A 144,179-nucleotide genomic window follows, 5' to 3' on the forward strand; every position below is an offset into this window, starting at 1 on the left:
CAATAGTGAAAAAATATACACATAAATAAAACTTTTTTTTTGTGGATTTTTGTTGGGGTGGAGTTACACCAAATATAAGAGAAGCTTACATGAAAATATTTCTATATGGAATAAAGAGTATGAAAAATGGTAAGAAAAATTGTGGTAATGGTGAGGCAATGTATAGAGCATAAATAACACACACCTAGGTAAAAATATTTAAATAAATACCAAAATAATTATGAAAAAATCTTTTATTTAGGCCCTATATACAAAGAAATATTTACATACGCATGGGCCATAATATACTTATATTTTTTTATTTTTTTATTTTTTTGGTTCAACTAGCCCAATGACTAGCTAATTGAGGGTTTTTTATTTCAATAAGGAGATATGGGAAAAGTCCCCTAACTCACACGCACCTATATACAGTGAAAGGGTGAGGGTAACCACAGTGTTTGAGTGATTTGATAGGGGGGGACAACTCACTATGGCAATCATAGAGAGCCGAAAAACGGCTATCAATAGTTCTATTATCGTCCTGGGAGGTCAAATATGACCTATGGGACCAAATGAACATGTCATGTGGTGTGAGTGGAGTTCATAAGTGACTCTCGATGCTCAAAAATGGCTGAAATGAGCGTCGCAATAGAGAGTCCACATCGTGGTTGGGAGAGGAAGGTATGTACGGAGAGATCATGGCTAAATATATGGGGAAAAGAGGACCTAATGTGGTCAAAAGCTGAGCACTCAAGTAGTGTGTGGTACTCACTCTCTCGCACTTGACGAGGGCATAAGGTGCAAAGTCGATGACACTCCTCGCCAGTGTCCCAATGTCGTGTCTCGCAGCGTAGAGAATAGGAGCTAAGACGAGTGGAGGCAATGGTGCGGATCGCACTCAACGGGATGGGCTCAAGGATGTAGGAATGGGTTCGGTTACCTCGTTCCGAGAAGAAGAGAGATTTGTAGTTTGGGGCAACGTGTGTGGTGTAATGGCTGAAGCGAGAACCTCCGGATTTCTCCCAAGCCGTGATACATTGGCGTTGTAAGAAAGCCTCATTAACTTGGGAGTCGATCGACGCATCCTTGACCAAGTGACATGCATCCCATCTTCCAAACCATTTCTTGATATCAAGCATCCACCCCGAACTTAGTATTTTGCTCTTGCATGTCTTTTGAACCATTTGACTTGCTTCCAATGCGATTCTAGGAAGTCGATGCAAAGGGCTATGTTGTGTCTTACGCATGTACTCCACAACCCTTTGCATGCCCAAGACCTCAATGGGAAGCAATCCGGACTCAAGAAGTAAGAGCATGTAGGGTGTTTGTGTCTTGACTTGGAGAAAGTTGGTGAGAAAACGCTTTTGGACATTCTCAAACTCTTTCCAAGTAGACTTCCCGATGCTTCCACCCCACACCTCCACTCCATAAAGAAGCACCGGTGTCACCAATGTGTCAAAGAGGTACTTTTTGAGAGCCCAACATTTGATCTCTCCTGCATTGCACATGGTCTCAAATGCATAATAGGCCCTCTTTCCGGCTTCCAAGCGACGCATTGCACAATCCTTCCATTTATGATTGGATGGAACCTCAAGGCCAAGGTACTTGAAGTGATCTACCACTTCAAGTTTCTCATTGTTATATACAATGCATGGATTTTCATCATTGAGGGTCTTTACAAGCATAACCTTGGTTTTGAATCCATTCACGATCAGCCCACTATGTAGGCAAAAGCGTTCCAAGACACTTATAAGCTTTTGTGCATCTTCTAAGGTATGTGCCAAGAGCACTACATCATCGGCATAAAGCAAAAGCATGATCACCGCATTTCCAATCTTAACCTCTTCTATGCCTTCTTGCTGCATAAAGTCAAGAACCATGCATTCCAATTCATCAATGAGTAGCCCAAAGAGGGTCAAATATGACCTATGGGACCAAATGAACATGTCACATGGTGTGAGTGGAGGTCATAAGTGACTCTCAATGCTCAAAAATGGCTAAAATGAGCATCGCAATAGAGAGTCCACATCGTGGTTGGGAGAGGAAGGTATGTAGGGAGAGCTCATGGCTGAATATATTGGGAAAAGAGGAGCTTATGTGGTCAAAAGCTGAGCACTCGAGTAGTGTGTGGTACTCACTCTCTCGTACTTGATGAGGGCATAAGGTGCAAAGTCGATGAGACTCCTCGCCAGTGCCCCAATGTCCTGTCTCGCAGCGTAAAGAATGGGAGCTAAGACGAATGGAGGCAATGGTGCGGATCGCACTCAACAAGATGGGATCAAGGATGTAGGGATGGGTTTGGCTACCTCGTTCGGGGAAGAAAGAGGTTTGTAGATTGAGGCAATGTGTGTGGTGTAATGGATGAAGCGAGAACCTCTGAATTTTTCCCAAGCTGTGATACATTGGCGTTGTAAGAAGGCCTCATTTAGTTGGGAGTCGATCGACGCATCCTTGACCAAGTGACATGCATCCCATCTTCCAAACCATTTCTTGATGTCAAGCATCCATCTCAAACTTAGTAGTTTGCTCTTGCATGTCTTTTGGACCTTTTGACTTGCTTCATATGCAATTCTAGGAAGTCAATGCAAAGGGCTACGTTGTGTCTTAAGCATGTACTCCACAACCCTTTGCATGCCCAAGACCTCAATGTGAAGCGATCTGGACTCAAGAAGTAAGAGCATGTAGGGTGTTTGTGTCTTGACTTGGAGAAAGCTGGTGAGAAAACTCTTTTGGACATTCTCAAACTCTTTCCAAGTAGACTTCCCGATGCTTCCAGCCCACACCTCCACTCCATAAAGAAGCACTGGTGTCACCAATGTGTCAAAGAGGTACTTTTTGAGAGGCCAACACTCGATATATCCAGCATTGCACATGTTCTCAAATGCATAATAAGCCATCTTTCTGGCTTCCAAGCGACACCCATTGGACAATCCTTCCATTTATGATCGGATGGAGCCTGATCAAGGCCAAGGTACTTGAAGTGATCTACCACTTCAAGTTGCTCATTGTTGTATACAATGCATGGATTTTTGTCATTGAGGGTCATTACAAGCATAACCTTGGTTTTGGATCCATTCACGATCATCCCTCTATGTAGGAAAAAGCGTTCCAAGACATGTATAAGATTTTGTGCATCTTCTAAGGTATGTGCCAAGAGCACTACATCATCGGCATAAAACAAAAGCATGATCACCGCATTTCCAATTTGAACCTCTTCTATGCCTTCTTACTGCATAAATCCAAGAACCATGCATTCCAATTCACCAATGAGTAGCCCAAAGAGGGTTGGGGAAAGTGGGCATCCTTGTTTGACACCAATGGTGCTTGCAAAAAATTCAAAAATTCCATCTCCCATACGTAATCAACATATCACTTTTTGGTAGATGCAAAAAGATTGCATGCATAAATTCTCTTGGCCCTTAAAGGCTTTGCATACGTCTCCAAAGATTTCCTTGCAGTACCATGTCAAATGCTTTCTTGAAATCCACAAAGCAACAATACAACTTTTCTCCTTTCAATCGAGATGCTTCCATAAGAACTCGAAGAGTGATAGGGTGACCAATAGTGCTATGATGCTTTCTAAAAACTGCTTGGCCAAGTGCACGTTTGCCATTCTTTTTAGTCCATTCTCTTATCTTCATCTCCATGATACATCTAAATAACTTTGCCATCAAAGAACCAACCATTATAGTGTGATAGTTGTTTACATTGTTTACATCTCCTCCTTTGTGCAAAGGTTTGATCCAATTTGCACTCCAATCATGAGGCATGCCATGCTAGAGTGCAAGGTTAAACATATCGCATATCCAATATCGTGTTTTCTTGCTTGTCCATTTAATCATTTCAGCCTTGATACCTTGAAGGTCCCCTACCTTGCGAGTAGCAAGTTTCTCAAGCGCGCGGCATACATCTTCAATGGTAAAGAAGGGATACATAAATGGAAGGGAGCTACAACACTCCATCTTATCAACATTGGATTGTTCATAGAGGTTCTTGCAATGCATATACATATCCTCAAGAGTCAAGTCACCAAAGCTCTCAACGTGCTTGCCTTTTAGATTTTGCCAAAACTTGCCACATGCATGTGCTTTCTCTTGCACTAAAAGAAGTTGTTTTTTGACTTCCCACCTTCTCCTCTTCTTTTGAACAAGTGCTTTTTATGTGTGTGAAAATTTCAAATAAACTTCCTTGTCTTTGCTTGCATCCAATCTTAGCAAGTGTTTTCGGGCTTGACTACATTCCATGTCAAACCATTTCTTCTTGGTGCTACCCTTCTTAGACCTTTTGCAAGACATGTGTTTCACTGAAAAGCATTCCTTCACACAAGAGCATATTAATTCTTTGAAAACTTTCCACTTGCATTCTAATGTTGGGCTCTCTTGATGCTCTATCATGCTTAACATTTGGTCCACCATATCAGCATATACAAGTGCTTGTTTGAAGTCTAGACGTAGGTACAAATGATTCACATCATGATTGGAGGCTACATGCTCGGGTCGTTTACCACACTTGAGGTCAATACTTAACATCCTATGATCCGATTCCAGTTTCCATTCACCAAGTGTAAAGCTTTGTATGCATTCTAGAGTGGCTTCCGAGAACAACATATAGTCAATCACGCTATCACCATTGTGCTTTCTACATGTAAAATCATTGGTGCCTTGCCATAGAAATACACCATTTGCAATGAGCATTTCGGTACTATTGTACATATGTAGAAGTGACTTTCTATAGTGATCCAGTTCTTTTTTCATTAACTTTGATTATACATGTAAGAGTCATCCATTCTTGAGACATGCAACATGTCGACTTGTTGTGTGGCGTGTTGTAACGTATTTGTGCGAGCATTCATGTCTCCAAAAACAATGACTTCACCTTGATCCTCGTAATGAGAAATGTCTTTCTCTAATTCAACAAAGGGCTGATATCTATCCATGTCCAAGTGAGCATAAGAGTTAGAGTCATAGTGAGCAATGTAGCAACTAGCCACAAACATGACTTGACCATTTGGTGGGCTGATTTTCAGCCATAAGTAGCATTTATACTTATCTTCTTTGACAATGGAAACATCTTTCAAACCCTTTTTGGTCATACATGCTACGCCTCCTTGGCCTCTTTGTTGCTTTGCACTTTTGGTCCACGTCAAAGAATACACATCGTATTTGTCAAATCCACGAATTTGTTGCACATCATGCTCCCATGTTTCGACAAGAAGTATCACATCAGAGTCATTGGTAAGCTCATCATTGCCAAGTCCTGCATTCCATGGATACCCGTTACAATTCCAAAATCTTATTTGCAAGCGTGAGTTGGTCTCATAGATCATTTGTCCCTATTTGTTGGGTGGACTTGCATCCTCCTCAAGTGGATTTTCTTCTTGAGATGACACCTTAACCTTCTTGCTTCTTTTCTCATATGTTTTGCGACGTACATTTTGTTGCATAAGAGTGCGATCCTCATATACATTACAACCCGTTCCTTTGAGGTAGATCCAACTATTGTCAAGGATGATCTCTCTCTTTACCTCATCAGCCATGGTACATATAATAGGTATTTCTCCCGAGTGAAGGACTCCTTGTTTTCCAACTCGATGTGCACCATAAGCCATGATTCTTGACATGCCAAAGTGTGTAACAAAAAACTCTTCAATAACAACCACAAGAGATTGGGGTGTTTCCATGCTTTTCTCCTTGATTCCACGAATGACGATGTTCTTTGAGCGTTTTTATCGTTCTTGCAATTCTTGAGTATCCACATTCTCTACATTCTTTGCTTGGAACGGCTTGCATGATAGGAGATGTAGAAACCACATTATCCTTACATATATCAGCCCATGATTTGGATGCATTTCTCATCTCACATACATCATGTCGTACTGTATACATCGTTTCCTTTTTCAATACATGATCACTCTCAACTTTGCTCAAGCGTTCTTTCAATACATTCATGTCAACAAGAACACGTTTACATTCTTAAACTTTATTCTCAAGATGCATCAAGTGTGTTGTTTGCATTTCAAGAACCTTCTTGAGATGCTCATTCTCCACAACGAGAACTCTTAAAGTGCCATTCTCCATTGCAACTGCGCGCAACTCTTCACCTTGCTTGTTGACGATTTCTTGTAATGAGATCAAGAAAGCCATTATCATTGCTGCCGTTGTTGTAGATGATGTGGTTGGATTAGTATAGAAATTCCTTGGAGATTTTGCATCATTCTCCATGGCGAGTGTGAATTTTCCACCCTTGCGAGTTTTGTCTGACATTGCCTTCAAGTCGGCAACAAAAACGAAAAGTTTTGATAGTTTTTCCAGTTCTGAGATGCTATTACATCAAAGCCTTCCATTACATAGAAAAATTCTGTCTTTACATCAATGTGTAGAGGGCTTTTTCCTCTTCGATTGAGGCTATAGATCACCTAAATCGGAGTTCAAATGAGCAAGTTATGGTCAAAAGAGTGAACTGCTATCTACTAGGTCAAAATACGGCTGAGAGAGAGAGAGAGAGAGAGAGAGAGAGAGAGAGAGAGAGAGAGAGAGGGAGGTTATATAATGATAGGGAAAGAGAGAGGAAGAAGACTCAAATCTTGAGGATGGAAGGGCGATTGCTTGACGAGGAGGGAGGGCGGTGAGAGAGGAGGTGGAGGATGTTGGAGGACGAAGCTGAGGAGGAGGAGCAAGGGAAGAGGAGGAAACACATGGGCGGCAAGAGGAGGAAGGGGAGGTAGGGAAGGCGGCCCTCCAAAACAAAAAAAAAGCTCTCTCCATTGAGCTCGCTTGAAGACCTAACTCATATCTTTCTCATCCTGGCTCCAATTGCCGATCTGAAAAGACCAGCAAGCTCCATAAATCAAGCTTTATGTATATACCACTTCAAAACACCTTGGACCACCTATTCCCATTTTCCTTACCTGTCTCAGATTTGCAACTAGTTTTAGCTTTAAACTGCAATAACTTTCTCACTAGGGCTCCGTTTGATGAGCCGTTTGGACCAGTTTATTGAGCACTTCAAGCTCTACCTTTTTAAGGAGAAAATAAGTTCTTCATTCCTTCCTCGCCTATCAGCCCAATTGGTTCACTTTGGTCTACAAAAAACCACACAATGAATACATTCCTGCTAATCTAATGCAATAAACAATTCTAACATAGTTCTTAGATTTGTCGAAGTTCATGGATACAAACAAAACTTTGTTTTCGAGCTTGTGCACGCAAAGCGGCACAACAACGCAACCTCATAATGTTGTCAAGAAAGGACAAGAGGATAAAGGGTGCAAATGTAAGAAAGCTTTTTATGGGTTGAAGCAATCTCCTTGTGCTTGTTGATACTCATTTGGTCAAACAAGGTTTTTGTAACCGTCTGAAAGAAAGCACATTATATGTAAAGCATGAGGGTGATGTTCTTCTCATTGTTGTTCTATATGTGGATGATTTGTTGATCACTGGTCCAAATTAGGCACATATTGCTGAATTTAAGACTGGTTTGAATGCTACTTTCAAGATGAAATATTTGGGGCTATTGTATCATTACTTGGGCATACATTTTTAAGCAGTGTGATGGTGGTATTGCCTTGTGTTGGACAAGTTACATAGAGACCTTGCCATGTAAGCCTGGACTTAAGGATTGCAAACCTATGGTCATTCCCATGGAAACAGGTTTGGAATTGAGTCTTCATGATGCTGGTGATCTTTCTGATGCCACTGTTTACCAAAGTTCTGCTGGCTCCCTTATTTATGTATGCAACACGCGCCCGAACATTCAATTTGCAATCTCAAAGGTCAATGGATTTATGCATAGCCCAGGGTCAAAGCATTGGCATGCTAACAAATGGATCTTTCACTACTTGAGTGGCAATCTACATCTTGGGTTGTTTTATCCCAAGGGGGAATCATTTCCATGATTTTTTAGTCTCACATTGGGCTGGTTGTTATGACAGACAAGTGGTTTTTGCTTCATGCTTGATAGTTCATGCATATCATGGTTCAGCAAGAAGAAACGTATTTTTTCCACTTCTAGTTGTGTGGTTGAGTACAAGGTAGTCTTCATAGCTATGGTTGAGTGTGTATGGATCAGATGTCTTATGGCTGATTTGGGTGTTGGACAAGACATTGCCAATACCATCTACATTGACAGTTAGAGTGCATTGGTAGTTGTGAGGAACTGAGTCTTTTGTACTCGCACAAAGCACATTGAGGTGCATTACCACTATGTGAAGAAGAGGCTCTTTTAGTAAGAGAGATTAGCATGGACTAAGAGCCAACACAGGACAACCTTCAAGTCCTTTTCACAAAGGCATTGTCTCCTTAGAAGTTCAAAGATTTCTGCAAAGCTCTGATCTTACTCCCCTTTGTGGACTGATCATGTCCTCAGGGCATGGCACTTTTCTATACTCTATGTACTAGCTCTCCTAGCCACATCACTCCTAGGGGGGATTTGTTACCAGATACCTGTGGTAGAGATGTGTGTAAACACATTTTATTCCCTCACTAGGAGATTTTTTCCCCTGTGCATTGTATTTTATGCCCATCACTCTAGGGATAACTTATCTTTCCATAGCACACTAGATATACCACTCTCATTGTGTGCCCGCTTGAGCTTCCTTCATCTTCTCCAAGTTGTATGTGTTTGTCTGCAACCCCACAAGACTCTATTTCCAACAGAATCTTGTGGGATTTGCATGATTGCGCTGACAGAATGAAAATCTTGGGCATATACATTGTAACAATGCATCCAATTTTTCAGAATATGCAAGGTGCACTCATTTAGATCTTTTCCATGGCGTAATCTATTTTACAGCTTGTGCTCTGTATTATAAAAGTATAGTTGTACAAAGAGTGGTGCTATGCTAGATTCTTGATTGGGACTCAAGGGACAAATGCTATGATATATTTGACCATGCACTCTAAATGTGTGAACTCCTCTACCTCTCATAAATCTATCATCTATATGTGTACCAAAACTATTATATACACGTAAGTTTTGCAAAAGTTCTCTACTTGTTGATGTCTTGCCATGAATGAGATACACCAATTCGTTTGATGGAGGAAATAATGGAAGAAGCTTCGCTTCACTTCACCATTCCCACAACAATACTTTCTAACAAAAGTTTAAAATGTTTTCCTTTCACTTAGGTTATTACTTGTCATATTGGAGAGAAAACAAAGAGGAGATAGTATTGGACCCTTGGTTAGGATACCCATAGCATATGGAAAAACACCCCTTTTTAACATTGTTATAGTTCCGTTCATTATATGCAACATATGTCATGTGTGAAAATGTGCCTACCACCACACCATCTTGGTTGTGATCATTCACCATTACAATTTTCTCATCAATATCACCAATTTCATTTCCCATTCACTCTAAAGTAAAATAATAATTTCCATGTTCCAAAATGCAGGGAGTATCCAAACTATCATGATTAAGTTGGTGTACAATAGGAAGCATTGATCGGTCACTTTGCAAAGTGTTTTGAATTTCTTGCAAAGGTTGTCAAACCCTACTTCTTGCCTTCTCTCATCTAGTGTAAGGTGTGAGCTTTGTCCAAGTCACTAGGGTAATAGTCAACAATAGTAGAAAAGGGGGAATTATCCCACATGTAGTGGTGCAAGGTTGTAGAGGTATTTGAAGCTCATTTCATGAAGAAGGAAACCATTCCATACTTGCATTACATATCTCTTTGTTAAGGTGAGCTTGTGATGGGCTAGAAAATACTCAAGATTGTGTTTATGAGTCCAAGTTAATCTATCTTGGAGCCTAATTTTCTTGATTGATAATCTAGCCTACACACACTCACTTGTGTGAATGACATTTGTCTTTCATCCACCCTAGCTAGCACAATACCATTCCCATCAAGTGGTATCAAAGCTCCAAGTTATGCTAGCTAGGTTTGTTGTCACGCTTTTGTGTGTTAGATTTCCTAATCCTTATTTTCATTAGCTTAATAACCCGATTCCCTACTCACCAATTGGGCATGAGCATGCTCCACTACCTTTTGGTGATTAGGTGAGGCGAACTTGCATTTAGCATTGATTGTATGTGCAAATTTCCAATTAGTGTGCATCCTTTGTGTTCACTTCCAACCCATGTTGCATTAGCATTACTCTTGCCGTATTATTCAATTGCTTGTGCAATTTATGTGTGTGCAAAGTGCTCATCAAAGCCGTTTTGTAGATCTCTCACATGCTTCAATCGCAGCTTGTTTGGCCATCTTATTAAGATATCAAAATCCTCCAATTTTTAGCTATTAATTGACTGCTTGATCACTTAATTTTTGAGGACATCAACCCGTAATTACCACCCCCTATAAAGGGTGTGTGTGGAGTGGTGTGTGCATAAATGTTTTTTAAAAGAATAAGCTTTTTTTTTCTATTATTAGTGTCCTTCACGAGAAAATACATAAGGCCTCTTGGCTAGCTCACCAAATATAAAGCTTTCACCTTGAGGGTCATGGGGTCAAGCTCCCATTGTGGCCTTGTGGACGGATCTCAAGCGGGCAATAAATTGTGCCTTTTGAAAGTGGTCTAGTTTGCAAGTATGGATTCACATATGATTGCATAAGTCAATCACGACCTCACCTCGCCTCTTCAAAAGGCTCTATAGCATTTTTCAACTTTATAAGTGGCCCTTATTGTGGCTCACACGGAGCTATAGCTCCACCACCAAAGCCCTTTTATGGTGCACCTTCCCACATGATGATTTACCTCAAGAGCCCCTGTTAAGCAAGCAGTCCCACAAGAGCAGAGGGACAAAGGTTTAAAGCATATGATAGCCTTTAAGGGTTTGCTCCCATTGAGTTATAGCAAAGCACTTTAAAAGAGCTCCAAATCCATTCAAAGCCAAAGCCCAAGTAAAATCATCAAGCTTCTAAAATACCTACTATATATCCCCTCAAGAAGGATTAAAGATTTTAAAAAAGCATTCAAAGGTGACCGATTGTACTTCAAAAGGTTGCATTTGGCTACTTCAAAGCAAAAGGCACTACCTCTTGGTGAAGAGGAGCTTCAAAAAAGGAATCCTCTCTCTCTCTCTCAATTAACCCTAAAATTTTGCAACCAAGCACAACCATTTTTGCAATGTATGTCATAATCTACATTTATGGTGATGATTTCCTAGTTGCATTTGTGTAAAGAGGTAGATACTAGATAAAAGAGTCTCCTAAGCTAAGACCCCTCTATTAGCACAATGGGAAGGAAGGGAATAGATATGATCAAAGGGGAATCATTCCACAGATGGCAGATGAAGCTTAGGGGCTACTTGATGAAGAAGACACTATGGGGAGTGGTGAGAACATCACTAGATGAGCAAGAGGGAGTGCATAATAGGTCATTTAGTTCACAATATTTAGAAAAGAACAAACAAGTACTCTGCATCATTATCACCGCACTTCACGACAACTATGTTCACTTCATTGATGAATGTACAAGTGCACATAAGGTGTGAGGTCCCCACCCCGCCGTATCAACCAACGGATTTGATGGTGAACCTGGTGGCCACTAGATCTATTGCGGAAGCAAACAAAATGGTTCAGGGTTCGATTAGCGGACGATCTCTCATCACAAAGTGAGTCGAGTTCGAGCCTACTAGCAAGAAGATCTAGCTCCACCTCACAGGGGAAGCATACTTAAACTATCTAGCGATCCTAAGACCCACCTTCCAAGAGGAGAGAAACCCCGAGTGCCTTTTTCCCCATGTTTCAGAGGCACGTACTCTCGAGATTTCACCGCTCTAGGGGCAATGAGTATTACTAATATCGAAGTAAGCACTACGGGGATAGAGAGTTCCCGACCAATTGGGACCACCCATCTCGTAGGCATTGGCAACCTGAGCCAAGCCCTCACTTTCCACCCCCACACTCACACTTCCTTGTGTGAACTAATTACTACCAGAAAGGTTGTTCAACATAAACATTCCTTGTTTTAATTCCGAAGCACATTGTTCGTTAAGACAGCCCTTCAACCAGTATTGCAAACAACACCAAGACAGTATTCTAGTAAAAATTCTACTCAAACTTATTCATTAAAATTCCAATGTTCTGGAGGTACAACATTGCCCCTCCAACGAGACTTCACTCCTCCCGTTGTCGCCTAGCTGCCCATACAACTAGGTATATCCACCGCATAGAAAGCACATCATGGACACTCCCACCGCATAGAAAGCAAGAAGTGGGTTCCCACCGCATAGAAAGCAAGTCGTGGGTATCCACCGCATAAAAAGCAAGTCGTGGAATCAAGAGCCCTTAACAAGGAACTCTGCCCCCTGTGATTAGTAGGGGGGTCAGGACTGATTCAACATTGGAAATAAAATGAACATGTCGAGCTAAATTTTCCCTAGCAGACATTCTTTCCTAATTGCAACCAGCATACCCATCAATCATTTCCTTCCTACTTTAGAACTTAATGTACAATGAATTCAATGCCGAGGTTTCCGTCGGATTTCTCCAACATGTTTGGGAATATGTTCATTCCTTAACTAAACGTGTGCAATGTTAATTTAAACAGCTTGAATGAAATTATGACTTACCTCTTCCATTTCTTCATCAATGGCCCGCGAGATGGCAGGTATTTGTTCCTCCATGGGAGCTTTTCCCTTTCCATTGACATTGCTCGTTCCTGCCTCGTGGTCGTGGGCACCACCGAAGCGAGTTCTCTTAACCGGAGCCATTTTACTCACTACTTTAATTAATTAGCTTGGAGAAAAATCTAAGGTTCGCAAGCGTCATAACAACCCAATAGATAGATTAGCAACATCAATTAATCCCCCCTATATGAGAGGTCTAGATTTTTCATATAGCAATCATTATGGATGACACATAATCATGTGGGAACCGGCTCTAAAGATAATTACTCGTCTTACATGATTAATAATAATAGGATTTCACTAATGGAATTACCAGAGCGATGAATTAAGTATAATTAATCTCTTTCCTAGCAAATAGACGGTGCAGATTCACCTTATGCATAGGTGTAAGAAAAGTCAACTCTTAGAGACTTAACGACGGTTTAATTTTTCCTTAATTACATCTTAATTCATAAGAGAAATCAATTTAATTTAGCTACAATATTGATGAGTGACAAAAAGAGTGATTCTCATCAATCTACACAATTATCGGCTTACCGATTAATTACTATGCTACCTAGAGAGAGAAAATTATAATAATCATGCACTAATCGTTAATCGAGAGTGATGAATGGCTGATAATTCAGCTATGGGATGATGATTACATAATAGAATATGGTTAAGGAGAAATTAGAGAGTAATTATAAAGAATTACGACTAGGAATAAGCATAATAGACGAGGAATTTAGATGGTAATGAAAAGAATTTACAAAAGGCATTAATTAAACCGTGGTTACCGTGATTAAGGGATGATAATCTTCTTAATTCTCTGATCTAAACGAGCTTCTTGAGGCGAGAATTCGGCAACACCTCCCTCCTTGCTTCTTCTTCAAAAGGTGTCTGTACCGGCAGCACCTTCCCAGTGTGTGTAGGTGTGTGTGTATGCACTATGTGTGTGTGTGTGTGTGTGTGTGTGTGTGTGTGTGTGTGTGTGTGTGTGTGAGCATAAGTGTATGTGTGTGTGTGTGTGTGCAGGCCTTTAAATAGGCTCCTACAGGCTGAAAATCGACCAGCCTTGCTAATTTCATCTGAAGGAGCACTCAGTCTCTGCATTGGCAAGTCCAGTTCCCCTACCCACCAAGTGTCAGGTTGGCTTGGTTAACTGACTCTGAGACTTAGTTACTGTCTTGGCAGCTTTCCCACGACTCCCACAAAGACAAAGGCACCCCCTAGCTGGTAGAGCTGATCTGGAGTGTCCTGGGACCTGTTCCCACACAGTCCCGGGCTCCGGTGCCTCCCCGCTCAATTTTTGGAAAAATTGATTTTAGGCTAAAACGGGTCATACGAGTCGGATTTTGATGCTGTGAATTGCTATACCGAGCCCTAACTAAGGCGTACTGGCCCGAGTACCTGCCATATTTAGCAACCCCTGGGGTCCAAAAATGCATTTTTTTCAAATTTGGGTACGGGTGCAGTTTTTCGAGACGATCAAAACCAGACGGGTCGGGTGACCAAAAACTTACTATTTTTGGAATTTTTTTGCAAAAATTATTTTAATTCACATTTGGGAGCTTTAAAAAATTCTAAACATCATGGCATTGACAGAATTCGGAAAATTACTAAAAATAGTAACTTTTTCTATTATGATCATTACATGGTACACGGTGCTCTTTTTGGTCGGGGTCAGAGACCTTACATAAAGCATGGGTTGTTCTCCAAGAAACCTTTGGGTCTAGAACTAAAAGGAGTAAAGTGAGCCTTGAAAGACAACTCTACAAAACCACATTGTATGAAGGAGAGGACATAGCTAGCCTTGTGAATAGACTTAAAAGCATCACAACCCAGCTTACTTACATAAATGTGATATACCAGAATATGAAAAAGTGACCGTGCTTTTAAGTGCACTTCCACCTTCTTATGACCACTTAGTCACCATCCTTGAAGAGAAGGAATCGGGTCGAACATTACAAGAGGTAATCAATTCTCTTCAAGCAAAAGAGAATAAGCAAAGGACCCATCAACATCATCAAAAGGAGCTTTTGTCATGTCCTCATCATCAAATGTAAATAAGTGTTATGATTGCAGGAGAATGGGACATGTAGCAAAGAATTATAACAACAACATGTCTTGCAACAAATGTGGTAAGAAGGGGCATCCTCCGCTACTAAAGTGGAGAGAGCAGTAGTGGTAGTAGCAACATCAAAAACTACAAAGTCAAGAAAGATCTCAGAGGATCATTTCATGTAATGGAGGACAAAGACCAAGATGAGAACAACCTCGTCCACTGTGATGACTTATTGTGAAGATTGTAGCCTCTCTAGTTCAAGGGGATATCTTTTCTTTTTGTCATCCTTTGTGGATTTGTCATCTTTAGTGGATATGTATTGAATCCTATGTGGATACTGTGTCATTCTTAGTGGATATAAGAAGCTTCAATGTATTGTCCTAGCTCAAACCTCAAGGGGAGGATTTCAAGGTGTGAGATTTGTCCTAGAGTCACTAGAGTATGAGTCAAGGAGAGAAAAGGGGGAATTATACCACATGTAGTGGTGCAAGGCTGTATAGCTATTTAAAGCTCATTTTATGAATAAAGAAACCATTCCATGGTTTCATTACATCTCTCTTGTTTATGGTGAGCGTGTGATGGGTTAGAAAATACTCAAGATCGTGTTAATGAGTACAAGTTAATCTATCTTGGAACCTAAGCTTTCTATCAGAGTGAGATTATTTTTCTATTTTTAGATTCCTTCACAAGAAAATCCATAAGGCCTATTGACAAGCTCACAAAATATAAAGCTTTGAACTTGAGGGTCATGGGGTCAAGATCCCATTGTAGGCTCGTGGGCGGATCTCAAGCGGGCAATAAATTCTGCCTTTTAGAAGTGGCCGGGTCTGCAAGCAAGGATTCCACACATGACCGCCTAATCCAGTCCGGACCTTGCCTCACCTTTGCAAAAGGCTCTGTAGCCTTTTTTGGCTCCGCAATCGGCCCTTATTTTGGCTCACACCATGATGTAGCTCCACCACCAAATCCCTTTTAAGGTGTGCCTACCCACGGGGTGATTTGCCAAGGCCTCAAGAGCCTGTGTTAAGCAACCATTCTCACAAGCAGGCCCCAAGGCTTAAAGCATCTGAGACCCTTTAAGGGTCGTGTCCCATCAAGATTCAAAAGAGCACTTTAAAGGAGCTCCAAAGCCATTCAAAGTTGATCCCCAAGGCAAATCATCAAGCTTCTAAAAGACCTACTCTATATCCCATCAAGAGGGGTTTAAAAGGAGTTTCCACAAGCATTCTAAGGCAACCAAAGTACTTCAAAAGGCTGCATTTGGCTACTTCAAAGCAAAAGGACTACCTCTTGGTGAAGAGGAGCTTCACAAAAGGAAATCTCTCTCTCTCTCTCTCTCTCTCTCTCTCTCTCTCTCTCTCTCTCTCTCTCTCTCTCTCTCTCTCTCTCTCTCTCTCTCTCTCTCTCTCTCTCTCGTGCAATTAACTCAAAAATTTTGCAAGCAAGCACAACCGTTTTTGCAATGTATATGATAATCTTCATTTATGGTGATGATTCCTAGTTGTGCTTGTGTAAGGAGGTATACACTAGCTCAAAGAGTATCCTAAGCTAGGACCCGTCTATTACCACAATGGGGGAGACTAGAATAACAAGCTCAATGGGGAAGGGTTATACAGATGGGAGACAAATCTTAGGGGCTACTTGATGAAGACGACACTATGGGGAGTGGTTAGAACGTCAATAGATGAACAAGAGGGAGTGCATAATAGGTCATTTAGTTCACAAGATTTAGAAAAGGACGAACATGTACTCGGGATCACTATCAACGCACTTCACAATAACTATGTTCACCTTATTTATGAATGTACAAGTTCACATAAAGCATGGGTTGTTCTTGAATAAACCTTTGGGGCTAAAGCTAAAAGGAGTAAAGTAAGTCTTAAAAGACAACTCTACAAAACCACAATGTATGAAGGAGAGGACATAGATAGCCTTGTGAATAGACTTAAAAGCATCACAGCCCAGCTTACTTACATAAAATGTGATATACCAGAAGATGACAAAGTGAACATGATTTTAAGTGCACTTCCATCTTTGTATGACCACTTACTCACCATCCTTGAAGAGAAGGAATGAGCTCCAACATTACAAGAGGTCATCAATTCTGTTCAAGTAAAAGAGAAGAAGCAAAAGGGCTCATCAACATCATCAAGAGGAGCTTTTCTCGTGTCCTCATAATCAAATGTAAAGAAGTGCTATGATTGTGGGAAAATGGGACATTTAGAAAAGGATTACAACACCAACAAGTCTTGCAACAAATGTAGAACCAACAAGTCTTGCAACAATTGTAGCACCAACAAGTCTTGCAACAATTGTAGCACCAACAAGTCTTGCAACAAATGTGCTAAGAAGGGGCATCCTCCTTCTTGGTGCTACTAAACTGGGGAAAGCAACAGTGGTAGTAGCAACATCAAAAACTACAAAGTCAAGAAAGATCTCAGAGGACATTTCATGTAGTGGAGGAAAAAAACCAAGATGAGGACAACCTCATCTACTGTGATGACATATTGTGAAGATTGTAGAATCTCTAGTTCAAGGGGATGACTTTTCTTTTTGTCATCCTTTGTGGATCTGTCATTCTTAGTGGATATGTATTGAAATCTTGTGTGGATACTATGTCATTATTAGTGTAGAGCTTTGACCTTGGTCATGGGGTCAAGCTCCCATTGTGGGCTTGTGGGTGGATCTCAAGTGGGTAGTAAATTATGCCTTTTAGAAATGGGCGGGTCCACAAGGAAGGATTCTACACATGACTGCCTAAGCTAGTATGGACCTTGCCTCACCTTTGCAAAAGGCTCTATAGCCTTTTTTGGCTCCGCACAAGTGGCCCTTCTTTTGGCTCACATCAAGATGTAGCTCCACCACCAAATCCCTTTTAAGGTACGCCTTCCCATGGTATGATTTTCCAAGGCCTCAAGAGCCCCTGTTAAGAAACCATTCCCACACTCAGGCCCCAAGGCTTAAAGCATTTGAGATCCTTTAAGGCTCTTGTCCCATCCAGATTCAGAAGAGAACTTTAAAAGAGCACCAAAGCCATTCAAAGTTGATCCCCAAGGAAAATCATCAAGATTTAAAAGACCTACTCTATATCCCATCAAGAGGGATTTAAAAGGAGTTTCCACAAGCATTTCAAGGCAACTGAAGTACTTCAAAAGGTTGCATTTGGCTACTTCAAAGCAAAAGGAACCCATTTGGATACTATGGGGAGTGGCCAGAACGTCACTAGATGATCAAGAGGGAGTGCAAAATAGGTCATTTAGTTCACAAGATTTATAAAAGGACAAACAAGTACTCTATATCATTATGATTGCAGTTCAGGACAACTATGTTCACTTCATTGACGAATGTACAAGTGCACATAAAGCATGGGTTGTTCTTGAAGAAAAATTTGGGGCTAGAGAAATAAGGAGTAAAGTGAGCCTTACAAGAAAACTCTACAAAACCACAATGCATGAAGGAGAGGACATAGCTAGCCTTGTGAATAGACTTAAAAGCATCCCAACCTCGAGGAGTCCACTATGTAAAAATTACATATAGCACGTTGTCGTGCAGCTTCGCTCCCATGCTAAGAAAGATGCCAAAAAAATGCACATCAAGATTATTTGAAGCTTACCCTGATTAATGGACAGTGTTCAGTGCTTGCTAACAAGCTAGTTTACAATTAATGTATGCCAGATGCGGCTTAAAAGGGCCAACGGATGCCTTAATGATGCTAAAAAGGACTATGCTTAAAGTGAGCACAAGTGGGAGTTTATGATCTAGAACTAAAGTGCTTGAGGTTCTCTACTGGCCTGTCTTTGCGGCTAGTCAATTGGAGCTACAATGAAGAAGTTATGGTAGTTTGAAGTTTAAGTCAATTGCAAATTCGTACCGGATTGGGCAACTGCAGCTGAGGTGACATAGATGAAGTGGATGCACAAGCCTGAAGTACTCACTTTGTGGAGTGTATCGGTCTTTTCAAATCAGTGATCAGAGTTATGATTACCAAGATATTGCTCGATTAAATTTCATCGGGGGCCAGTTTCGTACCAGTTTGGTTGGCTCAGTCAGTGTGCCATCTGGGAATTTTGGGCTGCAGCGAGGATTTCAAATGCAATAGAATAAGTGCTTGAGGTAGGAGTGATTTGGTTGAGATGTATGATGGATGTGGTGCACTTCAGAGAGCACAATAAGTGCTTGAGTGGAATCTCTTTTAAGGTCGTCTCTTGATACGGGCAACAAATTTCATGATGAGATTGTTGGACGGGGCTGTTGGAGGAAGTTGTTGAGCTTGGCATTGCATTGGCCAATATGTATGCCAAATGTGGTGCCCTTAAGAAACTATGGCTGCCCAAGTCAAAGTGGCTTCCCAGTAGAGTAAGGATGCCCATTAAATCAATAGGTTTTTTAGTGAGGAAAGAAACGAAAAACAAATGGATGGTGTCGTGCAGCAGCGCAGTGGCGGTAGCGTGGATGGAATAGCTTTGCTCACGCAGGCCGGCTCAATCCTCAAACGTCTTGGGCCATGAAGGGAAAGTTGTAGCTCTCTGCATGGCGTTCCTTTTTGGCATCGGTTCCACAAAAATTGGCACTGCTGAAAAATCCTGTTGACACGTCACCAAGGGGTCGTTTATGCACTCCCTAGCAACGGCGACGTCGTCGTTGCTAAGGGAGGGGGGTTAATAAAAAGGGAGGTTCTTTTTTAGGGCAAGGAAGGAGTTGTTTTTGTGGGGAACTAGGGAGGAGAGTGTGTTGAGACGATAGAAGAGCAAGGGAGGATGGGAGCTCGGAAGGAACCAAGGAGAAAACGCTCTCTTTCTCTCTCTCTCTCTCTCTTTCTTGTCCACGGCTAACAAAGCAAGAAGAAGGGGGAAGATCCGAGAGCTCGGAGGGAGAAGGTGAAGCAAGGCTTTTCCTCTCGCTCTCTCTTGTGCTTAAGAACCAAAACCAAGTCTCTCTCTCTCTCTCTCTCTCTCTCTCTCTCTCTCTCTCTCTCTCTCTCTCGTGTTGGTGGAGAAGAGTCAAATTGACTATGCACATTATGCTCACTGCAAGTTCGAGAGTTTGAGTACCACACACTACTAGAGTCTGAGTACCACACACTACTAGAGTGCTCAACTTTTGGTCACATCTGAACTTGCTTCTCTCACATTTTCAGCCATAACTTAGACCTACATACTTTCCTCTCCCAGCCAAAGTGTGGGCTCTCCATTGCGACTCTCATCACCGCAATTTTGGAGCATCAAGAGTCACTCATCAGCCATACACATACTACATCACTCTACTGGCTTATCGCTCCAATCAAGGGTCACTCTAGGCACATGGAACCTCTTCCCTCTATCACCTTTTCTTTAGAAAGTATACCATCATGACATGCCCAACCCCAATACAATCCTGCCTTACACCAGGTCAGGCTTTTGCATAAACTTATACAAAGAGGGCAATTATAAATAGGGCACAAGTGATGTAACGGCTTCATGAGTCCACATCAGCACTTGTGTAAGGCAGGATTGTAGTGGGGTTGGGCCATTCTTGGCGAATTCCCCTACTCATAGCTCCATCCTTACCCTTCAAGGATCCACACTCCCATTACCCTACGCCTTCTTTAAAAACTGCCATGCTACCAATAAGCATCTAGACATGGGTCGCGAGTCTGAGGGGTCTACAAAAGAACGCAAACTTTCCTTACTGCTACTAACCTGGGAGTCATCGTAGAGTGCCACTGATCAAGTTTTTGCTAACTCAAAAATATCAAGTTCTACACTCTCATGATACTTGTCATTTCCTCTAGCAAGTGGTATGTTCTCGGTTGCATCCATGAATAAGCCCGTGTGTTTCTTGCTTGGCTTGAACCCTTCCTCTTTTCACTGATTGTGATGCAATCCCTCTCCCTTGAATCTTAACACCTTGGCACTTTCTACTATTACTCGACTTCTCTACAATAGACTCTCCTTCCATCATTTCACAAAGCTATGGTTCTTTTTTTTCTCTCACTTTCTTGCATAAGTTTCTTCCTCTTAATTTTTCAAACCATACCACCCTTAGATGCTCCCTCTCCCTTTCAGTATGGCAAAATAGGTTCCACCTTGGAACTATTCCCGCAACACCATGCTAAAAGTCTACACCAAACCTCTCTATGGATTTGTGGCAAAGAGCCTTTACTACTTGCAACAACCTTGCAGATTTATACCTCTCCTTCAAAATTGGGCTAGCAAATTATGGTGCTTTATTACCTCTTTATTGCCACCCTACTTTAATATTCAAGTTGTTAGAATCAGAACAGAAGTCCTTATTATATCCTATGTGAGCCACATCTTTGAGCTTTATCTCCAAAAATTCACAAGGCTCCTTCAACCATCCTTTGTGGGACTTTCACCCGTTTGCTAAATTTGTTCAACTTTCCGTAGTAGTATCCCCCATTCCTCCCTCAATACTTCGAAAGAAGTACTAATAGTTTTTACCAGACTATCACTAAGGGTGTTACATCAAAGGCCCCTTAAGATATCTAGTCTCTTTTTTTGTGGACATAACTTTTAATAAGTATCTTGCGACTCGTGAAATACTCTATCCGTTTGAACCATTTTTTTTGCGGTGGATGGAACCTCACTTTAAGAACCTATATGTTTTTATACATATAGATGGACATTTCAAAGAATAGCTATAGGTTATACCTTACATTTATGACCCACTTGTGCCCTTATTCCATATCTATAAATCCATGCATTGGTTTGTTACTACCAAGGTAGAACCTTTTCACACTCTATCCCTTTGAACCATTTTTTTGTGGTGGATGGAACCTCACTTTAAGAACCTATATGTTTTTATACATATAGATGGACATTTCAAAGAATAGCTATAGGTTATACCTTACATTTATGACCCACTGGTGCCCTTATTCCATATCTATAAATCCATGCATTGGTTTGCTACTACCAAGTTAGAACCATTTTCACTCCCATTCAGGAGAGCCTACCTCATGGTACACTTGAGTCAAGCCCTTCAATGTTTTTCACCGAACCCCATTTCCCTCCAAGAGCTTACCAACTTTCCCTTATAAAGTGCTCACCAAATTTTCCCTCCAAAAATACTCACAAAATTTTCCCTCCAAAGTGCCTATATAAGCAAGAGCCTCAAAGAGAGAATTTTGTATTCATGGAATGCCCTGATGAGACTCTATAAGTCGAAACGCATTGGCAAATGCCATGGGTTAGTAAAATCTCTCTTGTTCCTTTGTGGCTCCCTTCCCTCTCTTATGCTTATGTGAAGTACTAGCATGCTTGGCTTTTATCATTAATAAACTTTCTCACTGAAGCCAAGGCTTTCTCCCCATGCACGCATGACAAACCCATCATTCATGAAGATGCATGCAATGGTATCGATGCCCACTAGCATGAAGGGGCGTCTTCATGGGGACGGCAAATAAAACGTCATAATTCTTGCCCTTGGTCGGATCTTTCATAGAGACGGTCTGCACTTGGCCTTCCTTGTCGACGTAGGAAATTTTAGTATTTGGAATCTTGTCGCCTATGACTATGAGGGTCGTGGCTGTGCTTGTTGCAAATATGGCCCGAAGAGAGAGGGTGGCCCTCCTATGTGGGAAAGAGAGAGGCAATATGAGCCTCAGGAAAATGGCATGGCTCGCAAATGATGGCAAAGGTAACAAACTATAGGCCCTGTTGGAAAAGGGGAGAGGTGGGAGCTTTGGTAGCAAAGACGGGGTGATCATGGCCTCCAACATCATCATCTCCTCCTGCTTCCTCTCACAAACGCTCCCCCCCCCCCCCCCCCCCCCCCCTCTCTCTCTCTCTCTCTCTCTCTCTCTCTCTCTCTCTCTCTCTCTCTCTCTCTCTCTCTCTCTCTCTCTCTCTCTCTCTTGGCAACCCTAGTGGCAACACCCTTCTCCTCCTGCTTCATCCGACCTCCCCCTAGGCGAGGGGCTACCTTGCGGGGTGGGGTCCAGGTCTAGCCAGCACTACAGCAAGCCACAAAGCTGTCCCAACCAGCCAGTTTTCTGCTCGCCTTGATCATCATGGACTCTTGATCTCGCCCTCGTCATGCCAACCGGTTTCCTGCTTGCTCTGGTCACGGACTCCTGAGCTCGCCCTCAGCATGGCTAGCCTACCTTGACCTTGTCAGTGCTATTTCTCTGTTGTCCCGCCTTCCACAGTGTTACTTCTACACAGAGTATAGCTGAAGCCTTCGACTCCAATTATTTAAATCAATAAGCGTTTGATCTCACCACACTCTCATTTTGATAGAGTTGAAGGCATTCCCAAGCATCACTTGTTCAATAGGAATAGCCTTCGTGCAGGCATCACTACCCATTTGTGGCACTGATGTCATCTTTTGGCACTCCTACTGCACGCAAGAGCTTTCTTGAAGTGGAAGTGGCACCAAGGAAGGACCCTGCCGCCCGTCATAAAGCAGGAATCATAGCCCTTGAGGCTCATATTCAAGAACTAATCGGAGATAATGAGAGACTCAAAGAACGGTTATGCAAGCTTGAAGATGCGAAGGAAGTAGAGAGCCAAGCTCTCTTTGAAAAAGCACACATAGTTGAAGCCTCACTCACCGAAACTATTATAGCAGTGTAGAAAGAATCACATGATGCAACACATAAGAAAATTGACATCAAGATACAGGCGGCCCTACAAGAATGCCGGCTACAAGAATCTCTTCTACAAGAATCTCTTGGCCTCAAGGTCAGGATTGGGGGGTTACACTCACTGTGGCGTACCACGGAGGACACCCTTAAGGAATCACGAAACTCAATGACATTCTCCAACCTATCTACATCGAGCCCCAAACTGTTGCTTGGATCAGTAACACACATAGACACGTGCCATCTGAGCATTGCATACTCACTTTCAAGGACAAAGATGAGCGTATGAAGCTGCTACGTCAATCTCGACTTCTCAAGGGAAAAAATATTTGGATTGTTGAAGAATTGACCATGAATCAACTCAAGAAAAAGCAAGCGATCTCAAGAAGATGCATGAAGCACGTAAGCAAGGCAAATGGGTAGTCTACCGAGGTGGCAAAGCAATCATCCAGGAGTTTCCAGATCCCAAATCGCCTCTCCCCTCAACCGACCCTCCTTAGGTTATATTCTCTCTTTTTGTCTATTCTACCCTCTTGATGGACCCTCAATCCTTAACTGATATGTATAAGCCTGCACTGAGAAGAGATTGTTGTAATGTTGTGCTTTTTGGTCCCATGGGTCATATATGATCTTCGTGGGACGATAATTCAATCTATCTATCTATCTATCTCTCTTTTCATATGCTACTACCATGGCTTACATCATGGCGTTGTCACCATGGGGCGACATTTAAAGTATTGGCAGACGAAAGCCACACACACACAATTTTACACACAAACACACAATGACTCTCTCTCTCTCTCTAACTCTCTCTCCAACTCACAAACACACTTACACACACACACACACACACACACAAATTACACACTAATCGTCATCGATTCTCATGCGGGCTTACATTACACAGTGGTCGCACCCGTAACATTTTCATCATCAAGCTTACAATTTCCTTGTGCATGTGCTGACTTGTGGGCTTGACTTGTAGCTCTATACTACTACAACAGCTCGATGCCCTACCTTCAATGCTTCAATGGTAGCCTCCATCACTCCATGGTAGCCCGTCCCTTATTGCCTCCAAGACCTCATAATTTTCTCCACCCCTTATTATCCGTTATTGTTGTTGCTCCTTCAGGGTTGGCCTTCATGTACATGCAATGACTTGTGGGCTTGACTTGTAGCTTGATACTACTACAACAGCTTGCTACCCTACCTTCCATGCTTCAATGGTATCCTCCATCGCTCCGTGGTAGCCCCTGCCTTCTTGCCCCCAAGCCCTCATAGTTTTTTCCACCACTTATCATCCATTATTGTTGTGGATCCTGCATAGCTGCAACATGTTTCCTTGCCCCCAACAATCTGCTTCCCACCCTTTCCACTCTCACCACCCAATCCACCCATTACCCTTCCTTGCTATGCATTTCTCTTGCATGCAACCAACCTCGATGCACCCCTATCGGGCCTTTAACCCTTGCAGGTAGGGGCAAGAATGAGGGGGTTGGGCCTTTTGTCCACCTGGGAAGTCCCTCAGAGCCACAGAGCTTGCCATTGCTGCTGCCAATCTAGAGATGATCAGTGAGTGCACAAGGTAGAAAACTCCTCTCTCTCTCTCTCTCTCTCTCTCTCTCTCTCTCTCTCTCTCTTAGAGAGTTATATATATATATATATATATATAGAGAGAGAGAGAGAGAGAGAGCATATTGTTTTGTTTGCTGCACATTCGCGTGATGTGAGGGATTGTGCGCACGTTTTGAAGGTGCCCCCGCCCTTCATTCCTACATGAACTTGGGACGAATTTACAGAGATCCGCGCGTCCTTTCCACACCGTTGTAGGGTCATATACGATGGCACAAAATGATTCATGGATGCGGGAGTGTGAAGATGCAATCCGGCTTGCAGTGGATAGAGCAGCCTGCATTGCAAAGCAAAACTCTGTAGCTCCCGTTGGCAGTGGGTTATCCCGTGTTGCTGACAATTCCCACTTCGTTTCTGCCACCAACCGGAAGATCACCATGCTTGGTACCCACCTTGAGAGCCTTTAGTCCCTCCTGAGAAATCCTTCCCTCACCAAATCTTTGAATGAAAAGGACTTGAGCAAACAACAACACATGGTTCTGAGTCTTCGTTCTAGGATGAATCAAATGTCAAATAGCCTAAATTCCTCCCAAGCTTCTAACAGGAGTATTCTATTGGGTCAGGATGGGAGAGGAGAACCTAAAGAGAACAATAGAACAACAGGCCTAGATAACTCTAGAATAGTTGGGGTTCAACGACAAATCATGCAAGAGCAAAATGATGACTTTTGAATCTTGAAGAGACAGTGACAAGCACAAAAAACACATTGCTTGGTTGTAATTGAAGAGCTGGATTTGCACATAAAGATTTTGGATAATTTAGATGATGACACAAACAGAACAAATACACGACTGAATGCTATGCAGAGCCTCATCTCGCACTAGCATGCTCAAATGGGATCGACAGCTGAGGTGATCTGGGTCTTGGATGCGCATTTGGTAAATTTTGGAAGAAAAGTAAATTCGGGAAGGCTTGCAAATTTGGGCCGATCCGCACCCCATGTCTCAAACCCCCAACCTCCCCACCACAAGCCATGTGCACTAACCACTACACTCTCATACGTACGTTGAAATATAGGCGATTTGAGTATGTCATATTGTAGATGTGGGCTGATTAGTAAATCCGGGCAAATTTGTAAATTTGAACAAATTGGTAAATTAGGGGTAACCTCAGATCTGACGGTCCATAATTGACGCACGTCGCCTTTTCCTCCTCCACCATTTGACCATGCCCGTGTGATATAGTGATGAGGTATGTAGAGGAGGATAAGAGTACATGGGAAGAGGGCAAGCGGTGGGTGTTCAGTGGTGTGCCTCTTCCTAGTCCTTGTCATAATTGCACTGATCCGATATTTGTGACTTATGCTAGCCCTCATCATAATTGTGTTGATCGGGTATTGTGTGAGGTGTCTTTGTGCGAGCAATAAAATTGATGGTGAGGTTTCATTTTGTGGCCTTTGGAACTGAGAAGTTGTTGCTAACTTCTAAATTTATTGTTGTTGGCAAAAAAAATTTCTAGTTTGACAAATAATTAATGCATGTAATCATTCTGTATCATGATACTATCAAAGCCACCGCAACATCGACCATGGTCACTATTCAATAGGAAGTTGTAAGATAGCGTGTGTGTGTGCTATGGGTTTCTTGTTTGGAGGACCACCTTTTATCAAAGTTGTTTGGAGGATCACCTTTTATCAAAGTTGAACTACTTTTTGCCTTCTGTATAAGCAACGATTGGTATATAGTTTGTTAATACTGAATACCAACCAAGACATGAGACATCTCATTTTGTGACGTTTGTCTTGAATTAGAGTAATGGACTAGTTTTTTCTTTACCTAAAAAGAAAGAGAGAGAGAGAGAGAGAGAGAGAGAGAGAGAGAGAGAGAGAGAGAGAGATCTAAGCCAGTCTCCATCGTTCTTTTTTTTATAAAGAGAAAAATTGACATTTTGCGAGGCAATGCTCACCAAGAACGTTTGTAGGGACCACTTTTCAAGAAAAACCACATACAAATTCCTTTTCCTGAATTTTCCAGGAGAAAGTTAAGAAAATTAAGCTTATTCTTTGGGCTTTACACTATTTTCTCTATATTGGGGCGGAATTTATCCTTTTCTGCTTACCCTCAACTGGCCTACTACTCGGTTCAACATACTGATAGGTTCATTAATATATTTGCTAGAATCTTGCCGAGATTCCAATGGGTGCAGCATTAGCCCTTTGCAAGTTGTCCAACCAAAAACTTAGCAAGCTAGACTCAAACTCTCACTACACCACACGTGCATCTTCAAGTCAACTGAGCTAACCACATAGAAGGCTGCATATGCTACACAACATAGTGCATTGTATTAATAAAAAAATATAACCAAGCCCGCCCAAAACCTGCCAGCCACGCTCTCATCAATGAATATGTTTCATTGACCCCACAATATTGCTCGTGCTATAGTAGATGACTCCACGCCCTTCCTTTTGTCAGTCGCATCCTTTGTCTTTGCAACAAGCATCTCTTGGGATTCATGTTGTACTTTTTTTTTCAAAAATTGTTGCGATGTATTGGCAATTTTGAAATTGAAAAGGACACGATATTAAGCTGAGACACCTTTTTCCAAATACCTCGGAATCAATGGAAAGGGGAGAGCATTGAAAATATCCACATAAAATTTAGGATTTTTTGAGGGTTTAACACTTCAATCTTCCAAATCTAGCCGGTTTCCTTCAAGGTGACCCTCAAAACTAACCGATTTTTTTTTTGTGCTTTAAAAATACATTAAAGACCGGTTTTCTATGGTGTTTTTTGTTGAAAATCAATCGCTAATTAATGTGCCCCTGATAGTGATATTGTTTCTCATTTTTTAGAGAGAGAGAGAGAGAGAGAGAGAGAGAGAGAGAGAGAGAGAGAGATCTAAGCATCTTCTCTCACTTAGCGTCGTTGTTTTTGGTGGACGGACATGATCAATTGCAAAACAATGCATTGTCAATACGATGCAACTCTTTCTCGCATCCAGCTAGTAAGGCTTCCATACAACCTTATCTTTAGTAGACACAAGCTCAAAAAAAGATTGCATTTTGCCGCCAAAAAAATTAGTATGCAAAGTCACTACAGCGGCTTCCCCTCTTGTTGAAACTATCGTTCCAGATGTGAAGGCTCTAAAACTACCTTTTAGAGTACGAGATGGCTATGATCTTCATAAATTGGAGCAGAATTTAATTGCCTCTTATAATTGGTGGTGACATGACTATTCCACATGAGCAAGGATGTGAAGCATATTCTAATTATAATGTTCTTGTCCACTGAGTGGTGGATATTATGGCCTTCCTTATATGTGACATCTTCCATACTTTTTCAAACAATGATTCAAAATAGAAAGAAGTAGTATTTTCAATCTTTTGTGAAAGAAGCTTTTCATATGAAGACTCACGCCCCTAATCTTTGAGGTTGTCACATTGTATGGTAAAAAGATGTAATTATATATTATATCTATTTACAACAAAGTTTTTCAGTTATGACGATCCCTTTCTAGAAAATTTTAGGCACAGGACTCTATAAATTTTGGTTGTTGTTTTTTTAAATGGATAAAAAAAATACTTATATTGGACGATTGAGGAAAAACATAATTTTGTTGTAACAAATGAAGTCTTTCATAATTAAGGGTGTTTCTCAACGATGTGTCGTGTAAGAAGGGCGTCTTTGTATGAAGATCACAGCGTTGTAGTATAGATAGGGCAAGACGACATGGCAAAGATGATTGGTGTATACACGAACTGATGAGGTGCAATGAATTGCTATCAAATTGATGCGTCTAAGATGAGGAAGGATGCACATTCTCTCAAATATAAATGACAATCAAGAACCAAAGTACTAAACACAGGATCAATACAAATGACCTTACAGTGAATTGAGCATTAAGTACAGGGCTAGAGCTCTTATTAGTATATCAATCTTACTTTATGCTCAAACATGTGAATCCCTACCGAGCCTAAGAGAGAAGAGGATATTTTCAAATATTGTGTTTAGTTTCTTAAAAGTAAACTTTGACCTTTTGGAATTTAGGAGGTAGTCTATCCATTGATAACCCTTTTTGTTGTGGTGTATCAATATATATCAAATGATAAATATCTTCTTGATGATAAAATTTACTATATCATGTACAAACACTTGCTCGGGTTTGTCCTTGCTCAGAAAAAATCACTCGGTGCATGGTAACACTCCGAAAATGGATGCCATGGTTGTAGGTGTGTGCACACCTTGCCGTACAACCGAGGCCCAAGATGTAGCACCATTTCATGTTTTATCACATCAAAGCATGCCTAATTTTCTTTAGGAATGTAAAAAATACAAGTGTTTAGAAGTGGCACGCTTGTTTTGCCTAGTAAGTTCAATGCGGGCGATCTTGGCCAAAATTAGTAGGTTTTGTGCACGGACGTAAACGATGTGTCCAAAGTGATTACCAAATGAAAATCTAAGGTTCAACATGAAATTTTAGCCCAATGGGATTTTTCCACAAATTTAGGGATTTTTTCCAACTCGTTTGGGCATTTTACAGACAAAAAGGGGACATTTTTGGGTAAAAAATGGTCAAAGTAGCCTACTAATAGCAAAAAGTGGATCAAAATGCAACATCAATGGCAGTGTTGTTGTTGCTCAACTGTAATGGGAAGTTTTAGAGCCAAGAATGAGCTCATTTGGTTATTTAATCAAGGAGATACAGGCATTCCAATACAGGGTGCGAGTGTAGTCCCTTGCTGCTTCCACTACATGTTTGAGGCTGTAAGGCCTCCAATTAGGGTTAACCCTCTTCAAATAACTACTTGGGCTTCTCCAATAAATTTTTGAAAATTCCATTAAATGGTCACGACAAAGAATTGAAGCGCCAATTTAGGGTGTTTAACAGGCCAAAAGAGCACTGCATTTGTGAAATTGGAAGTGAGGCTACACCTAATCTTTACACACACAAGAGTTTGAGTTAGTATTGTTTATTTTTGGATATTTCATTGATGGAATTTTGCTCTATTTGAGTGTGCTTTTAACTTCTTATAATCTATGCCTTGCTTGATTTTGCTATGAATCCTCAGAGTTAGAGGCCCAATGCTTTCCTAGCCGCATTGTGCACTTCTTAACACATTTTTGGTGAACCCGACGTGAAGTAGGATAGGGTGAGGGTTCAAAAGCTTCATTGAAGGCTCCAAATTAAATATTTAAATCTATGGAGCAACAAGAGCAATAGGGGATTCGGTTTGATCCAGTCACAATGCAAACGTTTGAAGCTGCTGAAAGAAGGAAGATTTCCTCAACCAAAGCGCTTCAATTTGTAGTAAATTAAATGGACCAATTCAATGTTGAAGATATCGCAAAGTATCTTTGTGGGTATGTAAGGGATATGGAGCTACATTGAGTGCCTGAAGCAAAGATGGTGCAAAGTTTTGAACTAGGTGTGGTTCCCAACTTGGGAAGCATTAAAATCAGCCTTAAAAGAAGAGTAGTTCATGGAAGACTCCAAAAGGGTGACAAAGAGGACTTTTTTAGATCGGGTAGTAAGACTAAAAGAGGGTCTTTTGCCTAACAAAATGCTAAGGAAATTTTAATGCCGCTATGATTAACTTTTAAGGACTAAAAAAGATACCTTAAACTCGGAGAAGACAAAGCCCTTTTTGGAGGCCTCAGATAAAGAGATTTAAGAGAAGTTAGAGCTACTACTGGATAAGGATGCGCAACAGGGTGTAAATACTGATTGGAATGAAAATGAAGATGCAAGTTCACTGCTAGCCAAGCAACAATGAAGGAGGGACACAATGTTAGTTAACCCTACTTAATTCCCAAGTGCTACATTGTAGCATCACTACAAGAGGTTATGTGCACTTGTGACGTGTTTAGCGACAGAAATACATTGGCTTTTTATACTCCTCAACATAGCTAAGACCTTCGCTAACAACGTTGCTATGGGAACATTGCTATAATTTTTGCTATATGCGTTGCTATATAGAGACACTTATATCGACAGATATAGTCCTTCTATAGCGACGCTTATAGTGACATAGCAGAACCTTATATAGAGACGCTTATAGCGACGCTCGAGAGTAAAAAAATTGGGTGGCAGGCCATTGAATGCCCTTTCAATGCCCTACCACCCATCAACCATATTGAATGTTTCCAGAATAGAGTAAACCTAAATGAATCCAAGATAATCCGAGATTCACCTTTGAAAGAAGTTGCACTGGTATAGACCCAAAGTAGTCACCCAGAAGATAATATAACCATTAACTCCATCATGCATATTATTGTTTGCAGAATAAAGATACAAAACTGAAAAAAGTAATTGGACAAAAGTAAATCAATGACAATTATAAAAATCATAGAAAAAATCACCTGATTGTTAAGCTTTGCAAATGTAATAGTTACAACACAATTGTCATTATTGAGAAAATACATGGTTTTCCAATAGTTACAAAAAGACGTATACACGTCATATCATTATACATGCTATGAAAAGAGAAACTAATGGTATCTGGCTACGGCTAGACTGACGTCATCTAATCAAACGTCTCATCGCGTCCAAGCGGCGTATCTGTCAGATTTTGCAGGAATTTCTGTAAGTATAAACATATAATTACAAAAAAATCTATTTTCTGAGCTTATCATTAAAATACAACAAATGTAAAAGAGTAAAGTCAAATACTAACCATGCCACCGTGAGAACTCAGAATGTCCATCAGGGTGTTTAAGCCATTTCTACTCGTGCTCGTACGGTGTGGGGTCACGTCTTGTCATCGACCACTATTCAAAAAATACAAAGAATCCATTATGTTAGAATTTAAAAGTACAAATAGATGTAACTACCAAACCTAAAGAGCAATGCAAAAAAACTAACAAAATCGGCCTCAAATGATGCCCACCCGCCGCTCCCCAAGTGGTGCGAGCTCCGTGCCTCTACTTGCGCTTTGGCTACCTCCTTTTGTTGCTTCCACTTGTCAGGATTCTCGCGTGCTGCTTGCTTTGCATTCTTCCAATCTTCTTTGTCTAGCCAATCCGGTCTGTTCAACCCATGCTTTACTTCTTTTTCTACTTCAAAATGCTTGTGGTTACAGTATTGGCGCATTCAAACCTTCATCAGGTTTTCATTGAAGCGCTCATCCCGACTTGACACGGGAAACTCGTCATGCATCATGCTGATGACTCTGTCTTTTAATTCATTTGGCACTTCACTCTAGGTGTTTAGTTTGTAGTGTCTAAACACCTGAGAGCAAAGACCGTGCATGTGTGAGATCACCTTCTTGCCTTCGTCATCCAAGATGATGCCGCCGCGGATGTCGATCGAGTACGGCAAGCCCTCTTGTCTGTGATGCTTGAACCTTGGTGTCTCCGCATGGGTCTTTAGTGGCGGCTCAATGGGGGTACGGACGTCAGGTGTCTCCACTGGAGTCTGGGCCCCATAGCGAAGAGTGACAAATAGGGTGACTCCCAGAGGTGTAGCTAGTGGTGTCTAGCCAAGAACGATCGATAGTTGCGCAAAACCTGGCATAGATGGTGATGTGGTGGCTGGTGTGGGGGTGGGAAAAGAAGGGTAAAGTAAGGAGCCTCGTCAAACATGAGGTGGTGTTGAGGCATCAACGGCAGCATCCCCACAGCAACCATCACCACCACCACTAGAGTGTCGGTGCCTAGACGAGTGTGAAGATTGTCTCGTCTCGTTGAAGCTTTGGAGCACGTTGAATGCTCCAAAATAGAGGGAGATGCTAAAGGAGTGGAAGGATGTGATGGTGCTCCAGAGCGATTACTCTCCTTGTACCACCTCCATGGTTGTTAATGGTTGGTCATGTCGAGCATCTGCTACCTCGTTCATCAAGATTAGCAATAGACCGTGCCAATCTCCATGAGATTCTCTAGCACTACCATGCCCTAACCTTTGCCAGGCATGGAAAGAAGCCTTGCTATGAAACGATATCATTTCTTACTCAAGCCCTGCTTGATTTTGGTCGTCAAACCAGTCATTGGTCTTTGGATAACCAAAGTTTGATAAACACAACCCTCGGCATGATCCAACCGTGCGGGGTTTTCATGCCTTGGATAAGCCATGCGTGCAAGCAAATTTGATAACAACAGGGTTCACACAAGCCTTTCTCGTGTCTTGATGCAACATGTTCTTGAGGAAAAGAAAGCGGTATTGAAATATTTTATTTACCTCGTATTGTTTACCTGCTAAATTCCCTTGAGCAATTTGTCGTATTGGTCACAGTGCTTGCGTTTTCGCGCATCCTTGAACCAAAAGATATGGATTTAGCATCGAAAGTTTGTGGGATGCCCTCAAGTTGGTGTGCAGCCTTACATGCCTTGCAAGCTATGTTTTGCATGTCGTGCATGATTGTGGATACTCCGCATGGTCCTTGCTATTAGCCATGGTGGTCGTAAATCATGCCTTGCATAGCCTTCTTTGATGCTTTGTGCAACCATGCATGCCTTGCATGCAATGCCCTTGCCTTCAAAATAAGTGTCATTGGTTGTGGGTCTGTGGTGGTTGCAAGCCCGTGCTGGCTATGAACATCTAAGGGATACATTGTTGGCTGTATGTCATGCATGCGAGGTGGATGTAGCATGTGCTTGAAGCATTATAGGGTCGAACGTTGCCCGGCCACTGCACATCGTGGGCAAAAGCCCCTAGTTGGGTAGGGCAAGTAAATCAAATTAATTAAAAAAAAATTTACCTTCGTTTTTGGCTGCAGCAGTGATGGTCGACTGCTGCGCCAAGAACAACATGCCCTACCCGGCACCACAGGCCGCAAGGAGGGTTTCTGCAAAAGCGTGAAACTCACTGCAGGCCAGGGCGATCACGTAACAGGCATCCTTGTCTTCCCTCATGCAGGTTGGTTGAGCAAGGCTTTTGCCTCAAGAGAGCCTTCCCGAATTTTGGATTCCACCAATAGAGAGGCGTTTCCTGCTGCCTGTGCCCCCATGTTCTCATGCAAGGGCTCGGTCCCGCGACCCCTGCCCTCTGTCGACTTACATAGCCTTGGTTGAGAAAAACAATCTTTTGCATCGATTGAGAGAAGCATTAAAACTTGCATACAATCCTTGTGGCCATCTTCTTCCTTAAGGCTAGAGAGAGAGAGAGAGAGAGAGAGAGAGAGAGAGAGAGAGAGAGATCGAAGATCCGTGGCAAGAAGTGCTCTCCTTGCAAGCTCCTTCATGCCTCCTTCTCCTTCCTCCCCCTTCTCCCCTGAGCTTTGATACCAGTGAAAGAGCATAGGGAGATAAACATGCCAATAACCACCCAGCCATACATATATATAGGCCCTTGGCCCTCTTGCTCCTAGCTATATATAGCCCCTATAATGCATGTGTATCCATCGGCCCTTGGCCAGGGCCATGCCGTCCTATAGCCCTTCCAGAACCAGTTGCAAGTACTATTGTTGCAATCTCTTCCATCTACGAGAGCCCACGAGTCATTCGGGAGTGTGTAGACTCTTTCGGAGTGGCCTCATACACACACATAGAGTGGGATCTTGACAGCATTGTCTTCTTAGACTACAGGTACAGGCTATAGGTTTCAATGCTTGCGATATTATGGTTCCAGTGGGAGCAGTTGTTTATGCGTACATGCATATGTTGACACTTTTGACAGTGTTTGAGCTCTTTTGAGAGCGGATTGACTCCCCGCAGGGATGTTTAGTTGCAGGCACGTGCTTTTGATGCCTGTTTGAGCATCTTGACAGACTTGTACGTCTTTATGGATACTGCCATTGTACGCTTTTGTGGAGCCATCTTTTGGCTAGTACGGCAGTCCCGACCATTTTTGAGACTTGGTCCGGAAGATAGCCATTTCTGAGACGTGGCTATACGTTTTTTGCTCCATAATACAAGGCTATGGATAGCTCCCATCATGGCGAAGCTCATTATGTGCAAAAGGATGGAAAATAGCGTAAAGCTCGTTCTTGGAATCGTGAATCCAAGAAAGAGGGTGTGCCCTCCTTGCCGCACTGTCGAAGCAAGGGACTTGCCAATACACCGTATGCGAGCCACAAACGGCTCCAAGCACACAACAAGCCTAAACTAGCAAGCTCAAGAGAACAAAGGGTGTGTCACTCACCGCTCTACGCTCGCCTTCGTGGTGGATTCCTCGCCGCGATGAAGAAGAAGCTGCAGTCGTGCCGCGCTCAACCGCTTCGCCGCCGTCGTGCCTTCGTAATGCTCGATCGCACACACACTCTCCCTCTCTCTCTCTCTCACACACACACACAAGGAGGTGAAGAAGAAGAAGATGGAGATGGAGCAAGAGCACTCTTCAATTGCACAAATGAGAGAATGAGTAAAAATTAGGTTTAGTTGGCTTTTATAGGAGCTCACCCCATTCACACTTGGGCGCCCATGCTTAGCCAACTAATCCCTTGAATGTCCAAGTTAAAGTGCGCCTCTCATCGACGATCACTCTACCTTTCCCTATTGGACCGACAAGCCCGGTACCTGACTCTACCGAATACATAATACACGTCCGTCGTAGGTGATGGTGTGTCCGTGAGCCGTGAGGGTTAACATGCCCCCCTTCCTGATGTAGATTCCGTCCTCGGAAGCTAGTGAGTTGAAGCTGGTTCGTCGAGGTGGAAGAGCATTTGAGATGAATGTCCTTAGCCTTCTTCAGTCACTGCAAAATCAAACAACATTGCCACAGTAATTGCATTCTCTTAAAAAGCATATGCAGTTTTAGATAGAAAAATTGATTGGTCAAAGAATTTCAAACAATTTGGTAGCAATGAACATTAAATTGCAATGTAATCAAATGCATAAACAGATGTAAAGGTAAAAAATTAAACAAGTCTGGGTTCGCTAATTTGACGGTCGAAAAGCACTAGAGATCGAATATTAATACCATGGGTAAGCTTCTTAATTTTCTGTGGTCAATTAAGTTGTTTAATCGCGAGAGCCAAGTATTCATGTTCGAGGGCTGACTAGAGGCTATATCTAGAAAACCTTGTAGTTAAGCTACCATAAAAGGAATTTCTCATGAAATCATCGCCTGACTGATTACTTTTTCTTTGACCCCCCAAGGTCTTTTCACATTGATTCAATTATGATGTGTGTGCTTATTTTGTATGCCTTGGGTTTTTTGCTTTTCAAGGAAAAGCGCCCACACTGGGAACCTCTAGGGCTCTAGTACCATAGGCTATACATGTGAGTGAAGTACCAAATCAAGCTGAGATTTCTCTTCCAGCTTAAAATTTTACATTGTGGCACTTTGATTTTTTGTTTGTTCATTTTCAGCATTTTAATTTTGTAACTTTGGGGGGTCATATAACACTGATACACTCCTCAGGCTCATCACATTAGTAAACTCCCTTTATAATACTTAAGCTAAAGGTCGATAGGGTTAAGCCCACTAGAAAGCCCTAGTACATTTCATACAATGCTGCCTAAATCGGATTAAGAACCTAAGTAACCATTGCTTATTAGGAAGGAATTCCCCATGGTATTAAGAGAAGATTTCTAATACCTAGCTTGGTCAAACTAGCTTAGTCGGACTGCTTGATTTTTACACCTAAACAAGTGATTATGACAAAAGATTGCATTGAATTAAATGTTTGATACTAAGCCAATGCGCTGAATATTATGCTACCAATCACAATCAAAGCAGACAAACATGCATGCACAAAAGATAAGGGCAATGCTAATGGACAAGAAACACCTGTTTGTGTTGATGGTCGTGCTTGATTTGAAGGTTCCATGAAGGTCCAAATCCTATCAATAGCAACACGCTCCTGTACACACTAGGAAACAAAAGGAATACCTCCAGGAGGCACATCAGTGGGAAAAGAGATCTTTGCTAATCACTCAACTCTAAAACATAAACACTCCTATCGTACTAATCTTACCTACCCTCCATCATTCAAGTGATGAGGATCAAAGGTGTTTTATGGCATAGGTTTCTGTTTCACTGTACCAAATGTGACATGTGTAGGTCTGAGTCAATGTTTTGACTTTAATGTGCATACTCGTTTGCTAATTGCTCTTGCTCTTTTTTTTTTGTTTTTTTTTGTGAGTATAAAGCTTTATATGTACATTCCCTAAGATTGGTGATTGAGAGGTCAGGGAAAAAGGTTGAGAGGGAAACAAATGAATGATGACTGTCAGCAAACACTCCCCCCTTCCTTGGGTAGATCATACCGTTTGAAATGAGCTTGCCACCCTTTGAAACCAATTGTTCCAGTTGGTAATAGGTGAGGATTTTTGCCAGTAGTTTTCTATTACCCTAGGTGCCTTGTCAAGCTGCAAGGGTGGTAAGGTACTCTCCCAGGATCGAACTTGAAGTGGTTCATCAGGTGATTCTTGAACACTGGGAGGTGTGGATTCTTTTGTAGCTTCATGGAGGTCCGCTACTATAGATGGAGGCTGTGTAGAAGCTTTTACCTCTATGGATGTATTACATGAGGAGCTAGAATCTTCATGGGACTCCCCCCTTCCTGAGCTAGGTGGAACAAATCGTTCTTTCTTTGGTACCCAAACTAGCTCGGGAGCGAGTGTGTAGCATTCTGTGATTTTTTCCTTTCCACAATCATTGATTCGTTTTGGAGCTACGGGATTGGGCTCACTTGGTTCAGGTGATAGGTAAGAGTACACTTTACGTTTGGGCACCCAGATTTGATCATTTCCTTCATAGTATCCTTGGGATTCCAATAGTCGTTTAGGGATCCATCGCAACATTTTCTTACTTTTCTTGGAGCGAGTGGTACGTTTCTTACAAGGCTTCTGTTTTTTAGCACTAGCTATGGTCACTAAAGAAGCTTTAGGGACCCACCTGTATGTTTTCTTCGTGACATTAGGATGAGTCTTGTCGAAAGCGATATGCATTGCTTGTAGCATATTTAAGGGTATAGGCATTTCATCCCCCTCAGGTGTTACCCAGGTCGTCCCCCTATTTCCCCAAGTGTCTATGGTTGATGCTAGGTGGACCCAATCCACATTGTCTGATTCCGTCATACCCGGTAACACATCCATGTAAGGAGAATCTTGGCCAATGTCTGTATCCTTCTTACAAGTGTAACAATATTGTAGTGGGGCCGAGTGAACTGTGGTGTCAGAGCGATGATCAATAATGGTTTTACTCCCTAAGGGGTGTACCTTACCAGTCACCAAATCCACTCTAAGGACAGAGTCTTGGAATTGCAAATAGACATGATTTTTAGACCAATCGTGAACCATTTGTGCTTCCCTCATGAATGGTCGTCCTAAAATCATTTCATATGACATAAGGTGTTTAGAGAAATCCATTACAATGAACGTATGTCGTACCTTGTGTCCTAGAACTTTGATCTTAAGATCCTTGAGCATCCCCATAGGTTTGGCTATGGTACCATTTGCCATCTTTACCACAATGTTAGTAACACTGAGGCGGGGTTTTCCCATGGATTCCCAACAATCTTTTGTAACGATGCTAACTCCCGCACCACCATCAAGAATTCCCTTTATAGTTAATCCCTTGGTAGTGATGGGTAGGGTCGCATTAGACTCGTCGCCTTCAAAATACTGCCCTAATTCGTTAATGGGTACCTCGATCACAGACTCGTGTCCATCTAAGTCAAGTGATTGCACATGATTTTCCTCATCAATCATAATCGAGTCAGGCCTATTTGGTTGCGCAAACTGCGGTAATCCCGTTCGTAGCTCTCCGTTAAGGAATGCTCGAAGTGCAAGGAATAACTCAGGATCTCCATACAGCTTTGCTATGATCGTGGTTCGAACCTCAGAAGACATGAAGTCCACTAGTTTGGCAACATTCATTGGCGTTTTGCAGGGTGTAGGTCCTTGACTAGGAACTGGTGAGGATGGAATCTCATATTCCTCAATGGGATCAGGTATTCCTTCGTTAAACATCCTTTCCAACAAGAAGGGTGTATGCTCACTTTCTGATGTCCCGTCCTCACTCCCTTCTTGGATGATACTAGATATGTCTAACGGTCTATGGTTCATGTGGGGTGGATGAACTTGCGTGGGAAACACTGTGTCATGAATTTTGACATGCATGGGTTCTGGTTCTAGTTCCCTTTGAGTCTCCTCCACTAAACCTCTTAGATGTTTCACCTGCTCAATCGCGTCTACTGGGTTTGGGTACGTCCCAATCTTCTTTTTACGATTCTTCCCTTTTTGCCCCTGCGGTTTATCTTGGGGGTCTTGGATTGGATTTGGAAACACTTGTGGTGTTTTCAGAGGCTCTTTATGGTTTTCTCTTATTCGGTTTTCATTTGGTTCCATGTTACGGTTTTCTTTGTCGGTCTTTCCCTTTGTGGTATTGGTTCTAGTCTCCATTGTCTCGACTGAATCTGAATCATCCTCGAGGTCATTCATATACACGGGGTCATCTCCTGTTCCTATGTTTGTTTTGGAACTTGGCTTTGAATTTTCCGTATTCTGCGACTTCTTCCTTCGTGTCTTCTTTTTCTTTGCTTGGATAACTGACGCGGTATCTCTCTCTTCGAGGATATGTCCTGGCCCTTGAAGCATGGACCGTGTAATCGCATAAGCGGGTGCAACGGGTGGTCTTGGCGATGTCACACTAGCAACTTCGACCAAATTCAGGGGTGTGATTTTAGGCGCATTTGGGTTATAGGAGCATTGGGCAATCAAGTGATCTATGCCACAACGATTACATGTGAGTATTGGCATTGCAGACGTGCTCCCTTGATTCACTTGCATCTGTGCAGCATTCTTTTGCAGCCTAATAGGGCACTCCGCTACTCGATGTGGTCCACCACACTCGTAGCATTGAAGAGGTGGCCTCCTAGCCTGGGTGTTGATATTTTGACCTCTGGATGCGAGAGCAGCAGCTTGATAAACCGGCTTGACTTGTCCCCAACAATCTTCCATGTAGTATATAGGACACTCTTCCAATGTATCAAGTCCGTAGGCAATACTAGTGTCTATTTCCTCCTCACAGCCATCTGCATAAGCATTTGATGGCTCGCAACCTACTTGGTTCATAGGGGCGACTCTTGGATGCGGGGGCTGCGGTCCTAGCACAGGAGGTGGTAGCGGTGTAGCTTGTACAACATTTTGAGATCTAGGGACCATGTGTTGCGGTAGTTGCTCAACAGGTGGAGTAGGCATCAATACAAGAGCTCGAGGTGCATCCGTCCAGGCTACAAGTGGTCTATTTGCCATCATACGTTTGATCATTAAACAATCCTTAGCTTGGTGACCATACCTACCACATGCGTTGCAAGTTCCATTAAATTTTACTCTAAACGTAGGGCACTCACTAGTGCTATGTGGACCTAAGCAAATGGAACACCATTGTTGCTCCCTTCTTGGATACATGTGACTATTTTGAGGGGGTCGATTATCCTTAAGAGACTCTTGGATTGCCTTGGTGAGGTCTGTCAAGAATGTCTCAAATACCTTTGGCTCATTGGCAATGGGCTTTGCAGTCATGGGTTCATACTCAATGGCTTGTGAGCTAGTGGATCTCGTGTCAGTAGACACCCTCATGCTTGCTATCATCAAGTTGTCCTCTAGTTGGATTGCATTGGCAGTGACATCTTCCCAGGTTGTGATACCTCTAATCACTAGTCCATTATAGATTCCTTCATTCCTCAACCCTCGAATGAATCGATCAAGCAGTTGGTTATTGTTGAAGTGCTCATTTATAGGGCAACGAGAGTTTAAGTGCTTTAGACGACTAATGAAGTCCCTTACTGACTCTCCTTCCTTACGTTCGGCCTTCTGTAGTTGAGATGCTACACCCCAAAGCACACCTTCTCGTATGTACTCCTTTAGAAACAACCTTCGAAGGGTAGGGTAGATTGTTTTCTCGTCCACCCTTAGGGTTCTATACCAATCTCCAGCCTTCCCACTTAATGTCAAGCTTAAGGCATTGCACTTATGTAGTTCGTTGCGTTCCCCTAAGGAATCACATACTTGTTCAAACACTTCAATATGTTTTCTAGCATCTTCGTCCCCATTGAATTTTTGCGTGAGTTTGGCAATTTGTAGTGCCTTACTTCTAGGCTCTCTATCAGATGCGTGACGCATATTTTCCGCGATAGATCGACCTATGGTTTGAGCAAACGCTGCCAAGTCACCTATGTGAGGAGGCAGGGCCGGTGGAGGTACTCTTGGAATCATATGTGGGAGAGGGACGGGTGCCGGTCTTGGCATATGTGTGGATGATGCAGGATATGGAACATAACCGGGCATAGGTCCACTCGGATAAGAGCTAGGGAGCGGCACTCGAGGAGCATAAGCAGGTGGTACAATTGGAGGTGTGGGGGCCATGTGTGCATAAGGGGCTAGAGGCACATATGGTCGAGGCCCCATATTAGGTACTACGACACTAGGTAGTGGCACTGCGCTAACCGTAGATGTCATCGGTACATTCTCTGTCAGGCTTATCCCTGGAGTGAGCATTGTGTTTTCCTTGATAGAGGGTTGAGCCAAGTTAGGGAAGCTAAAGTTTTCTCTCGGAGGCTCAGATTGCATAGAGACCCCAGGTGAAATGACGTAAGATGGGTCCATGGGGCTCATTAGAGGAGTCTCCATTTGTGATAGAGTAGGTTGTTGAGCCTTGCTCGGATCCAAAAATCTCATGGGGCCAGTTGAGAGTATATTTACCCCTCGGTTTTTCGTTTCTGATTGAATAATGCCATGGATAACATTACAGATCATTTTCTGTTGATCTTCGATGCTCGTGGCACTAGAGGTGGATTGTACAATCTCTATCCATCCTACATGGTAGGCGTGGCCAGAGTGTAGATCCGTCAACGCCTCAGTGTGGAGGTCGTATGTGCAATGATCATTAATGAACAATCCTTCTAGAGTCAACGTGTTAACGGTTTCTTGTGAGGTAGAAGCAATGTGGCTCCCCGTGGTTTTACTTGTCACCAACGGTACTCTAGAGGGAACTTCTGAAGGAGGCAGCTCAACAGGGCCTTCTTGGTAAGAAGTTGGTAGGATATCCACATGGACACTCTTTGGGGGTGTGGGGTCCACGTGCGATGTGAAAGGAGATTCCACTTCCCCACCCCCTTCGCGTGCTTCATCTGCATCAGGTTCCGAGCGAGTAGCTCTACCTAATGTTTCCATGAAACGGCTAAACATACTAGTACTAGGCTGTGGAGCTTCGGGAGGTGCATGGCCTTCTCTCTCAGTGTTTTGGGTAGGGTATGCTTCCATGATTTCTGAGTCGGAGGAGGAATCACTAGCGGCTATTTTAGGGTCTTGGGTGGTGCTACCTTGTGTCCCCGCTGAGGGTCTAGAGCTTATCGTGGATGGGTAATGGGTGTCCGTATGAACAGAGGCACTCTCAATATGCTCGTGTTCTAGCACCCGCCCAGAGCGTAAGTGCATGTGCTTTTGATACCCTAAGGTGTCAAAAAGTTGCTCTAGGAGGCCTTGTGACTAGTTTTTAGCGTGTTTTTTGTTTGTTTTTTTGCTAGATTTTTTAAAGCGTGTCGTGGAACGGGCCGTGTGATAGCTCGAAACGAGCGTATCGGTCAGAGGGTCGTGCCGTGCTTTACAGCCCTCCGTTTGGTCACTCTATGCTCTCGGAATCCCTAAAACTGTCAATTTCCAGTAGGGAACTAGGCCCAAACTAGAAAGTCTAAGGGTGCAAGTGGGAAGAGAAAGGAGGAGAGTGGAGGACTTGTCCCACATGCTCTCATTCTCTCTTGAGGGAGTAGGGTATATATATAAGAGTGAGTCTAGTATATATCATAAGACTGAGGACTGAGGCCTGGGCTTGGGCTTGGGCTTGGGCTTGGGCTTGGGCTTGGGCTTGGGAAATTGATCCCGATCTATCTTTTATACAAAATAAAAAACTTTTTTTTTTTTTTTTGCTGCAGAAAATACAGAAATTGAAAACGCAGATATGCAAAAAATGCAGAAAACGCAGATATGCAGAAATTGAAAAAACGCAGATATGCAAAAAATTGAGAAATGCAAAAATTGCAGAAATTGCAGAAAAAAACGCAGAAAATACAGAAAATGCAGAAATTGAAAACGCCGAACTTGAAAATGCAGAAATTACGGAAATTGAAAAAACGCAGACAATAGCAGAAATTGAAACTTGACAGCAAATGCAGAAAACGCAAAAAATAGAAATCTCCACACACTCCTTCCCTGCCTTTCCTATGATAGAAATTGCACCACAAGGAAGCGTAAAGTGCTAACCGAGCTTAGTGTAGGGCATATCCCCGGCAGCGGCGCCAAAAATGTGCGCTCCTTGCCGCACTGTCGAAGCAAGGGACTTGCCAATACACCGTATGCGAACCACAAACGGCTCCAAGCACACAACAAGCCTAAACTAGCAAGCTCAAGAGAACAAAGGGTGTGTCACTCACCGCTCTACGCTCGCCTTCGTGGTGGATTCCTCGCCGCGATGAAGAAGAAGCTGCAGTCGTGCCGCGCTCAACCGCTTCACCGCCGTCGTGCCTTCCTAATGCTCGATCGCACACACACTCTCCCTCTCTCTCTCTCACACACACACACACACAAGGAGGTGAAGAAGAAGAAGATGGAGATGGAGCAAGAGCACTCTTCAATTGCACAAATGAGAGAATGAGTAAAAATTAGGTTTAGTTGGCTTTTATAGGAGCTCACCCCATTCACACTTGGGCGCCCATGCTTAGCCAACTAATCCCTTGAATGTCCAAGTTAAAGTGCGCCTCTCATCGACGATCACTCTACCTTTCCCTATTGGACCGACAAGCCCGGTACGTGACTCTACCGAATACATAATACACGTCCGTCGTAGGTGATGGGGTGTCCGTGAGCCGTGAGGGTTAATAGAGGGCAATAGAGATGCTTCAAAGGGTAGATCAAAGTCTCCTGGTCGTCGCAATGTTCAATGCCATTATTGTGATAAATTTGGTCACATAAAGAAGGATTGTTATGCTTGGAAGCGCGACAAAGCATTAGGAGAAATATGAACCTTGCATGGGCCTTGTAAGGAATCCTAATCTTTAGGGATTAAGGCTAATGGTGTGTAGGGTTAAGGGGACAAGGGCATTCAAGAAGCTAGTTTTGAGTAGGCTTTTCTAGCCTTTTTTTTAGACACATGTAGGATGTGGACCTAAGAGGTCACCTTCTCTCTCTAGCTTTTTGAAAGTGAAGGGAGTAAAGAGGTGTGGCCACATCATCAAAAATTTTGGATGGCCAGTTTGCACGCCCTTGTGGCCTCTCTTGTTGAGGGTCCCTGGGCCCCTAAAATGACAAGTACAAGCTTTTTTTAATGCATGTCCATGAGATAGAACTGGGTAGTTTAATGTGTTCATAGCAACCCCTCCCCCCCCCAAATGCCAGATACCTAAACCTTGTATCATTCTTATCAACCATTTTTTACTTCCTTGTGTCCATCCCCTGTTCTTGGAAATATCTTGGTCCCTATTTGTGCCTGGATGGGCATTCTACGCGCCGTTGTGGTCCCTCTTGTTGAGGGTCTCTGGGGCTTCAAAATGACAAATAGGGGCTTTGTTTTAATGTATGGCCATGAGATAGAGTTGTAGTGTTTGATGTCCGGAGTATTTACTATGTCACATTTTCCTACATCATGTCCGTTCACCACAATGGATTGAAAGTAGCCCTTATAGGCCTTACCTACACATGTTTCTATAACTTTACAAGAATATAAATTCCCTTCTGTTGAACACATGTGCTATGTTACATATACTTTAGTGAACTCACAAGGTCAAAGGCCTCACAAATTTTGTGCACTCAGAACATTTAGCACTAGAAATCAACCAAACAAGGAGCCAATTTTTACTTCCTTGTGTTCACCTCGTGTTCTTGGAAATGTTTTGGTTAAGCCATTTCTTTGGTATTTAAAACCACATGTGACCCCTATTGTTATAGTATCCGACCAAAGGTTTCTTGATTAGCAGTTATATAGGTTCGAGTGATACATATCTTCTATGTTAACAATGCATATATCTATAATTTATGTTTACACTTTCTCTATCCAAATGAGCTACATAGTAAAAAATCAAATCCGCAATTCAACAATTAAGTTCACAAGGTGATAGCTATTGGTATAATCTTTAACAATACCAAATAAATAGCTACCAATAGCGAATGAATAGGGATATTTAAGAAGGTTTGATACCAAAAACTTGTCAACACTACTCAAAAAGGTGGAAACTCAAAGGCTTTATAATATATATGATGAAACAAGAATCAATAATAATTCACCCCTATATATCTACACCTCCATCTCAAGTTGTCATTTCTCTAAGTGAAGCTTGGCATAGGAATAGTATGGAAACAATAACATTTTGGAAAGCAAGAATTTAGCTTTCTCAACTTTTGAAATGTTGCTATTGATATATATTCAACATCCCCAAATGAGGACATCTTGACAAAGGTTATGATCCACTTAATAAGAATAACCATTAGTGATTAAACTGAAATCAAAATATTGCATGAATTTCTTCATGGTGGAATGATTAAGACTTGAAACTTCAAACATCTTACGGACAAATCAGAATATCCAAAAAAATCAACAATATTTCTCAAATCTGTATGAAACTGCAGTAATCTAAATAAAATACTCTCACTCAGTGCGACACCATTTAACAAAAAGAAATATTTATATTGCATTTATAGAGGAATCCATCCTCATAAAAATAATTACAAATGGAGACAATGTTGTTTCTGTTAGGCTTCTCTTACAAGCATTTGTCTTTCTCATCTAGAGATTCATATACACGAGTATTTGTGTGTCTATGACACTAGGGAAGATAGTAGTACTATAGGGATGGCTTTTCTAAGAGCTCCTAGAGAGTGTCTATTGGTTCAAGATTCTACAAAAATCCTATTATTCTTATCAAAATCTTTTAACACGGTAGTGAAAGGTTCCTCACGGAACAAAAATAGGGTGATTTCCATCTCTGCACATGGTTGCTTGCTCATGTCCTCTCAAAACAAGTTGACTCTGTAAGTAAACAACAGATTATGTGAGCACAAAGTTATAAAGTACAAAATGATATCATTCTAATAATCTAATGACAATTATACAAAGAATAAATTATAAGACAAATCTTTGATGACTCTCCATAGATAACACAACTTACTTACATTGTGAGACTCAATCACATGCTACAAAACTATAGATGACGCACCAAAGCCATCAACAAAATAGCAGCACCCAATGTTATGAGGTGTGAAGCCTAAACATTGAAAGCCATAAAGAGGTTAATTCCCTCCAGCATGATAAACTTAAAGATGGAGATGATCTTAAGCTCTGAATGTAAGCTACAAGGGTTGTTTTCTCACCATTCTATCTTTATGTTGGAGATGAATCCTTGCAATGCCCATGCACTATTCACACCTCCTGTTCTTGTGGTATGGAAGTCATGTGAGTTGATGCTTTTTCCACCTTTGGGAGTAGAGGTTTCCATGTAGTGCGAGTGAATGAAAGTAGAAGGAGGAGAATCTTGTTTCATGCTGTAATGGAGGTGAGAGAAGGGAGAGGAGCTAGCTTGGTGTGGAACTATGTGGTGGGCAAGGGGAAGAGATGGGGAAGAAGCTTGCTTGGTGCTACAATGGAGATGGGAGAAAGCTAGTAGAGAGATAATGTTGGACTATAGGGGGTGCATGTGGTTGTTGCAGCCATGGAGAGCTTGGAAAAGGGTTTGTAGAGAGAGAAAATCACTTTTAGCTATAGAATAGGTTTGGAAAGACTTTGGAGGGTGGAAAATGATGTTTTGAAATTTTTTGAAAAAAATAATTTTTTGGATTTTTTAAGTGCACGTTTTTTACTTTTGGAGGTCAAAAATGCTTTTTTGACCATGAAATAGGTTAGGGGAGCTTTTAAGGAGGGAAAACTTGAAATTTGAAATTTTTAGTGTATTTTTAAATCCGGGCCAAAAAGTGGGGGAAAAAAGGTCAAAGTGGTCCCCCCCCCCCTCCCTTTCCCCTAGCCACCTTCCTTACCTTCTCACTAGGTAAGAGGCCATTAAGAGGTGTAAGGCTACCTTGTCCCCCTACTTTTTTGAGGGTATAGAGTGTGTCCACCACCCTCTTCCTATTGGCTGGCCTCTAATTAACCTTAATCCCAAAGGGCCCCTAGAGGGTTCATATTTTTCCTAACGGGTAAAGGCAAAGGCAAAGACAATGATGATAAAGAGGAGAAACCAAAGGGTTCGGTTAAGATTGAAGAACTGAACATAGTGCAAGATGATTGTGATGCACAAGACATCAATATGTTGACTGAAAATAATGATGTATTTTATGATGCACAAGAAACTCTATCTCTGCAGAGTTCTATGCGAGCAGAGCTACTTGTTAGTGGTGAAGTGTCCTATAGATGGATTCTTGATTCGGGGGCTTCGTTGCATGTCACACCTCATAGGCATTGGTTTACTACATATGAGGAAACCATTGGCACTGTTACGCTAGCTGATAGATACTCTTGTGACATTGTGGGCATAGGTGATATTGCTATGGTTATGGCAAATGGGGTGAGGTTTACCATACATAATGTGCGTCATGTTCCATCTTTGACACGAAATTTGATTTTGGTTGGACGTCTTGATGACTTGGGTTACAAAGTCACTTTTCATCAGCAGTCTTGGCATATTGCGAAAGGTCATCTTATTTTAGCCCATGGTTCTAAAGTTGGTACACTTTATCCTCTTTATGTATCTGACAAGAACACTGTCCTTTCTGTAACCGAGTTGCCAACTGTTGCTTTGTGGCATAGCCGGTTAGGTCATATGTCAAAGAAGGGAATGGAAACTCTTTCTCGTTTGGGCTACTTATCGTCTTTATCATTTTCTGATTTTCCCTTTTGTGAACACTGTCAATATGGTAAGAAAACACGAGCACATCGTACACAGTCTTTTGACAAAGAAAGAAATCCCTTAGAGCTTGTGCATAGTGATTTATGTGGGCATATGCCTTCTAAATCCCATGGTGGTGCGTCTTATTATGTTACGTTCATTGACGATGCAAAACGACATGTTTGGGTTTATGCCATGAAGTCTAAAGATGAGACTTTTTCTTGTTTCAAAAATTTCTTATCTAGTGTGGAAACTCAGTCTGAACATAAGTTGAAAGCTTTACGCTCAGACAATGGTGGAGAATATGTCTCCAAAGAGTTTGCAAACTTCTGTTCAAGTAGGGGAATTAAGCGCGAGTTTACAGCTCCTTATACCCCTGCACAAAATGGTGTTGCTGAACGAATGAATAGGACCATCCAAGAGAGGATTATGTCTATACTATCACAGGCTAATTTACCGCAAGCGTTTTGGGTTGAAGCATTATACATTGTTGTGTATTTGATCAATAGATCACCACATGCTTCATTATAGTTTTTTGTACCTTTGGAGTTATGGTCAGGACATAAGTTGTCTTATAAAAAACTCCGTACATTTGGCTGCAAAGCTTATGAACATGTACCCAAGGAGTTGCGTGCTAAGCTTGACCCTAAGTCTAGGAAATGCATCTTTTTTGGCTATGGTGTAGATGGTCAATTTGGCTATCGTTTATGGGATCCGAAAAATCGATCAGTAATCCATAGTAGTGATGTTGTCTTCAATGAGACCAAGATGCATAGGCACCCAACGAAAGAGGTTGAATTCCGGAAAGTGACATTTTTCGATGTATCACCTCCTGCACAGATAGCTCCAGAGCCAATTACTACACAGGATAGTACAAGCTCTGATCAACCGAGGACATCTCAAAGAGTCTCACATCCGCCAGAACGGTTTGTTCAAGGCGTGGACTTTGTATTACTGACAGATAGTGGTGAGCCTTCTTGTTACAAAGAGGCTATGCTAGCCAATGGTAAGGTTCAGTGGGAACATGCTATGAAGAGGGAGCTATCCAGTATTGCAAAGAGCAAAACATGGGAACTTGTTCCATTGCCAAACGGTAGGAAAGCTTTGCCTTGTAAATGGGTTTACAAGAAAAAGATTGCATCCAATGTTGAGATTTACAAAGCTCGTTTAGTGGCCAAAGGTTTCAAGCAAGAATATGGTGTATATTTCTAGGAAATCTTTTCTCTAGTTGGTCAAGATGACGACACTAAGAATGTTGCTTGCTTTGGTTGCCACTGAAGATATGGAGCTTGATCAAATGGATGTCATTACAGCTTTCTTACATGGTAATCTTGAGGAAGAGATTTATATGCAGCAACCTAAAGGATTTGTACTCAAGGGCAAGGAACATTTGGTCTATAAGTGTAAGGTCTCTACTTTCGAATTTCACACAAGTTCTATTACGCATTTGAATTTTTTTTAACCAACACTTATTATTTAAGATATTCAAGTTCAAATTATGAATCGTAGGCTGAGAAAACCTAGAGTTTAAAATTTACGCTACAAAATTTTGACATGATTAGCTATATGAATCACTAATTAACTTATTGCAAGACTTAGTTACTGATTGTAGAATTTTCTTTTACTACTGTAAAGTTAATATAAGACTGTAAAGTTTAACATAAAAATGTAAAGTAAATTATCATTAAGAAAATAAGTAAAATAATTATAAAGACAAAAGAATACACAGGGATGACAAATGAAGGCACATGGACTCACATAGAAGGGGACAAAGTGGGACACACTGTCACATGAAAAGGAGAGGCTAGTCTTGACTAATCTTAATGAGGGGGGGCCTGTGTGGCCTTATCTTTTGATGATAATGACAAAGTGGTCAAGCTGATGGGTACCACAAGGGTACCAAAAACGTGGGTATGATTTTTGGAAAAAAAATTCTAAAAATAAATAAATTATTATTATTTTTTTTTGGGAAAAAAAATTTTGGATGTTTTCTTTAGTGCTATAAATAGAACATCCATGCTCACACTTTAGACATAGAGATTGCCTCTATAGTGCTCACGAAGTGCTGCCACTTCTCTTAGAGAGAAGGCATCCACAAACCACTAAGAGAGCAAAAACTCTAGTGGACTAATAAGGTACGTATTAATCAAGCATTCAATTAACTTTAGGAATGATATATGTGTTCTATCTCTTACTCTAATATCTCTAATAGATTAGTAAGATTCAATTAGCTATGTGTGTGTGTGTGCTATCTCTTACTCTAATCTCTCTAATAGATTAGTAAAATTCAATTAGCTATGTGTGTGTGTGTGCTATCTATTACTCTAATCTCTAATGGATTAGTAAGATTCAATTAACTTTAAGAAGGATATGTGTGTATGTGTGCTATCTCTTACTCTAATTTCTCTAATAGATTAGTAAGATTCAATCAGCTATGTGTGTGTGTGTGTGCTATCTCCTACTTTAATCTCTCTAATAGATTAGTAAGATTCAATTAGCTATGTGTGTGTGTGCTATCTATTACTCTAATCTCTAATGGATTAGTAAGATTCAATTAGCTTTAAGAAGGATATGTGTGTGTGTGTGTGCTATCTCTTACTCTAATTTCTCTAATAGATTAGTAAGGTTCAATTAACTTTGGAAAAGATGTGTGCGTATGTTTTTTCTTACTTTAATCTCTCTAGGTATACCTACTCTCTCTAGTTAGTACATCTTCACTATTAACTTATGTATAGTTAATTGAAAGTTAATACATAAGAGAAATCATCATATTCCTATTATACATGATGAAATTCTCATTCACCAATTCTATTGTCAATCAGATTAAGTAGAATTTTGAATAATACTAAAAAAATTGATTTAGTTGAAGTATAGAAATGGAAGTTAGAATTAGACTAGAAATGTCATGCATAAAAGTAATGCAGTCCTAAACTTACACTCGTAGTTTACACACATAATTTTTGATTAATTAAGATTAGCAAATATTTGATGTATAGAAATTAGATGTAGAAAAACAACACTAATTGTGAATCCGAGTTGGCGAGGGTTCAAATTACAGACTCTCTTTGGAAACAAGAGATTACTAGGGAAATTGACCAATTTAAAGTTCTAAGTGTTAAACATAAGTGTAGTACAAAAAAATGGCTCCAAAGCGTGGTCGGAGCCCAAGGCGTTAATGATCATGAAGTTGGTACAAGTAACGGTGGAACTCTTGCGGAACATGCTATGTCTCCATCAATCGGACCAATCAGAGCTATGGTACAGGTTAGTATTGCAATTTCAAGTTATGCGTCATTGCATATGGGAGACCATAGGAATATATTATTTACCTTATGAAAAGAAAACACGGACCGAAACCACGGGGCTTAACCCCAAGAAATTTTGCATATGTTTGACAAGTAGGGAAGAATGTCTAGTTAAACTGATTGCTATAGGAAAGAATGTTTGTCCAAAACCTTCGGTATGGTTTCTCTCAAGTCTCTCTACTTATTAGAGCTGGTATTATGTGGCAGTTGTTGAGGCGTGAGATGACGCCTAGGATGGCACCGCTGATGCTGTGGTGGGAGTACACCCAGATGAGCCCAGCTCGATACTGCAGTTTTGTTTTGCCGTGGTGTGAGGATGATGCCCAGATTGGCACCGTTGTTGCTGTGGCGGGAGTACGTCGAGATTAGCACAACGAGTACTTGTTGAGCGGAATGGGACGCTCATGAGGACAAGGGTTTTTATAAATAATGTATATACGGATTGAACATAATAGTGCCAGTAGAGATTCTTGAGCGAACCTAATCCAAGGGTTGTTGGTTTAAAATTGGATGACTTTTTGTTTGACTATTGTTTACAATACTGTTTGAAGGGTTGTTTTAATGAACCATTATCATAAATAAAGTAAAGGAACATGTATGTTTAAACAGTGTGGTAGTAATTAGATAACAAAAGAAGGGTGAGTGCGGGGTGGAAAGTGGGAGAATGATACCCCGACGATATCATTCTATGGACGGGTGGACCTGATGAGTCGGGTAACTTCCAACGCTAGAATTTTTTTTTCTTTTAAGTCATAAATCTTAAAAGAGACAAACCTTGGCGGCTGTGCTTCTGAAACATGGGGAAAAAAGCGCACAGGTTGGTCACTCTAAGATTTAAACTTTTAGGTATAATTGATTATAGATAGTTTTTAGATAGGGTTATGGTGGTCACGCTCCGCCATAGCGAGATAGGACCAATCCTTCACTAACGGTTCATGCCCATGGCTACGTAGTAGCTAAGGCAATGTCCGTTGGTTTTTCCTTCTCAGGATTGGAGACCTATCAAAGGTACTCCGCTCCTCTTGACAAGGGGCAGGGACCTCACACTGGTATCAGAGCCTAGGTTAAAGCTTGGGGAGATTTTTAGATTGATGTTTGGATATTGAAAGATGCGAATGTTTGAAATAATAGAAGAACCTAGAAAAATTGTTTTGAGTTTTTATATGGTATTGAAGAATTAACTTTTCTGGTACAGGAAAATGTCATTCAGCCTACCAGAAATTCCAGGTGTTCACCATCATGTTTGAAAATGCATGCCAATCACCAAATTATCAGTTTCGAAAAAGGGTGATGAGGATTTTGGATAGGGTGTTTGCACCACCTATTCCAAGGGTGCATAGAGTATGGGGCATCAACTGGAGTCCATTTGGAGGAATCTATACCATCGATGATGACAAGATATGGTGCATGGATACCAACCTCAAGAAACTTCTATGGGCAGAGGCGTTAAAAGTCGTCAAATTTTATCTTTTCATTGGTACTAAGAATCCGGATGCTACCATTACCTTGGGAGGAGAAAAGATATTTTAGACTCAATGGGTCTATAACCAAGTTACAAAAGTTATCCATGGTTGTAGGATTCGACCCATATGTGTATCTCGTAGCTTTCAAGGATCAAAAGAAACTTATTATTTTGATCCTTTAGCCTATCCTTTTGTAGTCACTAAACTCAAAATATAGAGACATTACAATCCTTGTACCTAAAGACTACCAACCTTGGTAGCAAATAATGTGTATATAAAAAAAGTTTGGATTAATATTATCTTTTGTTTGTATTATTGTCTGATCAAGTCTTGCCTTAAAGTGGATTAAAATTAGAGTATCCAATAAAGTTTCACTTAATCTATATTGCACAGAGTGCGGTGTACACATCTCTTCAAGAGAAAAAGCTACTTCTCAAGCAAGCTAAACTTCCCTCTTTCAAAGGGGAAGGATCCCTAGTTGAGCGCGATGCAGAAGTGTGGCTCGAAGAGATGGAGGATTATTTTGCTGCTGCTGGTACTACTCCCAATAACCAAGCAATGTTGGCCATGTTTCGTCTCACGGGGGATGCCAAGCTTTGGTGGAAACAACACTGCAAAGATAATCAAGTAGCTCAAAACACTCAAACTTGGGAAGACATTAAGTATGCTTTCAAAGGACGTTATCTTCCAACTGCACACAAATCCCTTAAGATGAATGAATTCTTCAACTTACGTCAGTTTCATCTTACAGTGGAAGAATACTACTCAAAATTTGTAACTCTTAGGCGCTATGCTTCGCCAATGACCGCAGATCAACAAGTAGCCCGTTTCTGCCAAGGGCTAAATGCTCCTTTAAATACACGTCTAGAAGCCATGAGGCCTGTAAATTTGCAAGATGCTCTTTTAAGAGCTAAACCCTTAGCTAAAGAGATGTCAACCTCTCAAAGGGTGCGAAATGGAAATATAAGGAATGCTGGAAGGAGAGCACAGCCTATGATGTGGAACCAAAGGCAAGTTCACCCAGTTCACCAAACTCATCCAATAGTTTCAGCTTCAGCAAATGGAGCTCAAAATGCAAATCTTAGATGCTATGAATGCAACGAGCTAGGACATTTCAGGAATGTATGTCCTAGGAGAGTCTCCGCAACAAATACACCTAATCGAGCTAGAGGACGAGGCCAAATAATAAATCGTGGAGGACGAGGTCGAGGGCACGGAATGGCTGCCAGAGTCAATACTATCATAGGAGAACCAACATTGGGAGAAGAACAAGAGGAAAGAGCAACTCTACATGCTGCAATTGATAACCCAAGAGCAAGACAACAATATGCTGTCATTCAAACACCTGCAAATCACAAAGGTGAAAAATTTGAGCTTCTTATTGATTGTGGTAGTACTCATTCTTTCTTGTCACCTAAATGTTTAAGGAGGTTAGGACTTAATCAACACCCTGCAAGAAAGATGAGAGTTGAATTAGCCAATGGAAAGGAGGTGTTATCTCAATACACTATGGGAAAAATAGATTTCAAGTTGGGAGAATACTCTACTTCTGCTACTTTTCGAACCTTACCCATAGGAATCTATGACGGGATTCTTGGAATGGATTGGTTAGCCAGTCATAATGCCAATATCCATTGTGCCCAAGGAAGTGTTACTTTTGTGGACAACGAAGGTCAAGAAGTCACTATTCAAGGCCAGAATGAACGGCCAAAAGCTTACTTGGTCAAAGCTAATCGTCTTTTGAAAGGGTTACGCAAGGGTCAACAAATTTTTGTAGTCAAGCTAAACAAAGTAGAAAAATCTTCTTCCAACCCTGAACCAATGTGGCTAGAAGAATTTTCGGATGTTTTCCCCGCTGAACTTTTTTAACTACCACCACCTAGGGAGGTAGACCTTGAAATCAAAATTTTTCCAGGTAGTGAACCAGTCTCAAGAGCGCCGTACAAGATGTCACTTCCAGAGGCTATAGAACTCAAGGAGCAGCTCAAGCAGTTGATTGAGCAAGGGTTTATCCGACCTAGTACATCTCCATGGGGTGCACCTGTTCTCTTCCAAAAGAAAAAGGATGGCTCTCTTCGACTTTGCATAGATTATAGGGGCTTAAATCAGGTTACCATCAAGAATTAATATCCAATTCCTCATATTGATGAGATGCTGGACATATTACATGGAGCCAAAATATTCACGAAGATTGATCTTCGATCTAGCTATCATCAAATTCGAATCCAGGAGGTTGATATCTACAAAACAGCTTTCAACACTCGTTATGGTCATTATGAATTTACAGTGATGGCTTTCGGACTTACGAATGCTCCTGCAACTTTCAATCGTCTGATGCACGATATCTTTAGAGAATTCTTGGACGATTTTGTCCTAGTATTCTTTGACAATATCTTAATTTATTCCAAATCAGAGGAAGAGCATGAAGGACATGTTAGGAAAGTGTTAGAGCTTTTACGCCGAAATAAGTTGTATGAAAAGAAAAGAAAATGTACCTTCTTTACCCCTAAGCTCTGTTACTTAGGGTTTATCATTTCACCTGAAGGAGTCTCTGTTGACCCTGACAAAGTCAAAGATATTGTGGAATGGCCTCAACCCACTTCACAAACCGAAGTCAGAGGGTTCTTAGGTATCACAGGGTGGTATAGGATCTTTGTAAAGGACTATGCTCACCACTAACCGACTTGCTAAAGAAAGGAGCTACGATAATTTGGGAAGAAAAACATGAATCTTGCTTCAAACAACTTAAGGAGTATCTTGCTTCAAAACCTCTCTTAAAACTTCCAGATTTCACCCAAGAATTCGAGGTGATCACAGATGCTAGTAACCTTGCATTAGGAGGAGTCCTTACTTAAGAAGGAAGGCCTGTAGCTTATACTTCTTGGAAGCTTAGGATTCATGAAGTGAATTATGCTACACATGATTTAGAATTGCTAGCAGTTATTCATGCTCTCAAGCTATGGAGACATTATCTATTGGGACGCAAATTCCAATTGGTAACAGATCACAAGAGCCTTAAGTGGATTTTTACCCAACCTAACCTTAACATGAGACAGAGGAGATGGATAGAGCTCATGCACGAATATGATTTTGATATTAAATTTAGACCAGGTAAGGATAATGTTGTGGCAGATGCCCTAAGCCGTGAAGCTTTTCTGGGAGCAGTTTCCATGGCTAACAACCCTATTTTAGACAAGGTCTCGGATGCTGCTGTCAGAGATGAAGATTACCAGATGCTTGCTAGTATCCTATGTGAAGAGAGGGTATCATCCAATCAGCCTAAACCTCTACATTACTCCTTAGAAGATGGGAAAATTTACTATAGGAATCGACTATGCATACCTAAGGATTCTACCCTAAGGAATGCTATCCTATATGAAGCACATGATGGCCCAACTTCAGGACATCCAGGTTATGCCAAAACCATCAATGCAATTCGCAGAAGTTACTATTGGCAAGGTATGAAGGGTGATGTCCTTCGCTATGTCAAGCAGTGTTTGTCTTGTCAAAGGATTAAGGGAGAGAGACTAAAGATGCAGGTAAATTACATCCTTTAGATATTCCCCAAATGAAATGGGAATGTATTAGCATGGACTTTATCACTGGGTTTCCTTCTGTCCAAGCTGGCTATGATTCAATCATGGTCATAGTCGACTTGCTTACTAAAGTGGCTCACTTAATCCTAGTCAAGACAACCTTTACAGCTTTAGATATTGCTCGTTTTTTTGTGAAGGAGGTTTTCAGAATTCATGGTTTACCCAAGAGGATTGTCAGTGATTATGATGCCAAGTTTACTTGAAAGTTTTGGGTATCATTATTTCAAGCTATTGGAACCCAGTTATGTTTTAGTACTGCTTATCATCCTCAAACTGATGGCCAAACTGAAAGAGTTAATCAAGTAATTGAAGACATCCTCAGAGCCTACTGCAATAGAGAACCTCGCAAGTGGATTCAATACCTACCCGTGGTAGAGTATGCATACAATTCCTCTACTCATAGAAGTATGGGAATGACACCTTTTAATGCTCTTTATGGTCAAGAATGTTTATCACCTCTTAACTTTTCTGACCCCACTATAAGGGTAGAAGCCTCAAAGAAAATGCTTGAAGAAATGGAAGCTCAAACCAAAGCTATTCGAAGGGATATTCAAGCGGCTCAAGATCGACAAAAGAAGTACGCCGACTTAAAAAAATCTGATCGGATTTTCAAAGAAGGTGACAAAGTTTTCTTACGAGTAAAGCCCAAAAAGAGCAATCTGTCTCTCGGAAGGTATAAGAAGCTTAGCTACCGATATTGTGGACCTTATGAAATAATCAAGGTTGTAAGTGATCAAGCTTATAGAATAAAACTCCCTTCTCATCTCAAAGTGCATGATGTATTTCATGTAAGTCTGTTAAAACCTTATGTATATAACCCTGACCATGTCCTTGATGATGAGCAAATCATATTACCTGCTCAAGATGTTCTACAACTCCAACCTGATACTATCCTAGAAACTCGGGACAGAAAGCTTAGGAATAGATCCATCAAAGAACATCTTATCTTATGGAAGGATTTCCCTGTAGACGATGCTACTTGGGAAGATGAGACATCCCTTCTTAAGGATTACCCTTCACTGTTCTTGAGATGAGGGCATCTCAAATTCTAAGTTGGGGAGATTGTAAGGTCTCTACTTTCGAATTTCACACAAGTTCTATTACGCATTTGAATTTTTTTTAACCATCACTTATTATTTAAGATATTCGAGTTCAAATTGTGAATCGTAGGCTGAGAAAACCTAGAATTTAAAATTTACACTACAAAATTCTGACATGATTAGCTATATGAATCACTAATTAACTTATTGCAAGACTTAGTTACTGATTGTAGAATTTTCTTTTACTACTGTAAAGTTAATATAAGATTGTAAAGTTTAACTTAAAAATGTAAAGTAAATTATCATTAAGGAAATAAGTAAAATAATTATAAAGACAAAAGAATACACAGGGATGATAAATGAAGGCACATGGACTCACCTGGACTCACATAGGAGGGGACAAAGTGGGACACACTGTCACATGAAAAGGAGAGGCTAGTCTTGACTAATCTTAATGAGGGGGGGGCTGTGTGGCCTTATCTTTTGATGATAATGACAAAGTGGTCAAGCTGATGGGTACCACAAGGGTACCAAAAACGTGGGTATGATTTTTTGAAAAAAAAAATCTAAAAATAAATAAATAAATTATTATTATTTTTTTTGGGAAAAAAAAAGTTGGACATTTTCTTTTCTGCTATAAATAGAGCATCCATGCTCACACTTTAGACATAGAGATTGCCTCTATAGTGCTCATGAAGTGCAGCATGCCACTTCTCTTAGAGAGAAGGCGTCCACAAACCACTAAGAGAGCAAAAACTCTAGTGGACTAATAAGGTGTGTATTAATCAAGCATTCAATTAACTTTAGGAATGATGTATGTGTGCTATCTCTTACTCTAATCTCTCTAATAGATTAGTAAGATTCAATTAGCTATGTGTGTGTGTGTGTGCTATCTCTTACTCTAATCTCTCTAATAGATTAGTAAAATTCAATTAGCTATGTGTGTGTGTGCTATATCTATTACTCTAATCTCTAATGGATTAGTAAGATTCAATTAGCTTTGAGAAGGATATGTGTGTATGTGTGCTATCTCTTACTCTGATTTCTATAAATGATTAGTAAGATTCAATCAGCTACGTGTGTGTGTGTGCTATCTCCTACTCTAATCTCTCTAATAGATTAGTAAGATTCAATTAGCTATGTGTGTGTGTGTGCTATCTATTACTCTAATCTCTAATGGATTAGTAAGATTCAATTAGCTTTAAGAAGGATATGTGTGTGCGTAAGCGCTATCTCTTACTCTAATTTCTCTAATAGATTAGTAAGATTCAATTAACTTTAGAAAAGATGTGTGCGTATGTTTTTTCTTACTTTAATCTCTCTAAGTATACCTACTCTCTCTAGTTAGTACATCTTCACTATTAACTTATGTATAGATAATTGAAAGTTAATACATAAGAGAACTCATCATATTCTTATTATACATGATGAAATTCTCATTCACCAATTATATAGTCAATCAGATTAAGTAGAATTTTGAATAATACTAAAAATTTGATTTAGTTGAAGTATAGAAATGGAAGTTAGAATTAGATTAGAAATGTCCTGCATAAAAGTAATGCAGTCCTAAACTTACACTCGTAGTTTACACACTTAATTTTTGATTAATTAAGATTAACAAATATTTGATGTATAGAAATTAGATGTAGAAAAACAACACTAATTGTGAATCCGAGTTGGCGAGGGTTCAAATTACAGACTCTCTTTGGAAATAAGAGATTACTAGGGAAATTGACCAAAAAAATTACTAGTGTATAACATAAGTGTAGTACAAAAAAATGGCTCCAAAGCGTGGTCGAACCCAAGGCGCTAATGATCATGAAGCTGGTACAAGTAATGGTGGAACTCCTTCAGAACATGCTATGTCTCCATCAATCGGACCAATCAGAGCTATGGTACAGGTTAGTATCGCAATTTCAAGTTATGCATCATTGCATATGGGAAACCATAGGAATATATTATTTACCTTATGAAAAGAAAACATAGACCGAAACCACGGGGCTTAACCCCAAGAAATTCGGCATATGTTTGACAAGTAGGGAAGAATGTCTGGTTAAACTGATTGCTATAGGAAAGAATGTTTGTCCAAAACCTTTGGTATGGTTTCTGTCAAGTCTCTCTACTTATTAGCGCTAGTATTATGTGGCAGTTGCCGAGGCGTGAGATGACGCCCAGGATGGCACCGCTGATGCTGTGGTGGGAGTACACCCAAATTAGCCCAGCTGGATACTGCAGTTTTGTTTTTCCGTGGCGTGATTATGACGCCCAGATTGGCACAATGGGGAGTACGTCCAGATTAGCACAACGCATACTTGTCGAGCGGTATGGGACGCTCATGAGGACAAGGGTTTTTATAAATAATGTATATACCGATCGGACATAATAGTGCCAGTAGAGATTCTTGAGTGAACCTAATCCGAGGGTTGTTGGTGTCAAATTGGACGACTTCTTGTTTGACTATTGTTTGCAATACTGTTTGAAGGGTTGTTTTAACGAACCAGTATCATAAATAAAGTAAAGGAACATGTATGTTTAAATAGTGTGGTAGTAATTATATAACAAAATAAGGGTGAGTGCGGGGTGGAAAGTGGGAGAATGATACCCCGACGGTATCATTCTATGTACGGGTGGACCCGATGAGTCGGGTAACTTTCCAACGCTAGAAATTGTTTTTTTTTTAAAGTCATAAATCTTAAAAGAGACAAACTTTGGCGGCTGTGCTTCTGAAACATGGGGAAAAAAGTGCACAGGTTGGTCACTCTAAGATTTATACTTTTAGGTATAATTGATTATAGATAGTTTTTAGATAGGGTTATGGTGGTCACGCTCCGCCATAGCGAGATAGAACCAATCCTTCACTAACGGTTCATGCCCATGGCTACGTAGTAGCTAAGGCAATGTCCGTTGGTTTTTCCTTCTCAGGATTGGAGACCTATCAAAGGTACTCCGCTCCTCTTGACAAGGGGCAGGGACCTCACAATAAGCTTTTGAAAAGTCTCTATGGCTTGAAGCAATTGCCTAGAAAATGGTATCAAAAGTTTGATGCATTTATGCGTTCCCTAGGCTATAAGCACAGTAATGAGGATCCATGTCTTTACATGAAAAGACAACCAAATGGACATCTTATTATGCTTATCCTTTATGTAGATGACATGCTTATTGCTGGTCATTCTAAGAAGGACATCACTGACTTGAAAACCAAGCTATAAAGTCAATTCGACATGAAAGATTTGGGTGAAGCCAATCACATTTTGGGTATGCGCATTACTCGTGATCGTAAGAAGAGGTTGTTGTACCTTTCTCAAAAAGAGTATGTTCACAAGGTTCTTGATTGTTTCAACATGGAGAAGGGGAAGGCATTGAGTACTCCATTGCTTGCATATCTGCTGAGGAAAAAGCTGCGATGGCTAAAATTCCTTATGCTTCATGTTGTGGTAGTCTCATATATGCCATGGTGGCTACAAGACCTGACATTGCACATGCACTGGGAGTTGTCAGAGTAGATTGATGTCTAACCCTCGTAAAAAGCATTGGGATGCTATCAAGTCGATTCTCAGATACTTGAATGGCACTGCAAATAGAAAGTTATGCTATGGTCGTAGAGAGTCATCCATTCAGGGATTTGTAGACAGTGACTATGCAGGCTGTGTTGACAGTCGTAAATCAACAACAGGTTGGATTTACACATTTGCTGGTTCTGCTATTTCTTGGAGATCTGTTCTTCAAGATTGTACATCCATTTCTACCACAGAGGCAGAGTATGTTGCATTGAGTAAAGCATGCAAAGAAGCTATTTGGCTTGCTTGCCTAGTGAAAGATCTTGGATTGGAGCAGTGTACACCAGTTCTTCATTGTGACTGTCAAAGTGCTATTGCCTTGGCTAACAATCTAGTGTTTCATTCCAGAACGAAACACATTGATGTGCGTTATCACTTTAGTCGTGAATGCCTGGCAAAGAAGAGCCTTGATTTAGTGAAGATTCCTACGTCAGAGAACACAGTGGATGCACTCACTAAGAGTCTCTCAAGCCATCAGTTTTAACACTGTCGTGAGTTGATGGGCATTGAATGAAGAGTGGTGCTCTTCCATTTTTATAGTCTCCCACATTGGCCATCAAGTGGGAGAATGTTAGGTTTAATGGCCATGTGGCCGACCGCCCATCACTAACTGCCACTAACCCTAAGTGTACAGCTATACACTTGTCTGAGCCACTAACACTAAGTAAAATGCGTATTGTGCCTTAGTGCATAAGATAAGAGAAGAAAGAAAGGGGGCATACAGTACGTTGGCTCTCCCCCTTCAACCTATGTGTGGCTATGGTGGTGTGTGTGTGAGTGTGTTGTCGTGCCGCGGAACGTGCATGGTGGGAACGGAAGCTAAGCCCTACAATATTATGGATTTTATGTGTATACCTTAAGCATGCATAAGTATATGCATTTTATATTTATCATGCAAAAAGCTAGTCGAAGTCTGATGTGTCACTCTTGTTGGGAATGGGCTTCAATCCCGGGCTTCTGTGTGAATGTCTTCTTGGAGCCATGATGAAATGAGCCTATAAAACTTACCTCCTATCTACTAGCCATCCTAGGTGGCATATGACATGTATAGCATAGCCAAAAGTGGCCTTAGTCATAGTATACATAATAGGTGCACTTTGGAGTGCTTATGGACCTAGAAAAATCCCTTAGAAAAGTGGTTATGATTTTGTTTGATGTCATCCATGATGTATGCCAAGCTCTCTCTCAATTTTTTATAAAGCTACTCTTGGAGGCTTATGGCGGAAAGGAGAAGATATTTGGAGAAAAAACTAGAAGAACCTCTAGATATTTCTTGAAGAGAAAGAGCTAGAAGAACCTCTAGATATTTCTTGATGAGAAAGATCTAGAAACTTTGAAGATAATTTCAAGATATTTTTGAAAAGGGAGACACTTGTCACACAAATCCCTTAGATATTTCTAAGCAAATATCTTCTTCAAGAGGCAACCTCACCTATAAATAGAGCCTTTTGCTCCTCACTTGGGCAACAAGCAAACCATCAAGCAACCAAGCGCTCAAGCCATCCCCATAATCAGGCCACTCTATCAAGCCATCACCCAACCTCCTAGCCATCTCCGTGAGGAAAACACTCTCCCAATTTCAGCCCAACACATCTTGAGTTTGCTACTTCATGCCTCAAGCCTTCTATCTCCTCACTTGTAATACTCATATACTCTATGTAACCTTCTTTCTTCAATAAAGACACATTGTTGGTGGCTTGAAAACGGTGTTGGGGACTACTACACATCATCTACTTCATCAAGTTGGCTACAATATCACAAGTCTTAAGGTGTGCTTCACTTCTTTGGATTAAGCGTGTGTGGGTCTTTGTGTGTTGATTATCTCTCTTATCTCTTTCCTCCATTGTTTGGACTGCTTTTTGAGCTTTCTTAGATGAATAACCCTGATGGTGTAACTTTTCAACCCTTTCATTTTGTACAACATATTAGAATTAACGTTTGTATTAGACGTAAAATCCACTTCCAACAGAGAATTGTGTTTCTCTTTGGGCCGCAAAGACTGCAAGAGATTCTTCTGTCTCCACATCCTCTTATTTTTCCACTACTAGACTACTCTAATTCTTTCGATGTGCACATATTTATTCTCCTCTAGGGGTTGAGTCTTGCTTTCTTAATATTAGTATGAACCAAGAAGACTTGTATACACGGCTCATTCCTATCGGTAGGCAAAATATCTACATCTTTGTAAGCACTAAGTTACAGTTTCAAAGAACCATTCACAGTCTATTTGGAGCACAACGACTTGCTATTATAAATGCATCAGTGAACCCTTTCATCCTACCTTTGATTAGATACGATCAAAGCCTTGATGTTTTTATCTTTGTCTTGTTTTGAGGGTTTTACATGTGCGTATCTGTGTGTCTGTGTGTAAGATCCCAATGGCTACACACAATGTATTTTCTACAAACACTAAGCTCGCTTAAGTGAAAAGCTTCACAATCTCCCCACAAACCCTCACAGCTAGAGGCCCGACGCCTTCTTGGCAAGACCGCCAACTCTTTGACACACTTTTTGGTGAACCCGACGCAAAATTTGTCAGGGTGAGTTAGTGGGGATGTGTAAGCTACTTCAACCATGGGTGATCATCATTCGTAACAGCAAGGTATTCCTTTTGATCCCACTACAATGCAAATGTTTCAAGAATTTGCCTTGTTTATGCAACAACAGCATGCTACAGAAAGAAGAGAAGTGTCTGCAACCAAAGCTATTCAAGCAGTGGTGCACAAAATGCATCAGTTTAATGGGAAAGATGTGACAAAGTATCTTCGTGGATATGTAAAGGAGATGTAGCTGCATCGTGTGCCAGAAGATGAGATGCTCCAAATATTTGATCTTGTTGTGACTCCTGAGATTAGAGAGCATGTGAGGGGAATCGGGAATGAGCATGGAAGAAATTGAGAGGAGTTCAAGCTAGCAATGAAGGAGGAGTATTTCATGGAGGACTCTGAGAGAGTAACAAAGAGAACTTTCCTGGAGTGGGTAGCCAAGCCAAAGGAGGGGCTCTCTCCAACAGAGCTACTCAGGGAGTTTGAGCGACGATATGCTCAACTCACAAGGATAGAGAAGGACACACTTGACTCAGAAAAGACAGAGCTCTTCTTACAAGCAACAGGAAAGGAGCTCCAAGAGCAATTGGAGATACTTCTTGAGGACAAAGATGCTGATCAAGGACTGAAGACAGACGGGATAAGATGGTTGTTGGTAGTGCACCATGTACCTCCACAGCTTCTAAAAAGATGGTAAAGCCTTCTTCCTTTATACTTGCAAAAGTTGATGATGCTATCATAGATGAGATTATGAAAGGTATGAGGGATTTAAAAGTAAAACTCACAAATCTTGAAGAGAAGGGGCAACCATTGGCACCATCTTCAAGGCAAAAACAACAACCTAAAGAAGGTTTTGTTCATAGATGCATTTGGTGTGACAGCACAGAGCATGCTAGGAGAGAATGTGACAGCTTCAGTGAAGCTTTGAGAAAAGATCTTGTCTTCTTCAAGGATGGGAAGATTCACTTAAGGGAGACAGGTTTACCCTTAAGGACTAACTTTGGGAAAGGAGGAATGCAGAGTCTGGTAGAGGATATGGCCACTACCCATGCCATCTCTGCATCTGAGGCATCTAATTATACAGTCAAGATTGAACCATTGAGGAGTTTTGAAGAAAATGGTAAGCTGTGGCCAAGTGCTATGGAGCTAGCAAGGAAAGGAAAGATTACAAGAGAAGTCCTACATGAAGCAGGTGACTGTATTCGTCTAGAAACAGGATGGAATGATCCTGTGGACTCCTTGTCAGTACATGCCTATATTGCAAAATGTCAAAACAACGAAGTTTTTGTGGAAGAAAAGCGCAGGCGAGAGAGTGGTGACGAAGGATCATAAAAAAAAATTACTAGAAGAAGCGATACAATACCTCCTCGAGCGCCTCCAACACAAGAAACACCCCCACTTGAAGTGACTATGGAAGAAAGTACAACTGGGAGGAAAAAGGAGTCATCAAAAGGTAAGCCTAAAACTCCAACTTATAAGTTACAGTCTGATATTGAGGCTGCTACAGACTTAAAGAAAGTTCTAGAAGAAAGAATTTTGAATAGCAAAATAGAGTTTACCTTGGGAGAAGTCCTTGGCATAGCCAAGCGTGAGTTTCACGAGGAGATCATTGATATCATCAAGAGAAAGAGGAAAACTCTTGTTGACACCACTTGCCCGCAATCTGAAGGAGAAAGCTTAAAGACACAGGTAATACAAGTCGAAGACAGAGAGCATGATGAGGATGTCATAGAGTGCTACCATTCTTCTCGAAGAACAAAGCAAGTACAATTTTCAAATGGAGATGAGGAGTACAAAGCCATTCCAAGAAGTCACTTTTCCAGGAATCATTGGGCAAGAGCTACGACAGAGACAATGGTCAAGGTGGGTGATCTTGAAGAGCCATTTGTTGCCTTAATTGACCATGGTTCAGAAATAAACATAATGTCAAAGAGCTTATTCAACAAGTGCAAATTACCAATGGACACAGATCATGGATGGTTGGTTAAGGTAGAAAATAATTCATCAGGTGAGTTATATGCAGCTTGTCTAAGTGTGAAAGTAACTATTGGAGATGTAAAGGAAGAGAAGAATTTCTTTGTACAGGACACATCTTCTTATGATCTCATCCTTGGACAACCCTACATTGTAGGGGTTAGAATGGAAACAAAGGTAATGGATGATGGTTATGCTTATGCTAGGATAAGAAGTAAAGATGGAAAACGTGCTGTTCAATTTCTCATTGTCTATGTGAATCATGAAAGAAATCGTGACAGTCTCCGAGAATGCCCATTACCCAGGTTGAGTAAAGAGTTTTATGATCATCAAGAGAGAATGGGTTTTGGTCAGGTACCATTGTAGAGCAGGATTGCGATGGTACAAAAAGGGAAAGGTTCTCACATAAGGAGGAGTTCTGTACAGGTTTTACAGGTCTAACAGAATATGGATATGTCTCTTTTCTAAAATGTGAGAACTTGAGTCGAGGTTCCCACAAACATATACATAGTCTACAAAAGGAGTGGAAAGAGCATGGTCTGCTAGGTAACAATGAAAACATAATAGGTATGTTTGAGGAGTTTTCTTTTGTGGACACATTACAGGATCTGCACTCTATAGTAGATTATCCTTCACATGACCAAAATGAGATAGTGAAAGTGTGCTCACTTGAAATGTACAATGTGGTTGAGGCATTTCAAAAGGAACAGGAGGATAGAAAGCAAAAACATGAAGTAAAGGTGGACACCAAGTACAAGAGTGTGGCAAAGAAGGTAAAACCAGTGGCACTTCCTTTGCCAAAAGACTCTAAGGAAAAGCTAGAATAGGCTTCTTTGCAACCTAGTCTCAGAAATCCAAAAGGGATTGGACACATGTTTACAAAGGAGTCTCTAAAGCAATTGAAGATTGGGAATGAGGACTCCTTGACACAGGTTGAAAGGGAATGTTTTGAAGAGATGCTCTCTAAACATGGAAAAGCATTTGCATTTAAGCCACATGAGATAGGATGTGTAGATCCTACCATTGTTGCTCCTATGGTGATCTTTACCATCCTTCATGTACCTTGGAACTTACGGCCAATACCAGTTCCAAAGGCTCACTTACCAAAGTTAATTGAGCTGCTAAATGAGAAAATGAAGATGGGTATTTTGGAGCCTTCATGTGCTCCATACTCAAACAGGTGGTTCACAGTACCAAAGAAGAATGGAGCTTTGCACTTCATCCAAGATATGCAGCCGGTCAACAAAGTCACAATCAGGAATATGGGTACAGTGCCAATTGTGGATGAGTTTGCAAAAGCATTTGCAGAAAGGGCAATATATTCTATGGGAGATTTGTACTCAGAATATGATCAGTTCCAACTAGCAATGGAAAGCACGGATCTGACTACCATGAGGACACCTTTGGGTTTGGTAAGGATGTGTACCTTACCACAGGGAGCAACCAATTCGGTTGCACATATGATGAACGGTATGAATAAGGTCTTACGTGAATTTATTCCCCAAGTAACTATGCCTTTTCTTGATGACGTTCCTATCAAAGGATGTGAAGAAAGTAATAAACAAGAATCTTTGGATTCCAAGGGGTGCCGCAACTTTGTGGCACAACACATAGATGATTGTGACAAGATCCTATCCAGACTGGAAGAGGTGAACCTTACCCTCTCAGGACAAAAGTCTATGTTTGGAGTGAAGGAGGTGTTGATTGTTGGGCACATGTGTGGCCCCAATGGGAGATGACCTTGTCCATCAAAAAATGATGCAATTCAAAAGATGAAGGAGGTATGCATATCTGTGAGTGAAGTTTGTAGATTTCTTGGTGCATGTGTGTTTTATGCTATATGGATCCCACATTATGCACATGTAGCAGATCCTTTGTATCAATTGTTCAAGAAAAACCAAAAGTTTCATTGGGGAGATGCAAAAGCAAGGGCTATGAGAAAGCTAAAGGATTTACTACAACAAGCACCAACTTTAAGAAAGGTAAACTATGAGTGTGGAAAGCCAGTAATAGTGACAGTGGATACGAGTCCGACAGGAATTGGATGGGCAATAGGGCAGGATGATGAAGAGGGACATAGGTATGTGGTAAGGTTTGGAGCCAAGGTTCTATGTACTCAACAAAGGAACTACCCACAGGTAAGACGGGAGTTGTGGGGCATGGTTACAGCACTAAAGAGTGAAAAGGAGTACGTGATTGGAGCATATGTGGTTGTGGAAACAGATTGTCTGCCACTCCTTGGAATGATTACAAGCTGCTCAACACCAGACATTGCCATGGTAAGATGGATTGCCTACATTAAGTCATTGAATCCAAAGTTCAAGCATATTGCAGGAAAATACAATCTGGTAGCAGATATGCTATCAAGGGCAAGGTATGAGGATGAGCAAGACATGGTAGATGATAGTGAAGATGTAGGCACAAGGTTCTACTCCATTAATCATGTTGAGCATAATGATGTTGGCACACCTAGTGCACTTGAGTTGTTTTTAGAATATGGGTATGAAGGAGATTGGTTGCTTACTGGTCGTTATTTGAGTACTTTAAAAAAACAAGGTGATTGGTCTGAGCATGAGTTTAGGAGGATACGTAGAAAAGAATATGGGTACTTTCTGAAGGATGGTTACTTATGGAAACATCCAAAACAGAAGGGTGCTATACCACAAAGGGTAGTATGTAGCAAACAGACTCAAGTAAAGCTCATGCAGGAGTTTCATGAGAACCTATGGGCTGGACACCGTGGTGTGTGGGAAACCTTTTCAAAGCTAAAGGAAAGGTATTGGTGGAAAGGTATGTACAAGGACGTATCCCACTTTGTGGAATCATGTGTAACATGTCAAATGTATTCAAATGTGCGACATCATGATGGGTTACATCCTACTTATCCACTAGCCATGCATTACAAATGGGTTGTGGATCTAGTCACCATGCCTTTAGGACTCTGGCAGATGAGGTACTTGGTTCTTGCAAGATAATACTTGACTAATCAGGTTGAAGGGCGAGCTTTAAGGACAAAGACTACAGAGGCAGTATGTAAATTTCTCCTTGAGGATGTAATCTGCCGCTATGGTTGTGTGGGAAAGATAACTGCAGACACAGGAGAGCTGGATGCCGAGGAAGCAAGGGAATTCTTTTCCAGGATAGGAATCAAGCTTTCCCTTACCACCACTTACAATCCGGAAGGCAACGGGAAAAGTGAAAGAGGGAATCCGTCAATCATCAAAGCCTTGGCTAAATCTTGTGAAGGGAGAATTAGTGAGTGGCCAAAACTGTTGCCATATGCTCTATGGGCTGATCACACGACACACAGCTCAGTAACTGGTTACATGCATGCAGAATTGATGTATGTTTAAAAGCCTGTAATGCCCATTGAAGAGACCATTCCCACATGGGATGTGCTACCTTGGCAAGATGGGCTTAGTAGAGAAGAGCTCCTTGCCTTGCATATAAGATAGCTAGAAAGAAGGCCTGAAGACATTGAGGTTGCAAAAGAAAGATTGAAGAATGCTAGGTTGAAAAGCAAGGACTACTTTGATAGACAACACAGGCTAAGAAGGAAGGTAATTAAGCAAGGAGATTGGGTTTTAGTGTATGACAGTAGTCTTGATAACCAGCATAGTGTCATGCGAAAGGTTTCAAAAAGATGGTTTGGACCATATATAATCAAGTACGATACCCATTGCAGGAAAGAGAATCAAGGTATTCAAAAGAAGAGAGGATAGTCATCCGGCTGATCAAGTAAGCGAGAATGAAGGTTTGGAATCACCAAGTGAAGATAAAGAAGAAGAAACTCCAAGAGAGTCGAACCTGCAAACATTGGTTGTGGCACATACCGGAGGATGTGCAGGTTTAGAGGGGGTGGATGTCGTGCCGCGGCACATGCATGGTGGGAACGAAAGCTAATCCCTACAATATTATGGATTTTATGTGTATACCTTAAGCATGCATAAGTATATGCATTTTATATTTAGCATGCAAAAAGCTAGTCGAAGTCTGATGTGTCACTCTTGTTGGGAATGGGCTTCGATCCCGGGCTTCTTTGTGAATGTCTTCTTGGAGCCATCATGAAATGATCCTATAAAACTTACCTCCTATCTACAAGCCATCCTAGGTGGCATATGACATGTATAGCATAGCCAAAAGTTGCCTTAGTCATAGTATACCCCATGAGGTGTCATTCTACACATAATAGGTGCACTTTGGAGTGATTATGGACCTAGAAAAATCCCTTAGAAAACTGGTTACGATTTTGTTTGATGTCATCCATGATGTATGCCAAGCTCTCTCTCAATTTTTTATAAAGCTACTCTTGGAGGCTTATGGCGGCAAGGAGAAGATATTTGGAGAAGAAACTAGAAGAACCTCTAGATATTTCTTGAAGAGAAAGAGCTAGAAGAACCTCTAGATATTTCTTGATGAGAAAGATCTAAAAACTTTGAAGATAATTTCAAGATATTTTTGAAAAGGGAGACACTTGTCACACAAATCCCTTAGATATTTCTTTCTTGTTACACTTGTTATGTAACCTTCTTTCTTCAATAAAGACACATTGTTGGTGGCTTGAAAACGGTGTTGGGGACTACTATGCATCATATACTTCATCAAGTTGGCTACAATATCACAAGTCTTAAGATGTGCTTCACTTCTTTGGAGTAAGCTTCTGTGGGTCTTTGTGTGTTGATTGTCTCTCTTATCTCTTTCCTCCATTGTTTGGACTGCTTTTTGAGCTTTCTTAGATGAATAACCCCGATGGTGTAACTTTTCAACCCTTTCATTTTGTACAACATATTAGAATTAATGTTTGTATTAGCCGTAAAATCCACTTCTAACAGAGAATTGTGTTTCTCTTTGGGCCGGAAAGACTGCAAGAGATTCTTCTGTCTCCACATCCTCTTATTTTGCCACTACTAGAATACTCTAATTCTTTCGATGTGCACATATTTATTCTCCTCTAGGGGTTGAGTCTTGATTTCTTAATATTAGTATGAACGAAGAAGACTTGTATACATGGCTCATTCCTATCGCTAGGCAAAATATCTACATCTTTGTAAGCACTAAGTTACAGTTTCAAAGAACCATTCGTAGTCTATTTGGAGCACAACGACTTGCTATTATAAATGCATCAGTGAACCCTTTCATCCTACCTTTGATTAGATACGATCAAAGCCTTGATGTTTTTATCTTTGTCTTGTTTTGAGGGTTTCACGTGTGCGTATCTGTGTGTCTGTGTGTAAGATCTATGTGTCTGTATGTAAGATCCCAATGGCTACACACAATGTATTTTCTACAAACACTAAGCTCGCTTAAGTGAAAAGCTTCACAGTCTCCCCACAAACCCTCACAGCTAGAGGACGGGCGCCTTCTTGGCAAGACCGCCAACTCTTTGAGAGTGTATTGTTCTTTTGTTGTGCTCCCAGCTCCTCCCCATCAACTCTATCCAATTTTTGCATGCATGTTGAGAAGAACCAAGAGCGCCTTCAATCTAGACACACGTGCTCCATCATACGATAGCGTATCGGCTTCACTTTTCATATCATCATAGATAAGAATTTTTGAATCCATGATCGTCTCGATCATTTCATTGATCTCGGGTTCAAACATTGCCTCGTTGGAAATGTGGTCTATATGATCATCCTTCGAGCTGTCAAAGGCTACATCTTGTGGCCTCACGTATGCTGCTTGACCAAAGCGCCTGCAAACACGTCTATTGGGTTGCAGCTTCTTGTTGGCTAGCTTCAGAGTCCGAAGAGTTGTAATTGGAAACAACTCGATCTATACTAGATGGATCAAACTCGCCAAATTTGCGAACGTGCACCAAAGAAATGCGTCTCGTCCATTGCACAGCATGCTTGCATTGATTACAAGGACATAAGATCCTTGTTGAGAGATAGGTGTTTTGGTTGGATGGCCCCACATCCTCGTCACTACTCATAATGAATGTAAAAACCTTATAACCTGAACATAAATTTAATCTTCTATTGGCATCCTCTGTCTTCTCTCTCTCTCTCTCTCTCTCTCTCTCTCTCTCTCTCTCTCTCTCTCTCTCTCTCTCTCTCTCTGCTCACACTCTAAACTATCTCACATTCTCTAGTCATGTTTGATCCGCACACCTCGGTCTAGAGGTGCACGGAGATCAGAACCACCAGGTTATAATCTCGTCTTTATTGGTCAATGCCTATATTTGTGGATACAAGAAATCTACACACCCACGTCTACATGATAGTGCATTAGTGGACAAAACCCCTTTGCCTATTCTCTAGCTGTAGCAATCACAGCATCTTAACATCTCTTCAGAGCAGATCCTTGCTTGAGGGATTACTTAGCACATTACATGTTGGCCTCCAATTTGAGTATCATGATGTTGAAATCTTTCCAACTTAAGGTTGCATCTGTAGAGAGAAAAAGAGGGATCACCGCTCGCCTAACTCTAAATTTTTTTCGTAATCTTGAAGGTAGACTTTAATATAAAAACTAAATCCAAAATCTAATCTTAAATCTAACCTAATTGAACATATGGCCCGATTCTGAGCTAATTGAACATGGTTAGTGGGTGAGTTTATAGGTGTCAGATTCTGATGGGAATATACATATTGTTGTGTACCTAGTGTTTGCTCTTTGGAAAAAGCCTTCATTGACATGCCCTAAAATCTAACCTTAATCTAATCTAATCTAATCTAATCTTAAATCTATCATAAACACTACAACATAACCCAAAGTTATCGATGCCCGTGCCTTTCCACGTCCATATCGACATTCTTACACTCCGTTGATATGTGCGTCGCTAACTACGTCGATATGCCCGTGGATATTAGCGTAGAAAGGTAAAGTTTTCAACGTGTATATCGACGCGTATATCGACGGACATATCGATGCTAAGAATTTCAGGAAAAAAAAGCCGAACCCGCGTGCAGGGGCCATTTTCGCCCTCAACGCACGCGTTCTCAGATCTTAGCCAAAACCTGCGCAGTAGGTATTATGGCACTCTTCCCCCCCCCCCCCCCCCCCCCCCCCCCCCCCTCTTTCTCTCTCTCTCTCTCCACATCGTGTGTGTGTGTGTGTAGGAAAGAGATAAAGAGAGAGAGAGAGAGAGAGAGAGAGAGAGAGAGAGAGAGAGAGAGAGAGAGAGAGAGCGGTGTGTGTATGTGTGTGTATATGTAGGAAAGAGAGAGAGAGAGAGCGTGTGTGTGTGTGTAGGAAAGAGAGAGAGAGAGAGAGAGAGAGAGAGAGAGAGAGAGAGAGAGAGAGAGAGAGAGAGAGAGTGTGTGTGTGTGTGTAGGAAAGAGAGAGAGAGTGAGAGAGAGAGAGAGAGAAGTGTGTGTGCGTGTAGGAAATTAAAGAGAGAGATAGAGAGAGGGAGAGAGAGAAAGAGAGAAGTGTGTGTGCGTGTAGGAAATTAAAGAGAGAGATAGAGAGAGAAAAATGTGCGTAGGAAATTAAAACTAGAGAGAGAGAGAGAGAGAGAGAGAGAGAGAGAGAGAGAGAGAGAGAGAGAGAGAGAGAGAGAGAGAGAGAATTATGGTTTGCATAAAAAATTAAAATTAAAGAAAGAAATGAAATAAAATGTTATATTAACTCTTCAAAAGGCCAAAGTGACCTATGAGACCAGAAAGTTACAATGTGGTAGACTAATACAAAGTCAGAATGACAAGATGACAAAATAAAATATTATGGAATCCTAAACTGTTGGGTGTGGACTAAGCAGCTAAAACAACTAGCTGGGATAGGTAGATCATAGGAGATCCAGCATCTATCGCTGGCGGACCTCATCAATCTCCTCCGTGGTCATTAGTCTGACTGGGTGTTGTGCATGTCGAGCCAAAGTGACCTGGATTGTCTGATGCAGCCTTTGTCAATGTTGTGTAGTCTGGCCTCCGCAGTCGTAGGCGTTCATTTTCTCCCTAGCTCAGTCGCTCGTTCGATTAGTACGTAGAGAGATAGGGAAGTAGAGAGAGAGAGAGAGAGAGAGAGAGAGAGAGAGAGAGAGAGAGAGAGAGAGAGAGAGAGAGAAAGAGAGTGATATATATATATATATATATATATATATATATATATATATATAGAGAGAGAGAGAGAGAGAGAGAGTGAGAGAGAGAGAGAGAGAAAGAGAGGGAATAGAAAGAGAGAGAGATAGAGAAGTGGAGAGCGAGACAGAGAGAGAGATAGAGAAATAGGAAAATAGAGAGTGAAAGAGAGATAGAGAGAGCGAGATAGAGAGAGAGAGAAAGGGAGATAGCGAGAGCGAGATCGAGAGAGAGATAGGGAAATAGGAAAATAGCGAGAGAAAGAGAGATAGCGAGAGCGAGATCGAGAGAGAGAGAAAGGGAGATAGAGAAAGCGAGATGGAGAGAGAAAGAATGAGAGATAGGGTACATAGACAGAGAGAGAGAGAGAGAAATAACAAGATAGAGAGTGATATATATATATAGAGAGAGATAATTAGCGAGAGATAGCTACAGAGATAGAGAGAGAGATAGATAGTAGATAGAGAACGAGAGAGAGAAAGAGTTAGGTTGGCTGACCAATTGCATGTGTGAAAAGGACAGAAACTCTCTCTATCTCTCTCTCTCTTCCTCTAGAAGAAACTATGGAACTAAAAGAGGCAAAGGGGTTTTGCCTGCTACATGCATTGCCATGTACACCTGGGAGTGCACGTATGTGTCTACCCATATAGGATTTGACCAATAAAGACGAGATTTTGACCCGATGGTCCTGATCTACGTACACCTCTAGACCGAGGTGTACAGAGATTGGGCAAGACTAGAGAATGCAAAGTATTTTACATTGTGAGGAGTATATATATTAAAACAACATTCATAATCATTGTAGATGGCAACGTCATCAACTAACATGGAGGAAAATATTGCATGCCCATGCACGCTCTGCAAGTATCAAATCCTGCACAAGCGTAGGATATGTAATGAGCATGTGCACAAGTACGGAGAGTTTGCTAAATAAATCGTACAGAATCTATGATACGACTCCTACGGAACGGGAATTAATTTTCGAGACATAGCACCTACATCTGAGAGAGAGAGAAAAAGGATTATGCGTGAAGGTCCGACCAATATAGAGCCAAGGATGGAAGCAGAAAAGGACTTACAGATAGAAGACGATGGCATGGAGGAGATGCTAGATGCCTTCTTCCAGACAAGCGAGGAGAACGCTAATGAAGCAGCACCAGAAGCCGTGCGCCTATCTCCTGAAGACATGTTGAGGAAGTTGGCACGTCAACCAATTTATGAAGGCACCAAAATATCAACGCTTCGTACTTGTCTGTCGTTTTTGAATCTTCAGTTAGTGTATGGGTGGTCAGATGCAAGCGTCACTGCTTTGTTTAGGTAGGTAATTTACAAACGAGATTTTCCGATTGCAACGGTGACGTGCCTGGAGAGCTTTTTAATTTAATGTGGCTTAAACAGGTTTTTGCGAGAGAAACTTCTCCCGGCTGGCAATGAAATTCCCCCCTCCAAGCCAGACGCAAAGCAACTATTGACCTCAGTTGGCTTGGACTACAACAAGATTCATGCATGTCCAAATGGTTTCATTCTTTTTCGCAATGAATTCGCAGATTGTCTGTCGTGTTCTAAGTGCGGAGCAATGCGCTACAAACAAGATGAAGTTGGCAAGACAGTGCCAGCTAAAGTGTTGCGGCATTTTCCTATTATTCCTAGGATTAAAAGCATGTTTCATTGTGGTTCCATTGCAAAGTTGATGCGTTGGCATTCTACGAATAGATCCACGGACGCAACATTTAGGGTGCCTGCTAATTCAAAGGTCTGGAGGCACATTGAAGATACCTGGCCACATTTTAAGAGTGAACCACGCAATTTGCGTTTGGACATGGCAATGGATGGAGTCAATCCATTTGGCTTGAGAAGCTCGTCATGGAGCACTTGTCCTGTGTGCCTTATCAATTACAACCTCCCGCCGTGGCTTTCCATCAAGAAGGGGCATTTGATAGTAAGCTTGATTGTACCTGGTAAGTTCATGGAAAAAAACATGGATGTTTATCTAGCTCCACTAGTTGACGAGCTTCAGGAGTTATGGCATGGGATCGACATAGCAGATGCGGTTGAACCAGTAGGACAACAACATGCAAGGATCCATAGACTTCTTATGTGGACTATGCATGATTAGCCAGGATACGGAGAAGCTTTTGGTAATGGTTCTTCATTTACAAAATTCGCGCTATTCGCAAGCACTTTGCCTTGGCCTGATTCATGCTTTAATATATGCAGGGCTAACAACTTCGGGATGCAATGCATGTCCAATTTGCGGGCAGCTTTGGATGTGTGCTATTCTGCCTCTCTTCGAAAGACAATCTATCAAGGCCACCACCGTTATCTTCCAGATGGCCATCACTTGCGCGAAGGTCAACTTGGTCATGTCGAATGTCGTCCTATGCATGTACAAGAGTGGCGTCGCCGATGGGAGCAACATGAGGGGCAACCTGTTCCAGGAATGAAACGTTTGTCCATTCTCCATACGTTGCCGTACTGGGGTGATCTACTAATTAACCATTTGCTAGATCCAGTGCATATATTCAAGAATGTGGGAGAGATCCTCTGGAAGACAATCATGGGAATGAAAGACAATCGAGCTTCACGAGATGATTTGCAGTCAGCTGGAAAGATGCCATAGCTGTGGCCTTTCACCAATGCAGCTGGCCAAACAAAAATTCCAAGAGCACCATGGGTATTGCTAAAAAACAAAGAGCGACAAGTTAAAAGGGTGATTTCAGAGTTTAGGACGCCAACATGATATATGCGATGTCTCAAGACAGCATTCACCTGTGATGATCAACTGTCAGGACTGAAATCGCACGACTGGCATAAGTTCTTGCAATTCATTCTTTCAATTGCGATCAAGGGGTGTTTAACGGAGGAAGTGCGGACCTGCATATACAAGAATTCAGAGCTAGTGCGGTGGATCTCTTCCAAGGAGATACGGGAGGAATCTATTCCAGTCGCAAGGGCTAACTCCATTGAGGCAGTTTGCATGATTGAGAAGTATCTACCCACGAGCTGCCTAACTATCCAAATGCACTTTCTCGTCCATGTAGTAGATGAGGTTGCAATGGCAGGTACAGTCCAAAGCCGTTGGATGTTCTTTCTAGAGTGGTTCATGAAAACACTTAAGGGTTTTGTTCGTCAAAAAGCGCGTCCAGAGGGGAGCATGGCAGAAGGATGACTGGTGCAAGAGTCTCTTGTATTGACGACCGAATTTCTATCCGTTTATGACCCAAAAATGCCTCGACTGTGGAGCGATGAGGAGGATGCAAGACTGGTGGGAGAGGAGCCCCAAGGGCAAGGGGTGCCGAAGAAAATGAACGATGCCATGCGAGAAAATATCATGAAGTTCTGTATACTAAATTCAGCGCCGATGCAAAAAAGTCTTGAAAGGTACGAAGAAGAGAAAGAGAGACGCAATAGGGAGCGACAAGATTTCAGGCGAAGCCGAACGACGAGAGGTTTACCCTTGCCAGACTATCTCGCTCCTCTACTTGAATTCCCTAGAATGGCATGGTTGGACAAGACAGTGAGAGCAGCTCGACAGATCGGAGAACCCATATCTCTAGAAGAGGAAGAGCTGGCTATTGGATGTGACTGGAAGTATCATACATACATGGGAATGTGGTAATGGTTAGTTTCATGCAAAAGAGCAGGGCCAGTGCCGGAGACACGAATGAGAGCACTAGAAACCTAGATTACTGTGGTCTGGTGTCAGATATCCTGAAAGTAAGCTTCAGGTTTTTTGAGATGTTTTTGTTGGATGTGAAGTGGTTCAAGGTGATTACTTCTGGTCGCAATGCAACAGTACGCAGAGATGGAAACAAACTTGTGCAAATAGATTCTACAAAGGTTTGGACAGATATGAGCGACATGTTTTCTCTCCCCAAACATTGCGAGCAAGTGGTCTTTGTACCGGACCCTCGAGAGCGACAATGGTGGTTTGTGGTTCAAGTTGCTCCAAGAAATAAACTAGTATTTGAAGGGCAAGATCTCCTGGAGGAAATTCAGTCAGACGACGTCCATACTACTGTGACATTAGATGAGATGGACGAAGGTATGGCAGAGGAAGCTGACAGATATATGAGGGATGACGCAGACGAGCCAGAATTGACACTTGTAGATGAAGATGAAATGGATGAAGATAATCTACCAGAATGAGTTGGGGCAGAGTTATGTTTGCAATTAGAGATATACGATGATACGGTGCAAGATCTTATCGATGATGCCTCACTCGTCAAGGCCTAGGCTTGTAAGTGTTTGTGTGAAGACGTTGATTTAAAATTAAGCTTAAAGTTAATTTAAACAACTGTGTTCTGATGCTTTATTTTACTTTCTTTGTGCAAGACTTTAGTATGGTAGACCAGTTTCCAGATCCCGCTTCTATGACTGCAGATGCATTCATGGGCTTCGTTACACGGATGACGCCTGCTCAGATGATAGAGGATTCTCAATACTGGGTAGCCAGAGGCACGGGTGCTATGCCTCCGGGATTCACACTCGAGGGTCCGACGCCTAGGGAGGGGACACCTATGGGGGGGGGTGGGGACTCCTATGGGTACGACGCCTGCTTCTCCCATCACAGCCGCTTTGATACCTAGGGGTGGGGCACAGGCGGTACGTCCTCATCTCTGCAACACAGGCACACTCGCCGATCTCGACGATCGTCAGGTAGAGGTGGTGGTTGCTGTGGAGGAGGGTCCACAGATGCTTCGACACCTCCTCGCTCACGACCCCCGTCCTACCCAGGAACACCTCTCGACACACCTCTTGGCACACCTCAGACACCTTGGGGGACACACGATCCTAGTGCCTCCAAGATCTATACTGTATGGACAGATGGTTGTGTTGACATGGATAGAGTCGGGACTGAGATGAGACAGAGGATTCGCCAGCTCGCGGAGCTATAGTTTTCGACCAGCATTCTGACGTCTTGGGGTGAGCAGGAAAAGGACAAAGTCACTTACATAGTGGAGACCATCCTGAGAGAGTACCAGCCTGCTCCAGGTTCACTGCTCCAGGTTCAGACGTTGTTCCGAGGAGGTGGATCAAGGGTGTTGCACAGGACACCATGAAACATCGACAAGATGCAGCTCGGAAGGCTTTTAGCACCAGCTTGCCGAAGCCTTCGGGCATCCCACACGAGACATGGCTGTAGATGAGGATGAGCGGACAACAGACACACAGTTCAGACAGCAGCGTGAGGCCGCACAGATACGACAGATAACGAGGGGGACATCTCATCTTGGCAACGGAGGCTTCGACACCTTTCGCTATGAGTTTGTGAGTTTCTAATCCAATCTTAACTATGGCGTTTTTTAAAATGCGATGAATCATGTATTCTTATTACTTTGATTTTTGTATAAACGCAGAATCTTGTGATGCATCGAGCCCCGACACGTCAGGAGGAGTCACATGGATATCACAGAGGTATCTATGAAGCATTGAATGATCTTGATGCTTCAGGAGAGCCTGTAGACTGGGAGGCCTTACAGTCTCGCTGATCGCTTGAGGTGAGACGTTAATATGTGTGAGTTGATTTAATTAAGTAAGTATATGTGAAGTAATATCAATACTAGTTTTGTGAGTTGTCCTATGTGCAGGTTGTGACGCCTAGTCGTCAGTGGACCGGATTTCATATATATGCTTTGTGAGACACAGACACGCTTCTATGTCTCTTTTTTGTATAGACATATATATATATGGTTATGATTACTGTTCAGACAGTTATTGTTTTCCTTATGGTTATGGTTATTGTCTTTGTCATTGTATAGCCATGGTTATTTCTCCTATTCTTGTATAGACATAGTTATGGTTCAGGTTTTGTTTATGGTTATGTTTAACTTTCTGGTTATGCTTATGGTTATTGTTAATTTTGTTTATGGTTATGGTTATCTGCATTATGATTTTGATTAAAGTGGTTATGGTTGGTTATTGTTTTAAGTTATGGTTATGCTTTTAAGTTATGGTTATGGTTCGTTATGGTCATTGGCCTTAAATCTCATGTGAGATCCTACATGGATAGCATGTAGGAGGTGTATACATGATATGGTTTTTTTTTGAAAAGTTTATGTAAAAACGAAGGGAACTCTGTCAAATTTCTGCGGGAGCACGATTGATTTTGGTGTTGCTCGCTTTCTTGGGTAGAGGGCAGGAAGTTTGGCTGTGGTGGCTGTGTCCATCTTTTCACTGGGCACGGGCTAGGCTACCTTCCCTCTGTCCAAGATTTTTTTTTTTGTTATGGTCGTCGATATATGCGTCGCTATCTGCGTCTATAAATGTGTCTATATACATGTCGCTATCAGCGTCGCTAATAAACCCTTTCCATGTTTATATCGATGCTCTTTGCGACAGTTTCATAGGGACGCATATAGCGACGTTAAGCGTCACTATATACGTCGATAACACCTTTTTTTGTTGTAGTGAAATCTATATCTAATCTAGTCTTAAACTCAACATAAACCTAAATCTAATGTAATCTTAAATCTAGCCTAAATCTAAATGTAATCTAGCATAAATTTAAATCTAATATAATCTTAAATCTTGTTTTAATCTTAAGTCTAAATTTAATCTAGTCTTAAACTCAACATAAACCTAAATCTAATACAATCTTAAATCCTAAACCTAAATGTAATCTAACTTAAATCTAACCTAGCTAATCTTAAATCTTCCCCTAATTTTTAAATCTAAATCTAACCTAATTTTGGACTTAGCATAAACCTAAATCTAACCTAAAACTAATCTTAAATCTGATTTAAATCTTAACCTAACCTTAAATCTAACCTAATTTTAAATTTAGCATCAATTTTAAATATAAGTTAAATGTAATCTAACTTAATTTTAGATCTTTATCTAACCTAATTTTAAATCTAACCTAACCCTAAATCTTAATATAACATTTCAGTTCATATTTTCTCTACTTTATCTCTCTCTCTCTCTCTCTCTCTCTCTCTCTCTCTCTCTCTCTCTCTTTGTTTTCTCCCCTTACCTCTCTCTTTTTGTTTTCTCCCCCCCTCTCTCTCTTTGGTCTTTCTCTCTCTCTCCCCCTCTTTCTCTTTCTCTTTGTTTTCTCCTCTCTCTCTCTCTCTCTTCCTTTCTCAATGTGTGTGTGTATGCATTCTTTGTTTATGCATGTGTGTGTGTGAGTGTTTTCTGTTTATGCATGTGTGTACTCTCTCTCTCTCTCTCTCTCTCTCTCTCTCTCTCTCTCTCTCTCTCTCAAAGACACAATGTGTGTGCGTGAGAGAGAGAGGGATAGAGAGAGAAAGAGGGGAAAGGAACATGAGAGAGAGGAGAGGGAAGGAGCATACCTGACTCTCCTTCCTCTCCTCGTGTGTGTGTGTGTGTATGTGTGTGTGTGTGTGTGTGTGGAGAAGAAAGAGAGAGAGAGAGAGGGAGAGCGCGGGTTTACCTCTTTTGCTTGAGTGCCGAAACTTAATTTTGAGATCTGAGTTTTTGACGCTTTTGCGTTTTGGCCTCTTTTTTATTTTTTCTAGCTTCTTTGGCGACTTTCTTTTTATTTTTTCTAATTATTTGTGAAATTTTGAATTGTCTAATGTTTTTAATCTTTTTATGATTTTTAAAGGTTTTTTTGGAAAAGTTTTTATTTTTCGAATTTATTTTGATAATTTTCTAATTTTTTGTGATTTTTTTTTCCTTAATTTTAGATTTTTTGTGTTTTTTGTTAGTTTTTGAATTTTCTTGGGTTTTTTAAAGATTTTATGATATTTTTTAATTTATTTTTTTTATTTCGAACAATTTCAAAAATTTTAAAGGATTTTTTGTGAGTTTTTTAACTATTTTTGTGAATTATCTGTGGGATTATTTGTCTTTTCAATGATTTTCTATGTCATTTATTGGTGAATGTTTATTTTGTATGATTTTTTTTATCTTTTGGTGAATTATTGATATATTTTTTACAGTTTTTGTGTTTTATCTTTGTTACTTTTGAAACTTTTATGAGTTTTTTATTTGTTTGTGAATTTATCCTTTTTTTAATGAGTATTTTAGACTCTTTTTTGGATGCGTTTTTTAGAGTCTTTTTTTAAAATGAGATTTTTGATTTTTTTAATTCTTTTTATTGATTTTATTTTTTCTGAATTTTATGATTTTTTGTTGTTGTTTTTTTTTGTGATTTTTAAATAAATGAGAAAGTAAAATAATAAACTAACCTTAACTAAATTAACCAAAGCTAACTAAAACTAACCTAAAGCTAACCTACTAACCTTACTTGACGGGCGTTGACAAGCACTGACCAGTACTGCAGCACGTGGGCGAGAAAAAGGCGGTCGTGCATTGCGGGCGTGATAGGCTCTAATGGCGTTGAATGCGGATCTGACGAGCAGGACATGGACGCAAAGAGAAATCATGTGTACACTGTGTTGCTGACATGGCAGATGAGCTCACGCGCCAGCCAAGGGTGTGTGTGTGTTTGCTACATGACAAAGCAGGGTTAAGAGGGAGAGTGAGAAGAGAGAGTAAGACAGAGATAGAGTTAAGAGAGAGAGAGAGAGAGAGAGAGAGAGAGAGAGAGAGAGAGAGAGAGAGAGGGGTGTGTGTGTGTGTAGAGAGGGGTTCACGCAAGGGGGAGAGAGAGTAGAGAGACATGGGTTAGAGAGAAATTCTCCCGGTTTTTAGGTCAAAATTTGAAGCTTTTGTCGGTAATTACACTAAAACATGTGAAAAAATCCCAGTTTTCTTCAAGGTGGAGCTCAAAATCTAAACAGGATTCTAGGATTTCGGCCGGTTAAAATACACTGGACCGCAGGAAACTTATTTGTCGGCAAAAACTATCGCAAACGATTGTAAATTTTATAGTCGCCAACAAATTTTTGATGGGCCGAAAGGCACGGCGTCGACCGGCCCTTTTTTATTATTGATTTTTTAAATTCCCGAATGTGCAAAAATGCCAAATATAGGCTGGAAATTAGCCAAAACCGCTAAAATTTGCCAGAAAAGTCCAAAAATTTCTAAGAATCTTAGAAAATCACTGACATTCACAACTAAATACTTTCGATACACAAAAGCACACCAAAAATATCAAATTTTACCAAAAATAGGATTTACGACTTTAATATTAACCTGGCCCCCAAAAATAGCAAAACGCTCAAAACTTGACCAGGGAGGACACAAATGCGAACAAAATGCCGTAAATACGCACATTAGAATACCTCGTAAAGATCGCAAAATAGCAAATTTTTATGGAATTAATCGAAAATAAATGCAAAATTAGCAAAACATTGCCAAAATTTTGCAAAATTACCCAAAAAAATTCTACAAATTTGCGATAGATTGGGGAATAGTGCAACCAATTCAAATTGCCAAATTCACCTCAATTTAATTGCCAAACAATTTCATCAAATAAATCAAAACTAGGCAGTTAAACCAACAAAATTAGGTAAAAGATTGACGCAATTAGAGTGTGTAAATCACTGTTTTGAGCACAAAAACGTAGAAATTAATCAATAAACACTTCATTTATGCAATCAAAATATGAATCAATCATGCAAATTAAACACTTTTTAGGCACACACACACTAAAAAATTGGCAGTTTTTACCAATCTTTAGGTGCGCACAAACAAAGGTTAAACTTGTCGGATTTGCAATGTGACTTCACAAATCATTAGTTGGGCATGAGCACAACACATATCAATCATCAAAATTGAAAAATTGTAACACACACATTGATTTCTAAGTTTACAAACATGGACAAAATAGTGCACACACAACTAAAATTAGGTATACACACACTCAATTAGAATGTACACACACTTGATTTCAGTGCACACACACTTGAAATTGGTCATCCAAGCATACAATTAGGCACCCAATTAGCAACCCACAATCACCAATTAGCAATTGAAACTTGTCAAATTCATGCGCCACCAATTCTTAAAAATTTTGACATTACGACGGCGTGAAAAAGAATAATCGCAAAATTTTCAATCCATAGCATAGCATTACATTGCATCAACATTAGATTGAATCATGGTGGGATTTATACACAATTCTACACATCCTTAGATTCTAAGGAGGTTGAGAATACCACCTTAATTACCTTTCCATTGAAGATCAATTGAATAGTCGAATGCTCCAATCCTTCATAGCACATTAGTAAGTTAGAAAAAATTAGTCAAATAAGCAAGGGGTTAGTGTGAAATTACAGTGTGAAAACACAAAATTGGCAAGATAGAGTTACACATTAGGAAATTATGAACACAATGCTTCATGTACACACATTCAACATCCACACAAACATAAACACACAAGTGAAATTAGTGAGGGAACGTATTCGATTATGCCACAATTACACTAGTGTAGGCCATCATCCTCAGTAGCGGCACCAAATGTTGGGGCTCCCATCATTGCAATAGCTCCAATGACCAACAAAATTATCAATCCGGAGGGATGAGCTACCTGGCTAGAACATGGAAACACTCACACGGTTAGTGAGCTAATCGTGGTAACACAAATGGTTAACTCTACGAGGTGAGCTTCTCGGCCTATGGAGGAGGGAAGCCACAATGAAGGGCAATCTCCACATCCACTTCTCTTTGCCTCTAATCAACCCAATCACACACACTCCGATTGCAAGATGCACACAACACTAATCCTATCATGCAACATACTAATCGCAAGCACACACACATAGATCTATCGAGCACCACACTCCAATCAAACCTACATGCACACAAAAGCAAAAGAGGGCAATCACATAATATTAGAGAGGCATAATGAGAGAGAATGAATCATTGATTAGTGTTAATAATGTCTCATGAGCAAGGAGAAGCTCAAGGACTCCATAGTCACACACCTCAAGAGCTCTCACCAAAGACTGCACTCAACAAATAAGTTTGAGAACCCTGATTTCTTTTAAACATTGCCTTATATACCTAGGGTGAAATATGCAATGTCCGGGTGCCCAAGGCCTTTACGGCTCCACCACTTATTACTGTATCTGCTACCTAGGCATAGTAAAAGACCTATTCTTTACAACTTGGAACTCCCATTGAGCCCGTAACACAATAGAAATATTACAATGGCTTGAAATAAATCGGGAATTTATAATACATGACCATTTTGGAAAAATGTGGAAAATGTGTAACTCCAATATTTACTGCTTCTTCATATTGATCTTCAATGTGCATTCATACGTCTTTGGTCTTTAGCAGTTTTTGTCGGCTGACGTTGACTCAGTTAACAGAGCGCTCAATCACACTTTGTAGTTTTGGAGGCAGAATCGGTAAGGGATGGAGAGATTGAAAAGCAACCGTGGATTGCTCCAAAAATATATGATCTTGTCCAACTTCTTGGTTACACTTACTTTTCAGTAAGCCCCCCCTCCTCCCTTATCTTTGGAAAAACACTCAACGCTCTCTCCCTTCCATCTCTACCCCACCACCATCTACCCTATCCGTTTTAAACGAAGCCCCCAACTTCCCTCTTAGAAAGGATTCCACAAATAGAGGAAGGAAGAGGCATAAATTTCCACTCATAAATCCGCATGCCTACAAACTTATAGTTCTTGGTAAGCTCTCTTCCGGGACCTTGGTCAATAACCCTTGTACTAACTTTGTTCATAATCTCACCTCCCGCCCCCTCTCTATCGACGAAAAGAAATGCTTAGATCTAGGGCTTAAGTACATTCCCCCTCCCCCTAACCCCCCTGCAGAACACATTATTAAAGCCCACAACTCCTTGGCAAGAAAATTACAACTCAATATGTTTTTTCAATCTTCTATGTCCAACAAACCCCCCCTTTTCAAAACCCCTAACCCCTCTTGGATACCCCCCTCTTTAGATCCTACACTAGAGGAGATCACATCCCTTAACCTCATAAATCTGAAAGATACACTTACACACTACAAAACTTCGCACTCAAAATTTCCCAAATTTGTCAAGCGTGCCCTTAAAACTCTTTCAACGGACCACACTATAGTCATTAAACCGGCGGATAAAAATCTAGGTCTTACCATCCTATCACGGGAATGGTATGAACAAGAAGCCCATAGACAACTCAATGATCCCTCCACATACCAACCCCTAACCCCACCACCACATAATTACCTCACCTCTTTACTCCACTCCATCACCCTCAAATACACTCTCCTCACCCGAGATGAAGCCACCTTTATCCTCACACCACTCCATAAATCCTTCAAACCCTGCCCTATCCAATTTCTCCCTAAGTTACACAAACCTATACTTGTAGCCCGTCCTATTTTCTCTTACCATGGATACTTGTTTGAAAATGCTTCCAAATGGCTACACTTCCAACTTTATCCTGTCCTCCTTTCACAAAAACAACACCTCAAAGACTCGCTATCCCTCATCATCGATCTCCACTCAAAGACCTTCCCACCCCATTGTCTCCTTTTTACCTTCGATGTGACCTCCCTCTACCCCAGCATCCCTATGATTGACGGTCTCATAGCCCTCAGAAGCACCATTACTAATTTCTTCGACACCCCAAAATTAGAGTTCATCATTTCACTTGCCACCCTTATTCTTTCACACCATTATCTTTGTTTCAAAGACAAAGTATGCAAGCAAATTAAGGGCACCACAATGGGATACAATTTCGCAGTGGTATATGCGTGTCTTTTCCTTTGCCACTTAGAAAACCACTCTCTACTTATCTCTAGCCCAAACCTAGCCTATTATAAGAGATACATAGATGATGCCTTCGGGGTCTGGATTGGCTCTCGTAAATCACTTACCAAAACTCTCGCTTCCTACGCCTTCCCTCTACAAGAACATATAGATATCTCACCCATCATATCCACTTTTGAAGCAACCATCCTAGATGTCCACTTCCACAAGCTAGGGACATACTTTCCACTTGTATGGTATCTTGGACTCCAATTGTTACCAAAAGCCTCTCAACTCTTACCAATATATACCTTGGATCTCTTGGAACCCTCTCCACCAAAAATTAGCCTTTATCAAGTCAGAACTTAGACGCTATCTTATCAGGGAAAGCAATCCTGATGGATTCTATCGTTTGAGAAATCTCTTCTTCATTAGGCTCCTTCATAGAGGCTACCCAAGAAACTTCCTCCTTAGGGTCTTTGGTTTGATCTCTTACAAGGAACGAACAACTCTCCTAACCAAAACCCCATCTTTAAAAAATCCTTCCCCTATCACCCTCAAACTACCTTTTTCTCCAGAAACTTGTAGACTAAACCCTACCCTAATAATTGGTAAGCCTATCCATACAGCTTGTAGCCTCTCCCCCACCCTTACGCATCTTGACCAACCCATCGTATGTTGGACCAATGGCCAAAACTTAGGCACTCTTCTAACTAAATCCAAAAACCAGAGTTAAACCCAATTTTACAAATGAATACTCTTTATAACCTACCCTAACTCTTACCGCTCATTTTGCAGGTTGACTCTCTAAGCCCGTAGTTCTTCAACAACACGAACACACCTTTCACATTTGTGATCCTACATTCCAAATTTTGTCCCTTGTAATTTACTCCTGGAACACCATTTTTTGGAAATCAAGCTACTCCTTTTAAACTCTCAAATCCCCCCCCCCCCCCCGCCCCCCCCAATTAACACCTTACACCCAGTCCTATACATTATACACCAGCTCTTCGGAATTCCATTTCATCACTTTTCCACATTTTTTGGAAATCAAACTACTCCTTTTAAACTCTCAAATCACCCCCCCCCCCCCCCCCCCCCCCCCCCCCCCAATTAGCACCTTACACCCTGCCGTGTACATTATACACCAGTTGTTCGGAATTCCATTTCATCACTTTTCTTCATGTTATTTTTAAACCCCTCCCTGCCTTATATCCCCTCCTTGGCCACTTTTCATTCCCCCCCCCCCCTCCTCCCCATTTTTTCTTTTTTAGACCCCCTTTCACTTATACCACCCCCCCGGTGAACAATCTATTAAACTCCCCCCATTAAAATTCATTTTCTTACTTATTACCTTTGGGAAACTCTACACCACTCTCTACCTCTAGTCAATGGACAAACTCACAGCCCTTGCAAAGTACACCTTCAACCCCCCCCCCCCCTCACTCTTATATAAAGAGCATCCTCTTCCCCTCTATTTCAGTATTCTCCCTACTACTAGCACTGATGAGCTCCTTAAAGGAGAAAAACGCGTTTGGTACCGCAAAACCCACCCCCGTCTCCCTTCTACCTTTTACCCCTTAGCCCATCCCCACCTCCTTTCCTTTTGCTCCAGATCAAAGTGCCTCGCACGCTTAAATGTAATTATATATTGAGAATACCACCTTAATTACCTTTCCATTGAAGATCAATTGAATAGTCGAATGCTCCAATCCTTCATAGCACATTAGTAAGTTAGAAAAAATTAGTCAAATAAGCAAGGGGTTAGTGTGAAATTACAGTGTGAAAACACAAAATTGGCAAGATAGAGTTACACATTAGGAAATTATGAACACAATGCTTCATGTACACACATTCAACATCCACACAAACATAAATACACAAGTGAAATTAGTGAGGGAACGTATTCGATTATGCCACAATTACACTAGTGTAGGCCATCATCCTCAGTAGCGGCACCAAATGTTGGGGCTCCCATCATTGCAATAGCTCCAATGACCAACAAAATTATCAATCCGGAGGGATGAGCTACCCGGCTAGGGCATGGAAACACTCACACGGTTAGTGAGCTAATCGTGGTAACACAAATGGTTAACTCTACGAGGTGAGCTTCTCGGCCTATGGAGGAGGGAAGCCACAATGAAGGGCAATCTCCACATCCACTTCTCTTTGCCTCTAATCAACCCAATCACACACACTCCGATTGCAAGATGCACACAACACTAATCCTATCATGCAACATACTAATCGCAAGCACACACACATAGATCTATCGAGCACCACACTCCAATCAAACCTACATGCACACAAAAGCAAAAGAGGGCAATCACATAAGATTAGAGAGGCATAATGAGAGAGAATGAATCATTGATTAGTGTTAATAATGTCTCATGAGCAAGGAGAAGCTCAAGGACTCCATAGTCACACACCTCAAGAACTCTCACCAAAGACTGCACTCAACAAATAAGTTTGAGAACCCTGATTTCTTTTAAACATTGCCTTATATACCTAGGGTGAAATATGCAATGTCCGGGTGCCCAAGGCCTTTAGGGCTCCACCACTTATTACTGTATCTGCTACCTAGGCATAGTAAAAGACCTATTCTTTACAACTTGGAACTCCCATTGAGCCCGTAACACAATAGAAATATTACAATGACTTGAAATAAATCGGGAATTTACAATACATGACCATTTTGGAAAAATGTGGAAAATGTGTAACTCCAATATTTACTGCTTCTTCATATTGATCTTCAATGTGCATTCATACGTCTTTGGTCTTTAGCAGTTTTTGTCATCTGACGTTGACTCAGTTAACAGAGCGCTCAATCATACTTTGTAGTTTTGGAGGCAGAATCGGTAAGGGATGGAGAGATTGAAAAGAAACCGTGGATTGCTCCAAAAATATATGATCGACGGTGCACAGATGCGTACACAAAATCAAGCGATATTTATGCATTATGTTATCCAGTTGACATGTTGATAGATTTTGAGTGGAGTTAGAAAAGTTTATTTCCCAAAAGAATTATTTTACCACTCCGATCAAGATGTCATGTTATGTTATCCAGTTGACATGTTGATAGATTTTGAGTGGAGTTAGAAAAGTTTATTTCCCAAAAGAAGTATTTTACCACTCCGATCAAGATTTCATGAGGGCCATTTAAATAAAATCAAACTGCTAGATGAAGTTTAGAGAGCGAGAAACTAGAAGAAATGCATCAAATGTTTTGATCTTTTTCAAAGAACATTTAAAGATAGACCCTAATCCAGTCCAAGGACCACTTGCTGAACTTGTACCATCTTTTTACTCGGCCTAACCACATGTTTGTGCTATACATTTTCCTTGTTGTCTGGGTATTTCATTTGTATTGAAGTCTATTATCTGGATTTGGGGTGGTTCACCTCATTGAGTCATGTCTTGTATTTCAATCGGATAAATTGTTTTGTATTTCAATCGGATCAATTATCTTTAGTCATTTGTCTTGTGGCTCAATTGGTTCAGTCAATTGAAATTTTGTTTTTTGCATCAATTGTAAGTTTTTGCATCAATTGTGATTTGATTTAAGGGGACTACGATGTGTTATGTAGTGGACAAGACCAGAGCCTTTGTATATCTGTGAGACTGTTGAATCGTGAGAATATATTTTTGTCAATGATATTGAATATTTGTGTATTTTTCCATTGTAGCTCTAAGATACTATGGTCGATGAAGGACAAGTTTGTGGTACCCAATCATTGCCTAATGATCAACAACAAGCCATTGTTAATGCATTTCAGTGCATGAAATCTCTAGAGCATGGTATGTCGGCACGAAGTGATCAAATAAAACGCTGAGAGGATCTACTTGGGATTTTATGGACATACATTGCACAATGAAGATTGTGTGTTATGTTTTGCAAAAATGTTGTATGTTCATTTTGTGCAATAGTGACTACTAGACTTTTCATCGAAGGAGACAATTGTTGCCACCCATGATATCAGGGAGAGTTGTGTCACTTTCACCCAGAATGGGTTGGCTTTGATAGTTGAATGGACCGACCTACAATTAAAAAAGGAGAAGGATATTTACACGACACAGTTGGTAGAGAAAGATGCAAAAATAACACGGCTTTCTATAACCACCCAAACACCCCAACCATCACAGGTCCGAATGGAGAAAAGTATTCATCGCTTAAGCCAAGGTGTTCAGAATCTGACATAGTGAGTGAATCCTCTGCCTGTACAGGGACAGACATTAGTCACCTTATCTTGTATCCAGATTTGGTCCCCTCGTCTACTTCGGATGCATATTCATCTTCCCAATGTCCATTTTGCCTACAAGAGTTTTGATAAATGGACTGGATACTATACATTGACATGTGGTCATTAATTATCAATTTGTCCATTTAATTTGTTTAATGCAAAATAGTAGCTGATGTGAAATCTGTTCACAAGATATTTCACAAGGAATATATTATATGTTTGGCATGGCAAATGAGTATAGATTCAAGCAAGCCCGCCAAGATACCCCTATCACAATTAGAAATATGTTTGGTGACCAAGATGCAGGTTATAAGCATAACAATTGAGATCGACAAACTATGTATAATTGCTATTATGAAGCATTGTATATGATCAAAACACATTGAATACAAGCTCTTTCATAATGGTTTTTGACACAATCTTCATTCTATTCTCAAGCTATATTGAATCTGTGAAGTTGTTATCTGATTCTAAGTCTGGGTGTTGTGAGTCTTCTTGTAATTCAACTTCCACATCTATTATCAGATTCTCTTCTGTTTTGTCTATAGTGCATTGAGATACATAGACATTGAACTCTTCCTTGTCGTTGTTTTGAAAATCATAAAACCAGGTCGGCATTTCCTCCTCATAGCCAGCACTTTCAATGTGTTAAAATTCTTTTTGATGAAAAACATATACACAAATTTCTTAGCTCTCTCTGCTAATAATCTGTTGCATAAAAATACTTGGCTAAAATTCTTCGTTGTTTGCCAGAGAATAGTAGTCACCACTACTTCTCTGTTACAGACTCTTTTGGCTCCTCAGGAACTCCAAGACTCTGTTGGACTGACCACCATGTCATCCACACTTAGCCAATATTTGGCACCTTCTAATCAAGGTTGAAAATCATGAATATAACGGGAATCATTACATGGTATGCATTCATTACACTCCTCTACAAAGCATTCTTGTTTAAAGAGCCATGTAGACATGTAATTTTATCCTTCATTTTTTATTTTTGCTCAAGCTGCCATTCATCAAAGTCCGTGCAATTAAAAGTGTCAATCACAGTGCACTTATTGCAAGAAGTGATTCCAATGTATAAAAATGCATGCAGTATCGAGTTTCATCAAAAAGTTTCAACATCATTGACATGCACGTTCTGTACAAATCAAGCACTCTTTGTCGTTTCAAGATAAATTTCACAACTTGGCAGGTTGTGTCAATTATTTTGGCCAACCATGTGGGTTTCTTCACTAGTGTACAATCCTTCAACACCAAGTTTAAGATGTGCATATTACAACCATTGGAAAAAATGTGTGGAAAGAACTTCTTTAATACTTTGCCAGCATTTTTAAAGTTTTTTGTGTTGTCCATGACTACTTGAACAACATGTTCAGCTCCGATTTCTTTAATTACATTCATCAAGACCTTAAAAATATATTTTCCATTTTTAATTGCACCAAAACTGTCAATCATCTTTATGAATGTTTCTCCCCTCTTGGACAAACAAACATTCAATTGATGAGTGGTCTTCTTTGGACATTTGACCAACCATCACTCACAATTGTGCATCCTGAAAGAAAAATATTCCCAAGTATTATTTTGGTAACACGATCTTTGACTTCAATGTAACATTTTTCCAAGAGAACATTTCATATCATGTGATAAGAAAGAGCTGAAAATTCCGAGCCAAATTCACCAAATTTCTTCCAAGAGGCCTTGTAATGATTGCTGTCTACCATGACCAGAGCACTTTGAGTGAAGAAAATTGCTTTGGTGAGTGCAGTTTGTGCTTCTTCTAGAGACTGCATCCGAAAGCTTTTATGCAATGATTTTTGACGCATTTGACAAAGTCCACCTTCATTGTGATGCTTAAAAGGAATGTTGCTTGACATTTCCTCTCCCTGCGTAGGCTGTTTTCCAAGGTTAGTTGGTGTCACCACAAGATTAACAGAGTTTATATTTGGCTCTAACTGCTCTTCTCTCAAATGCTTTGCAATTGTAGGTGCTTGAGGATGTTCACATGTTTTACAATTCTTTTTAATGCTACCCAAAATATGGTCCCTAATACGTGGTGCACTGCCTGATTTTTTTGTGAAGCAAAATTTACATTGCCACTCCATATATCGACCACATATGTTGTGAGCATAATCCCACTCTTTGCCAGGAGCTTTTTAAACTTTGGCTTCTTTGTATCACTTGTGCTAACATTTTTCTCTATTGATTTTAATTTAAAACTGAAGACATAAGATGTAATGGAAATGGCCTATGAACTTTGAGAGTAGTGGAATTAGGAAAAGTAGAGAAAGAACTTTTGTGAGATTAATTTGTGAGCATAGAGGGTGAACTTAATTGATGTGGTAGCAGCATAACATAGTACTTAGCTAACTCAGCATGAACAATACCTTTGCAAGACATAGAGTTTAGAAACTTGACAACTATTGAGGATTGGATTTATGCGGAGCTGGTCCCCCCTCCAATAGGCAATTATTCTATGGATTTTCCCATTAAGAGAGAATTGGTACAATACAATCTTTGTGTTTCTTGTGACCTAGGTGATGCAATGAACATGGAAAGCTTCATGCATCATGATCATAATAATAACTTTGTCAAAAAGCATTAACTATCCCAAGCCTCATTCCCAAGGCCTCAAACACCTTGGAAGGTTGAGATAGCTATCGGGGAATGAGGGTAGGGAAGAGGAAGAAGAAACATTTCATAGGAGAAAGAATTAATTCCTCACTTATCATCACTTTTCTTGCTAGCATACATAATATCATAGTAATGACGATGGAGAAGATGGAAAACTTAAGAATTGAAGCGTGGATCTTGGTTGGATTTTCATTCTATAGCCAAGAGTGTTGGTATAGGCTCGCAACTTATCTCTACTAGCTTGGAGAAGGAGACAGAGCTCTTGCACTTTGCAGTTCACACACAATGAGAGTGTGTGTGAGTGTTTGTGGGAGAGTATACCCCGAAGCATGCCCCTAGCTTACTTGGTTGACCCACCTTGTAGCTCATGCTTGAAGCTCATTGGACCTTCCCAGGCCTAGCCAATCACCTACAAGAAGCATATCAAGCAACAAGGGTAGGCTTGGAACAAGTGTTCTCCTTTCCCCTTTGAGAGAGAGGACTTGATAAATGTTGAAATTTTTAATTAAATTGATTAATTTATCATTCGATCCCCTGGGAGGCCAACCAATAGGCTTTAGGCACACCATGAAGGCAACATGAGGAGGAGCTTGACAAGTGTCCTTTCTTTGTACCAAGATTGCCTTGTGTGAGGGTGCGTGTGTTCTCTCTCTAGCCCCTTTTGTAGGGCTCGCCCCCTCCTTGTAGGGATGTTTTTAACTTTGTGGAACAACTCACCTTTAAGCACCTCAGTCAGTAAGCATGACAAAGCACCTCAAGCTTGGGACATGTTCCCACAAGCACCTCAAGTAACTTAGTCATGAAGCAAGACAAGCACCTCAAGCACCCTAGTCATCAAGAAGGACAAGCACCTCAAGCTTAGGCCGGGTTCCCACCTCAAGCTCAGCCCCAATTTTTTACCTAAGGTCAAAGGAATTTTAACACTAACCTTTGGAGGTCTTTAATGGATCTAACCCAAAGGTCTTTAAGCTCCCTTAGCTAACATTGCTCTTTGATACATCATATCTCATTTGGTCCCCTTTTCTCATTAGTCCATTTCATTCTCCAAAGTAGAGTGACAAATTCTACTTGGTGTTTGAGAGACATCGTCATCACAAACATGATTCTAAGCATGAATACTATTTAAATTTGTGCACAATAAAAAGAGAACTAGTCATGTAAGACAAAAACATTGGTCATTCAGAAGAACTTTGTACATTTGCTTACTCTAATGTAGCATTGTAAGCATTGACAAGGTTCAAGCTATCCTTAAGCTGTATTCCTTGCATCCATCTAGCATCTTCAAAAGAATAATTTTTGAACTTAATAAGATACTGTTGGATAATCTTACCATGTCATAGTACCTTGTCTTCATGCCGAAGGATAGCTTCGGGTTGTAGCCCTCTTCTTGTTCTTCAATTTCATGAGGGTCTTCACTAATTGGTTCACTTGGTGGATCTCCTTTGTAGGGATTAGGCTCACATGGAAAGCATTGTGTATGAGCCAATGGTTAGTTGATAAGCCATCTGATTGATTTGCTTCAAGATTTGAAAAGGACCATAGTATCTTTTTGCTAGTTTAGCATAATACTTTTTATTAAGTATGGAGCCTGATTTACCCTTGTAATTTTCTGTGGTAAAAGCGCACATTTGTAAGGCCCCCATTATGAGGAGAAGCCATCATGCGTGAAGGAAAATCACTCACCGGAAACCAAAATTTTCACGGACAAGAATCAGGGGCAACTTTAAAGGCCTCGGGGGCGGAGGCCCCCGAGACTTTTTTTCCGCCGGAATATAATGGTCGGACGGCAGCCGGAAAGTGGTCGGAAAACAACCGGTCGGTTGGCCGGTGGCCGGTAGTCAATGACCGATGGCCGGTGGTCGGAAGTCAATGGCCGGTGGCCGGTGGCCGAATTCAAAAGCGGACTTGTCTTCTCAAGGGCGGCCACACATGGGAGGATTGGAGGGTCCGATTTGGACTTATTCGCACAAGGGCGGCTACACATGGCTGTCTCTCATAAGAGAGGGCAGCACTTTTGGCCTATAAAAGGAGGCCATTTCTACACACATTTCATAGTGTGAAGTTGATGCAACAAGGTGAGTGTGAGGTGGTGAGAGTGAAGCAAGGCGGGAGCTCCATTAAGGGTATAATCCCTTTGTAAACTACTTCTTGTTTTGAAGTACTAAAGCCATTGAGTGGCTGCTTTCCCGTGGACGTAGCCCACATTGGGTGAACCACGTATATCGTGTGTACTCTCTCTCTCTCTCTCTCTCTCTCTCTCTCTCTCTCTCTTTCTACTCTATAATCTCGTGTATATAAATCTGTCTCTCTCCATTAAGTAATCTACTCAATTATCTATTTAGCTACGTCTTATTTCCTAACAACTGGTATCAGAGCAAGGTTTGCTCGTAGCTAAATTATCTCAAGGAAAGGATTCCTTGAATTGAGTGGGAGTTATGGAGGAGGAAGGGAAGCTCAAGATTGAGAAGTTCAACGGCAAAAACTACCAACATTGGAAGATGCAGATTGAAGACTATCTCTACCAGAAGGACCTCTATTTGCCACTAGGCGGTCTTGCGAAGAAGCCCGCAACAATGGCAGATGAAGCATGGATTGTCCTTGATTCAGAGGCACTGGGAACAATCCGGTTAAGCTTGGCGTCAACGGTGGCCTTCAATGTTTTGGAGATGAAGACCACGGAGGACTTGATGAAGTCACTTGACGACTTCTACGAGAAACCATCGGCATCCAATAAGGTATTTCTTATGAAGCGCTTGTTCAATGTAAAGATGGCAGAGAATGGTTCAGTTGCAGAACACCTAAATGACTTTAACACAAACATAAGTCAACTTCGATCAGTGAAAATCAATTTCGATGACGAAGTGCGAGCTCTCCTTATACTATCATCTCTACCGGATAGTTGGGACAACCTTGTGATGGCTGTAAGAAATTCTATCTCTGGCACAAATACTCTTAAGTTTGATGATGTTGTGGGTGTTCTCCTAAGCGAGGAAATGCAAAGGAGAAGCACAGGAGAGGTTCAAAAACCAAAAGGGTCGTGATCGCTCAAGGCGGAGCAAGTCACGCACAAAGTCAGTTCTTGAATGTTAGAACCGCGGCAAGAAGGGCCACGTCAAGAAGGATTGTTGGTCCAAGAAGAAGAAGGAGACAGAGTCTCAAGACAACAAGCCAACATCCGAGGCCAATGTGGCACGTAAAGTAGAGTAAGATGCTCTAATTCTCTCATTAGACAATGTGTCCAATTCTTGGATAGTAGATTCCGGGGCTTCATTCCATGCGACACCACACAAGCAACATTTCCAAGACTACACCAAAGGTAATTTTGGGTATGTATACTTGGGAGATGATGAAGCTTGTGAGATTGTCGGCAAAGGTATAGTTTCTGTCAAAACTGCTAACGGAAATGAATGGAAGCTTAAAGATGTTAGGCATGTTCCTTCTCTTTGCAAAACTTTGATCTCTACAGGACAATTGGACGATGAAGGTCACAACATTGCATTCGGAAACAAACGGTGGAAGATCTCAAAGGGATCTTTGGTGATTGCCAAGGGTGAAAAAGTCGGTACACTTTACTTGTGTACTGTTAGCACGCAACCTTCAGCTTGTGCAGCAACTACAGAAGTTGACAGTGCGGTGTGGCACTACCGACTTGGGCATATGAGTGCCAAAGGAATGCAAATCCTTCAAACAAAGAAGCTTCTACCAGGTTTGAAAGAAGTGGACTTAGAGTTTTGTGAAGATTGTGTTTATGGTAAACAAAAGAGGGTAAAATTTCAAAAATCAAGAAATGAAAGAAAAAATAAAAAACTTGAGTTGGTTCATTCTGATGTTTGGGGTCCTGCAAGTACACCATCACTTGGTGGCTCATTGTACTATGTAACATTCATAGACGATGCGACTAGAAAAACATGGGTTTATGTCATGAAGAATAAATCCGATGTATTTTCCATATTTCAAAGGTGGAAAGCCTTTGTGGAGAATGAAACAGGTACCAAGGTTAAATGCCTCAGATCCGACAATGGAGGCGAATATTGCAGCCAAGCTTTTGAAAGCTTTTGTGCTAGCAATGGCATTCGCAGGCAAAGGACAACCCCAAGGACACCTCAACAAAATGGGATTTCGGAAAGGATGAACAGGACAATCATGGAACGAGCACGAAGCATGCATCTACATGCAGGCCTACCGCTTGAGCTTTGGGCAGAAGCTGTAAGTACGTTTGTGTACTTAATCAATCGGTCACCCTCAACGGCATTGGATGGGGGAGTTCCAGAAGAGGCATGGACAGGTAAACCGGTGAATTATGCATTTCTCAACGTTTTTGGGTGTGAGGCCTTCATGCACATAGATAGAAGCCTAAGATCAAAGTTAGATGCAAAGTCCAAAAAGTGTTTATTCATTGGCTATGGAGAAGGAGACTTTGGGTATCGCCTATGGAATCCTGAAGATGGTAAAATCTTAAGGAGTAGGGATGTAATTTTTAACGAACAAAATATGTACAAAGATTACTTGGAAAGAAAACAAACAAAAGAAACAGGTGATGAGTACATGGAGCTTGAGGACGGTGAAGACTCAAGGACTGCAAACGGTGACAATGTGCAACAACGTCAACCAAATGAAAAGCCTCAACCTATTCCCCGAAGATCTACAAGAGCAAGTAGACCTCCAGAAAGGTTTGTTCCTTCCTTCAACCATCTCTTGATCTCAGATTCTGGAGAGCCGGAATCATATGAAGAAGCTATGCAACATGAATCCAAAGAAGAATGGACGAAGAGCATGAAAGTGGAGATGGACTCACTACATCGCAACCAAACATGGGAGTTGGTTGAGTTGACTAAAGGTAAGCGGGCACTTCAAAACAAATGGGTGTACAAGCTAAAGGAAGAAGAAGGTGGGAAGAAAAGGTACAAGTCTAGGCTTGTGGTAAAAGGTTTTTCTCAAAAGAAAGGTATTGACTTCAATGAAATATTTTCTCCTGTTGTAAAAATGAACTCAATTAAGCTTGTCTTAAGCCTTGTGACTACTCATGATCTAAATCTCGAGCAAATGGATGTAAATACGGCATTCCCTCACGGTGACTTAGAGGAGGAAATCTACATGCTTCAACCAAAGGGGTATGAAGTAAAAGGTAAGGAGAAAATGGTTTGCAGATTAAAGAAGAGCTTGTATGGTTTAAAGCAAGCATCAAGACAATGGTACTTGAAGTTTGATCGATGGATGTTGGATCATGGATTCACAAGATGCAACTCGGATCACTGCGTCTACACGGAGAATTTGGGAGATGGGAAATTCATCATCCTAATGTTGTATGTTGATGACATGTTGATTGCAAGTGCTAACATGCAGGACATCAAAGACCTAAAAGAGGAGCTGTCCAAATCTTTTACAATGAAAGATTTAGGTGCTGCAAAGAGGATACTTGGTATGAAAATATCAAGGGACAGGAAGAAGAAGACAATAAAGCTATCTCAAGAAGATTACATCAAGAAGGTACTAGAAAGGTTTGCAATGCAAAATGCAAAACGAGTTTCTACACCTTTGGCTGGTCATTTTAAACTAACGAAGGATATGTGTCCAAAGACACAAGAGGAGATAGCCTATATGTCTAAAGTTCCATATGCTGCAGCGGTAGGTTCTCTAATGTATGCTATGGTCTAGACAAGGCCATACATTGCACATGCAGTGGGAGTTGTGAGTAGGTTCATGGACAACCCAGGTAAAGAGCATTGGCAAGTTGTGAAGTGGACACTTAGGTATCTAAAAGGGACAACAACAAATGCTTTGTATTTTGGAGGAACTGATATTTTTCTAAAAGGGTATGCTGATGCAGATATGGCAGGTGACAAAGATACTCGAAGGAGCACTACTGGCTATGTGTTCACAGTTGGAGGCACAGCAGTAAGCTAGGCTTCAAAGCTGCAGAAAGTGGTTTCACTTTCTACCACGGAAGCAGAGTATGTAGCAATGATGGAGGCAAGCAAAGAAATTCTGTGGCTTCACAGATTCTTAGAAGAGCTTGGATTCAAACAAGACAATTGTGTCTTGTACAGTGATAGCCAAAGCGCTATCCATCTTGCGAAGAACTCAGCCTTTCATTCAAGGACAAAGCACATTGAGGTGAGATATCACTTCATACACACTCTTTTGGAAGAGGGACAACCAAAGCTAGGAAAGGTGCATACAAGTGAAAATCCTGCAGACATGTTTACAAAGGTGGTCAACAAGGAGAAGTTGAGATTTTGCTCATCTTCAATCGGCATTCAAGGATAGGAAGCCAGAATGGAAAGCAGTCACAGGTTTGGTTTGGAGATCAGTCTCCAAGTGGGTAAAAGCGCACATTTGTAATTTTCTGTGGTAAAAGCGCACATTTGTAAGGCCCCCATTATGAGGAGAAGCCATCGTTCGTGAAGGAAAATCACTCACCCGAAACCAAAATTTTCACGAACAAGAATCAGGGCCGGAATATTCTTTTTCGTCGGAATATTATGGCTGGACGGCGGCCGGAAAGTGGTCGGAAAACAACCGGTTGGTTGGCCGTGGCCGGTAGTCAATGGCCGATGGCAGGTGGTCGGAAGTCAATGGACGGTGGCCGGTGGCCGAATTCAAAAGCGGACTTGTCTTCTCAAGGGCGGCCACACATGGGCGGATTGGAGGGTCCGATTTGGACTTATTCGCACAAGGGCGGCTACACATGGCTGTCTCTCATAAGAGAGGGCAGCCCTTTTGGCCTATAAAAGGGGGCCATTTCTACACACATTTCATAGTGTGAAGTTGATGCAACAAGGTGAGTGTGAGGTGGTGAGAGTGAAGCAAGGCGGGAGATCCATTAAGGGTATAATCCCTTTGTAAACTACTTCTTGTTTTGAAGTACTAAAGCCATTGAGTGGCTGCTTTCCCGTGGACGTAGCCCACATTGGGTGAACCACGTATATCGTGTGTACTCTCTCTCTCTCTCTCTCTCTCTTTCTACTCTATAATCTCGTGTATATAAATCTGTCTCTCTCCATTAAGTAATCTACTCAATTATCTATTTAGCTACGTCTTATTTCCTAACACTTTTGACGGCCCGTAGGGATTTTGCCCATTGTTTGCCGAACCTTGGAAAACTTAAGTAGGACCCAATCATTTTCTTTGAACGCTAAGGCCCTTCTATGATTGTCAGCCAACTTTTTGCCTTTGTTGAGAGATGTCTATAGCCTCCTTAATCTTTTGAAAAGATTCTTGTAGGTCACGGCTATACTCATTGGCAATGAAGATCTTCACATGTACTTTAAGTAGAAAGGGACTTTTTGGTCTTCCCTCAATGATTTCAAAAGGTGCTTTTTTCCTAGAAGTATGTAGAGTATTACTGTACATACAGTATTACTGTATGCATACTCTACAAGAGGTAAGTACTTTTCCCATTGTGAGTGTTGACCTACTTCAGTAACATAAGTTTTTAGTATATCAAGTATTGTAAGATTGGCTATGTCACTTTGGCCATCCATTTGTGGGTGATAGGCCAAAGAGAAATTTAATCTTGTTCCTAGATTTTTAAAGAGACCTTTCCAAAAACTAATGGTCATTCTAGGATCTCTATCTAGCACGATGGATGTTGGCAATCCATGGTGTTTGAAAATTTATGATATGAAGAGAGTTGCCATTTGGTGTGCCTTAATAGTCTTTCTGGTAGGAATAAAGTGTGATTGCTTGCTAAACCTGTCGACTATTGTCCATATTCTGTGTTAGCGGCAAGCTAACTTGGACACCATTTTTTGGAGCCCTCAATGTAAAAACAATGATTATTTTGATGAATTGGGAATATTTTAACTCCTATTCTCCGGATAAACTTTGTAATCGATGAGCCGGGGCTACAAGCTTCCAGATTCTATCAACCTGTCTTTAATTAGAGCTCCCAGATTATTAGTTTTGACCACCAAAAACCTTGATTAAGGTATAAAAGACAATTTTGTAATTTATTATTAAGTTTTGGATAATGAAATACACAGTGTGAGCTAACAACGCTCACTTCTCTCCTTCTCGCGCTTCCTACTCCCTCTCCGGTTGTCACATTGTAGTTGTGTCTGTTGCATTCCAATCGCATGTAAGAGCTCTACGCTTTGACGTAATCATTTCATGGTATTTCGTAGATTTTGGCATCGCCGACACGCGGCCTAAATCATACATAGGAGTTTACACTTCAAAGTAAAAAACTAAGCATAGGTGGGGTATTGGAGCATCATTGTGAAGCATCTAAATGCATTCTGGGTTGAAAATGACTAGGTCAAAAATCCAATGTTGTTAATAATCGCGATTTTTGCACTTGACCTAAAGTGGGAATTGAGACCATAAGCATGTGCACTTAGGTCTTATAAGCATATCCTAGAAGTTTCATTACATTTGGATGTCATTTGATGATGTAACGCATGTGATTTGTTTGCCGATGAGCGATTGGCTTTTGGTGATTTCAGTCACTTGAGTGTGTAGCTTGAGTTAGATGCGAGTTGTTTGTTGTTTTCCAAGATATTGACAACCTCTTGTATCCTCTATGCACTAGTCGAGCCAGCTTCGTCCCATGGATTGACAAATTTTTTGTGGTTCTTTCTACATCTGCAATAGGATAGGAGTGAGGTTGGACAACCATCCCACATTTGGCGCCATTTTCAGGGATCGAAGAGACCTAAAATAAGAAAAAACATGGGCGTCTTGTGAAGTTATCCTTTAACTTCCTCTAGGATCTCCTAGAGTAGAAACTTTCTTTTTAAAACCGCATAGCTTAAGATTGTCGTCTTTTGCTGTGTAGAGGTAGCTTGGAAGTTATCGTACTTGATGAGTGCCTTTAGGATGGTAGGATTGTAAAATTAGAGTAGGATTTTGAGAATGATTGATAGACAAGATAAGTCTTAAGATCAAGGCTCAGAAACCCATAAAAAACAAGAACATAAGTGTTTGTGGACACTTTCCACAACCCCATTGCAATAGAATCTAGGAGTAGGGTAAGTAGGATCCGAGGTGGGTTTCAGAACATTTCTCTCTTCGAAAGAATCAATTGTGAGTTGTTATTTGAAGTTGCAAAATTTCAGGTCTACAAGCAGGAATAGCATGAAAAGACTGCCACTCAATCCGATTGGAGAGTATGCTTAAAAGTTGTATGAACCATTGGGTAAGCTCAAGGACACATTGAGGTAAAAATTTCAAGAGTTTGCAAAAACTCATATTATTTACTTTTTCTTGACATTTTAGGCCAAATTAAGTTTTGACTTGACTCAGAGGCTTAAAATAGCTCCTGAAAAGATTGTTCAGTGAAAAAGTTCAAAAAGGTGCTCATTTTGGGCTTAAAGTAAATAGTCACGATTATTTACTTCTGGCTCAAAACATACCAAGCTTGATGACAAAGACTCTATGCATGTGTACAAACAACTTATGTAAAGGCAAATAGAATTTGGATCACCAAACTGACCAAAAACTGGGTAAAAACTAAAGTCTGTACTGACTTTCGACAAATTGAGTGTAAATTGGGGAAAATTTTGTTCAAACTCAATGAAACTTGATTCATAGTCTTATATTGATGTGATAGACATGTGTACATGCTCAGTTGACCAAAAAGATGCAAAAAATTGCCCGAAGTAAATAATCGTGATTATTTACTTTTGCTACAAAAAATGATAATCCTGCACATTTGAGTATACCACCAAGTCAAGCACATCAAGTAAACCACACAAATCAATTTTGGTGAAATTTGGATCACAAAAGTGAGACTTAAGCCAGATTCTCAAAAACTAAGTCTTCGGATACAAAGAAGTTGATAACTTGAACAAATTATGTCCAGACTTGGTGAAATTTGTCCAGAGACCTTAACAAGCTGTGTACTTGGCAAATCAAGCCAAAAAGTGTAAAAATTTGAGAAAAGTAAATAATCACAATTATTTACTACTGCTACACAGAGATACCGTTTTTTACTTTTGAACTTGTACAATGTTAGACCAACATAATACAAGGCCATCGGGAAATTTTGGGTTCAATCAGATCCAAAGTGGTACATGTTTACTCAGTTTTTAAGTTACAGATTATTCCTTTGTCTTTTTGCAAAAGTGATATCTGAAAGTCTCAACTACTGACCTTGTGAAATTCACAGTAGTTAGCAAGATGTATACAGTCCTTGTAAAAGAATAGCTAACTTGATTAAAATTGATACAAGAATCAAGTTGCGAATAAGGAATCAACAGCTTGATGGAAGTTGCACTCAAAATCAAGTGGAAGAAATTGACAACAAGTCAATCCGACGGTAAGTACGAAACCATGGCATATTTTGAGAGATCTCTAGTAGAGTATCCACCGAAGAAAACGTGAGTCAGGAAAATTCCTGACTCACATACACTAATCTTGAGGAAGTTTCAAACACTTTTTTGGATTCAACATCTGAAATGTCTTCCTATTCAACTCACTCAAAAACCGGACAAAAATGCCCTATAAGCATATACTCTCTTTTTATAAGACTAAACACCATGGAGCTCATGTTTACTTGGATCCTAACGAAGAGTAATCTATTCACATTGATGAACATGGTATTGAGTTTGAAGAGGAGATCAGGGAAAACAAACAAGGAAAAATGTACTTGGATAGAAATGGAACTCAGTATTTACAAGTCGAAAACCTTGACATGATAGACAAATGGGTACTAGAAGTAAATACCATAATTCCATATATGGCAGCAAAAGAAGGACCACCTACTTTAGAATTCAAGGGATATGATCAAGCTGACTTGAAACCTTTGAAACGGCTTCGTACGGATAATCCTAGCATTGGATTCTATTGCTGGGAGGATAGAAATGTAAAAGATTTTCTATGGGCTTCACATGCCAAATTAGGACAACTAACACCCATAAAGATCATCTATATCTTCGAGATCAAAGATAAAGGTTCAGAAGATCTACCAACCTCCCTCTTTAGGGATTTCTATAATAATAACTTTGTTATGATGACTCTTGAGGAGGTAGAACAAACCAAATACCAAGGGTACTCCATAAGGGATTGGATATTGGCTCAAAGACCCTAAAATGTTCCAAGAGATGAATACCGTGAGAGATCTTCTAAGAGTAATCTTAAGAAACCAGAAACCACCTTATCATGAAGGAAACATGAGTCACTATTTCCAACAGACTGGTTTGAAGGACTCGGAACGGGACCAACTGCCAAGAGAACAGGAGTAAAACCAAATAGACGTGCTAGACCAGCTCATTTTCAAAAATGGGCCAAAAAATTAAGTGGATCTGGAGATCCATATGACCACTTAACAAGCTTTAAGAAAGTGCTAAGAGCAAAATGCATATTTGATTTCCATACTCAATTTGAGGGGTTTGGAATGACATTAGAAGGATAAGGATTGACATGATTCCAAACATTTCGCCAAGGTCAATCATGGACTTGAATACATTAGCTCAAGGGTTTGTAGCTACTTGTTCCAAAACGGGAATCAAACACAATACGGTAGTTCAAATCCACAGTTTTAAACACAAAAGGTGAGTTTGTTAGGGATTAGGCAACTCGAATGAAACAATACATTGCAAGATGCCCAGAGCTAGAGATACCTGAAGAAGAAAGACTAGTATCACTGTTTCTAGAGGGACTTCTAAACAAATAAATTCATGCTATACTATATAGCAAGAAGCATATGACCCTAGAAGAGTGTGTGTTAGATGCTATTGACTTAGGAGACAATTGTGATATTTTCAATGAAGAAGATGTCCTTAAGGATAACCAAAGCAAGAAAATAGTATCCACCAAACCAGCACAAGTGGGAATGGCTGCTGCAGCACCACTTTTAGCCATAGAAGACATGCTCAAAAGGATGAATGACATGATGAATAACATGCAAAAAGCACCTATGAGGGGACCAGGACAAGGGATACCTCAACAAGGACAAACAATTAGGCCGCAAAAATGGTGTGCAATCGAGGATAAATGGACCAACCATGAGATCAATGCATGCTATTACCGACCAAAGTATGATGGGAATGTTCAATACGTGTCTATGAGATCACAAGGACAACCCATGTACAGATTTCAGCCTAATATGGCCCCAGCTCAAAGACCACCGATGGGTATGGAAAGACCTCAACCCGTGTTGGGCAAACAACCTCCATATCAGGGAAATAATGCAGTGCCGATAAAGTACATGCATCCAGAGGGAGTCATAGATGAACAAGCACTAGTGCCTACTACACAGTATTTTGAGCCTACTCTATCTACATTAATGGTAGAAGGAGACTGGTATAATTCACATCCACCACCCATGGAAGAACCTGTGACTTATACTACACCACAACTTGCACCAATGTACTATGTGGCTAGTCAAGGTGTTAGAGCTCCTATGGTAAGACCCATGTTTAAGCCAAGAACTGTAAACTCTCATAATTGTGGTGCAGATGACCATTGGAAAAATGAATGCCCAGATCCTGGAAAGAACCTCAAGACAATTGAATCTTATTGCATACAGTGTTTCAAAAAGGGAGGACACTTCCCTGAATATTGTCCTAAAAATCCTTTAAAAAAATGTAAAATGGTAGTGAACGTAGTCCAACTAATACTTAGTAGCTCATCGGAGATGAACCGACTGTTCCAATCAAGGTAATCACCAGAGCCTAGTCTAAGAAAAAGAAACATAACTCCTCTAATGACTCAAAGAATACAAAAATTTCCTCTCAAAAGACCAAACGAAGCAGAAGCAAAAGGTATGAAATGAGAAAACAAAAACAACGGGCTGAAATCGAGGAGAAAGCAAAGAAACTATTCCAGGAAAAGGTGAAAGAATCTAGAAGTGAAATCAAAGAGACCACCTTGAAATCAGTAGGATCAATTTCAGTTGACAAAATTTTTGAGCCTATTAATGCAACCTTGGAATCTTACCAAACAGGAGTTAAAGCAGGCCAAAACATGGAAAACAAATGGAAAAACTATTCTTCTCCAGACATGGAAGCAGCTAAGCTTGAAGATTATCAAAATTTGATAAGAATCGTGCAAGAGTTTTTGGGAAAACAAAAACCCAAGCTCGAAAGTATGGAAAAACCTGAGGAGCTCGTGGTAGGAACTAATTAAAAAAAAATCAAAGTGGTGGTAGAACCCCACCTTGAAACAAAGAACCAGAACTTATAGTGCCGGACAGCGAAGATGCCTTAGATGGAATTTCATTCATAGAAGAAGACTGGCCAGGACACTTATGAGAAAAAGTTAGAGAGATTAATGATGGGAGGTTAAATATGAAGTTAGCTCCTATAGAGGAAGTTTGGTTAGACAACCTACCTCCTGATATGGACATGGATGTACAATCCATATATGGGGATTGTGGATCTAAAGCTTCAGGAATGTCTAAACAATTGACCTTGAAAACATTACCCTCTTACTTGGGATATAATGAAGATGAATCCATAGTGTGTAAAACCACTCAAGTAAAAAGAGCGGAAGAGACCCTAGAAGTAGACAACATCCATTCAATCATGTCTACACCCGTCCATTGCACTCTTACTTTAGGAGAACTTTTAAAAATGAGACCATATCTATGGAGTGATCTACAGAAAGATCTAGAGAAGGTGGGAATAACAAGGCTAATAGCAAAGAATTTGGGGAAATTGAAACTCAAAATGGACAACAAAGAGAATCAGATATGTTCCAGTGAACAAAGTCAAAGAATACTACTAAAGGGAAGAAGGAAACACCACCCTTCCAGTAAAATATAATGACACAAAAACCATGGCAACACTAGATAGTGAGGCAGGCATAGCCATAGCCACAAAAGCAGTATGGGAATCCTAGGGACAACCAGCCATTAGACAAACTCGAATGAAATTGCAATTGGCTGATGAAAATATCGAAAGACCCTTAGGAGTACTTAAAAAGTGATATTTAATTTTTGTGGAATTGAATATCAACACACTTTTGCCATAATAGACTTTGGAAAGAAACTCAATTACAAAATCATCTTGGGAAGACCTTTCATGAGACAAGTACAACTCATCCAAGATTAAGGAAACAAATTATTTGTACTTGAAGCAGGTTAGATCAATAACAAGGGTTGATCTAAAAGATCACACTTATAGATATGTTATGAAACCTCCCATACCGGAATTTGATTCAGTCTCTAACTAAGCTTCCATCTTGGTTGAACAAAGACACAGCCATTTGGATGTGCAAAGCCTCAAAAAATGGGAGCTTAAAACGAGAAGAATGTATCTTAGAAAGGGATTGCACAGATGAAGCCTATGTACCTGAACCATTTCCAGAGCATTTGTTTGAGCCATTTGAGTGGATTCAAATATTAGCAACAATGGATGTATATGCGTGTATGCCTACTCAATTTTGTAATGAGGACGGCTATGAAATAATTCCCATACAAATGATTTCAACCCTTCACATTGAAAACAAAGTTCTGGAATCTAAGGACTTGATGAAAGCTCAACAAGTCTTTTTAGACCTCTACTATGATGCAACGATGAGTTAGAAGAACATTTGGCTACCTCAGAGGATTTGGGGTCAAAAAAAGAACATGTGAGAGCTAAACTGCTCATGAAAGGAGGAGAGGAAAAAAATTTGACTTTTCAAACCAAAAACTACGAAGACAAAAATGGTATAGACAAAAAAATGTTGGAATTAGGGTTGCAGAGAAATGCACACAGCTTGAAGAAGACGAAGGAAGCTCAAGGCACACAACTGAGAGTGTATTACTTAGTGTGCAATGGAAATATCGATAGCCCTAGAGTGATGGGCGTATATACAATGCACGGGGGAAAAAACCTCCAAAAGAGGGAAAAAATGCCCCGGTGGTCCTAGTGTGTTCACACACATCACTACCACATGTATATGGTAACAAATCCCCCCTGGAGAGATGCGGTGAACGAGATCTGGCACATGAGTAAAGGGAAGTGCCATGCCCTGAGGACATGATCAGTCCACAAAGGGGAGTAAGCCCAAGGCTTTGCGGAAAGGTTCAATCTTCTCACGAGACAATACCTTTGTGAAAAGGTCTCCAAGGTTGTCCTATGTTGGCACATAAGCCAAGATGATCTCTCCTGCTGTGCGCCTCTCCCTGACATAGTGGTAATGCACCTCAATGTGCTTTGTGCGAACATGAAAAACTGGGTCCCTCGCAACTACCAATGCGCTCTGACTGCCAATGTAGATAGTGTTGGCCGTGTCCTGTCCAACACCCAAATCATCCATAAGGCTTCTGAGCCATACACACTCACCCATAGCTGTGAAGACTGCCCTGTACTCAGCCTCACAACTAGAAGTGGCCTCAATAGGTTACTTCTTTCTCAACCATGATATACATGAACTGCCAAGCATGAAACAAAAACCACTTGTGGACACTCGCGTGTCAAAACAACCAACCCAACCTGAGTCCAAAAAAGCATGTAAGCCTGGTGGCAATGATCCACCTTTGGGATAAAACAAGCCAAGATGTAAAGTGCTACTAAGGTAGAGAAAAATCCTCTTGACGGCCTGCCAATGCTTAGACCCTGGGCTATGCATAAATCTGCTGACCTATGGGACTGCAAACTGAATATCCGGCCTCGTGTTGCATACATAAATGAGGCAACCAACAAAAATTTGGTAAAGAGTGACATCTGCAGGATCACCAAAATCATGTAGACTCAATTTCAAACCTATCTCCATGGGAGTGGCAATAGGTTTGCAATCCTCAAGTCCAAACTTACATAGCAATGTCTCTATGTAACTTTTCTGACACAATGCAATACCACCATCACACTGCTTAAAGTTTATGCCCAAGTAATGATGCAACAGCCCCAAATCTTTCATCTTGAAAGTAGCATTCAAATCAACCTTAAATTCAGCAATATGTCCCTCATTTGGTCCAGTGATCAACAAATCATCTACATAAAGAACCATAATGAGAAGTACATCACCCTCATGCTTTACATACAATGTGCTTCCTATTGGAATGTTACAAAATCCTCGTTTGAACAAATGAGTGTCAGCTTTCTCATACCAAGAACGAGGAAATTGCTTCAACCCATGCAAAGACTTCTTACACCTGCACACTTTGTCCTCTTGTCCTTTCTTGACAAAACCACGAGGCTGTGTTACATTAACTTCCTCAAATATGTCACCATTCAAGAAAGAACTAACAATGTCTGATTGATGTACATCCCAACCAAAATGAGCTGCCAATGCACATAGAAAATGCACAATAGTCAAAAACAAGTGGGAGCAAAAGTCTCTTCATAATCTACGCCTTTTTGCTGTGCATAACCCTTTGCAACAAGTTGCGCCTTATGGCGATCGATCTCACCATCCGTCTTGCATTTCAACTTGTAAACCCACTTTGTACCAGTGGACTTTTTTCCAGGAGGCAAATCACACAAAGTCCATGTGTCATTTTCTATAAGAGCATCATATTCAGATTGCATGGCAGCCATCCAATTTTTTTGAATTTTGTGCTTCGTCAAAAGATAGAGGTTCCTCAACATCATGTAAGCTAGACACAACCAAAGCATAACAATCTAATGCATAAGATGCATGGCGAGAGCCTGAATGAGTAGGACTAGACAAAGGTGCATCCAATTTACTATCACGCAATGTATGCACCAACCATTTTGGCATACCTATAGCCTGCTCAGTTTTGGTTCTTTCCTCATCAAGTACATCATGTACATCTGCATCAGTAATAGGTTGATCTGTAACATTTTCAAAAACCCCCATAGGCTGTACATTTGCCTCATTGAAATTTACATTTTTGAACTTCCACCACTGAAAAGAGGCAACAAAGTGTCATAAATGTTAGGTGAGATTACATTACTGTCTCTGGTACATGACAGCAAGGGCTGAATAGAATCTTCCACAAACACTACATCCCGTGAAACCAAAATAGACTTAGTTTGCGGATGATACAACCGGTAACCTTTCAACATATAATCAACAAAAATACATTTGACAGCCTTATCACCCAATTTTCTGCGCTGCACTTGTGGCATTAAACCATAAGAAGCCAAATAGCTAAAAACACGCCTGTGCTCAATAGATGTCTTTCTATCATGCCACGCTTCATATGGAGTCATAGACTGCAATGCTTTTGTAGGACACCTATTGAGTAAATAATCGCACACATGATAGCCTGGAGCCAAAATGAATGTGGTAAAGCTTGACTCTTGACCATACATCTTTCCATTTCCGTAAGAGACCTGTTTTTCCTCTTAGCAACACCATTTTGTCGAGGCATATACGGCACTCTACATTGGTGTTTTATCCCACGACTAGCCAAAATTGCATTAAAGACATATACTTCCCCCCTCGATCGGAACGCAGGGTGCCCATAGTACATTTCGATACATTTTCAGCCATAGCTAGAAATTGTTTGAAGCACATAAAAACTTCAAACTTTGCTTTAAGCGGAAATAACCATGTATGCCTAGAGTAATAATCAATGAAAGTCACGAAGTAAAGGTAATTGCCCAGGGACAGAGTCTGCATGGGCCCACAAACATCACTATGCACAAGCTGCAACCTGCATCTGGCCCAAACTGAATCATTCTTTTGAAACTTCAAACGTTGTATCTTACCCAAAATACAGCCTTCACAAACATGTTTGATAGGTGCTTCAAGAGGCAGCAAAGAAGCAACCATATCAGATATCTGCAATCGCAACAAACTGACAAAATTCAAATGATCAAAACGTGCATGCCAAAGTTTTGCATCTAGAATAGCCCTTGAATCTTCAACTGCATTTGCAGAATTTTGTCCACACTTGTCATACAAAGTGAGCCTATACATCTCACGACACAAAAGGCCAGATGCAACAATTTCATCATCAAAACTGAGATCATGAAATGTACATCTGTCATCCACAAATTTGACTACAAGTCCAAGTCTTGCAAGTGCAAATACATATAAAAGATTCTTTTTGATCCTAGGTACATAAAAGTGCATCAACAAGTGTGAAAGAACTACCATTTGTAGTAGTAAGCACAATCTTTCCAACTCCCTGAACCAGATAGGAGGCATTGTTGGCACAAGTGACTGAATTCCCATGAGGGACATACTCAAGAGAGGTGAACAATTCACCATGTGATGTAATGTGCTTTGTAGCACTAGTGTCAAAATACCACACATGTGAATCTGCAACAACTGACAAGCATGCATCATGGACAACAGGATCATAAGTGCACTCTGTAGTAAAAGCCCATTCTGCATCAACATCAGGATCACAATCTCTTTTTATTACAAAAGACTCAACAATGGCTGCATTTGTAGTGGAACTAGTATTTGCAGTGGAACCACTCTCTTTTTGCTTAGCCTCTTTAGCCTTCAACTTAGGACACTCCTTGATCAAATGATCATTAGCTCTACAATAATGGCAATGCATCTTCTTTTTGCCCTTATCACCAAAATTTCCAGACAAATTGCTGCCAACAGAAGCATTAGGAACAAAAATTTTGCCGCTCGCAACAGAACCATAAGAAGTGGTTGCATTGTTGCTACCATCCTTTCTTTGAGAAGCAATAGAAGCCCATTCAACTGCACAGTCCCTAGTCCTATTTTTTCTGGAAAGTGACTCTTGCAACAACAATTTTCATAATGCATCAAACTTGACAAGTTCAGGATTTCCTTGGGTTATAAGTCTCCAAGTAATAGCATAAGTTTGGTGAGAATCAAAGATTATGCATGATTAAGATGACATGGAAACTTTCCTTGACACCAGCAAGGAAAGTTTCCATGTCATCTTAATCATGCATAATCTTTGATTCCATCTCTTTACATAGCAAAGAAATTCTAGCATCATTGCGGCTTGCATAAAGACCTGCTAGAATATCCCAAGCCTGTTTTGCAGATTTTGCTGAACAAATGTGAGTAACAATGGTGCACTTCATAGAAAACACAATCAATGCATGAGCGTGCACATCCTTTACATCCCAATGAGCTTTTTCAGTCGTAGACAAAACAACTCTAATAGCAGCAATCCTTGTAGCAAGACATGCAACATCCTCAACATTGCTTACATCCTCAGAACCAGGATGTACATCAATGCCCTGCACAATGTTCTTGACGCCCTTTGACACAAGAACATGTTGCATCATATAAGCCCACATAGGGTAATTGTCCCCATCCAACATGTCCTCAACAAACAAACATCTTGAACACATTTGTGTTGTTGTCAGCCATGGTAAATGATGCACCTGATGTGAAAACTGCTCAAAAATTGGAGAAACAAAGCATGAACAACACGTGCTATATAACACAAACCATAGAAGACTCTAAGGCACCTGTTATGCAGAAAACCGCACTGATAGAAATTCTACACAAAATGACAAAATAGCATGTGCAGTACTGCCTGTAGTGGAAACGAAGGTCAAAACAAGCTCGAATCAAAAATTGGAGAAGACTAAGCTCTTCGAGCTCACCCAAAAAACTTTCAACCTGCAAACGCTTGCCAAAGATCACTGAAATCAGAGAAAGTGAGCAGGCGTGTGTTAGAGATGCTAGTGACTAAGTCCGAGAGGACGCAACCTGCTCTGATATCAATTGTTGGATTTAGGGTTGCTGAGAAACGCACACATCTTGGAAAAGACAAAGGAAGCTCAAGGCACACAACTGAGAGTGTATTACTTAGTGTGCAATGGAAAGATAGATAGTCCTAAAGTGATGGGCGTATATATAATGCACGGGGGGAAAAACCTTCTAAAGAGGGAAAAAGTGCCCCGGCGGTCCTAGTGTGTTCACACACATCACTACCACATGTATATGGTAACAAAAGAGACATCAAAGACTTGAAAACTAGACCTATGCCATCGGTCTCCAGTAGAACACAGTTCCTGATGTAGAAAGATGCACATGATTGTGTCAAGGACAAAATCACTGGTAGATATCCTTTAAATGAAGAATAGGAAATGTCTAAAACATAAAAAAACCAAGAAAGGAAACTCAAGAAAAACCTAAAAACCAGGACAAGGGTTCAACAATGACACGAGTGGAGCAAAGAAAGAAATATCAATAGTTAAAAAAAATTCTAAAGGAGATATATACAACCAAAATGGAAACCACTGAGGAGGATGGTAAAGATATAATGAGTGTCCGTCCCATTATAAGAAATATACTCTCCAAGACAAAAAAATCATAATCGAACAACCTGTCTATGAACTACGAAAACAGGGTGAGTCCTACGAAGGACCTGAAAACGCAAAAAAGATAGATCTAGCTCAACCAAGAGAAGAGCCTAGACCTAAGCCTAGACCTGCCTACATTGCAAATGAGCTGAGAGAAGAAGAAGAAGGGATTTTGTTAAGCTTACTAAAATAATATCGAGATATCTTTGCTTGGTCTTCTACGGATCTCAGGGGTGTTGATCCAAAAATCTATCAACATACCATACCCATGAGAGACGATGCAAAACCAAGTAGACAAAGGCCATACACATATAATGAAACATTTGCCAAAAAGATCAAAGAAGAGATTGAAAAGCTAAAGAAAGATAAATTCATTTATGAAATTGAACACACAGATTGGGTTTCTCCAATTGTGGTAGTACCCAAGAAAAATGGAAAATTACGAGTGTGTGTCAATCTCAAGAAAGTAAATGCAGCTACCATTAGAGACAACTTTCCTCTTCCGATCAGTGAGCATGTTTTAGAACGAGTTGTAGGAAAAGAAGCTTACAGATTTTTAGATGGCTTTTCGGGATACAATCAACTTTTGGTTGATCCCAAAGATCAACATAAAACTGCTTTTGCAATTGAATGGGGTATTTTTGCGTATCGGGTTATGCCTTTTGGCTTAACTAATGCGTCTACCACCTTCCAAAGATTGATGAGCCATGATTTTAAAGAATATCTTTGGAATTTCTTGGAAGTATATATGGATGATCTATGTGTACATTCATCAATTCGAGCTGATCATTTTGAACACCTCAAAAAGGTATTCAAAAAATGTAGACTTTATAAGATTTGCTTAAATCCTAAAAGGTGCACATTTATGGGTAGACAAGGAAAAATTCTTGGACATATAGTGTCTAAAAATGGCATAGCTGCTGATGGATAAAATTCATGTTATTGCTGATTTACCAAGACCGACAACAGTCAAGGGGGTTCAAGCCTTCATGGGACATTGTGGATATTACAGACGGTTCATTTACATGTACGCTATAATTTCAAACCCATGTACAGCTTGATCACACATTTTCAATGGACTGATGAGTGTGAAGAATCCTTCATGAAGCTTAAGCAAGCTCTCACTTTGGCTCCAATATTGAAAACACCAAATTGGAATAAGATATTCCATATACATGTAGATGCTTCTAATTTTGCCATCGGATGCATACTAGCTCAACTAGGAGACGGGAAAATTGATTTTCCTATTTCTTATGCTAGCCGACAGTTGAACATGGAAAAAAAGAACTATACCACCACCGAAAGGGAAGGACTAGGAATGATCTATGCCATTAAAAATCATAGACATTACCTATAAGCTAACAAATTTGTGTTCTTTGTGGACCACCAAGCCTTATTGTACTTGGTCCATAAGCCATGCAACACAGGAAGAATAGTGAGATGGTTCATCATTCTTCTAGAAATTGATTTCACTGTAGTAGTAAAAAAGGCCACCACTCACCAAAGAGCGGATCATTTGTTAAGGATTGTTTCAGCTAAGGGTATAGATGATAACCTACCAGATTCATATATGTTCTCCGTAGAATGGTACCTCGATGGTCAGAAAACATGGTATCAATGATGACCATAGCTCAAGTGGATTGGCATATACCACTTTTTATTACAACCAGATTAATTGAGAAAATGGCTATGTATCAATTACTAGCTCGAAGGTTGTACAAAAGAAATAAAGATGGAATATTGCTTTTATGCATTAATCTTGAGGAGAAAACCCAACACCTAAGTCAAGCACATATTATCGTAGTACGACTTCACTTTGCGGAAGAGCAAACTATGTGATGGATCTTGAGACTTGGAGTATTTTGGCCAGCTATGAAGAGTGATGTTCATTTTTTTGTGAAAGATTGTCCTCAATGCAAAAAACAAACACCCATACCTCATGTAACATTGTTTTGAATGTCACTTGTTCCTAAGTGGAGTAACTATCTAGCTATCTACTTATCAAGCCAAACATTTCCTGACGATATGAGTAAATGTCGTCAAAGAGAAATTGAAATAGAAGCAAGAGACTATGCTCTTATTGGAAACCAATTGTATCAGAGAGGTAAGAATCAACATTTGCGTCTTTGTGCAAATGAAGATGAATATATTCCCATTATAGAACAAGCACATGATGGATAAGCTGGATGTAACTTTTCTAGCAAGACCACCTAAAGAGAAATCTTAATGGCACAAATATGGTGGCCAACACTTTTTGCAAATACCAAAGGATATGTTCAAAGGTGTGATGCATGTCAACAAGCAAAAATTCCAACCCGTGTAGATAACATGGCCTTGAGACCAATGATGGGGGCTAGAGCTTTTGAAAAATGGGATATAGGTTTTGTTGGGCCAATACAGCTACCTTCTTATAAAACCCAAGCTCAATATATCATTGTAGCTACGGACTATTTGACCAAGTGGGCCGAGGCTAAAGCAGCTCAGAAGAATGATTCCAGAACCACCGCCGCATTATTATATGAGTACGTGTTCACAAGATATGGATTGCCAATAGAAATTTTTAGTGATAGGGGAACTCGTCTCCTCAATGAGGTAATCGAGTATGTGCTTAATGAATGTATGATCATCCATAATGAATCAGCTCCCTATCACCCACAAGCAAACGGACAAGCTGAGCATATGAATAAAATTCTTAGCTCGGTATTGACAAAAGTGGTTAGTTCAGGAAGGATAGATTGAAAAATGAATATCCATGCCTCTCTATGGGCTTATTGAGTTTCATTCAAAACAGCTTTAAATGCTACACCCTTTAACCTTGTTTATGGTCTTGATGCCATACTGTTAATAGAATTTCTATTGCCGACACTAAGGGTAGCTAAGGATCTTGAGTGGACTCAACATGAATTGTCAGAGAGACTTGAAGATTTAGAAAAGCTAGATGAGCAAAGGCTAGTTGCTAAATCTCACATCTATGCACAAAAGAGGAAACAAAAATAGTTTTTTGATTTCCATCTAATTACAAAAATCTTCAAAAAAGGGGACTTGGTTTTAGTTTATTCCCTCAAGCAACACATTCCCAAGTTTAAGAAAAAGGAAAATGAAATGTTTATCATTGAAGATGTGTCTCCAAGTGGAGCTATTAAGTTGTCCACCCTAGATGGTGAACCAATGGCTAATTGGATTAGTGGATGTCATTTAAAGAAGTACAATTGTCCACTAACCAATGAATTTCTAGAAAGGATGCATGCAACTAAGCAAAGAAAGATGAAACAACAGTAGGTTATTGATAAATCCCGAGAGGAAGCTCGACTTTGAATACTCAAAAGAAACGATGCTCTCAAGAATCAACAAATACCTATTCCCATCAACACTCTGGAAATAGTTGATGGACAATGGGAATTACAGAAAGATGCAATGTCAACAGATGTTGAATAGTTAGATGGAATGGACCTTCGCATCAAAGTAAATTTGAACAATTATAGCATAGATGCATTGGTCAACACAGGAGCTCGAGTAAATGCAGTCAGTTATTCCACGTACAGAAAAGAAACAAGTCAGTTTTTGACAGCCGGAATAGCGACTATTAAAGGATGCAACAAGAACCCAACACCAACATTGGGAGTAGTCAACTTAAATGTGATAGTACATGGATGTTCATGTCCTCATCAATTTTTATGCTTACCACAAACACATGAATGAGACAATGATTCTTGGAATCCCATGGATGCGAACTTACAAGGCAGTGCCAGATTGGGATACCAACCAACTCAAACTATCACCCAAAGGTAGACAACTCATTGTTCCAATTGCACCAAGCAAGGAGGAATGGAAAGGAGGTTACCAGCAGAGTAAACCACAAAGAAATCAATCCTCTCCATTTTATCAACAAGCAAATGCTACAAGTAGCATGCAAGGAGTCAAGAAAATTTGGGTACCAAAAGCAAAGCTTAAGGACAAGCCGATTCGAATCGGGGTGTCCAAAACATCATCTACAGTACCAAAGACGGTTCTAAAGCTCAAAGCACAAAGAGGATCATCTTTGCATTAGGAAAAGTTTGGACTCTATATGGGCCTCTTTGATCAAGGGGTGATTAAAACCTGGCCAATGAGGAGAGGGTTGGGATATCACCTAGTGCCTAGAGATGCATAGGTGTGTCGTGTTGTCCCCTCTGAGTCTAGTGGTTTGGTGAGAGCAAACTCACCAATTTACAAGCTAAAATGGTTTCTTGTGTGTACAAAACAGCTTGTTGTTGGCCGTGAGCCAAGAGTGAGGTCCACAAAAAGGTGAAGGCGCATCAAAGCTTTAGAGAGGGTATGGTTTTTGAAACAATCAAGTAAGTATGAGTTAATAAGAAGGGGGTGTAAAATCCACTTGGCATATGCTTATTCGACTATTTCAGATCATAATAAAAAAGGAGATCCTCTCGCAAAAAAGGCTGGCAGCTGTGTGCACCGAATGCTCGCAGGTCTTGCATCGTATGCTAGCAAGTCTATGTGCTGCTTGCTCCAAAAAATCAAGGCACTCGTTTTTCCTCCAATGGGCGTAGCCCAAGCTGCACGCTGCCCCACAGTTATGCTTCACCAACGTTCATACAACAGCATACAAAGATTCTTGTTCGATCCTCCATTTCAATGTACCAACGCAGGCCCGATTTTGTTGCAGACCCATTCAAGACAAGAACCATTATTTCCAAAATTCCACCTTTAGAAATTGAACAAATTCCCTTTAAAACTTGCATTGGCCAATCGTATGCTTCAATTTTCATTTCCCATAAACTCAAGTTTTCATATTTTTAAACTCAAGTTTGGCAAGTCAATTCCCTCATTTATGAGCCCCAAAACCACCATATAGCCTACTAGTGGGTTTGGATGTCCCCTAAAGTACTAGCAGCTTAGGATTTAATCCCTTGAGATTAGGGATCCTTACAAGGCCCATGGGGAGTCCAAACTTTTCCTAATGGAGCAGGGAACCTAACACAAAATGGATTTGGAAGAAAAAGGAGCCCTTATCTCCTCCAGAGATTGTAAATTTGGTCAAGCAATGGAGAGTTAAGTCTTAGAAGACTCAACCACACCATTCTGCACAAAGCAAACCAAGCTAACAATGGCGGGTAAAAGCTCGACAACAGTCACTAATGATACAAAAAGCTCACAAAATCAGCATGCCAAAGCATCCTGATGGTACAATCAAGCAAAGAGCACACAAGCTACAAGATTTGCTCTTTGGAAGAGAACATCAAAAAACCTCGACATCAGAAACCCTTGAGTTAATTACTCAAGACCCACTCTTGCACAACATAATGGTTTGAATTGCATTGATCTTCAAAGCATAATAGAGCCAACCAAGGCTATACATAGACACGATTGTTCAACCCATGCACACTGTCGTCCCGAAGTACGCCATCTAGGAGGGGTGGAAGGGAATTAAGTAATTAAGGGCAGTGTTTGAAGAGAGAGGAAAACGTTTGATGTTAACGTGTGATATTTTTTGCAAAATTACCTAATAATGCCCTTGCAAGTCATCAATAGGGGAACTTACTTGATAACATCTCCCCGATGAGTGTAAATGGTGTATATACCGTGAGAAAATAATCAAAAAATGGTATTTTTTTGTTATTTTTTTCATTTTTCTTGATATTAGGACTTAAAAATAGAGAACTCCAACAAAAAAACAATAAATCTATGTTTTTCAATGGATTTTCTTAATTATTAAATTTTTTATTTTCTTTTTAGCGCATTTTCTTATTTTCTTTAATTTTTCCAATAAAATAATAAATAGCAAATGAGTTTAGATGGAAAAATTGAAAACACTGATGATCGAAAAGACAAGGTGGACAGACACAAAAAATTTCAATCAAATGGCAGATAGAAGCGAGAAGCCTAAATTAGGTGGCTAGACCTACTTTTGCAGAATTCTTGCAGAGTGAGCTACAAGAATCCGATCAGGAAAATTTTTGAGTCTAACATAGATTTCATGGCCTAGTAGGACTAGAGGGGAATTTGGGGAAAAATGGTTTGGGAAGTCTTGAGTATAGATACCCAAGGTAGTCTAAAATCACCTCATTTCCACTTGTTGCCTTTGGAGAGAGAGCTTTTCGACCTTCTTCGCGTGCAGTTTTGGAGTCCACAGTCGCCTGTTTACAGCGCCGTCTCACATGAGACATGAGGGATAAGTTCTATACTTATCAATGATTCATTCTGTATGGCCGGTAGCTAGTCTAAACCCCAGGAAAAAACCCTAGAATCCGAGCAGTGCATGAAGACTTAAACTTGGCCGTAGCGGCATGTCAGCTCATCCAAATAAGACGAGACTTGAACTGTAGCATGCCCCAACATAATAGAACACTTCTATATCACCAGTTGACCATTCAACAAGGGTCGAGGGGAGTCCCAAGTAGAACAGCTAGGTTTTTGACAGATGCCAAAATTTTATTCTGACTCCACAGACAGCTTATAGATTGGGTCTATACACAATGTATATGGTTGGTTTCATAAAATCAAATAGGTCAAGCCCTCAAAAAGCAGAAAACAGCTTGAAGGCTAGAAAGCGTCAAATTTGACATACAAAGTCAAACTGCCTCCAAATGGGCCAAAAGTGGATGAGTTGTTTCAGGACTATGTAGTGGACAAGTCCATAGCCTCAAAAGTGACTAACCAAGTCTATATAGGCCATGTAGTCACAAAAAGCGGTGATTCCAGAGTTGACAAAGCACAAAGTGATGCCGACACGATAAAAGTATACCAAATCCAATTTAGGACTTGTTTTAGGTGTATAGAATATGTTTATATCTAAATTCTCAAGGTTTGCAAGAAAAAGTTGACTGCCTATTAATAATTTGGATTATTTACTTCTGAGATATTTTGGCTTGAAAATATCACCTCACCTATCACTTGTGTACACTTATTACATGCCAAATTTCAAGTATGAGCCAAATTGATCAATGATAACTTGGAAAATTGTGAAAAAATGCAAAGAAGTCCTTTCAAACCAATTTCTGAGTTATGAGTTACATTAAATATCCAAATCTCCTCATATCACATAAACAGTGTCCACATCATGCCTAGAACCAAGGTGCACCAAAAAAGGTCCATTTCATGAAAAAGTTAATTATCGCAATTATTTACTTTTTGACCAAGATGGGGGGGAAATTGCAACTTTGCCTTAATGGGACCAAAGCACATGATGTCCTAAGCCCACTAACCAAGTTTGAACAAATTTTTAGCTCAAAATCTCAAAATTTCTTTATATCTACTATTTTAGAGATGAAAAGCCTAAATCTGGCACCATTTTCACCCTGTGCACTCAAAGGAGCCCATATTCCACTCAGAGTATTTATTTGATATATACTTCAAGCCTATGATGCCAAAATTGCAAAAAGTTGAAAAAATTACTCAGTTGTAAATAATCGCGATCATGCAGTTGCGACTACATTTACACAAGTGTTAAAGTCGACAACCAGGCAACCCATCGATCACGCATAGTATGTACTCTCCACGCTGAAGGGTACCAAGAAAGAGGGCAAGATAACCTATCTTGGAGCACCTGAGATACTCACAAGAATATAATTCCATGCTATCGGCATGGCATAAGATTTTCCACTTGCCCTAGATCAAAACACATGGATAGTGTCAGCAGAGCCATCTCTAAGAACCACAAGGTCGACAAAGAGAGTTTACAAATTTAATGAGGAGTTTGAAGAAATCTCTCACGAAGCACATAGTAGCAAAAGCTCAGACAACGAAGAGAAGAGAGACAGAAGAGAGGAGATGAAGAAGAAGGCAGTGACTGCACATCAAGAAGAACCTCAACAAAAGAAAGCGAGGTTTGAATGGAAAAAGAGACCTGTGAAAAGTTGCAGGAGAGGACCCAGCACCATGGGTTCCAAAAGATATAAAAGGCCCCCAAACCAAGAATTCTTCCAGGAGAGAACCAAAAGATCCAAGGATTCTCTTGAACGCATGTACCAGGAAACAGAAGCCTTAAAGAAAAAATAAGCGCAAGAAGTAGAAAGAAAAGCAAGGGAGGATGTGGTGGAGCAGCAGAGACAAGCTGAAGCGGCCAAACAAAGTGAAGCCCATCATGAACAAGGTGAGATGTCTCCTCAACTATCACCACCATTTACAGAACAACAATACCACCCCATGCCAAGCCCTCCCCCATCACCAATAGTTAGACCTACTAAGGGTTAGCAAACCAAGGAAAAGGAGCTTGGACCACAAGAGGCACGAGGATATGAACAATAGGCAGCAACTACTTCGGAGCAAGGCAAAGCAAAAGAGCTATAACTAGAAAGAGCAGCAAGTCTTGAACCAAAGGAGGCAATAGGTTTTGTGGAGCCAAATGCACAAGAAATAGAGGCCACACCGTCTACCACCACCCAGCAGGAAACGATCGAAGCAACCACACAACCAAAAAGAGAGATAGAACCCCTACCGTTACCACAAATAGCCACCACAACCCAATCAAAGGAGCCACAAGAGACTGTTAAACGTCTAGGTAGCTCACAAGAATTGAAGGCTGGCAGAAAAATGATGAAATAATTCTTCAAGTAAACAAATATGCCGAGTAGATGTAGGAAATGACAGAGAAAATGCGAACAGCTGCACTTAGCGTCATTGCTAAGGCTAGAGAATTGGAGATGGTGATAGATGCTCTGCAAGGAGAACCACAGGACAGGATGACTCTCATCACCAATCTGCAGAGACAAGTCCAAGAGTTGAAAGCTAAAGCAGAAAATCACCAACTGGCCAGAGAAAAGCAACAAAAGGAAATGAAAGAGCTAGGTGAATTTCTCACAAAGTTAACAGATGCCGGTAAAACAAAAGATGACGAGCTGATAGAGGTTACCAAGGAAATTTTAAATACAACTCTGTTAGTTCAAAAGATCCAAGTGCAACTAGATATAGCAAATGCTTCATTGCAATATTCAGAGTAGAGGATCAATGATCAGGAAACCTTCTTGCGATAGATAAAAAGAAAATGCCACAGTTGCCTCGATCAAAGGTACAAACAAAGTATATAAAGCACTAGAGAAAAAGAATAAAGATCTCAAGCTAGAGCTAAAGTTAGATCAGTCACAACACAGAGACCTTGCATTAATGCGGGTACAAAGAGTGGAAGAGTTGCTCAAGGAGATAGTAGATCTCAAGAGAGTTAATCAATTACTACAAGATGGAAAACAAGAGACACAGGAAGAATCAAGTACATCAGAACAACCCCACATTGATATTCTCTCAGTCTCTTTTGTTGAGATGGAAACACAACTAGAGAAGGGTTAGGCAAAGAAGATGACTTTCAGGTACCATGAACAGAAGCCAATGAAGTGCCAATGGTCCAGCTGTCAAAAGATGAAGAAGAAGCACTTAAGGAGAAGGTTGCCTAGGAGACGGAGGAGCAATGGAAAGCAGTGATGGATTGGGAGTTCAGACTTCTTCATTTTGTCAATGTTACTCAACTCACTCCCAACCAAATCAATGCACAATGGCATCAACAATCACTGAACATATCCCTTGGTCAAGGTAGAGCTGCTCTACAGGTTAAGAAACAACTATATAAAGACATGCAAACAGAAGGCACAGATGAAGTCCACCCCAAGTGGAGAAAGAGCTGGCTGAGAACAAGAACCCTAGATACTTGATTTTGTTCACAAGATCACCTATGACGCTTCAAAAAGACCCAACTTTTTGTCCTGTACCAAGAGTAAGGACGTGGCAAGCACATGAGGCAATGAGAAAGAAGCGACCTACATGGATGAATTATCTGAGATTGCCAGCTCCAGAAAAGGGAACGCCGACAGAGGAATACATGGTGAAAACCCTAACGAGTGCTATGGCATTCCTTAAAAGTGTCCCTGATATTTCAAGTGCTATGCTCTACAAAATTTTCCGAATGCTGCTCACATACATTGAAGTTTTTCACTAGCCAAATCAAGCGATATCCTTCCTTGAGGGCAATAAGGGTCTATGCTACGACCTCAGTGGCCGACCTTCTAAAGAAGTCCTTTATCACTTTCCACCTTTGAAATATGGAAAATACATCGGACTTATTCTTTATGACATAAACCCATGTTTTTCTAGTCGCATTGTCTATGAATGTTACATAGTACAATGAGCCACCAACTGATGGTGTACTTGCAAGACCCCAAACATCAGAATGAACCAACTCAAGTTTTTTATTTTTTCTCTCATTTCGTGATTTTTGAAATTTCACCCTCTTTTGTCTACCATAAACACAATCTCCACAGAACTCTAAGTCCACTTCTTTCAAACCTCACAGAAGCTTCTTTGTTTGAAGGGTTTGCATTCCTTTGGCACTCATATGCCCAAGCCGGCAGTACCACACCACACTGTCAACTTCTATAGTTGTTGCACAAGCTGAAGGTTGCGTGCTGATAGTACACAAGTAAAGTGTACCGACCTTTTCTCCCTTGCCAACCACCAAAGATCTCTTTGAGATATTCCACCGTTTGTTTCCGAATGCAATGTTGCGACTGTTGGAATTAGGGTTACAGAGAAACACACACAGCTTGGAGAAGACGAAGGAAGCTCAAGGCACACAATAGAGAGTGTGTTACTTAGTGTGCAATGGAAAGATGGATAGCCCTAGAGTGATGGGCATATATACAATGCATGGGGGGAAAAACCTCCTAAAGAGGGAAAAAATGCCACGGCGGTCCTAGTGTGTTCACACACATCACTACCACATGTATATGGTAACAAATCCCCCCTGGAGAGATGCGGTGAACGAGATCTGGCACATGAGTAAAGGGAAGTGCCATGCCCTGAAGACAGGATCAATCCACAAAGGGGAGTAAGCCCAAGGCTTTGCGGAAAGCTTCAAGCTTCTCACGATACAATGACTTTGTGAAAAGATCTGCAAGGTTGTCCTGTGTTGGCACATAAGCCAAGGTGATCTCTCTTGCTGAGAGCCTCTCCCTGACATAGTGGTAATGCACCTCAATGTGCTTTGTGCGAACATGAAAAACTGGGTCCCTCGCAACTACCAATGCGCTCTCACTGCCAATGTAGATAGTGTTGGCCGTGTCCTGTCCAACACCCAAATCATCCATAAGGCGTCTGAGCCATACACACTCACCCATAGCTGTGAAGACTGCCCTGTACTCAGCCTCACAACTAGAAGTGGCCTCAATAGGTTACTTCTTTCTCAACCATGATATACATGAACTGCCAAGCAGGAAACAAAAACCACTTGTGGACACTCGCGTGTCAAAACAACCAGCCCAATTTGAGTCCGAAAAAGCATGTAAGTCTGGCGGCAATGATCCCCCCTTGGGATAAAACAAGCCAAGATGTAAAGTGCCACTAAGGTAGCGGAAAATCCTCTTGACAGCCTGCCAGTGCTTAGACCCTAGGCTATGCGTAAATCTGCTGACCTGTGAGAATGCAAACTGAATATCCGGCCTCGTGTTGCATACATAAATGAGGCAGCCAACAGCAGTTTGGTAAAGAGTGACATCAGTAGGATCACCAGCATCATGTAAACTCAACTTCGAACCTGTTTCCATGGGAGTGGCAATAGGTTTGCAATCCTCAAGTCCAAACTTACATAGCAATGTCTCTGTGTAACTTTTCTGACACAAGGCAATACCACCATCACACTGCGTAAACTGTATACCCAAATAATGATGCAACAGCCCCAAATCTTTCATCTTGAAAATAGCATTCAAATCAGCCTTAAATTCAGCAATATGTCTCTCATTTGGTCCAGTGATCAGCAAATCATCAACATAAAGAACCACAATGAGAAGTACATCACCCTCACGCATTACATACAATGTGCCTTGTTTGACCAAATGAGTGTCATCTTTCTCATACCAAGCACGAGGAGATCGCTTCAACCCATACAAAGCCTTGTTACATTTGCACACTTTGTCCTCTTGTCCTTTTATGACAAAACCGCGAGGCTGCGTTACATAAATTTCCTCAAATATGTCACCATTCAAGAAAGCAGTAACAATGTCTGATTGATGTACATCCCAACCAAAATGAGCTTCCAATGCACATAGAAAACACACAGTAGTCATACGAAAAGTGGGAGAAAAATTCTCTTCATAATCTTTGCCATTTTGCTGTGCATAACCTTTTGCAACAAGTCGAGCCTTATGGCGATCGATCTCACCATCCGGCTTGCGTTTCAAGTTGTAAACCCACTTCGTACCAATGGCCTTTTTTCCAGAAGGCAAATCACATAAAGTCCATGTGTCATTTTCTATAAGTGCATCATATTCTGATTGCATGGCAGCCATCCAATTTTCTGAATTTTGTGCTTCATCAAAAGTCAGAGGCTCCTCAACATCATGTAAGCTAGACACAGCCAAAGCATAACAATCTGATGCATAAGATGCATGGCGAGAGCCTGAACGAGTACGACTAGACAAAGGTGCATCCAATTTACTGTCACTCAAAGTGTGCACCAGCCATTTTGGCATACCTCTAGCCTGCTCATTTTCAGCCCTTTCCTCATCAAGTACATCATGTACATTTGCATCAGTAATAGGCTGATCTAGAACATTTTCAGAAACCCCCATATGTTGTACATTTGCCTCATTGGAACTTACATTCGTATTTCCACCACTGAAAAGAGGCAACAAAGTGTCATAAATGTCATGTGAACTTACATTACTGTCTCTAGTACATGACAACAAGGGATGAACAGAATCTTCCACAAACACTACATCACGTGAAACCAGAATACGTTTCGTTTGCGGATGATACAACCTGTAACCTTTGCTTTCAGCACTATAACCAACAAAAATACATTTGACAGCCTTATAATCCATTTTTTTGCGCTGCACTTGTGGCACCAAAGCATATGCCAAACAACCAAAAACACGCATGTGCTCAATAGAAGGCTTTCTATCATGCCATGCTTCATATGGAGTAATAGACTGCAAAGCTTTCGTAGGACACCTGTTAAGTACATAAGTGGCACACATAATGGCCTCAAGCCAAAAACTTCGGACTTCGCTTTAAGCGGAAATACCCATGCATGCCTGGAGTAATCATCAATGAAAGTCACGAAGTACAGGTAATTGCCCAAGGATGGAGTTTGCATGGGCCCACAAACATCACTATGCACAAGCTGCAACCTGCATGTGGCCCGAACTGAACCATCCTTTGGAAACTTAGAACACTGCATCTTACCCAAAATACAACCTTCACAAACATGTTTGACAGGTGCTTCAAGAGGTGGCAAAGAAGCAACCATATCAGATTTCTGCAAACGTAGCAAACTGGCAAAATTCAGATGACCAAAACGTGCATGCCAAAGTTTTGCATCTGAAATAGCCCTTGAATATGCAACAACATTTGCAAAATTTTATCCACACTTGTCATACAAAGTGAGCTTATACAGCCCACCGCACAAAAGCCCAGATGCAACAATTTCATCACCAAAATTGAGATCATGAACTGCACATCTGTCATCCACAAATTTGACTACAAGTCCAAGTCTAGCAAGTGCGGATACAGACAAGATATTCTTCTTGATCCCAGGTACATAAAGTGCATCAACAAGTGTGAAGGAACTGCCATTAGCAGCAGTGAGCACAATCTTTCCAACTCCCTGAACTGGATAAGAGGCGTTGTTAGCACAAGTGACTGAATTCCCATGAGGGACAGACTCAAGAGAGGTAAACAATTCACGATGTGAGGTAATGTGCTTTGTAGCACCACTGTCGAAATACCACACATGTGAATCTGCAGCAACAACTGACAAGCATGTATCATGGACAGTAGGATTGTAAGTGCACTCTGCACTAAAAGCCCATTCTGCATCAACATCAGCAACACAATCTCCTTTCATAGAAGACTCAACAATGGTTGCATTTGTAGTGGAACCAACATTTGCAGTGGAACCACCCTCTTTCTTCTTAGCCTCTTTGGCCTTCAACTTAGGACACGACTTGATCAAGTGATCATTGGATTTACAATAATGGCAACGCATCTTCTTTTTCCCTTATCACCAGAATTTCCAGACGAAGTACTGCCAGCAGAAGCATTAGGAACAAAATTTTTGCCACTCGCAACAGAACGATAAGAAGTGGTTGCATTACTGTTACCACCCTAGGCTTTGAGAAGCAATAAAAGCCTGTTCAACTACACGCTGCCTAGTCCTGTTTTTTCTAGAAAGTGACTCTTGCAATAGCAATGTGCATAATGCATCAAACTTGACAGCTTCGGTATTTCCTTGGGTCATCAGTCTCCAAGTACTAGCAAAAGTCTGGTAGGAATCTGGTAAGGCATCAAGAACAGTCTGCACAAGGGAACTGTGTGAAATGACTTCACCTGCAGAAATAAGCTGCTCATTGATATCCTCGACACTAGCAAGGAAGTGTCCATATCATCTTCCTCATGCATAATCTTCGACTCCAGCTCTTTACGCAGCAAATCAATTTTAGCCTCATTGCGGCCCGCACAAAGACCTGCTAAAATATCCCAAGCTTGTTTTGCAGATTTTGCTGAACGGATGTGAGGAACAATGGTGCGCTTCATAGACAACTCAATCAATGCATGAGCCTGCGCATCCTTAACATCCCAATGAGCTTGTTTTGCCATAGGCAAAAAAACTCTAACAACTGCAATCCTTGCAGCAAGACCTGCAACATCCTCAACATCGCCTACATCCTCAGAACCAGGACGTACATCAATGCCCTGCACAATGTTCAAGACACCCTTTGACACAAGAACATGTTGCATCATATAAGCCCACATAGGGTAGTTGTCCCCATCCAACCTGTCCTCAGCAACAAACATCTTGAACACATCTGTGTTGCTGTTGTCAGCCATGGTAAATGCTGCACCTGATGTGAAAACTGCCCAAAAATAGGAGAAACTGAGCTGGAACAACCTGTGCTATATGGTACAAATTGTAGAAGACTATAAGGCACCTGTTATGCAGAAAAAGGCAATGACAAAAACTCTGCACAAAATGACGAAATGGCCTGTGCAGTACTGTCTGTAGTGGAAACGGAGGCCGAAATGAGCCCAAATCCAAATTCTGAGCAGACAAAGCTCACTGAAATCGGAAAAAGTGAGCAAGCATGTGCTGGAGAAGCTGGCGACTAAGCCCGGGAGGACGTGACCTGCTCTAATACCAATTGTTGGAATTAGGGTTACAGAGAAACACACACAGCTTGGAGAAGACGAAGGAAGCTCAAGGCACACAATAGAGAGTATGTTACTTAGTGTGCAATGGAAAGATGGATAGCCCTAGAGTGATGGGCGTATATACAATGCACGGGGGAAAAAACCTCCTAAAGAGGGAAAAAATGCCCTGGCGGTCCTAGTGTGTTCACACACATCACTACCACATGTATATGGTAACAACGACCTTCATCGTCCAATTTTCCTCTAGATATCAAATTTTTGTGAAGAGAAGGAACATGCCTAACATCTTTAAGCTTCCATTCATTTCTGTTAGCAGTTTTGACACAAACTGTACCTTTGCCAATAATTTCACAAGCTTCATCATCTCCCAAGTATACATACCCAAAATTACCTTTGGTGTAATCTTGGAAATGTTGCTTGTTGTGTCGCATGGAATGAAGCCCTCGAATCTAGTATCCATGAATTAGACACATTGTTTAGTGAGAGAATTAGAGCATCTTGCTCTACTTTACCTACCACATTGGCCTCCGATGTTGGCTTGTTATCTTGAGACTAAGTCTCCTTCTTCTACTTGGACCAGCAATCCTTCTTGACGTGGCCCTTCTTGTTGTAGTTCCAACATTCAAAAACTGACTTTGTGCGTGACTTGCTCCGTCTTGAGTGATCATGACCCTTTTGGTTTTTGAACCTCTCCTTAGGCCTTTCTCTTGTTTCCACTGATAGTGCAACACTTGATGATTCTCATGTGCTTATCCTTTGTATTTCCTCGCTTAGGAGGACACCCACAACATCAACAAACTTAAGAGTATTTGTGTCAAAAATATAATTACCTACAGCCAGCACAAGGCTATCTCAACTATCTGGTAGAGATGATAGTATAAGGAGAGCTCGCACTTTGTCATCAAAATTGATTTTCACCGATCGAAGTTGAATTATGTTTGTGTTAAAGTCATTTAGGTGTTCTACACAACTGAACCATTCTCTGCCATGTTTAGATTGAACAAGCGCTTCATAAGAAATACCTTATTGGATGCCGATCGTTTCTCGTAGAAGTCGTCAAGTGATTTCATCAAGTCCTCCGTGGTCTTCATCTCTAAAACATTGAAGGTCACCATTAATGCCAAGCTTAACCGGATTGTTCCTAGTGCCTTTCGATCAAGGACAATCCATGCTCCTTTTGCCATTGTTGCGGGCTTCTTTGCAAGACCACCTAGTGGCAAATAGAGGTCCTTCTTGTAGAGATAGTCTTAAATCTGCATCTTCCAATGTTGGTAGTTTTTTCCGTTGAACTTCTCAATCTTGAGCTTCCCTTCCTCGCCATAACTCCCACTCAATTCAAGGAATCCTTTCCTTGAGATACTTTAGCTACAAGTAAAGCTTTCTCTGATACCATTTGTTAGGAAATATGACGTAGCTAAGTAGACAATTGAGTAGATTACTTAATGGAGAGAGATAATTTACACACACAAGAGATTGTAGAGTAGAGAGAGAGAGAGAGAGAGGGAGGGAGAGAGAGTACACACGATATACTTGGTTCACCCAATGTGGGCTACAGCCACAGGAAAGTAGCCACTCAATGGCTTTAGTACTTCAAAACAAGAAGTAGGTTACAAAGGGATTATACCCTTTTTGAGCTCTCACCTTGCTTCACTCTCACCACTTCACACCCACCTTGTTGCATCAACTTCACACTATGAAATGTGTGTAGAAATGGCCTCCTTTTATAGGCCAAAAGGGCTTCCCTCTCTCATGGGAGGCAGCCATGTGTAGGTGCCCTTGTGTAGATAAGTCCAAATTGGACCCTCCAATCCGTCCATGTGTGACCGCCCTTGAGAAGACAAGTCCGCTTTTGAATTTGGGCACTGGCCATTGAATTTGGCCAGCAGCCACCGGCCATAGACTTCGGACCACCGGCCACCGACCAACTGGCCAACTGACTGGTTGTTTTTCGACCACTTTTTGGCCACCATCTAGCCATAATACTTCGGTAAAAAGGAATATTCTCGAGACTTGGTGTGAAATTTTGGTTTCCGACGAGTGATTTTATGTTCCGATGAGTTATTTTTCTTCACGCACGATGGCTTCTCCTCATAACGGGGGCCTTACAAATGTGTGTTTTTAACACAAAAAATTACAAGGGGTAAATCAGGCTCCATGCTTATCAAAAAGGTATGTAGATTTATTTGTTTATAGCTTATTGTATCCTATATTTTTGAGTATTTTTTAGGGCTCTATGCGCTCCCATTTGTAGAGACTCTTCTGAAAGCCGCTATGTGATCTCTCGGATCTTTATCTGCAACATATTTCCTGTTTGCCCATTTTTGGATCTGCGATGGTCTAACTCACCGATTGTCTACAAGTCTAACCATAGACTCTCCCAATTCTTCTCTCATTATCCCTCAGAAGGGAATCTAGGTGGCTCCCTTTTTGGAATTCCCATGTGTGGTGGAGGTATCCGTGGTCCTTCATTGACCAAGTATCCACCTCTATAAAAGTCATGTTCTATGGTTGCATCTGGGTACAACCATGGTGGAAATGTAGCTGGACTTCTAGCTTGACTTGACATACCTCTGGTCATATCTACAAAAGGATTGGTAGATTGCCTTTCAATCCTGATGATCTTAGTTAGGCCCACTCATTACTCTCAAGATAGTCCTTAATAAGCACTGTTAAGGCGGTTACGCCGCTAGCGGAAGCTAAATAGCGAGAACTCAACCAACAACAGAATTTGTCAGACGAGGACGGAGCTTGACCCGCAGGCGCATGGAAACAACTAGGTGGGTGTCAAATCACCTACTTGACCTTCTAATGACAATCACTACTAAGGAAATCAAATCTAAGTTCTAAAATATGCAAGTGACTGAAATCCGTACTACGAACGAATGCTATACGAAACAGGATCTAGAATCATTGAATCGATCTCAAACTCAAGGGGAAGTCTATACACTAGGTAAGAACAACACCCTAAAGACTTGAACTGCAAAATCAACCTATAACCACTCCGTGCGGCAAACGCGTATGAAGACAGGCCGAAAAATACAGGTGACCGAAACTTGACCCCGATGGTACTAATGCGTAGCTCTACTCGTTGTGGTTCTATAGATATGCTGCACGCTCTATTCCGACACACGAGTTGGAAGAAAACTCACACCGAAGCTCGTAGGAACTTACCACACGTAGAAGCCGATAGCGCGCACTCTTGGTATCTGTGCGTAGCTCTATGGCGGTGTCGCTTCTCCAATGGTGGCCCCGTAGCTCGCGTAGCAAGAAGATAAGACTCTCTCTCTCTCTCTCTCTCTCTCTCTCTCTCTCTCTCTCTCTCTCTCTCTCTCAGACACAGTCACGGCGCTCAAAAACTCACTTTGATTAATAATTAAATCTCCTTTAGGTTACAAAACTTTGGCTTATATACCTCAGCCTTGGAGGTGAGAACATCTCTAATTATTTACATCAACAGGTGAAATTACTTCGGGATTACAAGCTGGAAACTCAATTGAGTCCCGTTACTTAATGAATGGCTCAAATCAAAATTAATGTCGGAAAGACATTTATTACAATCAATGGTTACAAAATGATGGGTGTGAGCAAAAATGTGGGTGTGATCCTCTGCTGGCTCAACACTTCCTCTGCTGGCTCAACACTCCCCCCCTCCGCGTTCATGTCGTCCCTGACATGACTTTTAGGCTTGGTCAATAGTCCTGTCGTCTTGAGCATCTACAAATGTGATTCGTAGCGTAGGTTGCCGATGGTCAAGGTTGGGCCGAATATTTTTCTTTCGTGAGTGAAAAAGCCGGTGTAGAAAGCTTCTTCGAATGTTTGCATGTGGAAGCTAGGAAAAAACATAATTCTTTGGTATAAGAGATGTAACACCTTTGGTGATGGCTGCAATGAAAGATCATACATCATATCCGTCACTATGTCGGCCGTCGATAGTAGACTCGAGGTCGTGGCTTTATCTGGCGCGAACACTTCAATGCATGCTAAGAGAGTCTTGCAGATTTTCTTTAGCATCTGACACGAAAGGTCAGGAGAGCCAGTAAAGAGTTTGATGGTGCCCGTTAGGGTTTTCACCATGTAGGCTTTACCTATTCTCTCTCCTTCCTTTGGTCCTGGCATCCTGGGATAATTAAGCCAATTTGACTTCTTTTCTGCAATCCTGCCATGCTCTTTCCAGTTTCTGACTCTTGGCACCAGGCAGAAGGTTGCATCCTCCCTAATCTCCTTTGGAGCCTCTACCAAGTAGATGAGGTAGGCTGGGTATTTGTTCAGCCAACCTTTCCTCCATCTAGGTTGAGAATCTACAATCTTCTTTGATTGTTCATCCTTTGTGATGTCGCCTTCGTAAAGAGAGACATACTGCTCCTCCTCTATTCTCTTTTTCGTCTTTATCACTTCAAATTTCATCAGAGGGAAAGGCAGGCTGGGTTGCATCCACTCTTCATGGAGCACTTTTGTGTCTAAACCTTGAAGTCTAATGGAGATGAGGAGTCTCCTTTCCCATTCCATTTCTGCCTTGGCACTTTCCTCTGTTGACTTTTCTATTTGGTCCTGGAGCCTTTGTTCTTCTTCTTCAGAGATTCCTGAAGTTGAGGCCACTTCTTGAACTGGGGCTAGATCTTCAATTGTGGTTGCCTCTCCAGTTTCTGGTAGCTCTATGGCTGCTCCCCCTGCTTCTTCTTGTGGTGTCTCTGTTTCTCTTCTTTGTTGCTCTTGGAGGTCTTGGAGCTGTTTGCGGAGGGCCTCATTTTCTGTCCTTAGTGTTTGGTTTTCTGATGTGAGCCTCTCCTCTGCAGCCAATGATCCCTCCGCCATGTGCAATCTTTGCACTTGCTCTAACCTTAGCTCTCTTTGCAAACTTCTGATCTGATCTTCTAGAGCTGGTACGAGGGCTCCCTCTTGTTCTGTTCCTGCTCTGCTAGCTCTAGGGGTGGTCATGAGTCTCGTGATTGTCCTTTCTTGAAGTTCGACTCTTTCCCTTAGCTCAATGAGCTCATCCTTGGCTGCCTCGAGCTCATCTTCTATTCGCTCCTTTGCTTCCTGTGAACTTGTTACCTCTCTTGAAGCTTCGGCTAGTTGGAGTATCAAGCCGTCTCTCTCGTTTTCTGCGTCGTAGAGTGATGCTTTATGACTTTTAGATTCAGTCATAGCATTCTCTAACTTCTTCTGCAACTCTGCTTCCTTTTGTTTTGCTGTCTCAATTGCTACTTCCTTTGCTCTGGATCTTTCTTTAATCTTGCTGAGCAGTTCATGCACCATGTGCATGTCTTTTTCATCTTCATCTGTCAACTTGACAGCTCTTTCTGCCACCACCTCCAATGGCGTCGGCTCTTCTAGTATGTTCTGTTCGTCCATTTTCTCTTCACTCTCCATTGTACCCTTTGTCTTTTCCTTCGTCCCTTTCCGATCATCTTGTTTTCGTAGGGATATCCCATAAACTGCCTCCAGGGCCTCTTCTTCACTGTATCCGATCGCTACCAGATCCTCATAATCATCTTTCTTTTGCTGAACTGGATCTATCTCCTTTTCCTTGGTCCCGACTTCCGGCTTTTCCATAACTTCTGTTTCTATTTCTATTGTGGTCTCCTCCACAATAATTTCCGTCTTCTTCGGGCTTGGTACATCAGTAAAGGAGGACTGATTGTCCTAAGTCATCTTGGCTTTCCCTTTGTTTGCTTGCCCGTCTTTCTCTCGAAGTTTAGTAGACTCATCTACTTCCTTCTTCTCCTTGTCGGCCTTTTTCAGCTCAGCTTTTAAAAGCTGTACTTCCTCTTCAGTATAAGGCTCGACAGGTTGCTGCTCCAGTATGGCCTCCGACTCCTCATAAGCTCTAATATATTGATCATATTGATCAACATGTGGCCTGGCTGAGCTGGTTCCGACTTTAGTGGGGTCTGGCACCCACATTTCTTCAAAGTCCCCCTTTAGAGCTCTTTCCGCTCTAAAATGCTCCACCAGCCTTTCCATTCTTGCGGCTTTTTGACTTTTGGTTTGCTTGGGATCAGCCTTCTTCTTCGCTTTCTTCTTGAGCGGCTCGTCCACAGCCTCTTCAGGTTCTGAAACTATTTCTAGTTTTCGGCGTGCTCTTGTGGACGCCCTCTTGGATACTTCTTGTTGTTCTTCCTCCTCATCGGCTTCTCTAAGCCACTCATTCTGGGAGGGAACCCGTGGCCCTTGATCTCTGGCTCCAATAGCTTCATAAGCTATTCTTGTCAGAACTTCAGCTCCTCCTATATACTTGGGCTTCTCGTTGTGCATGGCGATTACTTGCTCGTGGATGTATTGAGCGTAATTCACCTCTTTTGGCATATTTCTCTTCAATGCCCATGTGATGGTAGTTGCAATGGCATGGGGCGGTGTCGTATACTTTTGCGGTCTTTTACTGCAAATATGGAGAAATTGGTTGTACAGTCGGCAAAGGGTTGCCGCTCTTTGGTCTGCCATATCTCCATAAGTTGCATTCTGTTTCTTGGACCCATAAACCTCTATAGCCTCCCTTCTTTCCCTGACAGAGCTCCCTTTGTTGTTCAGCTTCAATGCATCTGCAATGAGCTGTGGAGTGATCTGTACTTCTACTTTCTCTCCATCCATGGCTGTCAATGTGGCTTTCCCATCCTTCTGAATGGATGTTGCCAACTCGTACACTCTTCTTGTATCCACACCTGATGGTCTCGAGGTGAAGAATCTGTGCAAGTCTGCCCTTTCCAGGTACCTGCTGATGTTCTCTGACCTGCTATAATCCACTAATTCTCGTGGGATCATAGGTACATCGACCGATTGACCTTGAGGATCTCTGAAAGTCCCCTAGTAGATCTTTATTCCCTCTTTTTCTAGTACTGCTTCCTCCACCCAAGTCTTGGTTGGCTTGAGGGTTTCTGTTGGAATATCAAAAGGTTCTGCTTCTGCAAGAGCATCCTTGATGGTTGGTCTTTTTCTCTTAGTTGTCGATGACTTAGTGGAATCCATGGATCCTGTAACTCCAATTTCAGAAGTTAGCGTCTTTTTAGTACTGAAAGCCGAAATGAAGCTTTTAACTATTCAAATGACTTGAAAATTGAAACATGAGCTATTCAAGGCCTAAGGATGCAGTGTAGGTGAAAAAATATGCAAACTGGGCTCAAAAACATGCTTGAGACATCATACGCGTATGATGTCTTTTGTGTCAGAATGACTTCATATTGGTTGTGCTTGTAGCTGATAGTGTATACATGAGTATCATATGCTTGGATTTGAGTTTGGATCCCATTTGGTCAAGTTTTGGCCAGTTTAGTCCGGTTCAGGCTCTTGGAAAAATTTTGAAAGGGAATTGGATTTTATGATCCAAATTGGGTAAAACTTGGTGGATTACTTTCAAATGGCATGTAGAACACTTCTGTTTGGTGGTTGAAGCCCTGAGGTGCCAAAATTACATAGTGAGACATCATACGCGTATGATGTCTTTTAGTGCATTTTTGGACCAATTTTCTCTATAAGCTTGGTTTTGGCTTTAGATAGGCTTATTCAGTGGATTTATCAAGTTTGGATAGAATTTGGACTAAAAATGGCTTTGGAGACATCATACGCATATGATGTCTTTTTCATCAATTTTTCATGGGATTGGTTCTGTGGACTCTCCATGTGCTAGTGAAGGACTCTTTATACTCAAATCTTGGTTTGGACTTGAATATGTTGGATTTGGGACAAAAATAGGCTTTGTATGAAGGATTTTCTCTTAATTGGGCTAATGGGGTGATCCACTTGACCAAATGGTTCCAAACTTCATATGTAGCATGTATTAGATATATATAATGGATGTATGATGACAAATGAGCATTTTTGGCTCTGTAAGTGCAAATAGACATCATACGCATATGATGTCTTTTGTGTCAAAATGGTGCTTTTTGGTTCCAGATAGCTTGTAGATGTGTTAATCAACAATCCTACAAAGTTTCAATGAGTTTGGAGTTATTTTGACAAAATTAGGACCAAAAATCAATTTTATGGCCTACTTTGCGTCTTTTTGGTTTTCCTTGGGTTTTCTAACTCCAATTCTCATGATACTTGGTTCATAGGATGTGATTAACATGTGGAATGAGGCTATGCACTCAAATGTTGAAATGGATGTGAAAATCATGCTGTGAGACATCATACGCGTATGATGTCTTTTCTTGAAATGTTGGTCTTTTTGTGCAAAGAATGCTTTGTGCTAGTGCCCTAAGCCCTGCTAACTAGTTTTCAACTTAAAAAGTCATCAGTTTAGCTAAAAAGACCCCTTATAGGCATTTCAGTTTCCGAAGTCGTCTTTTTGCCTTGGAGTTGAATTTCTTCAACTTTTCTTCTCGAGAGTTGCATTTCCAGCTCATTGGATATGTTGTGAAGCCACCTATTTGGTTGAACTTGACTTTGGCTCCCCATTCTCCATCTTTCTCCATTTGGTTGCCCGAAAGCGTCTTTTTCACCATCGGTAAGTGAATCAGCTTTCTTTTGGGTTTTGCTTGCAAACATAAGTCATCCATGTATATTTGAAGCTGCTTGTGAAGTTTCATGTCATTTGGTCGTCAATTTTAGCCGTTATGCTAAAATGACGCTTTGTGTGTCCGCCGCCGAATCGGTTGTTCCGACCTACTTTTGGTGATCCAAACTCGGAGATACTCCATGGTTGCATTGCCCTCGATGTTGTTAAGCTTCCTGAGAAGTTTTGTGTCGTTCCGACAACTTTTTTCTGTTTGCCTCTTGCAGGCTTTGTTGACCTAGGGTTTTTCCAGTCGTTCTTTCTCGAGCTTTGAGTGCTAGAAACTCATCTCCTATACTAGGGTAACCCACCTCTAAGTTCTTGCAAGGTTTGGTTAGGCGGTTGTGCCCCTACCTAACGTTCCTCCCCATTCCCCGTCTGCTCTTGTTTCTTGGTTTTGGTGAGTTTTCGCGACAAAAGTTAACGATAAGCATCAAAAGCTTATAGCAACGAGTCTACCTCTCATGTCTGGTGTCCTCTGAGCTCTCGTAGCAGTCGTAGAAGGCGGTAGAAGGTCGGATGCTCCTGTGTGCTCTTTGCTCTCTCCAAGAAGGTAATAGTGGAAATGATCTTGATAGTGAAGTGAAAAATACTTAACTTCGGGCTTCCCGGATCACTTGTTACCAAATTTGACATGTGCTCCTATCTCGTTGTGAAATGCACTTTAGGATTTGAAATTTCTCAATTTGGACTCTGTTTGACCTGTTTCTGAGAAATCTGTCCACTTTGCCAAAATTCTGTCATTTCGGGCTTTCCGCAACTTTTTCAGAATTGTACCCCATTTTTACCATGGGTTGCCCTTGTCATTAGGATCATCACCATCTATTCTTTTCTTTTTTCCGATCTCATTTCACCTGCTTTTTTATTTTTCTTTTACTTTTATTAAGAAAATCATAAAAAATAAAGAAAAATAGCAAATTGAAGCCAAAAAATTCCAAACATACACGATAAATAGCTGGCAACCCTGTGTATATGAATATACACTTCTTTGTGATTTCTGGACTTGGATTACCACTTTTTAGCTCCAAAAACACTCTTATTTAGTGATATTTACACATCTAGAGACCCAAATTCATCATTTGATCTCTTCTTGTTGCAAAACAAGGTATATAAGGGCATAAATATTATCAATATCTGCAATCAAACATAAAAAATTACAAAATCATGTAAGACACTGCCCTTGTAATATAATTTTTGTTTTCCTTTGTTTTTTCCCGCTTGTAGCTGCTTTGTAGCTCCTGTATACCTCCCCCCCTCCTAGTCTGAGTCCTCCCAGACGACTATGAAGTGTCTGTGGGTGAAGCATTGTAGTTGTTTTGGTCATAAGTTCCCACTGCAATTGTAGAGCGATGATACAACAGTCTTTCCAATAAAGCTGCTCTTTGTTTGATTGATGGATTGTTGGTCGGGTTTTGGGTTGGTTTTGGCAATTTGGTAGTAGAATCAGTAGATGGATTCTTCGTTACCTTGTTGTCTTTTTTCACAATCCAAATCTGCTTCCGCTTTGCTTGTGCTTGCCACAAACTCTTTGCGACCCAAACCTGCTTTGTTCTGTGTGTTGATTTCATCGCCTTGAAATACCTAGGAGTTTCCGTTGATTGTATTGAAGGGAGTTCCTGTTTACAAATCTTTGGGATCCAAATTTGCTTGCTATAGCTTTGTGCCGTCATGAACTTCTTTGGAATCTAGATCTGTTTCACTGTCCTTGATTGTCTGGAATCACTCTGCTGTCTGGTATTGAAGACTCTGTTTTCCACCTTTGTGTTCTCTGGCACAGCCTTTTTTGGTCTCCATACCAACTTTGACTCCGTTTTTTTCCAAGGTTGAGCTATTATATTATTGCTTGTCTTCCTTATCCACTGTTGAGAATTCCTCGTCGAAGAGTAATCCGGGTGTATAGAAACTTTTGGTTGCCATTGCTTCTTCTTTTTCTCTGGTTGTTGTTTATCTTTGTCTTTGGATTCGTCCTTTTTAGTTGGCTCTTCTCCTTTGGTGAACTTAACTGATTGAATTTCACCTTCGTATTTGATAAGCACTGAATTAGAACTCCAGTCAATCATTGCATTATATTGCTTCTGCCATGGTTGTCCTAGCAATAATGGATGTTGTGTAGCTTGGTCTTCAACCACGTAAAACATATGAGGATACACATATTGGTTAATCTGTATATGTAAAACTGTGTATCCGACAGTTTTGATTGAATTCTCAGAGTAACTCTTTAACTCTTGCTTGGCAGTTTGTAGTTTAGTGTCATTTGTCAATTGTCTATATAAACTGAGTGAAAGTAGGTTAGCTTGAGCTCCTGAATCCAATAGTGCTCTGGCTCTGATTTGGTTGGTTCCTACTTTGCATTCAATAATGGGTTCTTCTTTGTCATTATCCATTTCTGTTATACTGACTGCGTTTATTCGTATTGCTCCTTCATTGCGCTGTTTCTGACGCAGTAGTCTTCTTTTCTCCATTCTTTCCTTCGCCTCGGCTTGTGCTTCCTCCTCAATCTTTTTCTTTTTCTGGACACGCAGCTTTTCTTGATGTATTTTGAGAAGCATATCTTGGGTTAGCGGCAAAAGATACTTTTTCACTCTGCATCCACTAATCCAATTGGGCATTTCTTCTCCGTCTAATGTAGCAAGCTTGACAGCTCCACTTGGTGATAGATCTTTAATCACCAGAGGTCCCATCCCTCGCTTTTTAAGCTTCTTAGCATGCTGTTTCAGAGTGTAAACCAGGACATAGTCCCCAACCTTAAACTCTTTAGTCCGCACATGCTTATAAAAAAATTCCTTTTGTCGCCTTTTTTGAGCGTAGATAGAAGCTACTGCTTTTAGGCGAAGCTCGTCTAGCTTTTCCAGGTCATCTATTCTATCAGAAAGCTCTTGCCCTGTCCACTCTAGGTCCTTAGTCACCCTTAATGTTGAAATCAAGAATTCTATTGGTAAGATAGCATTTAGCCCAAAAACCATGTTATATGGGGTCGTTCCTATTGATGTTTTATATGCTACCCTATATGCCCATAATGTTGAATGCAACTTCTGGTCCCAGTCAGTTCTCGACTCAGATACAATCTTCGTAAGGACCGTGCATATGGTTTTGTTTGTTGCTTCAGCTTGTCCGTTTGCTTGTGGATGATACGGGGCTGATTTCCTATGGATTACCATGAATTCATCTAGAAGGATCTCTATCACTTCATTTATGAAATGTGTGCCTCGATCACTCACAATTTCTATTGGCAATCCATATCGTACAAAGACGTATTCATATAGAAATTGTGCCGTGGTCCTGGCATCTGCTTTTTGAGTTGCCTTTGCTTCGACCCACTTTGTTAGATAGTCTGTAGCCACAATGATGTATTGTGCATGAGTCTTATATGCAGGAGGTGAAATGGGTCCGACATAATCAATCCCCCATTTTGCAAAAGCTCTTGCCCCCATCATTGGTCTAAGCGGCATATCATCTCTTTTAAGTGGTACTTTGGTCCGCTGACAGTCATCACACCGTTTAACGTATTCCTCAGCGTCCATATGTAATGTTGGCCACCATATTCCTGCGGCTAAGACAAGTTTTGCTGTCTTATCACCTGAGAAATGGCCTCCACCTACTCCTCCATGAGCTTGCTCCAGGATTATCACATACTCAGACTCTGATGCGCAAATCCTAAGCTGGTTGTCTTTACCTCTCTTATAGAGTTGATCTCCTATTAAAGCGTAATCTCTAGCTTCTGTCTCTACAGATTTCTGACGAGCTTTTGACGTTCCTTCTGGGAAAGTTCTATTTGTGAGATATTCAACAATATACTGACTCCATTCTGGAGCGATCATTATCTGATATAATGTCGAATACTCTGCTGGCGGTTTTGATGAACATACAATACATACTGTGACATATTCATGTACGCTTTCTTTCATTCCTGGCCAATAGACTCCCAATTGTAACAAATTCCTATATGTGTTCCTTCTTGAACAATGAAATGCACATTCCTGAACATGTGCTTCGCGCAGATATATATTATATTCCTCAGGATTGATGCATAGTCGTAAAACATGATCATTTCCCAATTGATACAACCTTCCTGCAACCAATTGAAGATTCTTGGATTGCTGAATAGCAATATGTTTCAGGTTGTATTCTCTTCTATCGAACTCTCCTCCATAGGTTAATAGGTTAACCGACATTTTGAGACCACCTCGGTATCATTTCTATGTTGAACAAGTACGCGTCTGGCATGTCGTCATCTACTCCTATAGGGTCTTCTCCATTCGTCAATCGCGAAAGATGATCAGCTCTAAGATGTGTTTTTCCTTTCTTTACTACTACCGTGAAGTCGAATTCCAGTAAGATAATGAACCATCTCACTATTCTCCCGGTATTGCATGGTTTATTCACTAGGTAGAGCAAGGCTTGGTGATCCGTAAAAAAAACAAACTTGTTGGCTAGAAGATAATGCCGAAATTTCTTCACAGCATAGATCATTCCTAATCCTTCTCGCTCTGTTGTGGTGTAATTCTTCTCTGCATGGTTGAGCTGTCGACTGGCGTAACAGATAGGAAAATCCATGTTTCCTTCTTCTGGTTGAGCCAGAATGCATCCTATTGCATATGCCGAAGCATCTATGTGCATATGGAATATCTTCTCCCAATCTGGTGATTTCAAGACTGAAGCAGTAATAAGTGCCTCTTTCAATTTCTTGAATGATTCCTCACACTCCTCTGTCCATTCAAAGTTCACTATTAGCCTGTAAAGTGGTTGGCCTATTATAGCGTACATGTAAATGAATCGTCTATAATATCCGCAATGTCCCATAAAGCTCTGTACTTGTTTCACATTGGTTGGTCTAGGCATATCCACTATAACTTTTATCTTCTCTAAATCCGTGGATATTCCGTTTTGTGAGACAATATGTCCCAGAATTCTGCCCTGTCGGACCATAAACACACATTTCTCAAGATTGAGACAAATGCGATATGTCCTACATTTCTCAAATACTTTTCTTAGGTGTTCTAGATGCTCATCTCTCAGTAGAGAATGTACACATAAGTCATCCATGTATATTTCGAGAAACAACCTTAAGTATTCTTTGAAAGCATGCGTCATCAGCCTCTGGAAGGTTGCGGGAGCATTGGTTAGACCAAAAGGCATAACCCGATAAGCATAAATTTCCCACTCCGTTGCAAAAGCTATTTTATGTTGATCTTCCAGTGCTATGGCTAGCTAGTTATATCCTGAAAAACCATCAAGAAAGGAGTATGCTGTTTTCCCTGATACACGCTCTAGAACATGATCAGTTATCGGCAGGGGATAATTGTCCCTGATTGTTGCAGCATTCACTTTCTTTAAGTTGACACACACTCGGAGTTTTCCGTTCTTCTTAGGTACTACCACAATCGGAGATACCCAATCAGTGTGTTCAATCTCGTATATGAATTCAGCTTCCATTAGCTTATCTATCTCTTCCTTGATTCGCTTAGCAAAAGTATCATTATATGTGTATGGTCTCTGTCTGCTAGGCTTTGCGTCTTGTTTCAGTGGGATTGAGTGTTGGCATATCGATGGGTCAACTCCCTTTAAGTCCTTATAAGACCATGCAAACACATCCCTATACTCTCTGAGAAGACTCAAAAGTCTCTCTTCCTCGTCTGGAGACAAATCTGTGGCTATGTAGACTGGTCTAGGTGGCTCAACTGGAGCTGCTAAATCAACTTTTTTTGCATCCTCCGGTCCGTCATAAGATTCGTTCTCCTTCCTCTCTCGAATAGGTGGGGTTAATATCACCTTCCTATCCTCTATTGTGAATTTCCTATAGTGAGAGGGAACATCCATGTTTTCCTTGATTTTGACGTTTTCTTCCTCTCCACTCTCAATTTCTGTCGTCCAAACTTCCTTCAGAGTTTTCTTGAGCTCTCTGTACTTGTTTCTACGTTCTAACTTGGACTCCGTGTATTCTCTGTTGCGCTTGTTCTTTTCTGATTTTTCTGTTTCAGTTTTCGTTCCATTCTTTTGAACTTGATTTCTTGAGCCTCTTTTGTCTTTTCGTAAGCTCTTTTGATCACTGCCTCTCATTCTTCCAGAAATCTTATCCTTAACACAATCTTCAGCCTTTACTAGCATTAGGAATTGATTTTTTCCTCTTATTCTAGGCATCGGATTGGTTCTAACCCCTTTTGTTTTTTTCTTTGCTCTATAGTGTTTCTGGCGTTGTTTAGTTTGGTTCGAAAAATCATAAAATTGGACATCCGTCATAGTTTCTTCATTTCCGCTTGAATTGTCCGTTGACTCGTTGTCTGCTTCATTTCCCCACTCTGGATGATTGGGAATGTCGTGAAACACCTCTTCTTCATCTTCCTTTTCCAGTGTATCGTTCTTTTCAGTTTCTTTTTTGAGTACAGTTCTCAACATGAAATACGGAACCACGTCGTACCCGTCCTTGTCGCAAAATTTCGTTGTGGGACCATCCGGAATTGCACAAACATCTAGGGTTGCTAGAATGTGTGTCCATTCTAATGGTTCAAACGTGTCCTCTGGAAAGGGTTCTCCTACATAAGTTTCGTCTTCGATAGCCCTTTCTAAAACACATTCTTCTCGTTTCAGACTTCCTCATTTCGAAGCTCCACACATCCATAACTCCTTGGGTTTACCTAACCAAGCTGGAAATTCGGATCCCGCCAAAGTAGCTGAATCAAACTCCTCTACCGATGTTCGGTTCACATCTTTGTAGCTATGGTCTTTCAGGTTCACACGTGTAGTGGTTTCCATATTTCTCAAGTATATGTGATCGTAGCCCCAATCTTGGACCATTTTCAACTGTCTCATGAATGGTCTTCCCAATATGATATCATAGTTATTCTCCTTGGCAAAATCGACAATAGCAAAAGTATGTTCGTATTCAATGCCGCAAGAAGTCACTACAACTTTCTCTAATAACCCCATAGGTTTCCCATGTGTCCATCTGCTAATTGGAGTTTCAACCTAGTCTTCCTTATTGCTGGTTTCCCCCATTTTTTCCAGATTTCTTTTGTAGCAATGGCTACCCCTGCTCCGCTGTCTAGTATTGCCATCGTCTTCACTCCTTGGAATTCAACTGGTAAGGTTGTATTCCCCTCTTCACCTTCGCAATACTCTCCGACCTTGTTTAAGGGTACAGGCTTAGCGTTCTTTTGTGGCTTGCTCAGCTCCTCTATGCTCTCTTGCAATCTCGATGTTGGATCTTTTATCCCGAATTTCTCCAAGAATTTTCCTACAGTGGTCCACATATGTGGTCTTAGTCTCAAAAGCTCAGCTAAAGTGATAGTGCATGTCACTGGTGTTGACAAAATCTCTATCAATCCTTGCGAGTCCATGACTTTTTCTGATGAGATTTTTCGTGAGAGAAGTGCTCTAATCTCGGATTTTGCTTCATACTCTCCTAAGTATGAAGGTAAGGTTTTCAGTGAATGAGGTTTGCTCTCCATTGTTCTAACAGAGCCCCCATCTCCCCTGTAAGATTGCAGATCCAAGTCCACTTGAGATCCTGCCTCAAATTCCACTATGGGAGGATTCCTGATGTCCTTTTCCCAATTTGTATGATTAGCTTGGCAACTTAGCTCGTTTGCAAAGTTTGCCTCTCTCACTTGTTTCCAAAATTCATTGTAATCCTCATCTTTTCCGTAAATCCTCTGTATGACTGGATGAAAACTCTCTATCTCCTGATCGGTTGTGTTCAATACTATGCGGTCATCCTTTTGTGTATTTTCAGGCTTTTGTACACTGGGAGTCTTTTCAGCTACCCGTGAAACGATAGTCTCTTGCTGAATTGGGTTTTCCTTTCCACAATTCATTCTTTCTTTTGGTGGTTCTAATAAGGCTTGTGCAGTCTCGATCATTCTCTGGCACATTTCAAGTCTCTGCTTTTCCAATTCCGCGTTTGGGTATGTCATCCACCTCTGTTCTTGTGTTTGGTTGTTCTTTAACCTAGCTTCGTAAGCTCTCATCAGTGCGTCCAATGGTTCGTGTACTTTGTTGACTAGCACTGATCCCCCCGAGCTT

The sequence above is a fragment of the Adiantum capillus-veneris genome, chromosome 20, assembly GCF_014529385.1.
Source record: "Adiantum capillus-veneris isolate H3 chromosome 20, ASM1452938v2, whole genome shotgun sequence".
NCBI lineage: Eukaryota > Viridiplantae > Streptophyta > Polypodiopsida > Polypodiales > Pteridaceae > Adiantum > Adiantum capillus-veneris.